The sequence below is a fragment of the Osmerus eperlanus genome, chromosome 8, assembly GCF_963692335.1.
Source record: "Osmerus eperlanus chromosome 8, fOsmEpe2.1, whole genome shotgun sequence".
Lineage (NCBI taxonomy): Eukaryota > Metazoa > Chordata > Actinopteri > Osmeriformes > Osmeridae > Osmerus > Osmerus eperlanus.
In genome coordinates this window covers 4,936,469-5,079,281 of record NC_085025.1, presented here as the reverse complement: position 1 = coordinate 5,079,281, position 142,813 = coordinate 4,936,469, and the positions used below count along the sequence as shown (strand labels likewise).

Below are 142,813 nucleotides of genomic sequence, written 5' to 3'. Positions count from 1 at the left end.
AGGATCCTGGGGTGGAGTCGCGAACTCTTCTCCTGCAAGTGCAGCAGCTGAGATCTAGAGGGTGGAATGGATGGTTTAGTCTACCCGTGTGGGTCTTCTCGGGATCGGCAAAGCTTTTGGTGGGTCACAAACCAAAACAGACCATCGACCCCCCTCGTCTTCAACTTCTGTGACCTCTCTGGATGTCTGTGAAGTACAGGCACACAGAGCCTCTTGAAATATCTGTGGTCGGCTGCATGGAAAGGAGAAGGGAGAGGGAGGGGAAAAGAAACTCGCTTTTAATAAACAAGATAATGGGTGCCATACGCCCCTTCTCACACCACCGCCAACGACCCTCTCTCTCTCTTTTTCTTTCTCTGTCTCTTTTCCTTTATCTTCCTTTATCTATCACTCTCTCCCTCTCTCTTTCTATCTCTTGAGCTGTAGCTCTTTCTCTGTCTATCCCTCCTTCCCTCTATATGTCTTTTTCTATCTCTTGAACTGCACCTCTTTCTCTCTGTCGGTCCCTCTCTCCTCGGTCTGCACCCAGGGTTCACAGAGAAGGAGTGAGAAGGGGATGGTGGGAAGAGAGAGTGAGAGAGCGAACAAGAGAAAGTGAGACAGCAAATAAGAGAGAGTGAGAAAGAGAAGGAGAGGAGAGGGGAGGGGTGATATTCAAACCAACCAACAATTAACTGGCGTCAGGATGTTTATAGTCAGAGTCAGTTGAAGCGTCCGGTCCTCTGTGGTTTAGCCCTGGCCTCAAACACTCATCTCTTTAAAACAGAAATTATGAAGAAAGACAAAAAGTATTCATATTTCCTTGTTGGCCCTTGAGGGGAGATTGAGAGGGAGGTAAGACAGACAGTTATAGTTTTGTCTATAAACATTATTACATTAAGATGGCACATCTCTGGGAAGACAAATTCTGTACCCACAACGCAAAGTTGAGAACTTGAGCCAGCGTAAACAGGAAGTAATTTAAATATTCGATAATTTCATCACTTTGACAACATCCTGAGTGGTTTCTGATAATCAGGTGTGAACAGTACTGTATGAGAATAGGTTTGATGTGTGGCAAACATCTTCCTAGTATCTCTGAACTGGACAAACTAACATAATGTCTCTTGACGCGTACTGTAAGGTGGGTATCTGTTTGTGCATGGATGTGTGTTTCTGTCTGCGTGTGTGTCTGTATGCATGCGTGTGGGTTAGGGTTGTGTGTGTGTGGTGTGTGTGTATGTGTGGCCCACCTATGTGGTTGCTGGCCAGGGAGTCTGATAAAGCTGTGGTCTAACACTCTGTTGTGTAGGGTTTCCTCTCTCTCTCTCTCTCTCTCTCTCTCTCTCTCTCTCTCTCTCTCTCTCTCTCTCTCTCTCTCTCTCTCTCTCTCTCCCTCTCTCTGTGATCCAGACACACCATAGTATGTTGTGTAACATTAAGCAACATGGTTCTGTGGAGGGGTTGGCATTCCGTTTGTGGGGGATTTGGCATTAATTGTGTGTGTGTGTGTGTGTGAGAGAGTCTGTGTGTGTTTTTGTGTGTCTTTGAATGCCTGTGTGTCTGTGTTTTTGTGTCTGTGTGTCTTTTGACGGAGAGCAAGCAGGTTTTAGCAACGAAGCATTAAAAATGTCAGCTCCTGTACAGTCAGGTTGTTCAGCATACAGGTCACAGCCTTTCAATTTCTAACCTATTTAACGGGCCATTCAGCAGCCCAGGCGATATAAATGACAAACCAGAACATGGTATCAATATCCAAATATAATTCACTTCTGTTGTCAAATATATATATTTAAACCCTGTTTTATATGATATAGGGAATATAGCACACATATGGAAGGTAGGCTATACAATGATATTAGCAGCCATGTTTCCAGTCTTCATTAGAAGGACTCCTATGAGAAACTCGGTTACTTCAGATTGAGAGGTCAATAGAGGCAGAATGACTTCAATCATGTCTGCCTCTCCTCAAGTATTTTAAAGTTGTCTGCCAAGTTTAAAAAACAACAACTAGCCTAGGTTTTGGAATCCTCCGATGACAGAGCCCATGGTTCTGTTGGAACACATCATTTACATCCTAGGGAACAGAGCGGCTTTCACCGCAGTCTCATAGCTGTAAAACCGCTGCTAACTGGTTGATGTGGATCCCAGTGGCTTGTGAAACTGGGTGTCGCGCAAGACGAGATCCTATAGCCCCGTTGCTCCGCAGGCTTTGGGACTCCGCTCTTTTTTATTAGCGACTTTTCCCTGTACTTTTTTTCTGTTTTCATTGTCTTTTTCTCTGTTATGCACTCCTCTGTTCGCGCTGTTAAGTCCTCAGAGACAGCCGCTGTGGTGTTTCGCCAAGTATTTTTGGCTTTGTGCTGCTTACATGCAAAATGCAAATCGTGGTGTAACCCGTGGCTCTACGATCTAATTTGCAGCTAAAACCACATTTTATTGTGATATTTTTTATGTCACCCTCCCTTTGTTTTTAGGCCGATTGTCAGCGATAGGCTACATTATTTACAAGACCTCATATTTCCGGTACAAAAATGTCTGATTTATTCACCAATGTCACAGTTTGACTTAGACATGACACTGACACGAAGCAGGTACTGTAAAATGTGATGATCTTAGTCCCCTTATTTTGGAATGAAAATTATTTTTACATGACATTTTTTCAGGCAATTACACCTCATCATCCACAGATGAGCCTTTGTCATCCCCCTGCGTATCCCGTTCCATTTGACATAGTTCTAGAACACATCGTTCTATTGTTGCCAGGCAGCGCAAGGGCCCGGGATTCCCCCCATTTGTGCGGCATTAGCGGAGCCCCCTTGGCCAGACACTTGGCCAGGCATCTCTCCAGTCTGGCGCGATGTACTCTCCGGGCTTGCCAGGACATGGAAGAGAGAGAGCCCTGGCTGTATCAGCGCAGCAAGAATGTGTCAGTCATCCCCTGCCTGCACGCCGGAGCCAATAATTCAAAATGACAATATAATGAAAGTGACTAGGTATAGAGATGTACCGTACTGTGATCTTCTTTTCTTTCATTGTCAGGCTGTGTCTCCATGGCAGCGTCAGAAAGGAGGGAGGCTGGAGGCCTGGTGTGGATTCAGACAAACGGAACACACTGGGATGATCACCCCTCCCCTTCCCTGCAATATCCTGGCCCGACAACTCCACCACATTTGGTTACATTTCATAGGTTGCTTCTGAACGAGGAAATGCATTAGTAGGCCTCGCCATTAAACTCAATGTTTCTCCATGAATATTTTTAGACGTTGAGCTGAACCCAAATCAGTGTCCTGGAAGAGTTTTTGTTGTTCTATTATTACACCATTATGTATTTGTGTTTCCAAAATGTCGGCCGGTAGGTATACCATGACATCCCATCTAGTGTATTACTGTAGGCAGAAACATCTATATAGGGACTGATTTCCCCGGGGGCAAGATACATGTTTTCCTAATATCTATTTCTCTGACCAATTTACGTTAATTACTGAGAATAATCATAGTCAATATGAATGGATAGGGATCGATTTCTTGCTATGAAGATAGGCTACTCCAAATTTAATAAAACCGAACGCACCTGAAACGCAATCGAGTAACTTCCATTCAGAGTAGGGCTCCTCTCGTGAATGTCGTCTCATCCTCCTCCACCTCACACTGGCTGTTACCTGACAGATGTTGACATTTGAGTCTGAATCCTGGGGGGGATCTTTTCATTCCTGGGGGGCTGAGGGGAACAAATTATATTGACAAACATGCATGAGATTCACCCTCCCTCTGACAACCTTTCAGCACTGACGGCTGAGTGAGCCAAGAAATAACCCACAATGCACAGATACATGATTCTTGAAGACTTCTCCTTTACGAACGATATATTAAACGTTTAGACTGATATTGTGTCAACTTCCTTCCCCTTTCTAAATGAATATAACACAAAAACTCCCTGAAACGACCGAATAGTTTGTCTTCCTTTCGTCTTATTTCCAGGCTTTAGTTGAGCACAGCTCTCCACATAGACTGTCTTCCCCTGTTCCCAGTGTGGGTGTTGGGGTGTAATCTGTGGATAAGTGAGATGATATTCCCTGCTCCTGTGGATGCGTCTCCAGAGACGTCTTGGCTAGGCCGACAGCTCAGGATTAATTAGCGGCCAAGGTCCCCGTGGACACATTAGAGAGCTCGGAGCCGGTCAAACGCTAACGGTGTTAGCGACTGAACCTGGCAGCGCTCTGGAGAATATCCATCCTTGTATCGCAGGTATTGTAATTAATATGTACCCACGTTCAGGCAGCAAGAGTTATTTACCACATACGACCTTAGACATGTCTTATACCCCGAAGTGCAGGGAAGGAAAATAGAAAACATAGCTACTTCCTTTCCGTGTTTTAATGAGGGAACTTTGTGAGGTGTTCGGTGTACTGATTCTTTCTTCTCCAGCTGCTTTCACAGTGAGATGCTGTCTCAGGGGTTGAGTGACAGGTCAATAGACTGGGTTATTTCTATGTAATTATAGAGTGCATTGTCGTATTATTCATAGTTTGATTGTGTCACAATGGGAATAATGAACATCACTTGATGCAACGATGAATAATCAATGATTACATTCAGTGGCTGATAGTGAACAGATGTTCTTTGTGGGTCCGGAGTCAGAAGCTTTAGCTCGCCCTGTCTCCCCTGCATAAACATCCCAGGGAGGATCAGGGCTACTTAGATTACCTGGGGTTTGAGAAATGTCACTGCGGAGAGCCGGGCCAGCTGGGCTCGGCCTGCTTGATCACATAGTCATGCTGCTGCTGTGAAGGGCAGAGGATGAGACAGCTTTGGTTGGGGAGAGGAGCAGGGCTCCCCCAGAATCTCAACTGTCTCTGGATCACAACACATCCTGTCTGTCCCCAGTAAGAAGGCGAGGAGATGTGAGTGTGCCTAAGGTGAAGGGACCTGACCGGTGCCTTTGAAGGAGTCCATAAGAATACATAAGGATATAACAAGAGGATATACCCAAATCCCTGCAATATTAATGTCCAAAATGTCACCGGAAAGCTTCAGTCTCTCTCTAAAGGCCGACTGGCTAGAGGTGAGCTGGGAAGAGACAGTCTTGTATACTGAATGCTCATTCAGTCCCTGTCTTCAATCCCTCTGGACTCCACACTGCCTAGGTGAAGACATGGCCGGGACTGTCAACATTCTGTCTAGACATTCCACAAGCATTCCATAGAACACTGAGCATCGGAACTCGAAACACTCCATATAGCCTGAGCAAATCACAACCAGGCCATTAGCTACGGTACCATGGTTCATTTTCCACAAATTGGCTTTTGTATCCTGATTAGTGCATTTGTTTCATTGATTGCACAGCTGTAGAGGCAACAGGCCTCCCGAAGCCCCACGGGACCAGTACTTCCAGACACTTCCTCTTCATATAGATTCAATAGTGCTCCAGAAAGAGGCCATGCAATCATGGACAAGAACATCATTTGCTATACAGTATCTCTTCTTAGCTCGGAAAGTTGAAATGCGCTGTGGTATTTATCCCCCAATCACAAGTCATTTTACTCCAGTTTTTTGCTCAATGGGTTATGAAAACGGAGAGACAAGCTCCCAACCCCCCTGTGTCAGGATTATGAGGCTGCGTTTGCGAGGACTTGACTCTAATGGCTAAGTAATTACCGTTTGTTTATGAGTTTATTGATGCATATTACCAGCACGCTTGGGCTACAGGCAACAGCAGATAAGAATCAGCCATTTATTTTCATTTCCCACTAGATAACGATTTGCCCACCCTGTGAACCCCCGCTGTGATCACATTACAGAGGCAGGATACTTGTGATCTCTCGTGCTATGGGCCCAGGCCATGATTCCAGTGACAGTGAAACTGTGAAAGACCAAAGAAAACAGAGACTAATCATAGTAGTGGCTAAACTGTCTAATGAATGACTCATGATCTCCCTGCTGATGCTATTGTTCAGCTAATAATGCCAGGGACCTGTGAATGCAGACCTCTCTAAAGGGAGGACCCTGATGTGTGTGAGTATGTGTGTGTGTGTCCGTGTGTGTCTCCTCCACTCTCCTGGCCCTTCTTTCCTGCTCCTCTCTTCTGCTCCTCTCTCCTCCTCTCCCCTATCTCCTCCTCTCTCCCCCTCTCTCCTCTCTCCTCCTCTCTCCCCTTCTCTCCTCTCTCCTCCTCTCTCCTCCTATCTCCTCTTTCCTCCTCTCTCCTCCTCTCCCCTATCTCCTCCTCTCTCCCCCTCTCCCCTATCTCCTCCTCTCTCCCCCTCTCTCCTCTCTCCTCCTCTCTCCCCTTCTCTCCTCTCTCCTCCTCTCTCCCCCTCTCTCCTCTCTCCTGCTCTCTCCCCCTCTCTCCTCTCTCCTCCTCTCTTCCCCTCTCCTCTCTCCTCCTATCTCCTCTTTCCTCCTCTCCTCCTCTCTCCTCTCTCCTGCTCTCCCCTATCTCCTCCTCTCTCCTCTTCTCTCCCCCTCTCTCCTCTCTCCTCCTCTCTCCTCCTCTCTCCCCTATCTCCTCCTCTCTCCTCTTTCCCCCTATCTCCTCTCTCCTCCTCTCTCCCCCTCTCTCCTCTCTCCTCCTCTCTCCCCCTATCTCCTCTCTCCTCCTCTCTCCCCCTCTCTCCTCTCACCTCCTCTCTCCCCTATCTCCTCCTCTCTCCTCTCTCCTCCTCTCTCCCCCTCTCTCCTCTATCCTCTCTCCCCCTATCTCTTCTCTCCTCCTCTCTCCCCCTCTCTCCTCTCACCTCTCTCCTCCTCTCTCCCCCTATCTCCTCTCTCCTCCTCTCTCCCCCTCTCTCCTCTCTCCTCTCTGCCCTATATCCTCTCTCCTCTCTCCCCCTATCTACTCTCTCCTCCTCTCTCCCCCTCTCTCCTCGCTCCTCCTCTCTCCCCTATCTCCTCCTCTCTCCTCTCTCCCCCTATCTCCTCTCTCCTCCTACTCTCCTACTCTGCTCTCCTCTCCTGCCTGGTTGAGTCGACCAGAGCAGCATGTGCTCAGAGAAGCCTGCTCACAGACCTGCTCCACCCTCCATTTGTGTTTGTGCGGTCAAATTTAATCAACACAGCATCTGCTGGTGTTTAATGTGAGTAATTGTCCTGCGTGTGTGTGGGTGGGTGTGGGTGTAAGAGAGTACTGGAGAGGAAGAGAGAGAAAGAGAGAGAGAGTAATAGCAGCTACACAGGCTGTATTTACCAGTAGATGTGTTTGCCTATCTCTGTGTATATATCGATGAGTGATTGATGTGTGTGTGTTTGCGTGCATGCGTGCTTGTGCTTGACCGTGCCCATGAGCCAGCTTGTGTGTTTACGTATGAGAGTGAGTGCGTGTGTGCGTGTGTGTGTGTGTTGATGCAAACGTGAACGTCTTTGTGTCTGTGTGAAGGTTTTTCTAAGAGGCCATTGTCAACATCAGAAGGATTCCACTGAGGTTTTAATTATGCAGCAGCTTAACTTGGCACAGGAGACAGAGAGAGATCCACAGTGAAGAGCATAAATCTCCCTGAGGAGACAGGTCCACGCCCTCCAAAGTCCTCTCTGCTCCGGGACCTCCCACGGTCTACTGCTGGAGGCCCTCAGGTCTGCAACCGCAGGCACCTCACACACACACTCACACACACATACACACGCGCACACACGCACACACACACACACACATACTAGACACACACATACACACACTTATTAGACACACACTGACCCTTTGGCCCCAAAACCAAGACCAGGCCAGACTAAGCGGGGCATGTCAGATCAAGCCAGGTCAGACCAGCAGAGCCTTCTCTGGGGCCAAATGGCTGCATGAGAAGCATTCTCCCTGGCTCTCCACAAGAATGTTCTGGCTCATTGTCTCAAAGGGCAAGAGTTTGTTTGTTTGTTTACCTCATCACCAAGGAACGGCTGTCATGATCTAGGAGACTACAGAGTTGATTCCGCCTAGTTAATGAACTGTATCTTCCCATCTCCTCTGTTTCTCCTCGCATGTTTATGTCAAAGCTTGGAAATAGAAAACCCCGGAATAACCTCACAGGCAAACAATGGCTGCTGGGAGTTCAAAGACTAGATCCAAATGACTTCATCCTTTATCATATAGTGCATCCTAGAACGGTTCCTATTCTGGAGTGGAAGATGGAAACAGCGTCACCTGTGTGTCTGTGCTGTGAGTCTTAGTTTCAGCGAGGTATTAAGAACAGGGTGTTTTTTGTGTTCTTGCTCAAAGCCCCTCCCTCCTCATTAAGGAGCATGCATATTCTCCCAGGAGGATTCCCCTCTCTGCACACCGCATCTCCACAGGTACAGCTCTCTGGGGTCCCTCGCTTCTTTCTCTGTCTCTCTCTTTCTTTCTGCCCCCCCCCCCCATCTCCTCGTCTTTCATCTTCTTCCCGCTTCCCACCCCTCACATCCTCTCCCCCTCCTTTCCCTCCTTCTCCCCTCACCCCCCACACACCTTTACTTCACTTTACTTTGGTGATGCGACACACGCTCTCTCTCCTTCCTTGTTCTTCCCTCCCTCCCTGCGTCCCTCCCTCCCTCCATCTCTCCCTCTCACCTTCCATCTGCATATGCAAGTGCTTATTTTGAAGTCACAGCCCACAACAGATATTCAATATTAATGAGGGTCCTCATGAATCTTGGAGCTGTAATTAGACGGGTTCTCAGTTCGTTAACGGGGAGGGGGCTTGGTGGGTGGGTGCACCATGGTGAAGGTGGTGGCTATGAGAGAGGGCCAGTCAACCCCCCCCCCCCCCTACACCCCCGTACCCATCCGTCCCCCACTCTGTATGGAGAGAGGAGCAGAGGTAATCAGTGGTCTAGTTCGCCGGCCTCATTACGTGACAGCTGGCCGTTTGTCTGCAGGCCCTCCGTGTTGTATGATCTCTGGAGTGGACTCCCTGCTGGGCCGTTATTTAACTATTCCATTTCATCGCCCCTGCAAATGAGGAAAAGATGTCACTATCCAAGTCACAAGGTTCCCACACTCACACACACACGTGAACAGACAAGAGCCCGGTCCCCCCCGAGTCTTCAGGATGTAGGGAACTGGTTACAAGGAGAAGGTGGGAAGCAGTTTTCATTGTCCAGGTTGACAATCCCAAACATGGCTTGTATCCATTCTCTGTAGCCCTAGCCCCTAGCCCCTAGCCCTTAAACCCTAAACCCTAAACCCTAAACCCTAAACCCTAAACCCTAAACCCTAGCCCCTAGCCCCTAGCCGCTAGCCTCTAGCCCCTAGCCCCTAGCCCCTAGCCGCTAGCCCCTAGCCCCTAGCCTCTAAACCCTAGCCCCCGTCCTCTGCTTCAGAGGGCTCGAGGGCTGCCGTCCCCCCTACAGCACCGCCCCAATGCAACTGACAGACGTGAGCTTGCCTCCCCCCCCACCTTTACTCTCCCCCTCCGTTGCCCCCTCCTTTCCTTCCTCTCTCCATGTCTCCCACTCTTCCGCCTTCATCCACCACTCCTCACCTTCCCTGTTCTGAACCCCCCCCCCCCCTTCCAAATGTTCCCCTCACGCATCCACCCCCCCCATCCCATCCTCTCCCATCCCTCCCCCCCCGCCTCGCTCGACTCTGTCCCTCCGCCTCCCCTTCCGCCCCCACATCCCCCCCAGATCAGACTCGCAGTGTTCCTGCAGGAGCGCTCCCCTCTGTCCTTTGGTTGTGGATCCCCAGAGGTGTGTCAGATCCAGCCGCTGCAGTGGAGGCATCGGCGTCTCCCGCCTTTCTTCCGCCTGCTCGCGCATATGCAGAGGAGGGGAGCATCGCCAGGGCGACAGCAACAGCAAGGAGCACTACAAAAGAGAAGCACCTCTGACGGTTAGCATCAAGAGGGCGTTGACAGAATAAGGGCGGGAGATGATGATCTGAGACGGCTGGATGCGTGGAAGGTTTCTCTCCCTCTCTCCCTCTCTCTCTCTCTCTCTCTCTCTCTCTCTCTCTCTCTCTCTCTCTCTCTCTCTCTCTCTCTCTCTCTCTCTCTCTCTCTCTCTCTCTCTCTCTCCTCATGTATCTCTGTTTTTCTCCTTTCCCAGGATTCATCAAGCCCTCTTGACACATGTCTGACTGAGGTGGTGCTAATCTCCAGGGAGGGGCGGGGTCCCCCTTTCTTCCTGTCCCGCGCCTCCACGTTTCCTGCCTCCCATTTACATTTCAAACCAGGCAGGCGGCCCATCAAAGACGGTCAGTAACGAGGGGGTCTTTTATCACGAGACTGCGCGTCGAGATCCGGCGAAGGTTCTTGATTACGGCGGAGCCCTGGTTTGTGAGCTGCTGATGGTTTAGATGTCAAGGCTCCCGTCATTGTTCTATCACGAGTTTGTCTCTGGAGGCGAGGGGGAGGTGTTGCCAGTGGGGACGCGTCGGTGGGTATCTCAGGAGAACATCTCTGTCATCCTGTAGACTGTCAAGAGATCCTTCAGGAATCTCCTGGCGTCTCTGACTTCCAGAGTTGAAGGCCTCAGTGCCAGAGTTATGTATTCCAGGCCACAGCGACCCACGCAATGAGGTGGTCCTTTATCTCACCTGACCCTGCAGCTCTTGATACTGTCAATTCGGGTTTTGATGAGAAATCGGTGTGAAAACCATACTCCAAGAAACAAAACAACCCTCTGAAGGGTCCCTGACTTAGATTCATGTATGCTGCTTTTAATTCTAATCTGGCACTTTATGCAATCATCGCCTCAGGAGTGGAGTTATATTACCCATCATATTCATGTTGGATAATCTGATAGTCTACATTGCAGATTTAATATTTTCCCCCAGGTTTTCACAGACCTCACATTCAATAGTTTGTCGTTTCCTCCAGTTCCTCTGTTGTAGGTAGGTAACCAGGCCCCAACTCCCCTACACACTCGTTTGACCTCAAACAACCAACTTCTCCAAGGAATGAACTCAGGATCTAACCGATAGAAAATCCCTTCTGAGACAATAACTGGAGGTGTAAAGCAATCCACAGCATTCACACAAATGCACGACAACTTTCCCAAATTATTTCATTAAACATGGTTGGTAGGCACTCATGCCCGTTTTCCTGTAATTAGCTGCACAGCGAGGGGAGAGAAGAATGTTCCAGTTGCTTTGGGAGGGAGATGGAGCAATGGCAAGAGATAAAGATACATTTCCGATGCTACGTTAGAGATTTTTGGGGGTTCGTTTTCACGTAAAAAAAGGAAGGACCCTGTCGTGCTCAGAGCCCTTCAGCTCCCTGGGTAGTGTGCTTTTTATTATTTTTCCAATTAGAGTCAATTGACCTGACAGAATGGAGGGCAATTAGTGATCCCCCCCCCTCGTCTTCTCAGGGCTGTGGGGTAATTTGCTGGTGGTTCTCAGCAGTGCTTTATGTAGATACATGCCCCGCCCCTGCAACTCTCTCCGGAGCATAATAGCTTATGATTTTTCAGAAAACGTCTCCACTCCCTTTTCTGTCCCCGGCTCAATAAAGTGCAATTATGGAATGATGGGGGTGTCATCCGTATTCATTCTTTTTCTCTCTCCCTTTCTCTCTCCCTTTCTCTCTCCCTTTCTCTCTCTCTCTCTCTCTCTCTCTCTCTCCCTCTATGTCTCTCTCTCTCACGCTCACTCTCTCTCTCTCTCTCTCTCTCTCTCTCTCTCTCTCTCTGTCTCTCTTTAGGTTTCTCGCTATCTGTCTGACTCTCGCTTCAGGAGCAAGATCTCAGTAGATGTAGAACTGACACTTTATAGTCAATTTAGAATTAAAATACAGCAAATTAGATCTCTTGTGGTTGTTGTAGTATTTCAGGTGTTGAAAACACCAGAAGGCAACTTCATTGTCTGGAGTTAATTTACTTCTTCAGCGTTCAGTATTAACTTGCACATTCACAACTGAGGGGTGACTGCAGGCTTAAACCCTGACTAACCATTGATAAACTTGGTGAATGTAATTTGTGACTTCGAATGCTGGGTTATTGTCCTGCTCTCCACACCTGCAATGCTGGAACATTCTGTTCCGGTGTGCTGAAACACACAATGGCTGCAGAACTCTGCGAGCTCTTGGCTGAATACCTGTATCTCTTTGGGCTGCGGTGAGGAGTCTGACACACAAAGAGGAAATAATCTTCTAAACTAAGCTGCTCTGGCATCTGCTCTGCTGAGTCTAGAAGAGCTCAGAAAATCTCCCTGAGATGGGCGCCGTGAAATAAATACACTTAATTTTCACTTCTCTATCCCAGAGAAGAAAATACAAAGGTGAGGGCCAGCTCGTTCCCGTATAAAAGATCTAAGTTGTTTTGAGAAGGGGGGGGATAGCGGCAATACAAGACAGCGACGGTTAGTCGAGCATCCCCTGCATTGTAAAATGCAAATCTCTATAGAGGAGAGGAGGGAGGGGGGGGGGGGGGAACACACATTTGATACATTGAGTCCAATTTATTCCATGCATCTGAAAGCGGCGCCCTTCCCGAACCCATCATTTGCTTGACATTCACTACATCTGTTGTGGTAAGTGACTGTAATTTAGGTGACATTGGCACAAAGCCCCTTACAGTAATGTACCCCCGGCGGACCCCCTGTAAGAGGGTCATGCGGGACCCAGCAGGGCCCGCGCACAGCTGGAGTAACGTCAAGGATCATTTCCCTCCTCACGTGATTAATTACAGTTTGATCATTTAAATCTAAATCGGATCGATTTGGGCCGCGTGCGCGTCCGACATGTTGTGACGCCCCGGTCTCCTTGAGGGACGGCGTCTTTCAAGTCGTGGAAGACGCAGTCGTACGTGTGATGAACGTTGTTTCGGACCCTCTGTGAGGTACATCGATGTCTTCAGTAGCCCTTAGTTTGTGTGTGTGTGTATGCTTGGGTGTATGTTTCTCTGTGTGCATGTGTGTTTGTGTGTGTGCATTTGTTTGTGTGTGTGCGTGTGTGTGATGGTGTGTATGTGTTAGTGCGCATGTATAAACTACCATTTCACAATAATGTGACTCTATATATATACACTTTATGGACACTAATGTGTATTTAAGAAGCTGTCATCACAACAACTCCTGGTTCACGTCCCTTTCGCCTGTCCTCTATCTTTGGACTGTGACCCCGCTGACCCAAACATTGCAAGAAGATACCCCTTCCTGCAGGACCCGATTCCTGTCCTACACGGCTGCTGTGGAGCCTGACAGATCTCACCTTGATCTCTGAGTCACAGCTCTGATGGAAAATACTCTCCAGAATGACTCATGCTCAGGACATCTCTTCCCATCCTTCACCGTCACTGGCTGGCCTCCTAAGCATGGCTGGAATGTGTTGTGAGTGACAATGTGTGGTGTTAAGACAACAAGAGGTTGGTCAAGGGGCACTGTGTGTTACAGCAGAGGCAGCTTAAAGCCTGGGGCTTCTCCAGGGGTGAAGAGGAGTGAAGTAGCAAGCATGAGGGAACAAGTCAACTACTCTCTTGTTGACTTCTGTTGGGTGACTTCCCCATGGTTTGGTCCCTAGGCCTTAAAATATACTTGTTCTTCCGTGGTCCTTTCATGACCAAGGCACCATGACACGAGGTTTGGTCTGAGTGTTACTCTGAGGTCACTAAAACCAAACAGCTGGGAGGAAGGATGCCTCGGGCCAAACAGGTAACTGCCATTTTTACAACATGTTTACATGACCTGTTCAAGATGTGTGCCGGGTCAAAAAAGTCACAGACACTATAAGGGGACATTTTTTCAAATTGAGCCAACTGATTATCCTATTTCTATTGACTTTACTTAAGTAGTCAACCGTCATGGCAAACACTGATAGGCCAAGTATTCTGTATCCACTGCACAAGAGACATACAACAGTGTTTGTCAGAGTGATTATGTGAAGTAGGCAAAGATGGGAAGTAACAAATACTTTGTCACTGTACTTTAGTAGATTTTTCTGTTATCAGTACTTTACTTCACAATTTTTCTGACAACTTACTTTACTTTCACTTTTACATTGTTTTCACAAATATATGTACTTTCTACTTCGTACATTTTTTTTGCGATTACATTGTTATACTGTTTCAGAGATGGGAAGTAACTTCTGTACTTAAGAAAATATTTCTAGTATTAGTACTTCCACTTCTCTGACAACCTTTTACTAAAACACTAAAACAGGTGGTAGTAATGACTACTTTTGGAAACTATCTGCAGTGTTGAACTGTATCCTTGACCATGCATTTTCTGGTGTGAAAAGGAAATTAAGTTTGTTGATGTACTTTTCAATTCTTTCAAATGTGTGCTTAGTTTAAGAAGGCCAGTAAACAGTGAATAGCTCAATGAAGACTTGGACCGTGGAAATGGACATTGTTGTGTAATGGACATCAGTGTTTCATTTGGTTTGAAACCAGCCCAACTTTGAGCAGACAGAATCCCTTTTTACCTGTAGGAGTCAAACCTCTCCCAATCCATTTAAATGCAGAACCAGGGTTTTCCAGCTTAATTCATATGCAGGGACTTTGCATGTTTTAAGCTCTATGCAAATATTATTGGATTTTCGAAGGATTTTGGCGGATTTCCTGCCATGGATTTTCCTTTACAAATGTCTTTAGAAAGTAGAAGTGAACCATTTTTTTATTTGGAAAAGAGAAATATTTTGATTCTAAAAATGGTGAAGGGAAATCAGGGCTCAAGTACAAACAAACTTATTTTAAATGTCTTCATTCTTCTGTTTTCTCATCAGTCTTACATGTGATCCACACAGTGTCATGTGCTTTCTATCTGTAAAAAAAAAAATAGTTACGTATACAGAGGGAAGCTATAAGTTTACATTCATATTTCACTGTCAGAAAGCTCATTGTTGTTTGGAACAACCTTGACATATTACGACTGGACGCCTTGAAAGGCAACACTGACAAAAACACATCCTTGAGAGAACCTCCCCCCCGTGCTCTAGAATAATGGGATGTTCTTTGCGTGTCATCTGAGAGGACATGTATGTGTTCAGCAGAAAAGAACAAAACATGGGCTGTCTGGACATGACCAGAAGTTAGTCTTCTCCCTCCAGCGATGGAAGATGACACTGGAGCCAACCCTACAGGCTGAACCTTCCATAGCAACGGGGAGAAAAACCAATCACTGACGGACAGATAGACAGGCTAATTCCGCCAATGGATGTCGACTGTATACACAACATTCACTCATTATTCTCTTGTGTCTGCCAAACAAAAATTTCAAGAGAGGGGCAACCCAGCTATCCAGACAGCCTCAGCCCCAAGCCTGCTGCAAAGCCTGGAATGTGTAGTCCATATGTTTCTGATCAAACGTCAGTCACAGTTCTTGGGCATCGTCTTCAACAGTGCCAACGTTTTCCAACAACAACACTCTTCTCTCAAACAAATGAATCCTCTCTTGAAGCCTTGGCCGGTTTATCTCACACAGAGGAACACATATTTAATGACCTTCTCTCCCTCCCTCCCTCCTCTCCTCCTCTCCAGTTCCCCGGCCATGTCTCTCTCTGTTGAGTCTGGTGGTGACTTCTCAGCTCAGACCCAGGCTAGGGAAACAGGCCACAAACTGAAGGCTTGATTACAGTCCTGGCATAAGAACAGAAGGAGAGGGGGGCAAGAGGGATGGAGGGATGGAGGGATGGAGGGACTCAGGTCCTGACTAGAAGCAGCTGTGCAGAGGGCTGGGGGTGAAGGCCCCTGCTATGGGTTTGAGGAGCCCAGACTGACCCGGGACAACCTTGGGTAAATGCATATGTTCCCTGTGGCCTGGCTTGGCAAGCTACTACCCACTGACATGGGACTGGTCCTGTAGCAGACACTGATATCTTAACGCTGTATACAAACTATTCCATGTTATTGTTTGCACATGATTTGTACATTGATCCCTCCAGATCATTTTTCCCTGGTGAAATACAAACCGCTCGTAGGGTCCGACACCCCGAAATGCTTCTGATCCTTGATTATCTGCTGAACTTTCTATGTGCAGTATTTGGATAAAAGTGTTTTGGATAAAAGTTTCAGATAAATTAGCAATACATAATATCACATACACATATACATATACACATACACATATATATCGGTAATATTATACAAACCTGAGAAACATTACATTAACACACACATATATATATATACATAACACATTATATATACGTATGTACATACATGACAGTGACACAGTATATGTTTATATACTATATTGTGTGGAGATATTACTGTTATTGAAACCATGTGTTTGAATCATCACTGTATGGGTGTAACTGTTGCTCCTGTCACACCCAGGGTCTTCTGTATTTCAACACGCTTTTTTCAGACAACCAGCAATGCTACGTTTTGTTGTCATATCCTATTGACTGCACCGTAGGAATTAATTCACATGCACCTGAAGAGCACTTGCCTTATTGTGCCTCTGAAGACAAACTGTTGTGTGCTATTGGTGCCGTGTTTCTCTCAACACAGATGGTTCATGTACGAACACCTCATTGTTTTGAGTGACAGTCGTGCATGGACAGAAATCAAGGTGATCTCAGCCGCATTTAGAAATGTGGAGAGAGAGTCTCTAAAGTGTGGAGGTTATGTCTGGGATTGTCTGATTCAGGTAGTGCTTCAGAACATTTCTCATCTCTGTTTTCTTACTTGGGTAATGTCCGGGGGACAATGGCTTGATCCTATTATTCATGTACCCACTTCAATGGGAATCATCTCATTACCAGTTTGGCATACAGATAATACAAAGTATAATGTTTTTAAAACACCATGGGATGAAACAGGCTCTGCCTAGCACTGTGTTAAATCCCTTTTTTTTCTGGCATTATTTTGGTCGTCAGTAGCATAAATTTGGTTGTGAATAACATCAAAGCTCCAAATAAATGCCTTTCTCTTCATGTTGTCATCCTATCTTGAATCACTCCCCCTCCCCCCTAGGGCCAAGGTTATTTACATTTTCAAATCTGCATTTTTCATATAGATCTGTCTGCTTCTGATTTTAATATCAGTGATGTTTCCCACGACACCTTTTGTTTTATTATGCATTATGAATTTCTCTCCCCCCTCTCTCTTTCTCTCTTTCACTCTGTCTCTCTATCTTTGTCATTTCTTGTCACTCCCTCTCTGCCCATCTTTCACTTACCCCCCTCTCCCTCTGCCTCCATCCCTCCCTTTCTCTCATTCTCTCTCTCTTACTCTCTCTCCATCCTCCACACGTCCCTCCCTCTCTCCCTCTCTCTCTCTCTCTCTCTCTCTCTCTCTCTCTCTCTCTCTCTCTCTCTCTCTCTCTCTCTCTCTCTCTCTCTCTCTTTCTCTCTTCTCTCTCTCTCTCTCTCTCTCTCTCTCTCTCTCTCTCTCTCTCTCTCTCTCTCTCTCTCTCTCTCTCGTCTCTATCTTTTTCTAATCCCTATCCCCCACACTAGGCTTATGAGTCCCAGTGTTTTATCATGGGGAGAGAAATTTATCATTCCAATCTCATTTCAATAAATAAAATAATCTCTCTTCTCCTGCATGTGACAGCAGCTAATGCTATTTTGTTATCGCTGAGAGAAACTTTGCAGACTTGGTGAGATGTTTGGCATACTGTGCGCATAGCAAGACTGTGCTGAATGGGGAAGTTTACGATGAAGGATCCTGGTTGCATTGCATGGCACACTTTGTTGTATTATGTTACAAATTGTGTCAGTGTACCTGTTAAATTGGAACACAAGATGTGCATATCACATGATAATCATTCCATAACTGTTTAATGCAATTGCTCTATTGGTACGATGGAATGTCGCCAAAAACGGAAGTCTATGGTTGTTGTCTACAAAAAATATGGTATCATTACTGAATGTGTATGGAGGGGTTAAATGAAAAAGTTGTAACACATTTCCATTAATTGACAAAAACATGCAGTGGTGTTTATTTGGTTTGTACCTCTTACTGTGGTGGAAAAGCAACCTTATTGTACCATTACTGGCTCTTAAAAGCTATTCCACTTCACACATGTATGCTTTTATCTTTCAGACTGGATGCATTCTCAAACCAGCAACTGTCAGATCTCCAAGCTCAGTACTATGTAGCAGAACAAGACCAGCCATCAAAACGACAGTTTTATTTTAATTGCTATCTCCCTTTCCTTCCAGTCCCTTCTCTCTTTCTCTACCCCTAAGCAAATCACAAAAAAATGTAAAAGGACTGACAGGAAAACAATTGCGTTTCAAATTGAACTCCCAGCAGAGTATGTTCACTTCCTTAACCTGACATCTCTCCCTTCCTAACACATGGCAGAGGAGAGCGGCGGGTGTACTAAAGAGAGAGAGAGAGAAAGGGAGGGGGGGGAGACCGTCCTTTTGAATATGTGTTTCTGTTTATCATTAGCTGACTGGGTGCTTCATCATTCGGTGAAAATCCTATCTGCTGACATAAGGCCGAGAGACAGCGGGGAATCAATCTTTTGTGCTTGGGCAGATAAACACAGGACGCAATCAGGGGGAGACGGTAGCGACGGAGCAGCCGCGGGGACCCACGCCGCCGGTGATGGATGGCGGAAGTGAAAGTGTCAGGATGGCATTATGCAAATGGGGGAGGCATCCGTGCATCGCCCCGGTGATTATGGGAGATGGAGAGCAGCCTGTGGTACCCCTGGCACCGGCGGCAGACATTTTGGGCCTCGTTGTTTCCATCCGCCGCCGTCGCCCTCTCTCTCCTATGAGCTGTCTGACGGAGGGAGGAGGGAGGGGGGAGGGGGGGTGGGAGAGGTGGTGGGGTTGGAGGGAGGAGGGAAAGAAGAAGGGAGAGAGCGAGCGAGTGAAAGAAGGGAAGAGGGAAAACTGAACAAGGGAGTGGGAGAGGTGGTGGGGTTGGAAGGAGGGAGGGAGTGAACGAAAGAGGGAAACGAAGAGGGGGTAGAGATGGAGGGAGGGAGGCAGGGAGGGAGGAGGGGAAGAAGGGGAGGAAGCAGACGGAACAAGGGAGTGGGAGGGATGGCAGGGTTGGAGGGAGGCAGAGGGGAGAGGAAGGAGGAATTATGGGAGGAGGAGATGGAGGGAGGGAAGAGATGAATGTCAGAGGAGAAGGGGAGGAGGACGAGATGAGGAAGGAGGGGGTAGAGTCACCAGAGTGTCAGTGTGTCATTCACACAACACCCCACCCTGCAACAAAACCCCCACAGAAATAGGAAGGCCACTGAAAGCCAGCCGTGTCATTTACTAAAAACAAATCACCAGCCAGTCTGTTGGGGCTGTTTGAGTGAGGGTGGCGATGTGGAGGTAGTGATAGAGACACAGCATTGACAGAACAATAATGAATAATGAACTTCAACCACTTGAAAATAAACAATCATCCAGCACCGCCTGACAGCTTCTGGTGCTGTCCCGGCTCACAAATCAAACAATGTGCATATAGCTACTTTCACCAAACATGACCCCAGAGAACGGCTGTATCCATCCCTGTTGAGTCACTCCCAGACCCGTCTGAAACCTGTCTCAATGACAAGTGAGGGGTGGGGGGACAGACTCCCAGTAACGACCCGCGTCTGCCTCTTGTATTCAAATGAGGGTTGAAGTGAAGGCAGGACGCATACTTCAGGGGGCAGAAAGACCAGAGGGGAGATCTGGGCTCAGTCCCAGCTGAACCATTACACTGAGATTGGATGAAGACAGAGACATGGAAAATATGATAGTGTGTGTTGATGGGGACTAAGCAAGGAGAGTGCCCAGATGATGTATGCTCGCGCGCGTGTGTGTACGTGTTTGTGTGTATGTGTGTTTGTGTGTATGTGAGATTAACTAGTCAAATGAGTCCCTTGGTCCCGCCTCCGTACAAGGCTCAAGAGGCTGTGTGTGTGTTGATATGTGTGTTGCGTACATGGGTGTTAGCGAGCAACGGAGAGAGAGAGAGATAGACAGAGAGAGAGAGAGAGACAGAGAGAGAGAGAGAGAGAGAGAGAGAGACACGCAGAGAAGAGAGAGACACGCAGAGAGAGAGAGAGAGAGAGAGAGAGAGAGGAGAGACAGAGACAGAGACAGAGACAGAGAGAGAGAGAGAGAGAGAGAGAGGAGAGAGAGAGAGAGAGAGAGAGAGAGAGAGAGAGAGAGAAGAGAGAGAGAGAGAGAGAGAGAGAGAGAGAGAGAGAGAGAGAGAGAGACAGAGACAGAGAGGGAGCGTGAGAAATAAACCATCACAGCCACACATCGGTTATACACAATGTCACTTGTTTATGCCGTCATCTGCTACGCCAAATAATTGTCACCGATCATCAGATCTTAATAAGAGTGTGTATATGGTAATGGCTCATCCACAGTCCACCTCCACAGAGGAGGAGCAGACCCAGTGCTACCTCAGTCCCAGAGGCAGCAGACTGAACTGCCCCCAGCCTGTCCTCCACCTCCACCTCCAACACTCACCACCACGTCCAGACACACCACTCCGTTCCACCTGATTGGATCCATTTGCATCGGACACCTCCTCTGCATATTGATTGATGGGTTTAATCAGCGAATCAGGGGGAGCGCTGAGACATCAATCTCTGTCAGCCCTACCTTTTTTCCAAGCCTGTGATTCCCTGCTAGGACTCATCAAGAGAAGCAAGTTTCGACAGAGAGAGGACCTGAGAGGAGACGAGGAGAGAGAGAGTTACAGAGAGAGAGAGAGAGAGAGAGAGAGAGAGAGAGAGAGAGAGAGAGAGAGAGAGAGAGAGAGAGAGAGAAGAGAGAGAGAGGAGAGAGAGAGAGAGAGAGAGAGAGAGAGAGGGACGGAGAGAGAGATAGAGTTAAAGAGAAAGTTACAGAGAGAGAAAGAGAGAGGGACAGAGAGAGAGGAGAGTTACAGAGAGAGAGAGGACCTGAAATGAGACTAAGAGAGAGAAAGAGTTACACATAGAGAGAAAGAAAGAGAGAGGGACAGAGGGAAAGACAAATAGAGAGTTATAACTTCTCAGGTGGATTCCAGTCAGTGGCCTGTGAGTTGTGATGTGTCTGGTAAAGCTAAAGAAAGCTTGACCGACTGCCTAAAACATCTGAATGATTGAAAACTGGAACATCAGTCAGTCAAGACAGATTTACAGGCACACAGATATCATGTTATTATGTGGGCACTTGGAAAATTGTGTGCTTTTGTTTTTCATTTCTTCACAGAAATGCATTTGTCAATTGATCTTTGAAGTCAATTAATTTCAGTACAACAACAAAAGTTAATAGGTAATTTATCTACAGGTAAAGTAAACTTTAGTTCTTCTCACCTTACCAGGAATCATTCTGAAGATAATTGGCTCACCTCCTCACCTCACAGGCATTCATAAAAACAGGTGTAACAGTTTGAGACTCAATCTGAGATGAAAAACAGCCGTGTCCTTTTCTCTCTGCTGTGTGTTGGTGGCATTGTGTTGATTGAGGTCTTGTTGTGATGTGATACCTCCTCCAGACTTTAGGTGTTTGTCTGTGTGTGTGTGTGTTTGTGTGTGTGTGTGTGTGTGTGTGTGTGCATGCATGTGTGTGTACATGTATTTATAGAAGGTGTTAATTGAGTTGTGATTGCCATAGTGTGTCCCGTCAGGTGAGGTACAGGACCCCTGTGTGTGTGTGGTGAAGACTGTACCTGTGACATATCCATCTGACAGGCACCTCAGACTGCCTTGAACAAACTAATTACTGCTAATTCAATTAAAATGAAAAAGTCATGAAATTAAAAATTTTTAATTGTTGAATTTGATGTAAAGGTGATAGAATATGCCTTGCATATTACTTTTGAAAATTACAGAAATAATGTATAAATCACAAAGAAATTAGTTGGATAGTAATTAGAAATTGTGTAATTTTATTATTAGACATTTCACGCCTAATGGACTGTCGGGCTCTGAACTGCATCAACATGATTTTTTGTTGATGATATTGTTTCAAACATCAACTAGAAACACAGAGATACGCATCATCATGTTATACAGACACAGTCCTCCCACCGTAAAACACACACACATACACAGACAAACACCCCACAACCCCCCCAAACACACACATACACAGCCCCCCCCAACACACACATACACAGCCCCCCCAAACACACACATACACAACCCCCCCAAACAAACACATACACAGCCCCCCCCAACAAACACATACACAGCCCCCCCCAACACACACATACACAGCCCCCCCCAACACACACATACACAGCCCCCCCCAACACACACACAAAGACACACACACACAAAAACTCCACAATGAAATCATTTACTAGTGAGATAATCCACAACAGACTTTCTGTGGTGAGACGGCATCACTCAGAAAATGTTTAAGTGTAAACTGAATTGTAACCTCTATTTTACAATTCACTTCTGTTCAAGAATTCATTCACCAAAACGACTTCCTCCAAGAGATTGCCACGAGAGAGGTTTCACAATTCAGTCTTAAAAAAAAAAGAAAACAGTTGGACTGTAAGTTGTCGTTGGGAGGAAGAAACTTTTATTCCCCACATCTCTTAATGACGGCACTCCAATTAGAGTGGCTGCATTTTTCACTTGCCGCGAGTCAAAGGAAAACAAATAAAGCAGCTCGATTTAGAAACCTTATTAGACTTTGAGTCCCTGAGCAATTAAAGTATTACAGCTCAAGTGCTTCTGTGAACCTCCGATGGAAAGCATTAAGGTGGTCTCCACTGTGGAGGTGGTCTGGTGCCAGGCTTCTCTCACTTCTTCCTGTTTGCCTTTTTTTGCCTCTTTCTTGTTGCACAGTAAATACAGGGCTGTAATTCAGTCATTGTGTGGGGGTTCCATTAATGGATAGAGACATTGTGGATGTATGATCGGATATTGATCATCGGTATCAGATAATGGGTGTGTTCAGAATGTTTCATAGAGATAGCTCTGTGACACATACACTGACAGGACACAAGACAAAAAATGTTAGTTTCAGATACATGGCCTTATGCAAAATGCTATAACGACACAGAAACTGTGACTGTATTTATAAATGCTGTTTTTGATGCAACATTCATTGTCTATCCCCCGTATTCACATAAATTGTCCTCACCTACAATGGTCTTCTCATGAAAACAATTTGCTTCAATTTGATTCCTTATCAAATCAGTAACACGGAGGAAATTTATTATATAATTTCTGTCGAGATGCTACTCCAGCCTCATTTAGTCCACAACACATTAAGGGCTAATTAAATAATTAGACTTATGTAGATTTATATCCATGGTAATTTCAATTTAACTTCATGAAGAAAACAGTTTCCAGTGTATTACATATCACTTGATCAAATTAGGCCAATCAGGTAACACTAACTAAAGAATGTCATGGTAAATTCTGATATGATAGTTCACCCCTTGTCTTAATTACCGTAGGTTTATTTCCAAGAGCATTTATGTACACACTTCTGTCACAGCCTACATTGAAATTGATACAACACAAAAATTTTTTTGCTGTTCCAGGCCTGAAATCACTGATGGTGATATTTGATACCACTAGGGGGTAGTAGTGGTGCCTTCTCTGTCTGGTAGCTGACATGGAAGCAGTACTTCTACTCTATTGAAAACACACATGAAGCCTCTCAAAGAAGCACTTGGATTCACATACAGACACACACACACACTCGCGCACACGCACACACACAAACACACACTTACAGACCTGCACACAGACACAGACATACACACATACACTCAAGCACAAACACATGCACGCACACACAACAGACACACGCACGCACGCACACACACAAACAGACACGCACACACTTGATGGATACCTGAGCTGCTCTACATCACAAACTTTATTTTCACTCTATTTTCATTTTTCACCCCCACTTTGCATCCAGATTTGTTTAAAAACATATCAGTTACACGAAAATGTGCTCGCAACAACTTGCCCTCATCCACTCAGAGGAGTATTTCCACAGCCTCTCTGCAGCCTGGCAGGTCACCCCCTGCTAGATAATGCTCTCCTCTGGGATCTCTACTGCTCTCACCACACAGTTGACACCTTCAGCGAGGGCACCTCCTCTTCCACACCTCTACCACGAGGTCCCAGCCAAGAGGCCCCGACACAACGGACTAATGACCCCGTATCACTGTTGAGCCTGGGTCTGGGCCACTCTGAGCTGCTGTCATCTAAAGTGGATTAGCGTTCTTCTCAGCACGTTTCTTTTGGCAGCCAGCCAGAAGGGGGGGGGGGGGGTTATAACAGGTTCCTTCTTGTGTATGTATGTGTCCATGCGTGTGTGAATAATGTGTGTGTGTGAGTTAGAAGGGAATGAGCTCCATTTCTTTGTGGGAATCAAACACTGAAATGCAGTTTTTTTTTGTGGCAGCAGAAAAGGGGGAATGACTGACTGACTGACTGACTGACTGACTGACAGACAGACAGACTGACAGACTGACAGACTGACTGGTTGACTGACTGACTGACAGACTGACTGGTTGACAGATTGACTGGTTGAGCAGGTTTCCAGCGCTGGGTTCAGTCCAGCCAGCCTGGTTGTGTCTCTGGTCTGCAGGAAGCCTTCAGACCTGCCAGGCTCCAGTTGCTGCACCAAACAACTCTGCTGGCTGACTGGCTGCTTCCTCCCAGACCTAGCTTCTGAGTGGATCTGACTGACTGACTGGCTGGCTGGCTGGCTGGCTGGTTGGCTGGTTGGTTGGATGGCTGGCTGGCTGGTTGGATGGCTGGCTGGATGGCTGGCTGGATAGCTGGCTGGATGGCTGGCTGGCTGGCTGGATAGCTGGCTGGATGGCTGTCTGGCTGTCTGGATAGCTGGCTGGATGGCTGGTTGGATGGCTGGATGGCTGGCTGGCTGGCTGGATAGCTGGCTGGATGGCTATTAATCTGGTTGGATGGCTGGGGTTTGCGTTGACTGCCGTGGATTGTTTATGTAACTAAACGTGATGATCAACTTGCAGTCACAGATGATCATGATTCATATGCTGGGATATCTTCAGTTATAGAATAGGGTAGATTCATTAATGATACTTAATGTGTATCTAGTGTCACCGTATGTGAAGCAATAAGTAATACTGCATGAAATCATTGGTTAGATTGTCATTTACCTTCAGGCCTGTGTGCTCGTGTATGTAAGTAATGCGGATGAGAATGTAGTTGTGTGTGTGCACTGTATGTGTGTCTGTTAGAGGGAGAGGGAGAGAAAAAGAGAGAGAGATTGAGATATCGGGAGAGAGAGAAAGAGAGAAAAAAGAGAGAGAGAGAGAGAGATTTAATTAATGGCTCCGGGTCATGGGTATAATGATTTCTTCATGGACCTAGTCAAATGGCCTAGGCTACATTTGAAAGGGGGAAAATGAACTTGAACATTACATTGACAGGGCATTTACTGAATATGTAAACACGTCTGGTTTTATGACAGACTCTACACACGCTGCCTCCAAATGACCCACTTTGTATTCACTCAATGCAAATATCCCACCACATCGTTACTCGTCTGCCAGGGAATGGCACTCCTCTATGTTAAACAAGGGACCATATCATATGTTCATTACGTCAAACCATTACATTACACCCGCTGTTGTGTATTGGCCAGACTGGCCCAGTTTAGCAGGCTGAGACTAGCCAAAACCAGCCCAACCCAGCCCAGCCTAGTCAAGTCTAGTCTAGCCTAGTGAAGCCAAGCCAAGCCTAGCCTAGAATAACCAACTCCAACACATCCTCATCTATCCTTGCCCGTGGCTCGCACACACTCGCACAAAACAAGTCTGTCACTTCAGTCACAAAGGTGCAGGTGTGTTTTTTCTCCAAGCCTATTCACACACCACGATGAAAGCCATGTCCAAAGCTACTGCTCGACCTCTATTGTGGGGCAGTTTGAAAAGCAGACCCACACTCACATACACAAAAATAACAACAGGACACCCCCCACAGTGAGAGGACTGAGTTGTAAGAGTGGTGGAGGGAAGGAGGAGGGGAAGGGAGGGGATGGGATTGGAGGGGAGGAGAGGGGAGGGGAGGGAGGGGGGTAGGGAGGACGAGGGGAGGGGGGAGGGTGTCTGTGCCTGGGTCTGGGTCTCAGGGTGGGAACAGTGTAAAGGTGAATCTGTCTTTTTGTCAGGAGAAGATAAAGGCGCCTTTTGAAAGGGCTGTGTGTGTTTTGTTCTGACGAGGGGCATTGGTGCTGCAGGCCACAGGGTGATCGAGGTGGCGAGGGACAAGGGAGAGAGCACGGACTGAGAGGCAGAGTTACTCGCCCCTGGGAGGGAACTGTGTCACTACACCGCCACACACAAAACACACCGTATCACCTACATGGTCTGTATGGAAAAGAGAGGGATGGAAAGAGAGATAGAATGGACAAAGAGTGGGAGAGAGGAGCGCAAAGAGTCACAGAAGTAGGGGGAGAAAGAGAGAGAGAGGAGGAAAGTGAGAGAGAGTTGGAGAGAGAGAGAGAGAGAGAGAGAGAGAGAGAGAGAGAGAGAGAGGAGAGCTAGAGAGAGAGAGAGAGAGAGAGAGAGAGAGAGAGAGAGAGAGAGAGAGAGAGAGAGAGAGAGAGAGAGAGAGAGAGAGAGAGAGAGAGAGAGAGAGAGAGAGAGAGAGAGAGAGAGAAAGAGGAGAGAGATAGATGGGGTTCTCATGGACAGTGTTGGAGGGATGTTTTACTGCCATTCCAGGTCACCTGCTCCTGTTCTCCTGGTCTTCATTTCACCTGAACAAACATGCGTGGGTATCATCTATCCTGAACTGATTAAAACTAAGATTAGTTCAGAAACCAGTTACACATATCGGGTTTGCAGACCACTTACAGTTCTGGAATGAATCAAAATCCTAATGAAACATTTGGTTTTCAAAGCACTGATACTGAACTTCCAGTTCCGTTAGACCTGATAGTTTCCCTTCCACAGTCAAGCCCTCCGACCCACCTTCAGGGCCTGTTCCACAACAGCCAGCAGGTCCCATCAACAGCACAGCTGCAAAGCTTTTCAGCACAAAAGTGGCCGTCTTCTCATCCACCGCCACAGGATAGCCCTCCAGTGTCACTGTGTCACAACGTTGAAGGACCTATTCTTCAGACGGACCCCAGGTGACACAGCAGGTTCTATTAGTCCCTCAATAGGACAGGTGACCCCCCCACCCCCTTGCCCCAGGAAAAGGAGATCTCTTCCAGACTGGGCTGTAGTTGTGGCCTGTCTGAGGACCCGACACTAATTGGTGGGATCAGATGACACGTCACCTCCCTGTTAAGATCAGGAGGGGCTTTTAAAGGGGGAAGACACTCTGCCAAACCTCTTAAGAGAGAGATAGAGAGAGAGAGAGAGAGAACCCTGCTTGGTGTGGAGCTGCAGTCTGCAGTGCTGTGTGTGGTGTAGACAACCTCACACACCTCTGTTAGGGTCAGCAGCTTGAAAGCTAAGGGTCAGGAGGTCATGTTACACAACCTCATGAAGGAAGGTCAAAGGTCATGATAAGTATAGACCAAGAAGAGAGATGTTCTGTTCCTCAAGCCTCATTGCTGTTCTGCTGTATTTATTCCAGAAACGCAAATCTAATAGATGGCAGATGTAATCTTGTGGATGAGAAGGGGTGAGTTGCTAGATAGTCACACAGATGAAGCGTATACTTCCTTAACTGTTATCTCTTCCCTGTTATTGATGCTATCTCCTTCTGTGTGAAATGTCTATATGAAATAATCCAAAGAAATTAGCTACTGTGCAAATCACACGGTTTCCATTATCAGTGTTGAAGACAAATGTGACTAATAACAGCATCATTTATCTAAACACGAAGGACTGTGATCCATAAATTGTCGGGTATGATTACATCACCTTTAAAGTGTTGAGTGTCATAATAGATTTGCAATGATAGACATCAAAATCAGTTAATCCTTTTGACAAAGTGGAGACAAATGGTTGAATGAGTTCTCTACAATAATAGTGGGCTAAAAGTTATGACTCGCAGTGGACACAACTGGTGTGTGTGTGTACACATCTGTGTCTGCATGTGCATATATCTGTGTGTGTGTTCCTGTGCACAGATGTGTGTGTGTGTGTTCCTGTGCACAGATGTGTGTGTGTGTGTTCCTGTGCACAGCTGTGTGTGTGTGTGTGTGTGTGTATGGCAGGAAAGAAGTGTCCATTGTCTGTATTTCTATTTATGTTGTACTCTACAGTACATACCAATACCACCAACGTAAGATTTACAGTTCATAATAAAAGACTATGATCACAGTATTCCTCCAGTGTTCACATACAGTCCTCTACCTGGTGGAACCTCCATTAGCTGACCTCAGTGTACAGTTCATTGGTCTACTCACAGGGCTAAATGGTTTTAACACATTACTCCAGCTGCCGTTATTTATCACACGCAAAATGATCTTGGACACAGTGATGTATGTTATCAGCACTGACAACGATAACCAGGACAATAATTATAGAAAAGTGGCATCATCCATCACGGTCACTTATCAGGCCAGCCATCAGCCCTGAAGCCCAGGAGAGGAGGCCTGGCTGGGGGAAGAAACGGCAGCCTGGGGGGGACTGGTCCAACCACTCCTGGGACACGCACGCACACACACACACACACACACACACATAAGTATAGTCGCAGGTACATTGATACACACATGCTGATACACACGCACATACACGCACACGCACATGGACACACACACAGAAAGTAATAGGTATACCGAGGCACACACGCAGACACACACAAATGAGCACACACACACGCATACACACATATCTGCCCGTACACCCCAAACCCCCTCCCTTCCCCAGCACACCTTCCCTCAGATACACCTACATGTCTGTGCTCGACTGACAGTGAACTTGAACTCTGGACCTCGCGAGAGCGGAGATGGAGGGAGGAAGAGAAAGAGAGAAGGACGAGGGGGGGAGAGGGAGCCGGGGTGAAAGGTTGTGTAAATTCCAGAAAGCCCTCAGGGTCGAGCTTTCCCAGGAGATGAGATTGACCTTTCTCTATCTCCTGACCTTTAAACCATGACCCTGTGATGTATGGGGTCTGGAGGGAAAGGGGTCGGCTCCTCCTCCAACCCATTCCCCCGATTTGTTAATCAGGCCTGTCAATCACATGGACACACAACACACCAGACAAGCCACGCCCAAATTCCACCAGTCAGCGCATGAAGGAAATGCAACCTCTGAATCTCTGTTGTGAGTTCAGAGGTCACCTTATCAGTTCATCGTAAACCGAGTCTCAGGCAGAGGAAATATAACCTGTCACAAAGAAATGGGGGTGAACACCATGTACAGAAACAAATGTATCAGCAAGGCCTAAATAAGGAGGATTTATGCCTTCTCCACGACTCCCTTGCTTACCCCTGCATGATCATGAATAAGTTCCTTTTGAACATGTAGGATCATTAAAGGGAGTGTACCACTGTTTTGTTCTATTTTAGCTAAGATGTTTCTCTACAAATTCGTGTGTGTGTCTCTCCGGAGAGCGTTGACTGCTCTACTTACCAGGAAATACTCTCTAGAAAGATATGTAAATCTTCAGCCACCAGAGAGAACTGCTGTGGCTTTCTTACCCAGGAAAATAGGAACAGATAACATCGTTTCTAGGTCTTGCGACTCCAGTGATTGCGTGTGTGTGCGTGTGTGTGTGCAGGCATGTTTGCGCAGTGTGTGTGTCCTTTCTCAAGTCCAGAGCCCCTCCTTCCTCTTGATCTCAGAGACAAAATATGTCGTTGGAGACGTGAAACCCCTCCCACTTCATTCTCCTGCTGAGCACTCCACCCAGGACCACCCTCCCTGTCGCTCTCTGAGCTGTGGGAGATCCTCCGCCCCGCTCCCCTGTCCTCCTGTCCTCCCCCACCCCTCTCTTCTCCCCCCTCTCCTCTACTCCTGCTCCCTCTCCCCCTGTCCTCCTCTCCCCTCTCCTCCTTCTCCCCACCCCTCTCCCCCTCTCCTCCTCTCCCCTCTCCTCCTTTTCCCCACCCCTCTCCCCTTCTCCCCCTCTCCCCGTCTCCTCCTCTCCCCTCTCCTCCTTCTCCCCACCCCTCTCCCCTTCTCCCCCTCTCCCCCTCTCCCCCTCTCCCCTCTCCTCCTCTCCCCTCTCCTCCTTCTCCCCACCCCTTCTCCTCCTCTCCCCTTCTCCTCCTCTCCTCCTCTCCCCTTCTCCTCCTCTCCTCCTCTCCCCTTCTCCTCCTCTCCTCCTCTCCCCTCTCCTCTTCCCCCCCAACATTCTCTTCCTCTCCTCCTCTCTCCCTCCACTCAGCACAGCGTTTATCAGCCCCTAAGTGACGCTGACAAAAGCGATGGTCGGAGATTGCCGTCCTGACGGCGGTCAGTTCCCGTCGTATCGATCACGACGGGCTCGCTCCCTGAGTGGCCCGGCCCCGTGACAAAGGAGTCTGCGACACTACAGTCAGGAAGTCGATACGGTGATAAACAGAGGCCTTCGTGTGGGCCCCGGATCGCCACTTCGCACAGTAAATCACCACAACCAGGAAGAGAATAAATAAATAAATAAGTGAATAAAGGAACAAATGAATGAATAACTCAACAAAAAGAGAGAGAGAGAAGGGGGTGGGAAGAAACATGTTTCCTTGTATTTTTTTATCCAGCCTGCTCCTAAGTGGGAAAGTGAGCATATGTTATGGAAAATGAGCCTGTAAAATGTATTTCTTTTTCAATAGCTCAGGGAACACAGTGTCATTCGAGATACTGCCTTTATGCACTCGTAAAGAACACATAAAACACACATAGAGCTCTCGTAAACTACTCACAGAGGTGGGATTTATGTAAGGGCTCAGTTTCGAACTGAGAACGATGCTGTGTCTAAACGTTTCTGATTTATGCATTAATGTTGTGTATCGATGAGATTCTTGAACACTGAGAGATGAAGTCTGATTTTTAATGAACTGGCTGCTTTAGAAGGACATTAGTCACATGATAAAGAACACACAATCCCCCTAATGCAGAGCTCAGTGTGTGCCACTTGTAAATTTCTATTCTGTAGATAGACAGTCAGTGCAGTCACTAAAGATTCCCATCTCTCTCTCTCTCTCTCTCTCTCTCTCTCTCTCTCTCTCTCTCTCTCTCTCTCTCTCTCTCTCTCTCTCTCTCTCTCTCTCTCTCTCTCTCTCTCTCTTTTTCACTCTATTGTCCCTTGTCTATTGTCCCTTGTCTCTCTCACACACCCTCTGTCTTCCTCTTTTTCTCTCTTCTTCTCTCTTCCTCTCTCCCTCCTCTCCTATCTCCATGAATGTGTGTGCCATCATGCGTGACCCACCATCATCTGGCCTTGACTGCTCTCATGACACCACAGTCACACATAAAGTCAAAGGAGGAAGTGTTTCATAATAACCCAGGAGGACGCCGGAGTGACAATGGAAACCCAGCGATGACAGAGGAGAGGAACTGTGCTGATCACCGGTGAAATCTTCACGTCCGTGTCGCTAATGAGCGTCGGCCCAGTGTGCCGCAGATACGTGAGCGACAAGCGCCGGAGTTGGACTCACCTGAGACAGAAACGACTGGATCCTGTAACATGAATAATTGATGCTTTTTTTCCCCCCTCTCCTTTGGAACAATGCTGCCTAAAACACTACAGAGGCTCTGGCTAAACTCTTTTGAGCTTTTTTAATTGAAGGCCTTTCGTCCTTTCCTTTCATGTTCCCACAGGCGTTCTGTCTTCAAGCTGCACTCCCTGTCCAGGACTCCCCCCGTCAGCGAGCATCTTGTCGGGACACGTGCGTTATTGTTCGAACACCTGCATATTTGTGTGATTGGTGTCATATAAACACACCACGGCGTTCCATGCTAGAGGTCTTTTACCTGTAATTATGGCATGGCTAGCTTTTCCACGCCGGGACGCCTGCCAGCTTGCCTCGGTTTTATGGGGCTTCTGGTCTTTTCTTGTGGTTGTCGCGTTGCAATTAAAACTGTCTCGAATCGCTGGGTGGCAAAAGGCGCTGAGACAGATTCAAGTACACACACAGGGTACACACATATATGTACACACACACACACACGCACGCACAAACACACACATAAACACACAGAGTAGACTTTGGCTGGGGGCGATGGGAATGCGTATGATATAGGAAAAACATAGTTAATTACGTCTGACAGGTATCTATTAAAGTGCATTCTTAGCCAGACATTGGAGGTCTTCTCACATATAATGCTTTCCATTTACACTTCAAGTGCTGCCCGTGAAAACCAGAGCTTGTGAGACGAGTTGCATTCATATCTTTCCTGCTTCAGACTATCATTGAGGGAGCAGAGCAATCACAATGAATCAAACTTAAACTAGTGGCTCACAGAGTTATTTAACCATACATGCTCCTGACCGTGAAACCACACTTGATTCAGCCACATGACAGAATTCCTGTTTATTTAGGACAATGGTGCCGTGATTATAATTGAGGTACGTTCGCGTGATTTAATCTAAGTGAATGGACAAAGTAAAGATGCTCTGATTGCTACATGTGGCACTTGAATCCTGACCTGGAGGGGAAACGTCTCCATTAGCTGAAGTGTTCCTGTGAGTCCGGCTTGTGAAGAGTAGTGGGCTTGTCGGGGTGTCCGTCAGGGCTGCTCCGGGTTGTGTGTCTCCCTCTCTCCCTCTCTCCCTCTCTCCCTCTCTCCCTCTCTCCCTCTCTCCCTCTCTCCCTCTCTCCCTCTCTCCCTCTCCCTCTCCCTCTCCCTCTCCCTCTCCCTCTCCTCTCCTCTCCCTCTCCCTCTCCCTCTCCCTCTCCCTCTCCCTCTCCCTCTCCCTCTCTCTCTCTCTCTCTCTCTCTCTCTCTCTCTCTCTCTCTCTCTCTCTCTCTCTCTCTCTCTCTCTCTCTCTCTCTCTCTCTCTGTCTGTCTGTCTGTCTCTGCCTGTCCCCCACTCCCCCACCCACACCCCCCTATCAGTTGAAAGGGTTTGAGGATCACTCAGATCTGGGGATGGGAGGTGAAGGTGTGGGGGCTGTGATGATGGTTTTGTAATCTCTGCTCTGTCTCTGTCCACATTCTTCAGAAATGAAAGAAGACAGTAATTATTTCCCAGGTCTGCAACCTCAGGCCCCAGACATCCACCTCAGACAGTGTGGCCAGGTTCCTGCATTGAGGTCCAATAGTAAACTGGAGGCCACATGGGGCACACATTAAGTTCCCTTCACAAACTACCTACACAAGCAACCATTTATCAGGGTAAACTTGCAGATTCACCTACAGTTAACTGTATGCATGAGTCTGTTGCTAACGTCAAACAGCTTCAAACCAGACCGGACAGTTCTCCACGAACCTAACATGCCTGAGGTGAATCCAATCAACCCGCGACAGGAATGTTGGGCTGCATTCTCTCTTCAAGAAGCTCAGAGAGGTGAAAGCCGTTGGGCTTGTAGCTACCTTGGTAGCCATTTCCCATGTTTTGGTTTGAACTGCATCAAAGTGGCATGGGGAACATATATTGTGGAGGATTAGTGTGTAAAGGACAGCCCTAACCCCCATTCACTGTTGGCACGGCCTCCGCAGCCTAGGCACAAGTGAGTTTTTTAATGCATTCCATTTAACTTTAATTACTCCAATCTCTGCGAGGGCACACAGGAAGAAAGGCCGGGCGTTTGTGCCGAGCAGATTACCCAACTGCCCTGCCAAGTCCGCACAGCGCTGCATCCTAAGATAGAATTCAAATTCAAATGTGGGCTAAAGAAAGTGCAGCTGTCACCCCTCTGGCCTGCGAAGCCCCGACCGGATCAAAGATGAGCTGTCCTCCTCCTCTGCCCGTGTAAAAATGAGCTGTCCTGCCCGTGCCAGTGTCTCGTCCCCCAGGGGCACCTAATCCTCCTCTCCTGACTCCACACTGACAGTCTGAATAAAGGCATTAAACCCCGCAAAATAATTACCAATTAAAACTGGGGGAGAAGTCATCAGGTACTGAGGGGAGGAAGGGAAGGAGGGATGGAGAGAAAGAGGGATGGAAGAGACGAGACAGAGGAGGACGCCGCCACAAGGTTTCTGTGCCAAGAACAACCTGAATCGCTCCTCTCTGGTCGGTGATTCGGAGGTTTCGGATGAGTGACTGACCTCACAGCGTGGTATCAGACCAGGAACAGACTTCTGAAGGTGCCATGAGTTTGTGGTTGTCTGAGTGGGCCTCTGACGGTAGTTCCTCCTGACAGCAGAGGATCCTGAGATGGGTAAACATGGGAGGATCGCAGGAGTAGCTCCAGGGCTCAGGACCTCTCAAGCACCTGAATAGTTACGCAACTTGCAGGGACACCGATCACATTTTGTGTGTGCGCGCGCGCGCGCGTGTGTACATGCAAGTGTGTGCATGTGTGTGCATGTGTACGTATGTGTGTGCTTGCGTGTGCACGTGCGTGTGTCTGATCGGGCCGTTTGCAGACTAGCGTGCCACCAGCCCCGGGGCCCTAATCCACCAGCGCCACACGGCTGAATCCAGGTAAAGTGATCCTAAAGCCTAGCATCCCTCTCCCTCCTGTGTTCTCTCTGCTCCCTGCTAAGCCCTGGCTATTAGCACTGGTGGAGATCAGACTGCTCTCACATCCACTCTAAAGACCAGGCTGGAGCAGGGCCGCTGCTTTGACAACTTAATCTCTTCTTTTAAAGTGAATAAAAAAAAATTGAATTGCCATGTGACAAAGGAGTGTTCTGATTTGACCTGAACAATCTTTCACTTCTGGGTCGTTGGAGACACACTACTCCTTGAACCTGCATCCTCACCCTGAGAGAAACCAGGCGTCACGTGGCTTCACATTGTCCACGTGAGTCAGATGGCTGAGCGGTTAGGGAATCGGGCTAGTAATCCGAAGGTTGCCAGTTCGATTCCCGGTCATGCCAAATGACGTTGTGTCCTTGGGCAAGGCACTTCACCCTACTTGCCTCGGGAGAATGTCCCTGTACTTACTGTAAGTCGCTCTGGATAAGAGCGTCTGCTAAATGACTAAATGTAAATGTAGAAGGCAACACATGCGATGCAATGACTGTTTGTGCTCCGAATTATTGAATGGTATGCAGAGAGGATTATGAACGCCAGGGTTCACACAGGTACACCAGCAGAGCAAATAAAAACAAATGTACATTATGTGATGTGTGTGTCCTCTCGATAGTAGAACGTCAAGGCAGAAATTCTTGCGCCCTGAAGAAGTGGCGTGTCTCTGAGCCCGTCTTGACACGCATAGCTAACTGAGCCTGGAAGCGTGACAGACACATCCTATAAATCAAGCTTGTATTTACATATGTGTTTATCACTCTGCTTTCGATTACCAAAGCTGATTGAGCAAGCTAGGTCTCGGAGTCGGTCTTTTCAGGACCTGCAGCTAACCGCCTCTCCTCGCTAACTGCCTTGGTATTTCATTGATGTTGATCTTATTCCCCTGGGGACGGCCTGCGATGCTGATGTGACTTGCCTTCCCATTTCTGTTCCGATGCCAAAATTACCCTGGGGTTAGAACACTGGGCGTGGTTTCTCACCGACATGCGGACACTGCCTGAGTGTGTGTGTGTGTGTGTGTGTTTGTGTGTGCCCATTCTATGGAACACATAATTATGGCTTGACGGCAACTCTGAGTCAAATATATAGTATCATTGGTTGTACTATGCACCTATATATACCTTCAAGAGAAATTCACAACTGACCCCAACATGGGTGTTCTCTCTCCCTCTCTGGTGGAATGAGTCAAAGATGACATTTGATCTTTACCTTTTCATTTTGGAATTCTAGAACTATGTTTTAGCAGTCAAATATTTTGTCTTGATTTGTGAGCGGGGCTTTTAAATAAAAAAAAAAAAAAATAAAATAAAAAAATGTATGAGGCTTATTTACTCAAATCCCCCTTGGGCATTACTCTAGTTCAACTACTGTATGTTTCCCTGGAGTCAGAGATTCACTTATGACTCACTTGAATCACCCACTCAAACGTTGAATCATCTTCAGTGAAACAAATGTGCCTGTGATCATTGTGGCCGAACTTGGCTAGCCTAAATAAGAGACCAACTGTATATATTACATCTCAGCTTTGTCTGTAATTATAACCATCACAGGAAACAATGCCAGGTGTTTGTGGATTTATACCTTGTGTAGCTTCCTTCAGTGAATTTGAGTTTGACTGACAGGCCTGTTTGACATCTGAGGAACTAGAAGAACGGCTTCTGTCCTGTGTGTTCTGGACAAACTCACACGTGTGTGTGTGTGTGTGTGAGGACAGGGTGTGAGAACAAAAGAGAGAGGGTGGGGAGAGAGTGAAAGTCAGGCTGCAGCAGATAAGCTGGTGTGTGTGTGTGTGTTTGAGAAATGTGCACGTGTGTTTGGGAACGAGAGAAAAATAGTGAGATTAAATAAGATAAACTGAGTTTATCTTATTTTTTTTTCTGCTGTTTTTCTCCACTCAGGGAAGGCTGTTGAGCACTTCAATCATTCAGTGTTGGCAAAGACAAATATGATGAGTTTTTTAAACATATGGCATCTGAAAAACACATTAAGTATTTGTCAGAAACGTAGTGACACCTCACCGCTTTGGCTGGTTGCTGACGAGGGGCAAAGGGCAAGGTTTTCCCTTTCCACCAGCATGAAAGAGAGGGAGCCTTCAAACCTCCACAAGCCTCTTCATTAGACTCCCCACTTCAGTCGTAATGCATTTCTCGTCAAAAGCTGGGGCACAATAAGTTACCCATTCACAGGAAGCCAGCGAGGTGGGGGGTGGGTGGGGGGGGGGGGTTGGAGGCAAGGGACAGAGGGTGAGGAGGAAAAAAGAAAAACATATGCCTGTGCCAAACCCTCTTAAAGATAATTCGCATTATTCAAATAATTGCCCTCTGAAGGACAACTACACCATGTGAATGGTCCTCCTTCAGGTGCAATCACTAGTAGGAGCGGGCAGGCCTTGCTTTCTCACTGACCGCCATTGTTAAAGGAGCCATTCAGTGTCAGGGTGTCTATCTCTCTCACTCTCTCTCGCTCTCTGTCTCTCCTTCTTACACTCTGAGGGGAAAGTCAGAATAGGTGAGGCAGTGCTTTGCTAAACAAGGTGTGAAAGAGCCTTTGCGGACGTATATCGATGATACCCTGCAATTAGAGCAGGTGCTGTGCATAGCATGCCCCTGAAGATAAGCTACGTTCAGTCGGTAATGGCGGTGCGGTGTGCTAGATAGATACATGACCTAAGGCTTGCATCTCGTCAAGTGTAGAAGACGGGAGGGTGGCAGGGAGAGAAAGGACATCTTTTGGCAGCCCTTCACCAGAAAGTTGTCAAAAGGGGGAGAAAGAAACAGATTAGAAAAACTATTGCTATTTTCTCAACAGTCAGCAGCAGTGGTTAAGGGTGTGTTCACCTCCAGGGCCCCCTGCCTCTCATATTTTATTCATCTGTGATCACAACTAATCACAAGAGAAATGAATCAATAGCAACGCCATCGGGATGCTGGGATGGCACCCGCACGTGTTGCTGCCACCCAGCACACCACTTCCCTTCTACCCCTCCCTTCGTCCACCCAACCCTGCACTCCCCGCAGCCTTGATCCCCATTCCTCCCTCTCTCCATCCTCTGACTCTCCAGGCCTGTTGTTCACCCACGTCTAGGTGAAGGGTTTTTACCCCCCCAACGCGCCAGGCTTGGAGCAGCCCCATATGGCTGGGATCAAAGGTGGGGCCGGGTGCACGGTTCTGCTTGGTTGCCAGCCACCGCTGTTAATTAGAAAACAAGATCAGAGGCGGTATTAAAATCCAATTAAGCCTGTATGAACAGATTGCCAAGTGATGTTCACTAATGCATTACTGAGCACCATGCAAATTTTTGTGGAAGCGTTTGGCTTTGTGGACGCATGTGCGCATGTTGGTAGTGGTGTGCATGAGGGTGTCACCTGCTACCTTGTCAGCCCACTGGCACACCCACAGGATGTTTCCCCTTTAATGCATGATTTCATCCACTGTCAGGCAGCGGACATCTCAGAAGCTATGAAAACATATTCAGATTGGTTCTCTCAAACACGATATGGAATTATCGATCGCCCTCTAATCATAATGGTCTTCATTGTCTCCTCGCACAGAGCCAAATCATTTGGATTGCTAACAAATTGAGAGCATGTAGGGGTACTGAACCCGAGTCATTTAGATGTGTCGTCTCCTGTACTGCATTTATCTAGTCCATCAGACCACACAACCAATCCTGATAGCCAAGACTCAAACCAATCAGCCAGGACAAATTAGCTAGTTTGAGAGTACTGAAAAGGTGACTTACTACAAAAAGCATTAAGAGGAATGTTGCCATGCTCGTGATTCATTAGTGGCTCCCAGGCCATGAGACCCAGAGGCAGACAAGTGGATCCAGCTGGTGGCCTGTGGCCTCCATGCAGCCATGTTAGTGACAAGGGCTGTTCACAAGGCCTGAATAGAACCACGGCGAGCTTCAGAATACCATTCTGATTGGAAGTCAGGAAGCACATTCTCAAGAGACGGAAATTGCTACCATGTAGAGCAGCCACACAAACTTGGCACAATGTCAACCATGCTCAGAGGGTGATTGGTTTTATTCATTACATGACATCAGGCCCAAAGTATATACACCAACTCAAGCTTGAATATACTGTGTGTATATGAAAGTGTCTGGGACCAACCATCCCGATTTATCAAATTGGCATTCATAACAGTATAACCCAACGGCAAAGTTTACAAGACTGAACGATAACGAACGTGAATAAAAATTGTTTTATTGAAAGTTACAAGACATCATTGCAAGTTGGTTTGGTCATCTCCCTGAGCTTGAAACCTGAGGTGGAGGAAAACATCCATCAGTGTAAGACCTTGTGAACCCGGGTCACCTGTAGATGGTCAGCAAGTTAAGCCTCAACACATGGGTGCATGGAGCTTACCTGGAAAGGGCAGGTTTACTTGGATGGAAGCCACGGCTCACATGGAATCGTTTGGGCTTCTTGCCTTGAGCTCCACTGGAAACATCAGGTGGATCCTGTACCCGAACCTTGTGGCCTTTCCACATCGGAAGCTGAGGAGCCCATTCATCGCTTGAGACTGGTACGTAAGGGTAGGGCATCCGCAAATAGAGGGAATCTCTCCAGTGGTCGGTGCCATGCTCGTAGTTACTGCTGAAGTGAGTGAGGGTGCCTGGAGGTAGTTTCCCTCTTACAAAGGGGAGATATTGGTCCTCATGGCTTGACCAACGGGGCTTCAGTGGTGTGGTTTCAGTAGAGTCCTCTTCAGAGCGCTGTGGTTGAGGTGATTCTTGAGACACGTCAGTCTCAAAGACTTCCTCCCCGTGCTCATACTCGGCCTTCAAGTGGGAAAGTTCACCAGGTACAAATTCACTGGAATCTGTGGGGGGCATCGGATCAGGCTTCTGTGACCACATCCTGACTTTAGGGGCCCTCATGGGTTCCTCCTGCTTGGCGGAAGAACTTTGAGAGCCCTTAACAGGTTTCCTCACACCAAGGCTTGCGTCTTTAAACTCTGGTCTCTCAGCTTTGCCCTTCCCAGAGATGGTGGAACCCCGAATACCAGAGCTGACAGATGCTGCATTCCCAGGGAGGCCTGTATAAGCAACAGCCGCACGATGCAGAGAGTCTGAGGACTTTGAACGGGCTGGGGAAACCCGAGAGCCATGTGATGGGGCAGGTTTGGAGACGTGGAGAGGGGCAGGTTTGGAGACGTGGAGGGGGGCAGGTTTGGAGACGTGGAGAGGGGCAGGTTTGGAGACGTGGAGAGGGGCAGGTTTGGAGACGTGGAGAGGGGCAGGTTTGGAGACGTGGAGAGGGGCAGGTTTGGAGACGTGGAGAGGGGCAAGCTTGGAACGGTGGGAAGAGGCAGGCTTGGAACGGTGGGAAGAGGCAGGCTTGGAACGCTGGGAAGAGGCAGGCTTGGAACGCTGGGAAGAGGCAGGCTTGGAACGCTGGGAAGAGGCAGGCTTGGAACGCTGGGAAGAGGCAGGCTTGGAACGCTGGGAAGAGGCAGGCTTGGAACGCTGGGAAGAGGCAGGCTTCTTCAGGTTGATGGGTATGCCTTTAATAGCTGGTTTTCGCACACTGGGGGCAACATGGCCCGGACTTGAACCAGCAACCAGTCCTGTGGCAGGGGAGGCATGCACAGCAGTCCTGGCAAGACCAGCAGCAGCTACCTTCTCCTCTTTCTGCTGAGCCCCTCCAGCAGGATACGTAGGTCTCAAGACAGTAAACAAGGAAACAGGGGAAGCATTCCTGGAGCTGCTACTGGGTTTCTTCCTCAAAGAAAGCTGACGGCTCAGAGGGAACCTCTCGTCTACAGATTGGTTGGTGACCGGACCTGGTCCATAGCCACCATTGAAAGCACCATGGGCTGGGTTCAAACTTCTCAGAGGAGACCAATGTATGCCTGGAGGGAGTGAGAGCAAGACGTGAGCGATCAGGCTGCGGTGTGTTCCACGGTGTGTTCCACATGTGCAGTGTGTTCCTTCAGCCTGGAACTTCTTACCTTGGTCACCAGCATAGCAACGAACACTCCAGCTCAGCAAAACCAGACAGAGTCCGCTGTGGAAGACAGAAACATTTAGTATTTCATTTCATTTCTTTACCACTTTCTCTTCTCCTCCTCCTCTTCCTCTTCCTCCCCCCACAGTCTGCACTTTCATTGACAGTTAACCCTTGTGTTATCTTCGGGTCATTCTGACCCATCAGTCATTGTGACCCACCGTCGTATTGCGACAAATTTACCGCATACAAAGACAAAGTGAAGCATTTTCTTTTAACAGCTAGGCTGTCTCAGACCCCCCACATTGCAAAGGTTAAAAGAAAATTATTTTAATTTGTTTTTGTATTGGGTAAAATTGGGTAAACACAACGATGGTTCGTTATGAACCTTTGGGTCATGTGACCCGAAGGCAGCACGAGGGTTAACACACCATTTTCAACATCCAAATAATTGGATTAAGGCATTTAGCAGACGCCTTTAGCCAAAGCGACTTACAAGAAAGAGCTTTACAAAAGGTGCATAGGTCAATGATCATAAACAACAAGAACAATGTGGGTAGCCAAAACATGAAGCATACATTGTGAAAAGTAAATACGAGCATCACCTTGTCATGAGACTGGCAGCCATGATGATCCAAAAGTAATAGTTCAGGTAAAGTCAGGTAGTTTAAGTAGGTAGGCTACATGTGGTGGACAATCAGAATGTGATTACATGATGGAGAACAGCTGTTGATGGAGTCTGACAGGAGGGCAATTGTTAACCCTGTAAGACCCCTGGTTGTAAAGGTACAACTTTTAGCTCTCTAATTGCTAATTTCTTTTTTTTGAAAGACCACATTTATCCAATGGCATTGCAAGGCAAGACAATAGGACCCATTGGCAATGTAAATGCTAAAAAGAAAAAAAAGAAAAAAAGAAAATAATAAAGAAAATGCTATTTATTTGTTTTTGTATTGGGTAAAATTGGGTAAACACAACAATGGTTCGTTGTGAACCTTTGGGTCATGTGACCCGAATCCAAACAAAAGATAACCCCTCGCCCCCCTCCTATGTCATTTTTGCACAACTATTAACCTGCATAATATTCCCTGTAAAAAAAAGCAGAAAAGTTGGTGTATCGTGAGACTAATCATTCTTTTAAAGTGGGGTCTAAACCAAGGGGCATTCAAATACAAACACTGCTGCTAATGAAAATATATCATGGATGTGTTGAACTTGCTTTATGATAACGTTTTCCATCCTGATGTATCGTTATGTTTGAGCAGTGGCCAAACCAAACAAAATCAATACAGCATCCATCACTCTGACATTGCTTGATGTCGTTAATGGACAGTGGGCTTCCTAATTCATTGAACAAATCACTTTCCAAAGACTCTCCATTGATCTTTAATTAGGGGTGGCTGTTAATCACCTTTATGACTCTCTACCTGGCACAGTAATAGCAGCACTGCAAGGCCAGACTGTGGCCTCTGCAGAACAGCAGCATCAGCAAGACTGCATGCTTACTGCAGTTCACTGTGTTTGTTGTAAACACACTGTCGAATCCATCAGCCACTGTGTCTCGGATGTCTGATTCTCATTTAAAAGGTTTGGAAGGTAGCCTCTTGTAACACCGAATATGGTATTTCTTTGTCTGTTTTTTTTCTCTGCTTGGATGCGAGTGAGTTGACCGGAACCCCAGCTACAGTGAGTGCACAGTCTCTCAGGTTCTCTGAAGACAGAGTATAACCCACAGGAAAAAAAGGCAATTAAGTTGGGCCAGCTCCACACACCTGTCACAACACAGGTTAAGAAGGGATCAAATGCGAAGCGAGACAAAAACAGCGCCGCTCTCTCCCCCTTGCCCCTCAGCCGCTTTGAGTCGCCCTCTTTTTATCCTCTGGTACTCGGGACATAAAACAAGGGTCACCCCTCTTGTCGGACGACCCTTCCCCCACCAATCCTTCCACCTCCCTCTCTCCTCATTCACGCACGCCTTCATTAGGGGGCACACAGACCCTAGACTGCGAGCCTTGTCTGCCTTCCTGTATGGCTGCTGGGTCTCCATGTCTTCACATGAATAGGGCTTCTGCTCTTCATTCGGGATGGAACACAATGCCCCGGATGACAGCGTTTCAGATGGACTGTTTGTCAAGTCTCAAAGTGTATTAACGCCCAGGTGTTACTTACTTTGTGTCTTGTCGCTGGGATTCTCTTTGTGGTGAAGGTTGGGAAGGGAAAAAAATACTCTAAAGCAAGGGTCTCCACATTTCCCTGGAGAGCTACCTGGCTGTTTTCGCTCTGATCCCAGTTGTTAAACCCGCTAATTATTAGAATCCTGTGTGCTTGATTAGCGTGCCAGATCAGTGTTGGAGTACCTGCAGTTGTGTAGCCTTCCAGAAACAGAGTTAGAGACCCCTTCCATAACGTGTGACTATGACACAAAGAAATAATGTGAGGTTCCAATTCAACACAGTTTTGAAAATCATATTTTTCTTTGCTTTTGTACACATAAGGATTAACATTTGACAGTACAGTCAACTTGCCGAATGGCCTTCTTCAACGGATTGTTAGACAAAGAAAGATATCTCTTTCTCCTTAACCGTGTCATAGATAAAGAACTGTGAAAACATATTTAGATGTCTGACCATAAAAATACAGAAAGAGGAATCAAGGCAGTGTGTGGAGATAATAGGAAGAAGAAGAATAAAACCAGATAATATCTTCACACGTGAGTCCCTCTCATCTTTTCATTAAGATAGAAAAGAAACTAAACAAAATTTCAGATTCACCTTTGACATAAAAAACTGCCATAGAACTTTCATCTCCAAGAGAGAAATCTTATCAAATGATTTTCTGTGGAAGCTGTACAGCGTGAGAGCATTATCAAATTACTCTAATTGTGGAGAGATATCGATAGCGACTTCCGTGATTTATCTCTCCTCACAATCTCTCCTTTATTCTCAAGAGAAATCCTTCACCTGATCTGAACATCTATTGTGGAACGAACATCATATTATTAAACCACAGAGAAGTCCTCCATTTCCTTCTCCTATTCCACTGCATAGCTCAACGCTTCCCCCCCCTATCTACAGGATGTGTATGGACTAGTGTCAGACCCTACCCCCAGCCACAGCAAACTGCATCAGTTGCCTTGTGATTAACGCACAATAAAAGAATGTGAAGGCCTAAAGAAACAGCAGGAGAATCTGTCCAGTGAAAGATGACGAGGCCTATAATTAAACCAGTCTGCACACGATGAAGGCAGATCACACTGGCGGGCCATGGCTTCACAGCCAGTTTGTTTTTACGACATAATTACAGTCCAAATCAAATGAGAAAGATTGAATATTTCCCCACGACGAGCATGTGTCCAATGTCAACAATGGCGTAGGGGAACGGTGGAGGATGGAGCGCCCGGGGGGGGGGGCTGGAGCCAGCCACCCCACTGCAGTAATCTACCTGTGTCAGGTTGCTCAGAGGAGGTCTGACTGCTCTGGCAGGACTCGGATGAGGGATGCCGGGGAGAGGTGGATGGATGGAGGTAAGAGGGGCATAAGGTGAAGAGGTGGATGGAGAATGAGTCAGCACAGAGAGACAGAACTGAAAACACGGACGAGAGCTTGAGGAAGGGGTTGTGTAGGAGAGGGAGGGCGAGGGACACCACTGGACACGCGAGGGAAAGGATTAGAACGAGCTTTCATATGCAGGCGGAAGGCAGGGGTTTTAGCATGAATATAAATAAACGTTACGCTTGACTCTTCCTCTGTAGAGAGGTGTCAGGTAGAGTGTTGGAAGAAGCGCACTGTTGCAACCCATGGAGTTGTTTCAGCGATAAAAACAGGATCAGTGTTGTAAGGATGAGGACAAATCTGCGCGAAACTGGATTAGATCAGGTGGCGTTCCGCTCTGGAGTCAGGGGGGGCCTATCATCACAGCTCATCCTACCAGACTGCACTTTCAACAGGGATGCTCCTTGGGTGAGTGGGCTCAAGTAAACCAGAGTGTTGCAACATTGAACAATAGACTCCAGTTTTTCTGTTACTCTTGTATGAACAATGCAACCCAGCAAAGGAGCCGATTATAGGAGAGCCTCAGTTTAAAATTTCTGGTTTGAAATGCGTAGCTTTTAATACCGGATGACACGGTCTAGTCTCCACTAAAAGTGAAAAAAAAACTCCCCAGTATGTCGTACGCATTTCCTGTGCTTACTTCCACCATCGCCAAGACCACAGATCCTTTGTTCTGCTGGGTCCGAGAGCCCTCCAGGGAACGGCGTCTTCCCCTGCTCACAGCTGGTGAGTGACCACCGTGCGACCACACTGCTCGCTGTCACCCGACCGCCTTTCTAAACAGCTCTCTCTCCACCCTCCATCCCTTCATCCCTCTCTCCAGTTCCCAGGGGCAGCAGCTGGGCCTTATTTGCTCCGGTCTCCCTCTCTTCCGCCCCGGGGGGGGGGGAGGGGGGGCGTGGCCTAGCCTGCCTGTTGGGCGGCCGACGTGTGATTGGGCCCTGGTCGGGGCCAGCAGATTAGTGAGTGTCTCTGGGCTGGTGAGGCTCCAGGGACCTGGTGCCCTGTGATCCAGAGGGAAGCCAGGACTGTGGCGGTTCTGTGTGGTCCAGACCCGAACCGCCTCTCCCTCTGACACCCTGTTCCCCGAGGACGTGGTTTTTCTCCACACGGTGATTTCAGAACTCTCCCTCTCTCTCCGGCTCTCTGTCGGAGGCCACATCTCTCTGCCCGGTCCTTCCTGAGGAGGAGAAGACAGGACTTCCTCACCACTGTCGCTAGAGACCACTTTTTTTCCCATGATGTTTTTGGTGCAAACGCACGGTGGCCCTCCGTGACGACGTCTGCTTAAAAGGGATATTTTTAACTGTATGTCAGACATGAACTATGACATTGGCTGTTGGTGGCCAGAGTGGCCCTGAAGGGATGCCTTTAGGGGCATCTGTGTGGCCTGTGATTATTGCAGCGTGAGAGAGGCGGGAGGTCGGAGGGGTTAAACCAGCACCGGGGAGGCAGCCGTAGATGGGAGCTCTGGGAACGTCTTGTCTTTTCACCACAACATGTCTGTTGTCCAGAAGAGCAGAGACAGAATCGGACCTGGCAAGCAGATGTCACCTCTAAGTCACACACACTGTGGAACATAGCACGCAAGCATGCACACACCAACACACCCACACACACCCACACACATACAGGCACACAGACGCACACTACACAGACACACACATGCTGAGACGGTTGAGTTGAGGTAAGAGTAGATTCCTCACTGTTTGCCTTTTTCATACTAACACTCTGACAAACACACGCTCATTCTCTCTCTGTCTGTCATGCAACGCCATGTCCTAGAGGCAGAGGCGAGGACAGGCTTGACTAGTGTTGGCTTCACATCAAGACTTGTCTAAAGAGCGGCTGCTCTTCCTGCCAGAACTCATTTATCGAGAAGCAGTCTGGGACTCAACGGAAAATTAAGGGTAATGCCCACAGCAAACACCAACAGTAATACTGTTACCTTGCAGTTTAACATACACTTACGAGCTGCTGTCAGTCTCAATATCAGCTCCTGGAAGGTTCCGCAGGATAAGTGCATGTGAATTCGTATTCAGTATGGAGTATTTCTTTGGTCTGTTTGTTTTGAATCACCAAACATTTCTTTGTCAAATGAATACAAATGAATACAAACGAACTGTCTGTGAAATTATCTCTCCGCCTCACCTCAAGAACCCTACAGCAACAGGTTCTGATTGGCTCACATTTGGAACCCTGGATCTTTTTCTCTTGTTTTCCACCATGCAGACCGAGCTGGCTGGATGGAATAAATACCACACAGAAACTGGTCACCACATACAGCTCTGGAAAAAATTAAGAGACCACTGCACCTTTTTCTTTCATTTTAAAAAAAGTTGAGAAGGACGATTCTGCGTGAGGAACAGAAGGGTAAAATGTGCAGTGGCTTCTTAAATTTTACCCTTCTATTCTTCACTCAAAATGTTCCCTCTCAAATTTTTTAAAAATGAAAGAAAAAGTGGTCTCTTCATTTTTTTTTCCAGAACTGTATACTCCCAGCCTGCCCTCAAGAGCAGGTCTTGGTGATTGTTAGAATCTGAATAGGCCATGGAGTGGGCTGGGCTGGTGGTCCCCTTCTCTTAAATCATTCTTCTCACTGAAAAGGCCCACCTGCTGGATAACAAGACGCTGGCCCAACAGGAAATGAGGTAATGAAGTTTCTCGGATGGTTCACAATGGGAAAAGTGTCCAATACCATAGAAGGGGCAGGTGTTATGAGGGCACCATAGAATCACATAAGTAACACTAACTTAGAGCTGGTTATTGTGTAGACTGATTGAATTTTTTATTTAAATTATAAATGTCATAATGGAAGTTGGACAATATTGATGATAATGACTACAAACATGATAGGGCAATTGCAACATTTATTGGATTTGTTGACTTTCTCGTATTGATCTTTTCAACACATTACAAAAATACATATATGTTTAAAACAGCCTATTGACTGTTATAAAACATTTTTTTTTCACAACGATGCACTCCCTCAAAAAAGAAGGAAAAAAAGGAAAAAGAGTTTTGTACAAAGAGCGAAGTAGTGAAAAGAGAAAGATGTGAAAATGTGTTAAAATTACAATTTTAAGTGCGATCACAAGAACTTCAACCAACCATGAGATAAAACAATGTTGTCCATGAATGCCTTCTAAGATTCTTTTTTAAAAGCATCACACCCCAAAAGCCATTGCATAATCCCCAGCCCAAGATTCATCTGTGTTTATGGATGCTATCAATTTTTGTATTTTTTATCATCCACAACAGCATATTTTTCCCGGAATCAACTATAAACATAATAGGCCTACATTGATAAAAACGTTTGTAGAGAATTACATTTTAATTGGGTCTACGAAATATGACTGTTTCCACCACTTTTGTAAAATGTCGCATTTATCAATTTTAAATATACACTGTGTATACTTATAGGCTACAATGAACAAAAATAATTACAGAAAAATTTGTTACAAGTCTTTAAATCCCTCCACCAACAAAAACACACAAATACGACCGTTATGGCGTTCACAAAACATCTGAAACCAAAATCATTGAAAGTAAGAATAATACTTTTATCATTTCAAACACACAAAGGATTTTGTCAATGGCATACTTCAGCACTGTAAACATATCGTAAGACTGCATGTCCTTGTATGGATTAACTTTCTGGTTTGTTTAGAATTTCTCCTATTCACTGTCAGCAGTGCAATGGGTCAAAGTTCAACTCTTCCTTGGTGGGCAGAATTAATGCATAGCTGTTCTCAGAGGCATTCAGACTCATTTACAGGCTACCAGACCTGGGTCAATAGTATAGATTACTTAAACATATTTTAATATAATTAATGTGTGTTTGATTTGGGTCCATATTTCGTTGAATTGGCTTTAAGTCAAGTTAAATTAAGTGCACCACAACACAAGTTTTTGCTAATAGTAATGTACTCAGATAAGCATGTTTTTGTGGAGGCTAAAAACCTGTTTTTACCCCCCAACTGTTTTCCATCTCCTCAGTCAACCTAATTCATTCTGAGAAGGTATCAAGGTGTCATTTTGCCCTCCAACAGTAATTTGATATAGAAGACTATTGTCTGTCAAATCGAATGATATCATAAAATAAAGCTCTAAAAGTTAAGTTTGCTAGATTAGTCAATATCTGAGATGTAAAGATATCTACCTGGTGAATAGGGTCAGAGATAGCTGTCCTATGAAACAACTGAGCAAGCCTGATAGGCAAGCACTTACGCTACATAAAGATGGTAGATGTAACTTCAATCTCGCTTAATGTTCGTCCTCTCTCTGTCATTCCCTTCAATCAGATCTGACCAGTGGACTTGCATTTGGGTAAAAACACACTTTTCATAAGCTTTCAATTTCATTTGAATGGCTTTGACCCTTACTCAGGTCTCTCCCCTTCGGTCTTTATCGCTCTATCACTCTTTCTTTCTGTGTTTCTGCCTGCCTGTCTTTCATTTCTTTCTTTCAATCTTACATTTTCACCAGTAGAATGATCTAATCAGAACCCAAGATCACATGGTCATCACTCAAAGCTGCTGTGTCGGAAATTACCATAACTCAGCCAGCATTTTTTTTTTTTTATTCATTTCACAAAAATGCAGGGAGGGACGAAAAACGATTGTAAACCCTAAAAGTCACGAACACACCTTAGTGTCTCCAAATCTATTATTGGAGAGTTAAATCCACATCACTCTGAGTGGGGGAATGAACAGTCTCCCGTTTCCAAAGCAGCTCTAATACACGAAATCTGAGTTACTGAACTGTGAAAATACACCGTCGGCTAAAGGCTTAGAGCACACGCAGATGAAATACACGCGCTGATGAGGAATTTCATTCGAAACCGTTCGGCAAATCCTGAGGGGATACGAGGAGTCACCCAAGTCAAAAAGAAATTCACATACATACAGATTTTTTTTCTGAAGTGGAATGTATGTACGAAGATGAAGATGAAGTGGTACGTTTGAATCTAATGGAATGGATTGGCTTTGATTAAACACACTCAGGTGTCGTAGGGGGACCAGTCTCTATAGTCGTGTCCGATGTAAACAGCGTAGCCTTAGGAAGCGCTTTAGAGAAGATCGGTATTGCTGTCTTCTGGTGAGTCTTCTAAAACGACATTGTACATACTTTTTACTCAGGACAGATAGACAACACAAAAAGCTTCTTCCCCTGATTGTTTTAGTACAGTGCCCCTTCAGAATGGAAATGGTGTTTGGGCATAATCTCTCTTCTCTTAATTGTTTTAACAAAATGAAATATTTACATGGCATAAACAAATTACAGGACTGTTCTCTTTCCCAACAATTAGATTAAAAAACTTTTTTTAAATCTTAAATATCCCCAGTGTGGTGTTCTCTTACATGTGTCTTAGAGAATCACGTGCCCTCCTCATGTTTCCAAACTGGGACAGGATTTGCAGCGGCAGTATTACTGTTGCAGTTGCTGTACATTTGCAGTGCACATGCTGATTTTAAGAGTGACAATTTGTCATTTATAAAATTGACTGTACCCCTTTTTAGATTCCCAAGACTACATAGGATTTTTTAAATCCCAAAATGTATATTTGATATATATTTTTTGTCATAATTGACATTCAGTGCTTCATGTCTGTAAGAATATGGATTGTTATCCGCGGGGTTGACCTAAGAAGATCTAGAAAACATCTATCATTACTTTTAGGAGTTGACCGCTTCACACAAACACTCTTACAGGATATGACAAGATTCCTTACAGGAAAATAAAATTTTAAACAAAATCTACTTTCTATTTCAGGGTGACTAGATTTCCAGTTATCATTTTTAGAAAACGTTTTAGCACATTTTTAAAACTAAGTCCATATGAAACCCCACAAAGATGCACCTGCACATGCAAAATATTACAAAAAATCCAATAAATACAGAAATTATTGCACAGTAGAAAGGCTCCACAAATCCAGCAATGAGCGAATCCTCATACGGTTTCCAGGAAACACTAAATTAGGCGTATCAGATGACGTCTCCTTAAAGTTTCCCTTTGTTTACATTTCTCAGGTGGCAGTTTCTGTGACAGTGAAAAAAAGAAAGGAAAAAACATTGAAATTGTCTCAAAATTATTGAGGAGAAAGATTATCCAGCCAAGTCCCATAACGAAGGAGAGGGAACGGCTTCTGAGTCTCTGACACGGCCTACAGAACCCAGGGCTCAGCCTCGATCGGCCTGCTCCAGTTTCACCTCGTTGGACATCAAGTGTTCTCCATGCCACTTCTTCATGTGTTTCTCCAGGGTGCTGTAGACGCTGAAGGGCATGTGGCAGATGTCGCAGCGGTACACCTCCTTCCCAAACTGCCCGTGGGTCTTCATGTGGCGCGTCAGCTTGGAGCTCTGGGCGCACGCGTAGCTGCACAGGTCGCACTTGTAGGGCCGCTCCCCCGTGTGGCTGCGCCGATGCACCGTCAGGTTGCTGCAGTTCTTGAACACCTTGCCGCAGTACTCGCACGTGTCGCTGCGGCGGTTCTCCTTGGAGCTGGGGGGTCGCCCCGGCCCGGGACCCCGCAGGAGGTGAGGGGTGCTGCTGCCGCTGCGCCCCGAGGCGCCCCCGCCCTCCAGCAGCTCTCCAGGGGGGGTGGAGAAGCGCAGGCTGCCTGTCTCAGAGGACGAGTGCTCGGAGGACGTGCCGAAGGGCGACTGGCGAGCGTCTGTGAAGCCCAGGAAGGGCTCCCTGATGAAGTGGCGGGAGGCGGCGTAGCCAGCCAGCAGCTGGGAGTACACGTTCTCTGGGGATATGAGCGGGACCGGGGGCAGTTCCAGCTCCTTCTCCACCTTGATCCTCTTGTTGTTGTTGGGGTTGGGGCTGGTGATGGGGGTGGGTCTGCGGTGGAACAGCCCGGTGAAGGAGTCTTCTGATGCGCTGATCCTGCCGTTCATGACGGGCCTCCCCTCCCTCTCTCTCTCCTGGACCCGCTCCGTCTCGCCCCTCCCTGAGTCTCCCTCCCTCCCCTCCCCTCCCTCCCCATTTGGCTGCCTCTCCAGGCTTCTCTTGTTGGGGTTCAGTCTCAGATGATTCTCCAGGTGGTTATATGGGAGCATGATGCCCCCCACTACACTCTCTGCCCTTCTCTCCCCCTCCAGGGGCTTGTCCTCTGGGGCCGTCCTGGGTCTGTGCTCCCTGCTTCGGCCAAACTCGGAGTCCTCGCTCAGGTTGGACTCTGGCCTGCTGCCGTTTCTCAGCTCTTCCTCGTCTTCTTCCTCCTCCTCTTCCTCCTCCTCCTCCTCTTCCTCCTCCTCATCGTTCTCCGCCCCCCTGCCGTCTCCCTCTCTGCTCTTCTCATCCCCCTCTCCTCCCTCGCCTCTCATCCCCTGTTCGGGTGAGCTGCCCATGGAGCCAGACTTGTGCATGTGGGTCTTCATGTGTCTCTTCAGCTTGCTGGCCTGGGAGCAGGCATGGTCACACAGGTGACACTTGTAGGGCCTCTCTCCCGTGTGGCTGCGCCTGTGAACAATCAGGTTGCTCTGGAATTTGAAGGTCTTCCCGCAGAACTCGCAGGACTTGGATTTGGCCTGGGCCTGGTTCTGGCCCTGGGAGGGGCTGCTCGCGCTCCTCTGAGGAGTGGGGGGCTGGGGGGGGTAGCTGAGGAAGGCGGGGGGCTTGGAGCCCGGCTGAAAGAGCGTGGGGCTGAGCAGACGGTGCATGGAGGGGACGCGGGTGGGCGAGAGGGGGGGCGTGGGGCCCCCGTTGTTGGCCGTGTTGCCCGCCAGCTCCCTCAGCCGCCTGGAGAAGTCCATGGAGGGCGGCTCCATGGGGGTCAGGCGCATCACCCGCTCAAAGGCGCTGGGGTGCTGGGAGAGCAGCCCCATCTCCTCCGGGCCCAGCCGCTCCAGGGGGTGCCTCGGGGGCGGAGGGGGGCTGACGAAGGGCGGCGTGGCGGGCAGGCGGGCCTCCAAGTACCCCGGGGGAGGACCGTGGTCCCGGAGGAGGGGGGCCGCCATGCGGAGCAGGTGGAAGGGGTTGGAGGTGTCCCCCAGGAAGGTGGGCATGGGGGAGCGGGGGAGGCCTTCGACCCCCGGAGGAGGAGGGAGGGCCATGCGGGGGGTGAGGGACATGCTGGAGGGGTGCGTGTCCAGGTAGATGCGGATACCATGGGTGTGCTGGGCGTGCTGGAGCAGGAACCAGGCGCTGGCAAATGCCTGCTTGCAGGTGGTGCAGATGTAGCTAGAAGGCTCATCTTTACCTAGGTGGCAGGAGAGAGAGAGGAATGGAGAGGGAGAAGGGGAGAGAGAGAGGAGAAAGGGGAGGGGGGTCAGGGAGAAGGGGAGGGAGAGAGAGAGAAAAAGAAGCGAGGATAGTTAATAGACATTCAGGCAGGATCATGGATGCCTGCCAGTATGACTAACATCAGAAAAATGCATTTTCCAACTGAGTGACAGTTAACAGTTAACCAAATCAGCATTGACTGACTGACTGACAAAACAAAACAACACAAAAGCAGCATCCATAGCCAAAAGCCTGTTCCCTCAGCCCTCTACACCCACACGTCAACAACAACAACAAACTACTGAAAGAGAGGATGTAGAGACAAAGTCATTGCCTTGTTCTTGCAGGTCATTAGGCTAGCTGGTAGCTCCACCACAGTGTTCTCTAATAGCCTGTGTAAGAGTGTTGTTTAGAGTCAGGGAGGCGCCCTAGAATGAGGCAGCTATATGAACTATGCATATGAGGTTAGCGATCACAGTAAGGGAAAAGCGTAGTATGTTTGTGAGTGGGTGTGTGTGTGTGTGTGCATGTGATCTTGTGAATGAGTGTCTGTGCGCATATGCGTGCGTGCGCGCGTGCATGTGTGAGTGAGTGAGTGCGTGCATGCGTTTTCGTATGTATGCGGGTGTGTGTGTGTATGCCTGGGACTGTGTGTCATGTGGGTGTGTGTGTCTATAGGCTAATGCAGATGGCAGGTACAGCCCTTAGGCCACAACACATTATGCTAATCCTTATGTCAGCTGTGCTTTCATATACAGCTCCATCCCATCAACACCGAGCCGATTTCCATATGGAGATATGAGGAGAGCAACCATGGGGAAACAGATAGGGCATAGGCCTATGGAGCGGGGGTGGGGGTGTGTCTGTGTGTGTGTGTAGGGGGGGTGGGTAGTATGTCACAGAGAGACAAAGAGAGGGAAGGAAAGAGGGACGATGGGGTAGACACGTAAAATGCAGATGCTTCTCGTCTCAACACAGCGCCCACATAAAATAGCTGTTACGTCGGTGGCGTGATGACTGAAAAGCTATGCGGTCCTCACACACACGCACGCGCGTGCGCACACACACACACACACACTGCGTCTTCTCTGATAAATCGCCCGTTTAAATCGTGAAACTTAATAATGCCAAATGAATCTATCACTCTGGCGTAGCCTGTCTGTGAGTCATAAAGGCCTTGATTTGGACGTGTAATTGGAGGCAGGCTAATGTGGCGAGGTCGTGTTGCATGGCTCCCAGCCTGTGCCTGCTCCACCAGGCATCTGCATCCACTTTATCATGTGTGGCTACTGCCAGAGCTGGGGCCGGCTCCGGCAGTACGGTGGTCCTCGGTCCCACGGAGAGCAGTTTAGCCTGAAAGACTTTAGTGATCAAGGGTAGAGCCTATAAGATGGCTGCCTGCCTCCAAGTAATCCTGTTTCCGTGGAATGTAGAACGCACGGCCGCCCGCTAACGAAGTATGCAGACGCACTCTCTCTTCACCTTGGTGTCTTTCACCCATACTTGCTGACCCTTACACACACACACACACACACACACACACACCGACAGACACACAAACACTCGCACACACACACACACTCTCTCTCTCTCTCTCTCTCTCGCACACACACACAGGATCCCTCTCTGTCTCTCCCACACAGACGCACACAAGTCATGGAGAGCAGCCTGACGTTAGATCAGTGTCTACCGGCTGCTGGCTTCTTTCTGTGATTGGTCCGAGCGTTCCCGGGGGGGGCGGGGTCAGTATGTGTTAACGAGCAGCTCATTTACGGCTGGTGTTTTTTTAGTCATTAGTGGAGACTTCCTAGCAGCCGTCACTCACACGTGCGTGTGTGTTTGTCTGTGTGTGTTTGTGTGTATGTTAGTCTGTATGTGTTTGTGTGTATGTTTGTGTGTGTGTGTTTGTGTGTGTGTGTGGCGGGCTGCCTGCCTGTGTTTAGCTTGGCCAGGCATCACACGGACGTTTGGCAAGAGAGTGCTGGAAAGCTTACAGCGTGGACAGAGGAGGAGAGGAGGAGGAGAGGAGGAGGAGGGAAGGAGGAGGAGACTGGGAGGAGGAAGGGAGGATAGGAGGAAAGGAGAAAGAGGAGGGAGGAGGGGACGAGGAGGAGGAGAGGACAGGAAGGAGGTAAAGAGAGAAGTTGAGGATCCTGGACCAGACTCCACAACCTGCTGTGGAAGATGAAATATAAACAGATTCTGGCGTGTATTATCACTGGATATATCGGGATGCCTTATTAAAGCTGGGTGAGATTGAGGTTGAGGGAGTTTCCCCCCAAAAAAACCTGTGTGCCTTTTTGCATGTGTGATTGTGCATGCACGTGTGTGTGAGTGATTGGCCAGGCATGCACATACTTGTGCGTGTGCGTTTGTGCTGGAGCGTTATCACGGATGTGTATCTGTGTGTGTGATTGCGTGCGGCCGTGCATGAATTGATTTGCGTGTGGCTACCTAAACAAACCGTGTATCCCCCTCACATTTGCATCTTGTCACATCTTACACAGGGTGCCATATGCTGTTAAAAGAGCGTGGCAGCTAATAGCCTGGCAGCTGATGGTTGCTTAATGACGGCCAAAGACAAATTTCATCAACTTCCCCAACAAGCAGGAGGGAAGAGGGAGAAACACCACAGGAGCCTCAGAGAGAGAGAGATGTATGCAAATGAGCCAATCAGGAGGAGACATGTCGTAATGACAGCTTGCATGGTGCGATGGTGTGAAATTACCCATCAGGCTCTATGTCAGGAAACACACACCTAACATGAGACGCTGCCACACACAACGCTCGGACGACATACACACGTCTGCACACACACACACGCACCAACACACACACACACACTCACACACACAGACACCTACACACACCGACACATACAAACACACAGCTCCACGTGCACACTCATACACAAACACACACCTGCACACACACACACGAACCATGCAGAGGGAGAGAGTGTGAGTGATGTCAACACTCAGTGCTCCAGCCAATAAAAACCTTCATTAAGGCATCATCGCTGCTCGTGCTCTGATTCAATTTGCAGTAATTACCATCGTCCACACAACGCCGCTCCCCCTCCGCCACTGACCGCCAAGGTCAACTACCAGTTACACCACGTGCACCCTCCTCTCTGTAGAACCAGCTCCCAGCACTAATGACCCAATTGTCTCCCCTCCTCACCCCCCCCCCCCCCTTCCCTCTTCCTTGGCACTTCAGTAAATAGGCTGGCGATGAGAGGTTAAATAGCCAGATTGAGTTGCCGCGGTTACGCCAACGTGCGGAGGCATGCGGTGCCGAGCGCGCTCTGCAGCGAGCCGGCCCTGACGTGACACGCTGCGGAGGGCAGCTCCGACACGTCCTCACCTCCACCCTGGTCCTCACCTCCACCCTGGTCCTCACCTCCACCCTGGTCCTCACCTCCACCCTGGTCCTAACCTCCACCCTGGTCCTCACCTCCACCCTGGTCCTCACCTCCACCCTGGTCCTCACCTCCACCCTGGTCCTAACCTCCACCCTGGTCCTCACCTCCACCCTGGTCCTCACCTCCACCCTGGTCCTCACCTCCACCCTGGGGTCCTAACCTCCACCCTGGTCCTCATCTCCACCCTGGTCCTCACCTCCACCCTGATCCTAACTTCCAGCATTCAGAATCACCACCCCCCTCTCCCTCCATCCTCACCCTTCTGGGGGCTGGCGTTTACCAACCTCTGAGCCCATTAGATCCATTGTCTTAGAATGGAGCCTCACATCTGCCTTCATTCCGTCCAGATTGCTTTTCGTAGCGATCGTTAGCTCTAAAAGTACAAACGGCGAGCGAGGAGGAGACAGGAGGTGCAGACGGATCCTGTCCGGAGAAGCACGCACCACGAGGAGGTGGGCTAGGAGCACGCACCACGAGGAGGTGGGCTAGGAGCACGCACCACGAGGAGGTGGGCTAGGAGCACGCACCACGAGGAGGTGGGCTAGGAGCACGCACCACGAGGAGGTGGGCTAGGAGCACGCACCACGAGGAGGTGGGCTAGGAGCACGCACCACGAGGAGGTGGGCTGACATGCCAGACAGACGAAAGGCCCACAGACAGACCTTGGGACTGCAGGGACGTGTGTGTGTGTGTGTGTGTGTGCCACGCTGGTCTGCTGTGACACCTGTAATCTAGTCTCAGCCACAGGAACACAGAAGACGCGCTCGAATCTCAATGTTAACAAAGAGCGACTGCAAGTGTCAGAAGCCATGGGGAGCAGGAAGCCTCATCTGGCATTGATGTTTGAGTGTGTGTGTGTATATCTGTGTGTGTATTTATATGTGTGTGTCTATGAGTATGAGTGTGTGTATCCGTGTGTGTGTGTGTATATGTGTGGGTGTGTGTCTATGTGGGCGTGTATGCGTGTGTGTATGCGTGTGGGTATGTGTGTGTGTGTGTGTGTGTGTACTGCAGCATTCCTGGGGTTCAGGTTGGCCGTGCTCTGCATTCCACCAAGAGCGACACAACGCAGCGACGACAGATTTGCATACGGAACAAAGCTGCCTGCAGGCAAGGCCACTGGGACCTGCACACACACACACATACACACACGTACACACACACATACACACACGTACACACACGTACACACACACACAGGGTGCACCTGTCAGGGGTTAGCTGACACGTCTGCTGCTGGTAAAGCAGCTCCTCATTAGCATGGCTGTGATCTAGGGGTCCCTAAGGTGTCAGCTGCCTCACCCCTCCCCTCACCCCCGCTACCCCCCTCACCCCCGCTACCCCCCTCACCCCTGCTCTCCTCCCCACTGCCCCCCCTCACCCCTGCTCTCCTCCCCTCTCCTCCCCACCCTCACCCCTGCTCTCCTCCCCGCTCCTCCCCACCCTCACCTCTGCTCTCCCCATCCTCACCCCTGGTCTTCACCCCTTCTCACCCCTGCCCTTCCCCCCCCCCTTCATCTCCTACTCATTTACTTCCTCCTTCTGTTCTCGCTTCCTAATCTCGTCTCTCCTCATCTGCACCCCCGCCTCCCCCGCGCCCCCTCCCCCTTGCCCCCTCTGACCCTACAGCTTGTTTAGGTGATAGGGGCTAATCACCGGATCATGAAACTGAGCTAAGTGTTTGTGTGTGTGTACGTGTGTGTGTTTGTTTTGTGAGTGGGAGTGTGTGTGTGTCAAAGAAGTGTCTATGTGTGTAAGAGTGTGTGCTACTAAAGGACTGAGGGTTTACGTAGAGTATGGCATGGCTTAGAAGCCTGCTTTGTGCTGTACAATATGCAACGCACCAAAGAGAGACGATGGAGAGAGATAGGAGCGGAGCGAGAAGGAGAGAGACAGAGAGGGAGATACAGAAAGAGAGAGAGACAGAAAGAGAAAGAGAGACAGAAAGAGAAAGGGAAAGAGAGATGGAGAGAGGGAGAGAGGGAGAGACAAAGAGAGAGGGAGAGAGAAAGAGGGAGAGACCGAAAGAGAGAGGGAGAGAGACCAGGGAGGGAGATAGAGCGCTAGAGAGAGGGGGCTGGAGGAGCAAAGCCACTGAGGAGGGTGGCAGTAGCAGGCAGGGCAGAAGCTCTCACACAGTGTGACTGGCTCCACATTAACTGAAAACAGGCCCTGCGCCCTAACCACTCGCATGTGTCTGTGTGTGTGTGTGTGTTTGTGTGTGGTGTGTGTGTTTGGTCCGTGCGGGTGTGTCCTTGTGCATCTGTTGCCAATCTGAGCAGGGCCTGGAGAAAGGCCTGTCAGCCGGGGAAAGACTTTAAAGACACAGTGTTCCCTAATCTGTGTGTGTGGGATACATGGTAGTGTCCAAGTCTCAGCACGCACCCACTCTCTCTCACACACACACACACACACACACACACTCACACACACCACACACACACCACATCCACACACCACACACACATCCCCCCCCCCACACACACACATCACTCACTCACACACAAACACACACACACATCCCCACACCCCACACACACATCCCCACACCCCGCACACACCTGTACAAGGTATCCCGATACACCACCCTGACCCCTATGCCTCATGGGATGCGGGTCAAATGAGTAAATGGAACAATAAAGGTATCGGATGTCTCCAGCATGAACCACACAATAACACCTAGCCCGCTTCTCGCCCCCTGTTCTGGGAGCCCGCCCTCCGCTCCCCGGGGCGGTGCAGGGCGCCCGGGGACAAGCCGTGAAAAATAACTGGAAAGACCGCTCTGTCACTAAGAGCTATGGCTCTTGGCTCTGCCTCTGGAGCAGAAGAAAGCCCCTGCTTCAAAAGTGCATTAGCTAAGCTCTCTGTGGCATCTCTGTGTGTCTGACTCATCGTCTTGCAACGGCATCCAGTGCCGAAAGTGTGTGTGTGACTTTGCGTGCGTGTGCGCTGGTTTTGCCGTCTATTGCGAGCGCCCAGAGGACGACGATGGCTAAAACTCACTGATCACTTTTTTTTTCTCACCCGGACCATTAGCAGGGGTCACCTCCCTTCCCATGTCAGGATCACCAGTAGGATAAGATCGTCTCTCTATTGAGGGTTTGGGTCTAGGAGGGGTTGGAGGCGCTCTAAGGGGGGCTCTGTGGGGATTCTGTCCCAGAGATCGAGGGGGTCCTGGGCCTGTTTCCTCGAGGGCCAGGGGGCTAGGCTGGTGGGCCCAGCAGAGGTGGGAGTCTGTGCTGTGAGACTGGAGGAGGGAGGGAGGCAGGGGGCTGGCAGGCTGGCGTAGAGTGGGTTAATTACCCCAGCAGTGTGGAGTGTTCCTTGGCTCCTGACTCAGACTAGGCCAGGCTAATGATACCAGCTGGCAGCACGGCCCCAGTTACAGCACACTGTAAAATACCAAGGCCCTCAGCGCACACACACACACACTATGGGACACACACATTCAAACACACACACACAGTCAAATATAGGGAAAAAAAGACAATTTCAAAGACACACACACACATCCACATGCACAGACATTATCAAATAACCCCCCCCCAACACACACACACATCCACAGCCCCCCCCCTAACACACACACACCTAAGCAATCAGTAAGCTATAAAACTGGTCTCTCACGTGCCAAAGGCCTGGGGCACAGGGATGGGTGGTAGGGTGGTGCGTTGTGTGTGCCAAGACCATGGCACACATGCTGCCCTTCTGTGTCTGTGTGTGTGTGTCTGTCTGTCTGTGTCTGTGTGTGTGTGTGTGTCTGTGTGTGTCAGTGTGTCTGTGTGTGTGTGTCAGTGTGTCTGTGTGTGTGTGTGTGTGACCCAGTCCCGGGCATTCAGCTGAATTGGTATTGCTGTGCTTAGAGAGGCAAAGGACAGACAAGGAAGCAAGCGCTAGATAATAAAGATCACACACGTCCCCGTCCCCCCCCCTCACACACACTCCACCACACACACACAGGCGCACACACACACACTCCACCACACACACACAGGCGCACACACACACTCCACCACACACACACAGGCGCACACACACACCTCTCTGGCATCCATCAAGCCAGAACGCAGCCATACCCTGGCCTTGCTATGATGAGCTGCATGAAAGTCAGGTATGGATTTGATCCCAACGGTCGTGGTTCCAGGTGAGTTCTCTGTGTGCAATTGGGAGCTCCTCATGACAAACAGCAGACTAGGTGTTTCAAACTGTCTTACGCCGGAGGTGCTAGCTAAAATAACACAAATCTTTCACCACTCTCCCTGATAAAACAGGAACACACGAGCATGCATGCATGCACACACACACACACACACACACACACACATACACACACACTGTCATGGGTGTGAGCGATGGGGCAAGGTTTGGCCCAGGCATCCTCCTGTGGGTATTCTGTGTCCCTGTGTAGCATGTCTCATTCTCTCTCTCTCTCTCTCTCTCTCTCTCTCTCTCTCTCTCTCTCTCTCTCTCTCTCTCTCTCTCTCTCTCTCTCTCTCTCTCTCTCCCTCCCTCTCTCTCTCTCTCTCTCCCTCCCTCTCCCTCTCTCTCTCTCTCTCTCTCTCTCTCTCTCCCTCCCTCTCCCTCTCTCTCTCTCTCTCTCTCTCTCTCTCTCTCTCCCTCCCTCTCCCTCTCTCTCTCTCTCTCTCTCTCTCTCTCCCCCCCCCCCCGGACGTTATCATGCTGATACATTTCCTGCTCTTGGCATGGCTCCTGCATAGCTTATCGTTAAGGAGGCTTTCATCCATCTACCACCTTCAGCACGCACACACACACACACACACATATCACTGTGTGTACGGGCCAGTGTAGATGCCCTGGCCCAGCCCATCTGCGCCAGCCGACACACACACACAATCACACACACACAATCACACACACAGGCCCAGACAAGCATTACTGGCACCAATCACCCTGATAACATCACAAGGCTTTATTTCATTTGGGCCTGTTCTGGTAGAGGGGGAAGGGGTCGGGTGTTTGGGGGTCTAAGTTATGGCGGCAGCCCCCCTAACCCTGGAGAGATAACTCGTCCTAACTCTAATGCCATCAGCCGCTGTAGACATGACAGTGCAGGCTCTCTTTCCTCACAAGCAGACGCTGGAAGATGGATGGAAAGCTTCCCTTCAAAGAAACCAAATTACACAGCCGAGTTACATGACAAAAAGACTACTCTGGTCAACAACCAAAAAAATCTTCTGTGAGCTTTTTGAAATACAGTGAAGAACGAAGTAGGACCAATGAAAAAAAAAACACGGGAATAGTAAACGCGATGAGAAAATCCTTCAATGTCTCTCTTTGTGAAACACATTGTAAACTTAAGTACGGCCCAATAACTGCTGCCTCCTGTCTGGTGGAAGTACCACCCAGGATACTCCATAATAAGATAAGAGGGCTCTAACAACAGTAAAGTAACAAGGATTACTCTTCTGTCAGGCAAACAAGCCCCGCTTTTCACAACGCTGAAAATGGTAGCTTTCCGTCGCAAAGCAAACACAAACATGGTCACTTTTCAGCCAAAAACGTCAAGGGAACGCCCTGGTCAGAAGCCCTTCTCTTTTGTCCTGATCTGAGGACTAATGCTCAACTATTGCACACTGTACAAAAGCTGAACACAAACCTACAGGAGAGCTTTTCATGGCCTGTCTGTCCTCCAGACAGGCTTCAGTTGTTTCCTATAGACTGTTTGCACTGCAGGCCCAAGTCTTCTCCCACGCTGCTTAGCAGGTTCATAAGAGTCCTTTTTTTTTAAGAAATACATTTTTGGGCATTTTCATGCTTCGTTGGGCAGCCAAAGTATGACAGAGAGGGAGGGAGACATGCAGAGAATGAACCCGGTCGGATTCGAACCAGGGCTGCTGCGGTGGTGTGGTGCCCCACACACTTAACCAGTGCACCCCAAGAGTGTGTCTGCTGATGCCCAGAACTGACACCATCACTACCCCGTATCTCCAGTATCTGAGCACTGGCGTTCAGTACGGCGAAACTCTGGTTCCCTAGGAGCTCCTGTGACTTAGCCGGAGAGGGTGTGATTATTTAATGCGTTTAAGTCGGCTATTAAGAGGCAGAAAATCCACACATCTGGACAACACCGTTGGTCGGCTGCTGAAAGTTAGCGTCGGCGCTTGCAGTCCAAATTAGTGGCAAGTTTTATTCCCCCACTGTGGTAGGAAAATATCAAATCTGCTGCCATCTGAGCGTCATAAAGTTGGCTGTGGAGCTTTTGATGCCTTCATGTGGGAGCCTTTAAGCTATGTGCGTGTGTCTGAGTGTGTGTGTGAGTGTGTGTCTGTGTGTGTGCATGAGACTGTGTGTGACAGTATGGCATGAGACTGTGTGTGACAGTATGTGTTTGTGCAAGTGCGCGTGCGCGCGTGCACGCACGTGGGTATCTGTGTCTGCATGTGAGCGACATGAATGCCTGCAATGCATGTACAAGCGTGTGTATGTGTGTGTATGTACTTGGTGTGTATGTGTGTGTGTACGTGTGTGTGTGTGTGTGTCTTGAACGGCTCGGATGGTGCACATATGCTTCTCCTCCATGTTTGATGCCTCTACAGAGAGGTGGACCTGCCTGACCCACTCAGCAGACAGAACCAGCCCTGGGGTGGCCCACTGTCAGTTGGGTTAGGGTTACTCAGACGTGCCTGAGGAGGCCAGTGATTGAGGCCTAGATGTGTGTGTGTGTGTGTGTGGATGTGTGTGTGTGTGTCTCTGTGGCATGTGTGTGGGGAGGGGTGTTTACAGGCTTGCCTTAACAGTAGTCTCTTGCTTGTGTTCCAAACTGAAGGTTCCAAACTTTAATAGATGCCTTTTAACTCTTATTATTGTCCTACATCAAAATTTAAAACTGTATGTACACAATATAATAAATACTCATATTGAAGGAATTTTCCTTAATTGAAGGCAAATACATATAGTGAATGAACAGCACATTCACCTTTCTTTGAATATCATACATCCTTCTAGAGTGTCTGGAGCTTGCCAGTCAGTCTCTATGGAGACGGCAGTTTTCATGGCCAAGAAGACCATGACTGTGTCAAGCTTTCACACTGATGTGCGCTTCTCTCTCTCTGCTCTCTCTGTCTGTCTTTCTCTCTCTGCTCTCTCTCTCTGTCTGTCTGTCTGTCTCTCTCTCTGCTCTCTATGCTCTCTCTGTGCTCTCTCTGCTGTCTCTCTCTCTCTCTGTTTCTGTGAGATGTAAGATCCTCAATATGAACATGTGTGCATAGATGTTCACCTAAAACATTCTGTACTGCAAGCCTCAATGAATGGAATGTCATTTCCTTGAGTTAACATTGGCAACAACAAAAAAACACCTGCATGTACTGTATGTTGAGAAACACACATGAACACACACATATATGCACACACACACACACACACACACACACACACACACACATACACACAAACAAAGATGCACACAGAACCTCACACCACCCACACAACTGCCACCCTGTAACCCCTAATCACAACCCTGAAGCTTGGACATCAAATGAAGCAAGTGGGAGAAAAAAAATCATCAGGAGTAATTAACGCAGTTTCATATGCAAATGTGATTAATGCAAAACTACAAAGTCATTATGCAAATCGAGTTTTCCTTGAGCTTCTGAACAAATATTCACAGCTCGAATCGGGGATCAGTCTCGCCATCTTTTTATCTCTCTACCCCTCTCTCTCTCTCTACCCCTCTCTCCCCCCTCTCTCTCTCTCTCTCTCTACCCCTCTCTCTCTTTCTACCCCGCTCTCACTCTCTCTCTCTCTACCCCTCTCTCTCTCTCTCTCTCTCTCTCTCTCTACCCCTCTCTCTCTCTACCCCTCTCTCACTCTCTCTCTCTCTCCCTCCCTCTCTCTATCTCTCTCACAGCAGAGATAATACATAAGTAGCATGTGAAGTTATTTCTAACTTATGCAGTGTGTGTTTCCCCACGATGGGCCTGGTCTCTCTGTCTACGCTGGATGCTTGCTGATTACGACTGCTTGGCACTGAAGCGAGACACAGACAGGGAGTACAGCCTAGGTATGAATATGCAACACCCTGATTGCTTTTCATGATTAAAGCCTATTTAATATGGAAATGAGAGCAAGCCAGGTGATTAAAGGAGCAATGGGGGGCAGGGCAAAGAGAGGAAGAGGGGGAAGGAGAGGGAGGGAAGGAGGGAGGGAGAGAGTCAGTGAAAGAGAGAGAATTGGGAAATAGGGAGAGAGACTGGGGGACAGAGAAAGAGAGAGGGGAGAGAGACATAGATATGATATGAAGATATTGACACATTTAAATATACCTCATGCTGTTTTACTTCTGAAAAGTCATTTCTAGGCATAGAGCACTATGTATAACTGCTACTACTGTCTACTGTCAAACCTGACTATTACTACCACATTCTAAGAAGACACCCTGGTCTCTCTCCACAGAAGATCGTACAGTACTCACAGCAAGTAAAAGAGAAAGTCAATGAGAGAGAGAGAGAGACATGTCTCTCATGTCTCATGAAAAGATCTGAGTGTGTGTGTGTGTGTATGTGCATGAATGTGTGTAAGTCAGGGGTCTGTTTGTGTCTTAAAGTGCTCCAAAGGGGCTGCGATGCACCAAGAGGTGGGTTCAAAGCCAGGCCAGGGTCGCCGTAGTGATGGCTGTGTTCCCCTGGTGACAACCACTCGCTGTCTGATGACATGCATCATTCTTCAAGTAGACACACACACACATACACACACACACATACACACACACACACATACACACACACACACACACACACACACACACTGACATCAGCAAGAGAAAGGCTGGAGAAGAAGAGGACACTTAGGGACAATTTTTCATCTCCTATCGTCTATGCTTGGTGTGTGGGGAGTATGTGTGTGTGTGTGTGTGTGTGTGTGTGTGTGTGTACGGAGCTTATGTGTGTGCGCGTGTGTTTGTGTGTGTCTACCTTGTTCGTTTTGCTAACCTTGCAGCATGTTTGCAGTCTAAGCAGTATATTACACCAAACGAGGCCAAACAGGATATGATATAGACACAGAAAACTCAAAAACATCCAGCACGTTCCCTCACTTTGGGGAGGGCAGCTTTGAACACGGTCTGCAAGCCTGCATTAGTTTGTGGGCTTGCCCATGAGAAAGAGAGAGATTGTGTGTGTGTGTGTGTCTGTGAGAGAGAGAGAGAGAGAGAGAGAGAGAGACAGAGAGAGAGAGATTGTGTGTGTGTGTGTCTGTGAGAGAGAGAGAGAGAGAGAGAGAGAGAGAGAGAGAGAGAGAGAGAGAGAGAGAGAGAGAGAGAGAGAGAGAGAGAGAGAGAGAGAGAGAGAGAGAGAGAGCATGTGTGTGTGTGTGTGGGTGACGGTCCTAGGTGCTTCTCCCCAGTCTAACCGCTGAGCTGTGCGTGGCATGTGTTCCTGTTCCCTCCGGCGGCACTGTGTGCCACATAGGACCTAATTAGACCTATTAAATATAATCTAATTTGGCTGAAACTTAAGACGGCTCTAAGTGGCAATCTAATGTGTTGAGCAAAGCTTGCATGCTCTTGAACTGTTTAATTCAGCCCTGGAGTGCTTCTTCGTCCTGCATTCCCAGAGATAAGGCATGCTCTTCCTCCTGTTCTGTGAACGAGCGAAGGTGACAGAGGATGTGGCAGAGGACTGACGGTAAAGGACTGGTTCTTCTCTCTCTCTCTCTCTCTCTCTCTCTCTCTCTCTCTCTCTCTCTCTCTCTCTCTCTCTCTCTCTCTCTCTCTCTCTCTCTCTCTCTCTCTCTCTCTCTCTCTCTCTCTCTCTCTCTCTCTCTCTCTCTCTCTCTCTCCCTCTCTCTCTCTCTCTCTCTCTCTCTCTCTCCCTCCCTCCCTCCCTCCCTCCCGCTGTGTGTTTGTCTCTCTGTGTTTTACACTCCAATTCTTGTTCTAAGTTCTCATAGGGTTGTGTTGTTTTCCACTGCGTGTGTGTGTGTGTGAGCTTGTGTGAGGGTGCGTAGCAGTGTGAGAGTGTGTGTGTGAGGGTGTGTGTGCGCGTGTGAGGGTGTGTGTGTGTGTACGTATGTGAGGGTGTCTGGTCTGATAACTGGGTTCCCCTGCAGCTGTGCCAGAACAAAGCACCTCTTTAACCCCCATGAAACGTCCCGTCGTGTTATTAATCCTCTTCTCCTCACCTCCAGACCGTGCATCCTAATCAGACCCCTTCACCTTAGTCTTCTGTTTCTTCATTAAAAACACATGCATGCACACGCACGCACCCACATGCACACAAACACGCTCGCACACACACACACACACTTTGTCCCCTTGCCTGTCCTTCTCACAATGTGTTTCAGCAGCAGGGCATTTTCAGACAAGGCCCTGCTAGCTTGTGTAAGTCTGTGTGTGCATACATGCGTGTGTGTATGTCCCAGTGTAAGAATGTGTGTGTGTGTGTGTGTGTTTGACTGCATGCGCATGTCTGTATCCGTGTATGTGTCTGTTTGACTGCATGCGCATGTCTGTATCCGTGTGTGTGTGTGTGTGTGTTTGACTACATGCGCATGTCTGTATCCGTGTGTGTGTGTGTGTGTTTGACTGCATGCGCATGTCTGTATCCGTGTGTGTGTGTGTGTGTGTTTGACTGCATGCGCATGTCTGTATCCGTGTGTGTGTGTGCGCGCCGCTGTGTGATGTTTCACTCCAGTTCCAACAGCATCCGTGCTGCTCTCTGTCTCGCTAAAGACAACCCTCCCATGCTGAGTTCCTCCACCCTGAAGGCCAGACTGGAAGCAGCAGCTGTTCCTTAGAGGAAGCTATCTGTCTTCTACAGGTGAGAGGTGTGTCTCTGTGTGTGGAAATATGACAACTGTGTGTGTCCATGTGTGTGTGCTGTAGGAATTTGAGCGACTAAAAAAATCACACTGCCGTTGATTGTACAATCCACGTGTAAACTGCTCACCTCCGAGCGTTCAACAACGCCTCATTCCTCTCCCCTCCTCCTCCTAGTAAAAGGCGGTGCCCCTACCTGCGTTCCCCCTCTCCTGCTTGGGGCAGATTCCTTTGGCGGGGGTCATCCTCCTCTCCTCCTCCTCTCCGCCGGGCGTCACCTGGATGCCCACCTCCACAGGCACGGCCCCCCTGCCCAGCACCAGCCTCCCCCTGGGGGACACGGGACTGCCGTTCTCCCCCGGCTTGGAGAAGCAGCCTGGAGGGCCCGCAGCGCCGCGGCACAGCCTCCTCTTGTGCTCGATGAAGACCAGGATGTCTCCCAGGGGGAAGTTGGTCTGGCACTGGCCGCAGGTCAGCAGGTCATGCTCGCCAGGCCCCGCCCGCCGAGGGCTGGGATTGGACGGCGCCGGAGACACGGATCCCGCCCCCGACTCATGGTTGGCCTCGGCTGGGATAGGAGGAGGAAAAAGGGAACCGTTAGTTAAGGATCATCTCTCGCTGCTCAGTGTCTCGTTCAGCACAGTTGTTTGTAGTCTCAGGTAAAGAAATTCTTTAAATAACATCTTTAAAAAACATATTAGAGTTTGCTGGTTATTACCTAACTGAAGCCATCTCTCCATCCCCCAATGCATTTTCAAACCGGGGAAAGTGCAAGTTTTTATTTTACACAATTAGTCCTTAAACGCAGACACACGAAAGCTGTGTTATCAGTGTACAACTGCCTCTGGAGTGCATGTGTGTAGGGTTGGAGGTGTTCCACTGTGCTACATCAGCTTCCTGTTCAGCTTTCTGTTCTAGCACCTCTAGCTTGCAGTACCGCAAAGACTTAACACGCTCCACGATGCGCTTCACGTACCATGCCACATCCACTAGCATCGTGTGTGTGTGTGCACCACATCTAAAATCTGGGTGTATTCTCAGTGTCCTGTTTAACAGAATAAACCTCCCTTTTGGTCTTTTTGACACCATCATTAATATTACCCTGTTAACCCTCTGGTGTAGGCAAAGTCCCTTGTTTTTCCTGTCGGTCCCTTATGGATGACTCTCAACGCTATCCTAGTGATCCTGTGCAGCTGTGTCTTCTCCAGAGAGCCTGGAGGAAGACTGAAGCTCCAGGGACTCTCAGGACTCTCGTCTGAGAGCGTGCCCAGGGAGAAGTGGTGATACCAGGGAGAGGACCTCAGCCAGCCTCCCTCCATCGCTTGCATTTTCCCTTCAGTGTATTTCGGTGCAGATTCTTTAAAGGATCAGTGTGTGTATGTGTGTTTTACATGTGTGTTTGTGTGTGTGTGTGTGTGTGTGTATGTGTGTGTGCATGTGTGTGCTCTCCTCAGGCTTGATTCTTCACATAGGGGAGAGAGATGCTAAATTTGAGTCTCCCACAGTGCCCTTGTCCCAACCTCCAGTCATAACTGAAATGTAAATGTTTGGTTTTCATGGATATCTTCCCAACCCTCTATCTGTGTCTGTCTCCCATGTCCACACCCTCACCTGAGTCCCCCTTGAGCGTCGATACATCTTTTTTTCCTGTCTGTGAAGTATTCCTGGAGCCTTTCCAGGTCATTTCCATCTCATAATCAGAGGAGGAACACACATGTTTACCCAGAGATCATAGCCTGTGACAGAAAACCATGTGACTTGTTCCTCTGGGTTCCGGTAAAAAGGCCATGTGTGGGTATGAATGTGTGTGTGTGTATGTGTGTGTTCACGTGTGTGCATGTAAAGTACACGCCACACTATGTGCTCGTGTCAGATCCTGAGAACTTTGACAACAGGGGTGGCATGATTAAAAGTGGTCTAGATTCCTGACGTGTCTTTATCTTTATCTCCGAGGAGAGCATCGAGTATGGTGGCTGACATGCACCTGGCCATGGCACTCTCCCAGCTGAGAGAAAGAGAGAGAGAAAGAGAGGGAGAGAGAGCGAGAAACAGAGAGAAATGGCGAGAGAAGAGGGGGGGAGAAGGAGAGAAGGAGAGAGGGAGAAAAAAAAGAAAGACAGAGAGCGACAGAGATAGAAAGAGAGTAAGAGTAAGAGAGAGAGTAAGAGAAAGAGAGAGCGAGAGAGTGATAAAGAGAGATGAACAGGGGGAGAGAGAGGGACAGAGAGAGTGAGCCTGGGAACGAGGAACAGGGCTGTTTGTTAACCCAGGGTTGAGTAACATGGCCTGGGGGTGAAGGAGGTAAATTAGCAGGTGTTGGCACCGTCACAATGCCACTGGAACATCACTTGCCCGGTAGGACACCTTCAAACCACACCCGCACCAACTCACTCACCCTCCAGGATGGTTGTGTGAACACACACACACACACCTCTTAAATCAACACTCGCTCATGACAGACAAGTTATAATTCCACCAGATGAGATACCAGATGCTTCTTAGGTGAGGAAGGGCTTGAGTAGAACATGTCACATAGCAGAGAGACTGCTGACAGCAGCAGAACCAGTATGGTTTAACACAGAATCAACACTAATAATGCCTTTATCTCACAGTGCATCTCCACCACCACACCTAACTTGAGCATGTGCGCGATCACAAAGTCAAGTAAAGATTGGGGAGGTATTTATAAATGAGGTAAGAATTTGAAATTTGAAAATACGTTAGTTATGTCACAAACACACACACGCACACACACACAGATACTGAACAATATTCTCGGTCTTATCAAGTTGGAGTTAGTCAGACAGACTTAGAGCACCCCCTATCAGTTTGACTGGGTTGGAGACTCTATGCCTGTTACTGCAGCTACAGACAAGATAAATACACATACAATGTGCTCCACTCATTACAGGTCAGGTGATACTACAATTTAGAAGAATAAAAAAATCTGAAACTTTATCCCTGAATATATTGCAGACAGAGATATATTTCATTGCCATATCTCCACTTTATTAAACTGCCTTTTGGCACCAGCAGTAGAGAAAGCCCAGATATTTTAGTTTGATTGTGAGAAAAATTGGTTTTGAGCCATTGTGTTCTTTGTTTTCCTTGTAACCATTGGCATGTAACACACACCTGAATACGCATGCACATACACAAGCATATGCATATTCAGGCACACACACGCATACTCGCATACACGCAAACATTCTTGCTGAGTCCATGGGGAGAATGGGATGAGATTCGCTGCTGTCATCATATTGAACACCACCAATGATACAGATGGTTGTGATCAAAAATTAAAATGACAAGTGGCTCCACTTATGCATTTTCATGACTGCGTTTGCCAAAGGAAGCTGCAACAGTGTGTGTTTTGCAAGGGTGTGTTCGCTGTGTGTTTCATTATCTTATCACCATCTAATACAGAACAGTCTCTTCTCAAATCATAAATCGAAACAAATTTCTTTGCAAAACATTCATCGTAGATTATTGCACAATAATGTTGGGAGAGAAGAGCGAAAGATTTTAAATAGACAATTATCTATTTTAAAAAAAGAACTCAATTGCAAGATTATATGTACACAAATATGACATGCATGGAAATGAATATTATATTTCCAATTTTTACATTTTATAAATGATAAAATCATTTATGTTCTCTATGTAATTTACTCACTGTAAGGTATTATCAGCCAGGAATCCAAGTATATGTGATGGTAGGTGGTAGCATTATAAATCGAGTAATGTCTATGGCCCCATCTTTCAAAAGCCATACAAGACCAAGATGCATAAAGATAATCTTCTGTAGAAGTATTTAGGCGAAACTATACAATCACAGTTTGCACAATGTATTTACTGTATATCCACTTTCTATCACCGAGACTGGCTATCATTTGGTGTTCTTAAACAATCACAAGGAGAAAGAAGATTCTTCCAATTACAAATAGTGTCAAATATCAATAACTTTAAGAGCACAAAAGCAAATAGACTTTCTCCACCCATAAGAGATCCGTTTTGTGGCATGTCATTTGAATCCACAGTCTGCTACACACACACACAATTTCTGGGGAGGGTCAAACTGAACATGTTTGTCTTTTCAGATAATTAGTTTGTATGTGTGTAATTGTGTATCCTGTGTGTGTGTGCGTGTGTGTGTGTGCGTGTGTGTGTGTGCAGTGTCCGGACACGTTGTCAGTGTGCATGAGAAGGTGGTGAAGAGGCTTCCAGTACATGTAAAGTACATCGAGAGCCTGTCCAGAAATATGCGGATTTTCAGGTTCTCTGCTCTTCCCAGCACACCGTGACCCACAGGGCTCTCGCCTCAGGGCACAACGGCTGCTTGAGCAACTCTTGAGAAGACACACTGAATGAGCAGTCCAATTATTTTGTTGACTCAGTCAACTGATGGCTCGGACCACGCCCTTACTGTACTATAGGTCAACAAGTATTGCCGGGCCCTGAGCCTGAGGCCTGTGGTCTGAGACCTGAGGCCTGTGGTCTGAGACCAGGGGCCTAAAGCCTGGGCCAGGATTTACGTATGATGTGTTTACGACTGTATTAGGCTGGACATGTAAACACAGCAAATACAATATGTACAATGTACATTAACACAATGTGCAAATGTACATCTGGCTGCTTTGTATGGTACGTGAGAACACTGTTGTGAAAGAACAGGAAGATTCTTACCTTCGTCTAGTCCTACCTGCAGACTAACCTTCTCCACAAACCCCTGGACATAAACGGTAAATGTCTCAATGTAAACATTTTCTGGTACCCGCTCATTCTCTGAAGGTCACTCACTTAATTGTCTCTAACATACAAAATACATGCTCTGGATTGTCTCATCTGACATGTTGCATGAGCAAGTCAGGTAGAATGTTGGAACAGGTGAACTAACTCCTAAATGACTCCAGAATGGATCCCAGAACTGTTAACAGACTCAAACAGCGTTCAAGTTGGCCTGTCAATCAGACTCCTATGCTCATTTACTGATTATCTCACTGGTGTGAACGAGTAGATACGGATATAAAACCATTAAATAATTCAGCGTTGTGAATTCAAACTTCGAAACAGTACACTAACTAATAATGAAAAAATATGTAATTCCCTAATAATTAGACTTCCAGTATTGTCTGTAGCCAGGTGACCATTACCTGTCGAATGACTGCAGCATAATGTTTCACAGATCTACCTTTAATGTGTACCAATATAAAAATATAGACTTATCTAATCCAAATGTGACGACCTCTGAGCCATTTGAGTGTACAATTGTCAGTTGTGTGGTAGATCTGTACACATCTGAGCAATGAAGAGGAATTAATTGCCTGATAAAACGATAACATAGGCAAACGGTAAGTGATAGGTATAGATATTAAAACTGTGATGTGTAGGACAGAATGTGCCTTCAACACCAAAAAAGATTGGCAAAAGATTACATCATGGACTTCTGCTATGAATTAGCCAGATTAGGCCGCTATGAAATTGGATTTAAGCACGGATAGAGCGCGCGGGAAATCCTTGGTTCATTTAATTGATTTAAAATTGGATTATGCGACTTTTTAATCATATGCCCACAAAGTATTGTCTGAGATGTAATCTATAATTTGACCCGTATTCTGCTCTTGGCCTGTGAAATTTACAATAATTAGAGAAGTCGTGACTTTTGGCACTGGAATGTACTCCCAACTCCCAAATTACAGCATTTTGACGAACCTTAATGTTAACGATGGTTGTGCTAACAGTAAATGTCATGACATGACATGATTACGAATGAATACAAATAGGAATATGATTATGAAATCTATTATTAACCTTTCACAAGCTAAATCAACATTTACTGAATAAATAATAGCCCTAAATTGTACTTTTTCCAGAGATTTGATCAACGTTTTCTGTAGGATAATCTCACTCTGTTCCCATTCTGCACTTGAAAAAAAGATGCATCTAAATATGGGTCCGAAAACGAAAGACATTATAGAAGATAATGTTGCTCGTCTTTAGCCTACTACGTGGACAATGTGAACTATGATACAACTTAGATAGCTCTACAAATATGTGGTGGACTTTGTTGTGCGGGCTAGTGTGTATATGTGTGTGTGTAAGAATTATAACAATTGTGTACATTTCTTGGGGAGGTGCGAGGTCTTTCATGCGAACCCAGTATTCAATTCCTAAATTATACATTTTCTTTCCAAGCACACACACACACACACACACACACACACACACACACACACACACACACACACACACACACACACACAGTCTCACACACACACACGCACACACACCTTATAATTCGGACAGGTAAGCATACATCAATAATGGATTTTACAATCCGGCTAAAGGGTGGTCAGATAGCTTGCTTAATGCATAAGATTAAACAATAGCCTACATTGGGATATGGACAACACTTGTACTATTTTCATAATATGAAAAGTTAGGGAGAAATGGGCCATCTTTAGTCTATTAAAATCCTTAAATATTATATCAAACAAACATGCCATAAGATAGATTTTTCAGTGAAAGTTTCCAATGCATCGTTATGGATATAGACCTATCAATTATCCCACATATCCCCAAAAAAACTATCCTTCTGCTTTGTGTTTTCGCACATACAAGAAATAATCTTACAGTTTAGTCTACTGCGAAAAAACAAACAAACAACATAAAAAACATGATATTTCCAAGTTAAGTGTATATTATAAATCCATTCAAAACAAGAGTATACTCACGCCGTATTGTTTCTCTCAGTGACAACGATAAGTGCTGCGGGTTCCCTTGCTTGCGACGGGACATGGCCCCGGCATTTACTCTGGCATCGCCCGGTGAACAACACTTGGAGTCGGCTTGCACCGTGGTGATCGTTCTCTGATAACCAATAATCTAACTTTTTCTCAATTCCTCCAAACGTAACTTCTGGTTAATGCAACTGAAGTTCAAACAGTGCAGCCTATGCGTTTGTGTGTGAGCTGAAAGGCAGGATGAGAAGCACGCGGATGGGTCAGTTGTCCGTCTCCTGTCACCTCTTGAGCCCGTGAAACACCTGAGATGCTGCCAAATCGTCCTTTAATATTCACGTGCGCGGGTGCAATCGTTGAAGCGTTTTCTCAAACGGATTACGTTTTTGTGAAAAATTGCGAATTCGTTATCGTCAATTCCGAGCTTGATGCCTTCCTATATGCGACTCGCTGACAGATAGGGTACGGTGTATACCACTCTCCGACCGGTGAGAGACCGAGTATTCAATGATATACCTCTTCTTTTCATTAATCTTTGATACTAATGAAACTATAATGGTTGAACCTCGCTAACTATGTGGAGTCCTTGGTTTTTCTGCTTGAAGATGATGACCCCTGCCAACAGTCCTCTTGCGCGTATTGGCATCGGCGCACAAAATGGCATTGGCAACTATTTGTGTTAGTTGAGAGGGAGACAAAAGATAAGAGTCAGACACATCCTTCTTCTTCACTTGAAACCAGCAGAGGTCCAATGTTTCTTAATGTCTACCTCTTCTTTCACTGTGGTAGGCTCTGGAGTGCTTGAGGGACCCCGCGTGTGTGTGGCTTGGTTTGCCTCCGTAGAATGGGATAGGATTCAAGTTCAAGTACGGACGTGACGTTGAGTCCACGCTTAGAGATATCAGAGGGGCTTCACGAGCATTGAGGGCGACTAGCGGTGATTTGCGAAGACATTGGTTCACCTGAACATCGTTAACCAGCGTGGCGAATGCGGGAATGGACAGATCACCAACCAAATCTGCGCGCTCCAAAACAGCCTCTGACTAAGCTTATTAGATTTTTTAGCCTAAGATAAAAACTTAACCTACCGTTACCATGACAATTAAGCCTGCATAACCCAATTGCATCAGATACATTAAGTAACGAAACGATCCCCAATGTTTATAATGGCATTCGCATTTAATGGTGGAGAATCGTTTTGTTTCGTCCGACGTTATGGCTTTACTGGACCTAACGGTGGAAGCAGTTCACCTGCTGAAACATGCTGTGGTGTCCATCGGTAAAGTAGGACTGTGTTGCAGATTTGTTGATACAAGACCCTCAAGCAGCGTACCCCAAGCAGCCAATCTAAACAAAAATAGAAGCAACATTTTGGAATTATTCATATTTATGTCAACACATGTCGGTACTCAGGCGGGCCATAATTTCCTAATTCACTGGTATGGAAATATTGTATGAGGGAATATTTAAAAGAGAGAAAAATAGAAAGTAGGCTCTTGGTCACTATGCTGTTTAGTAACCACAAAGCACAGGTGAAGCCTCAATGTCCATGTATAGGACACTATTAGCTCAACTATGCTGTTGTGAAGCAACACTACCCTCTGTTGGCATTTAAGGATTTTTTTTCTGATAGGCTCAGTGGTGTGATACGTGCCCAAGCTCGTATTTGTACGTGCGCAAATTCAAAAAGCATTTGACAAAATTGGCTCAATTTAGCAGTGGATAATTTAGAATAAAGTTCAACGTTCATTTGTCATTCCCCTTCAGAAATGCTAGAAAGTACTTCACGTCCACGTTAGGTTTTTTTCCAAATTCAAACATTAATACGCCAGGTCCACAAAGCCCATTTTGACTACTCATAATGGAGTGGCCTTGCTCAAAACCTCCTTTCTACACAGCACCAAAGAGCATTTGTGGCACTCTCCTATCAAGATGCCGTCTTTAGCTAGACTTAACTCTAAATTAGTTAAATATGGAGTTATATATTTATTTTCTCCCAATATTTTACTAGTACTACTACCCCAAGCTACAGCTTCTCCTGATAGGGGAGTCAGATGCCAGCGGTTAGGGAATCGGGCTAGTAATCAGAAGGTTGCCAGATCGATTGCCGGCCGTGCAAAAAATGACGTTGTGTCCTTGGGCAAGGCACTTAACCCTACTTGCCTCGGGGGAATGTCCCTGTACGTGTTACTGTAAGTCGCTCTGGATAAGAGCGTCTGCTAAATGACTAAATGTAAATGATAGATATTGTCCATCACATTCAAATTCTAACACTGGCCTTATTTGACCAGAAGTGAATGTGTAATAAAATTGACCATTAATGGTGAGTTAATGTAATTACAATTGCCAGTATACTCAACTGAATCCTTAAAGGCCTATAGACCACCGTTCTTGAGCTGACATTAATAATGTATGATAGGCAATTTTAAAAGCATTGGGAGTTTGATTGCTGTAGGCTAAGCCTAGGGGACGTACAGGTCAGTAATTATTTATCCAAATGAAATGTCATAACAGTTCTGTCTTAAATAGATTTAACCTCAGTTGACTACATGGAAAAAGTGTCTTCCTACTCCTGGTTATAGTCGTGCTAAACCGAGAACACAGGCTGACATATAAAACACAAAGTATGGGACATTGTCATTCAGTTTCTCACCTCCTCATAAACAGAAGACTATTACAGCAGCTGTATTAGTGTGCTGATAAGTCTGTGCATAAGGAGGACATTATATCAAAGAGCAATACAACCATCAGGAACCCTGCTGGGTCTCTGCACCCATGTTTCCTTTTCCTGTGTTCCTCAATAACACATCTTTGTCTCCATTATAGCTAGTGTCGGTTGGCTGTGGGATATACCTGTAATAGCAGGACAGTATAGGCCCAGCCACTAGTGTATCAGTGTGGTAGATCTCAGTCTTGCGTTTCAGGGCCAGCAGAGACCAAAGTAACTGATCAACCAAGTCACTATACAAAGGCATACAGAAGTGTATGGTTGATAGAAAATATATAGAAACCAAACTTTGCAGCTGCTACAATGCATAAGGTAAGTTCCACACATCATTGGTTCATCAGTGAACAGATGTCACAACAAAGTTATAGTTGTGTTTTCAATCACAATGTTGGAAGAAAGAGAAACAAAATGGATGGTCCGTTGTTGGCAACATCATTGTAAATGTGAACATTGCTTTGGGATTTGCTGATAGCATCTCATTATGCAATGTTTAATATTAATAAAGTAGGTATGGGTATATTATTCATGAGATGATTTACTTATCTCTTGCTTTGTGTGTATGTGTGCGTGTGTGCGTGCGTGTGCGTATGTGCATGTGTGCGTGTAGCAGGTCTGAGAGAAAGATTAAGATGCTTCCTTGTATTGGCAATACAGGGAGGACTCTAAAGAGGTACAATGCGCACATTGTGCAGTTAAAAGGCTTTGTCCAAGAATGGGTTAATAATGCATGCATATTCCACATTTTAATTGGAAACTAAATGATTTACTGCTGTCTCTTTTCCGACAGTTGTTGGGTAAGATGGGGTGGAGGTCTATTGCTACATGGTCACACAGAAAACGGGGACATAGGCCTATTTTGACACAAGCAATAATTCATCTAACCTAATTTATGGTGCAAAACTGGCAAGAAATAACCAAACGGCGTTAATTAGGGGTTGAATATAACGTCACGTATCTTACCGATCAATATAGATTGATATTGTCAACACAATTCCCACAAATGTGATTTTTCGCATGTTAAATGTTGCATTGGTCGCTACCAGGAACACTAAACCTCCGTCGGTCCATTCATTTGAGAGCGTTAACGATGAACACATTTCCACTCGCTGTCTTTTATCTCCCTCTAGTGGTTCTGCACCGCCCAACAGTCAATTCCGTAAACAAAACTGTAAATCAATCATTAGGCACTGAGATCTTTACTGCGTCTGAAGAAACGGGTGAATTTCGCAACAACAAAAAAAAGAAAAGAATAATTTATTGCATTAGTATCGTCATTGGAATAGGCTACTTTTCCATTGTTTTCTGTAGTGCCTGTATAAAGTCCCAGATTTACCATCTCGACATCCACTCTGGATTGACAGTTAGTGCCGCAAACTTCTGCATGTCCGAAGTCCAGTGTGAGAGTGAACAGCTAAGAAGCCGGGACAGTCACTTGTGGGGACTGGTCGTGCTTAGCAACCGGTTCTTTCCCATTGGTTTATAGAAGGGCTTCAGGTCAGACCTTCCAAACAAACACATGTTTGCATTGCACTGATGTGGTAGGGAAAGGTTGGCTGGACTCTCGGGCTGTGAAGTAGGCCTAAATTTCACTGTAAGGCCGGGCCCGTGACTGGTAACACACTCCTGCACAGTAGGTGGTGCTGTACGCATGTTTAAGTTGGCTATGATCTGCCCATCACATTGATGGAAGAAGAAGACGACTAAATCAAAAATGGCAGCGTCCGTGTTACGATGGGGACTGTTATCGATGAGTGACTAGCTGTTTAATGCAATCTACAGATACTATTGTTTATTAAGTACGTGTATACCTATTCATTCTGAAGTCTTCATGTTCAAGGTACGTGTTTTCGCTTCAAAAAGCTTATATCAGGCCGCCCTAATACACTTTGAAACTGTTCCAGAAACTGATTGAAAAGTCATTCACGGCTACCCAGCAGCTAGCAGCCACCCACTTAGCTAGCTTAGCTAGCAACGAAGTCTAGTTTATCAGCCCCCGTCTACGTTCGTCTAGGATGTGGCTTGCTCGCGTATTGTCTTGTGCTAACTTTTAAATAGTGTTTAGGTCAGCGGTGTTGTTTTTATTCTGAAGTTGTAGCTTACCAGCACTTGTAGTTTTGATGATTGTGCTGTTACCAAAGTAAGTTAGCTATACTGTAATGCACATTGTTGGCTGCCACGCCGTGTCAGACACTTATAGCTAGTGCTAGCTTGCTAAGTGAATGAGCTTAATAGCTCCAACTACGCCAACAAGAGTCCCAGGCCCCCGAGACTGACGTTTGCTTGCTAGATACATAACGCGGAACTAGGTAGCAATGTTACAGACTTATCAGTATCTATTAGTATTACTAAACCATGTATTTGGGAAATATGTCAACTTTGGGTTGATAGCACCGAAATGAAACACCGTGGTGCATACCAACGCTTTTAAAGTATCTGTGTTTACCAGTCCAGCTCAGCGGGTCCATCCTCCGTCGCCTCTCCTCATCAAATGAAGGAAAACAAGGAGAACTCGACTCTGTCGGGTCAGGCTTTCCTGGACCACATCAAGCCATGCTGGTACTGGGATAAAAAGGACTTGGCTCACACGCCCTCTCAGTCGGAGGGCCTGGACCCGGCCACCGAGGCCCGGTACCGGAGAGAGGGAGCCCGCTTCATATTTGACGTGGGAACACGACTAGGACTGTATCCTTCATTGACATATTTGGTGTTTACACTAAATCTTACATTAGATTAAATCATATACTACCATTTGTTTTTAGCGTTTGCTTAGAGAATTTCGACGACACGAAAGTGTATAAAATCAAGTGGTGCATTTGTGTATCGTATCCTTAACTTTAGCCTCAGACACTATGACACCTTGGCAACTGGAATTATATATTTCCACCGCTTCTACATGTTTCACTCTTTTAAACAATTCCCAAGATACGTAAGTATATGAATATGAAAGGCTGGCAATATAATTTCTTACTTGGACTGCTGTCCAGAAATGGTACAATGAGGACGCACTGTCATACTTGTGTAGAAGTGCGTGAGCCAGCCTGTCCTGTCCTCCTCAGGTGACCGGAGCTTGCTGCCTCTTCCTGGCTGGGAAAGTGGAGGAGACTCCTAAGAAGTGTAAAGACATCATCAAGACAGCCCGCAGCCTCCTGAACGATGTGCAGTTTGCCCAGTTCGGAGATGACCCCAAGGTGAGACTTCCTCCTCCACAACTCACCTCTACTTCTTTTTTTTTTTATCTCAGCAACAGTTGGTTAAGTACCGAGTTTCGTGGGTTCCATGTAGTCAACTTCACTCTTGCACATACTGTGTGTTCTTGTGTTGCCCATCCACAGGAGGAGGTGATGGTGTTGGAGAGAATTCTTCTACAGACAATTAAGTTTGACCTACAAGTGGAGCACCCTTACATGTTTCTCCTGCGCTATGCTAAGCAGCTCAAAGGTAACTGATGTCTGCTTTAGTCTTAAGGGAAAGTGAAACCTTTTTTCCAATCGAAGGATATTTATTTGAATGCTTTTTATTTGTACCAAGGTGATAAAAACAAGGTACAGAAGCTGGTGCAGATGGCCTGGACCTTCGTTAACGACAGGTGAGCCACTCTTAACTGTCACAGTCCTTCTAGTATAACCAGCCTACCTATTGTATAGGAATACTGAAATATCGTTTACATACTAATAGAATAGTTTTTCTTCTTGTTGTATTCTGTAGTCTACTTGTCTGCACTGTTGGAGAAGCCTGAAAACCAAGCATTTCTTTGCAAATAACTTATGTGCATTTGACAATAAACTTGAACTTGTCTATTGGTTTGGCCATCTTTCTGCCTGGCCCCCCAGCCTGTGCACCATGCTGTCCCTGCAGTGGGAGCCAGAGATCATTGCGGTGGCCGTCATGTACCTGGCTGGACGCCTCTGCAAGTTTGACATTCAAGAGTGGACCTCCAAACAGTCGTCACGGCGATGGTGGGAGCAGTTTGTTCAGGACGTTCCTGTGGAGCTTCTAGAAGGTATGTTTTTGTACATACCAAGTACATTGGAATCCTTTGTCCTGCTCCTCTCTACTGTTTCCTAGCGGTATAACCTGAGGGGAAATTCTACGAAAATACATCTTAAACTGACAGACTGAGTATGGCAGTTGTGTGGCTGAGATGGTTGGAGGTCCAGTTGACATGGTCATGATGTGTGTCTGTTGTGTCTCCAAGACATCTGCCATCAGATCCTGGACTTGTACTCCCAGGGCAAGCAGCCGATCCCTCCACAGCTACAGGAGAAGGAGAGAGGCCCCCCCCTGCCCCCTGCGCCCCCCACACCACAGGGCCCTCCACCAGGCTCCAACCCTCCACCCCCACCACCCAAGAAAAACTCCCCCCAAGGCAGCCCTCCTCGTCAGCTCAAACGGCCACACGTGAGTCCCCATTCTGACAACCAAAGCCAATGCTCTGCTCTATGTGGATCTACACAACAGCAGTTGGATGCTTTTGACGATGTAGCTCAAAATCCCATGTCTTTCTCGCTTCTCAGGCGTCCCCTAAAGAGGAAGTGAAAGTGACAGGTAAATAGACAAACTCGCTTTCAGGCTATTGTAGAAACATCTTAGGGAGTTAACTGAATAGTTGTGTATTTTTCACTAAACATGAACTGAATATCTTCTTTTTCTCCCTCAGAACAAGTTGGCGCCAAGATCCCTCGTCTGGAGAGCCCTATGCCCCCCTTGCCCACCACCCAACCACCTCCAGGTGAGTCTCCTCTCCATGACCCCCTTCCCACCACCCGACCACCTCCCAGGTGGGCCTGTTCTCCGTGGAACTCACTAGTTCCACTTTGGCATCTAAAGATGGCACAAATACCTTCTTATCTAATCTAGTTACTTAACTTACCAACCAACTAAAATACTCCTCCTCTCAGCCTCCCTGACCAATCTGATTAATTAATCCGCCTGATCGTTAGTCTCCTGCAAAGACTTCTTCTTTGGTTCTCTGTGAAGAGCCGGCAGTTGTTGGATAAGATGACGTAAGTCACTCTCTCTGTGTGTCTTCCTCTCCCTGCAGACCGCAAGGCCCCCCTTCCAGCCCCTCCAACTGAAGCAGAGCCTCCTGCAGTGAGTGAATCTGCCCCCCCCCTGCCCCAGGCTCCTCCCCCCCACCAGCCCCCCCCCTTGCCCCACCGCCCCCCTCCTCCCCCCCCGCCCTCCAGTTACATCATGGGCATGTCTACCTCCAGCTCCTACATGTCCGGGGAGGGCTACCAGAGCCTCCAGTCCATGATGAAGACAGAGGGACCTTCCTATGCACCCATGCCCCCCAACTACGGACCCCCAATGCCCTACCACCCACACGCCTACCCCCCACCCAACGCCCCGCCCCCCGGCCCTCCCCCACCTACATCCTACATGCCCCCTGCCCTCCCTCCCCACCCGTCCCCCTCCTACCCACCTCCAGGCTACAACCCCAGCTACCCGCACCCTCCTCCACGCATGCCCCCAGGTCACGGCGTTCCCCCTCCAGGCATGGGTATGCCTCCAGCAGGGTACCCACCTCCCCCTGTGCCCCCTGGACAGGCCCTGCCACCGCCTCCTGGCATGCCCATGCCCAACCGTGGATGGATGAGATGAAAGGAAGGAGGTGTGGTTTGATCTTTCTGAGGGTCTGCCTCAGACACAGAAACGACTCCCAGATGGGCTGGAAACCCGAGCGTCTGAAGACTAGATCCTGTGGAATCAATTCTATTCTTCAGAACAGAAAATGATTTTGTTCCACATTCCAAACATTTTTGTATCAGAGGAGAGGACGCTTCAAGGGTGTTCGATCTTTTGGTATTTTGTCGTCAGTTGAAATGTCACATTCTTAAGAGCCAAAAAGTTTTGTTTGTTGCTGAACAGGCCGTTTTTCTTCTTTTGCTTTCATTTGACCTTCTGATGTAGTTTAGTGTTATGACCTCATGATCATGTCGGCAGAGAAATAATTATTTTAACTCCTCCCAACCACCTTCATTTAGTTATGTTGATATGACTTCTACTGTACCAAAAGTTGGGAGTCAGTCTGCAGCAAAGTCCATTTCAGATGTGGGATGGGGGGGGTTGGGCAGTGGATGTTGTCTGAGGCTGCTTGCTAACACTGGACAAATGGAGGTGTACTTGTACATATGTGAAATCTCGACCGATCTTTTTAGAGAGCTTATATCCGTACGTGCCTTAGCTAGGCTTTTCTGTAACAAGTGCACCTTGCTGCATACACACTTGTTGTTGTGTCTAATAGGCACTTGGGACAATAAAAAAAAAAAAAAAAATCCTACATTGAACAGAGTTCCTGGATTATTATTCAGTGTCGAGGAACGCGTGTTCTAGTCTAAACTTCTCTCGAAGTTTAGACTAGCTCACAAACTGCAGCTTCCTACCCTTCCTGTCTACCAGGAAGGGTAGGAAGCTGGGGGGGTCTTAAAGTATAACATTCTGAACTCTAAATTTAAGGCCCTAAAACGTCTTAAAAACAAATTTTCATCTGAGGTCTTTAATTTCATGTATTCAGGTCTAAAAAGAGAAGCCTTTTGCAGCCAGAAACGCTGGCTGCAAAAGGTTAACATCAACAATAACATATATATTACTTAACTGATATCAGTTAAATGAATTATCAATTGGTTTGAGCAAGATTTGAACCAGGGGTACTGTGTTTGGCAGTAGACTCAATGGTACAACATGCTTACCCACTGAGCCACAGAAGTTTCCTGCAGTTATTATCTACAAGACGGTGTAATTAAATTAGGTTACTAATGTGATTGCTTTATCTGTAAATTAACGTTTTTGGTAATGCGTCGTGTAGGTCTTAAATTTCAATCTTTATGGTCTTAAAAAGGTCTTAAATTTGACGTACTGAAACCTGCAGGAACCCTGGTCTGCTGAGAGTGGCACACTAACGTGCTTATTTGGCACAGCCACATAAAACTCCTAAAAACAGACCAAGTAACCCATCTGAATGACTTTCTCCAGTTATCAAGTCAACATGTGTTGTGATTACACTTGCAGCAGGGGGCAGTGTTGTTCACCCTCACAGTATTCATGTTGAGTCATTGACACAATGAAAAAGAAAGCAGTTGTTTATTTTTTATTTCCCCCCCCAAATCATTTAAAAGTGACCCATTTCATGTTCATTTTCTGTCAGCTGATATCAGTAAACTTCATAAAGGAGTTACAGTCATGCTAGTTACTACAGGAATTGGCATCAACACTGTAGGTTCTAGGATCCAGCATTCTGGTTTTAGCACATTTACAAAAGAAAACAGACATACAACTTAGGTTTTATTAAAAAAACAGGTCCCAAATCAAAACATGCAGAAAATGTGGCACATCTCAAACCAAATGCCAACTAATATCGTAGATAGTTTGTATCATGTAATGGCTTAGAATCTTCGAATTGACTAGTTCCTAGAAAAAGGACACTTTTTAAACCCATACTTTAACCCATACTTTTTAAAACCCCAAATACCAATATTTGTACCAGTTTTTCAGACCCATTTGAGATAGAACACATTAGGTTCTTATGGAAGCCTCAACAATGTTCTAATTTGGAACAAGGAATAATACAAAGGAGAGCTGCAGATGTTAATCAGGAACTCTCAGTAGGAAGTTCATTCTGACAGCTTCATCTTCATGTCTGGGCCGACAGCCTTCTTATTAACGGCCCCGCCCTCTCTCTGACACCTGATGATCAATACCTTCACCGGGATACTCAACAGTATCATTCTGACATCAAGGAATACTCTAACATATTACTGTACTGAGAAACATCTAGGGAAGACTTGGCTCTCACATTCTCACACAAAAATAGTTTTACAAACACGCAGTCACGGCTGACAGGCATCTGCTGTATCCATGACAATGGGTCAAACGTTATTGCCAATAACATCGTTATCAAGGCTCCTTCAAAATGGTTTAAACTAATGTCTGAAATAAAAACTTTGACAAGTTTATTCATCTTCGAATTCAGTTGATGTCGAATTATGGATGAGCATTATATTATGTAAAAAATTTTTTTTTAACTGTGTTCCAGAAGACATTTCTTAGCTGTCTGGTATCACATGGATACAGCAGAAGTTAACAGTTTTCACGTTTTAACAGTTCAGCTTAACAGTTGTCAACTGCGCTGAAACCAGGGTTTAATACAGATACACAGGCAGACACGCAGAGGAACAACAGCCATTCAGTCTTCTTCAACCGGGTCACAGATGGGTGACAGTAAAGCCCTGAGCCCAACCTGAGATCGTGATTGTCTAGCATGCACACAGCCTAGATCTTCAAGAGTTTAACCACCCAAAATACAAAGAGGAACTCAATCTCTCGATAGACTGGCCGTTGACAGGTTTGCAGGATGACAAATTACCCAGATGATTCATTTTTAAAAAGAAGTTACAAATCTGAACTTGTTCTACTGAGAAGAAAATGAATCCCTGTTTAAGGTTTGGCCGTGTGCTTTTCATGAACATAAACAAAACATTGGCCACGCTAGAATAGAAAATTAAAACAACAAATCAAAGAGAACAACAAAGCAGTGGTATGTGTTTTTTATACATATTTTACACACATTTAAAAGTGATCTGTATACTGTGTTAATAGACCTATATTTTTGAGTAAAGGGTGCTATGTCACAGTGGGTTTTCACATAATTCTCAACGCTTTGGGTGCTAATGCTAAGTATGCTAATTAACCAGAGAGAGACGAACAGAGAGGACAAAAGGGGTCTCTGGTAGTTTCTATCGAACCATGTCTGAACTTAACCCAACATTGGGAAATGTTTCAGCCAGTCAGCCAACAGCCCTGATTGGTTCACCACACAGCCTTCCTGGCGCAATGTGACACAGTCCTCTGAAAGGACTTCTATGGCTCTCGTGTAACAGGTTTTGTTTTTAGAAGAAGTGACAGGAGAATTTTCAGTACTGTAAACTAGTCAACCAGTAGCGATAGCCAGCTGCCAGTTGGGAAAAGTTCATAAACATAAAACGCGTGATCTGTAGTTTCGAGGGAGTGCCTGAGAGGTCTGTATAGAGTCCAGTCACAGAGACATTATGTTGTAGTGGTGTATTCTGGGTAGTGTAGTCTGCATTGGCTGCAGGTGTGGTGTGTTCTGGGTACTTTAGTCTGCATTGGCTGCAGGTGTGGTGTATGCTGGGTAGCGTAGTCAGCAGGAACAAAGATCAGGTGAGTTCAGGTGAGTGTAGGTAGGTTATGCTACCCCCTCCATTTCTCCCTCCCGTTGCTAGGCTACAGCGGGCCTTTGAACTGGTTCCCAGAGAGATGCTGTCGGATGGACGGCTTTGATCCTGCCGCATCGCCCAGCTTTCTCCATACCACCTGAACACACACACACACACACACACACACACAGATAGAAAACAACTGTAATATAACTCAGAAAGAAACAGTTAGTTGCTTGTTCACCTGCAGCCTGTGAGAGCAGAGAGCACCCCCACAGTGAGCCGTGTGCTGCCTTTGAGGAGTGCAGGCAGGCGGGGTTCTGGAGGCAGCATGGCCCCGTGTGACCAGGAGGCCCAGGGCCACAGAGCATACAGAGGGGCTATTGTTGTGCTCCTTCACATCCCTGTCCTGCCACATACCTCCCTAAAGACCTGATAGATCCCGTCTGCTCTCTGTCTCTCTCCCTCTCTCTGTCCCTCCATCTCTGTCTCGCTCTCCATCTCTCTCTCTGTGTGTGCCTCGATCCCTCTCTCCAGCTCTCTCTCTTTCCCTCGCTGTCTGTGCCTCGCTATCTGTCTCCATCCCACTCTCTCCCGCCCCATCAGCAAACCTTTTATACATTTCAGGGCCTCTAAGCGCCCCAGGGGAAGGACGGAGAGAATGCTCTTTTCCCTGCTGCCTCAGTGTAATTGCTCTGACAGGCCAACTAGCAGCCTCTTATTAAGGACTCTAATTAGAACTCCGGGATGGGACACTAACACAGATGAGCAGGGGAGCGAGAGAGACAGAAAGAGATGGAGAAAGACAGCGAGAGAGAGAGTTCGGAGGGGGTGCAGAGAAGACAGAGGGAGGAAATGCCTCCAGTGCTTTTACGCCGTGTACGTACGTTGCACATCTCTCGGACGATGGCCTTCTCCTTCTCGCTGAGGTCCTCCTCGTAGTCCTCTGGAGCCTGCTTGTCCAGGTTCTCATGCACCTCCAGTACCTGGACAACCACACAGTTTCACTTGACTCATGCGGCAGATACTTCCCCCCCCCCCCACCCCCAAACGACACACAGATACTGCATGTAGATAAGCACAGCAGAAGTTCCAAGGACCAGTATTTCGGTGATCAGAGTCAAGGAAAGGTCTTTGGTCCCCAGGCACAGTGGAGAGTGACCACGTCTCATCTGAAGCGGGACCAGGACCGGACACAGCGCTCTCCTACCTTCATGGCGTGCACCACGGCCTCTGGCTTCTGGACGCAGGATAGGTAGCCTGTTGCCGGAGACGACTCACTGGTGGGAAGACGGCCTGTGCCCTGGACGGAGAGACAGATATTACACCCCTGGAGCAGGAGAGGGAGGAGTCTCGTCTGGCAGCCTGCTTGATAGGACGGCCGCAGCTCAATTTAAAAAAACACTTAAGAGCTTCAAAGCAAAGCCCTTTTTGTGAGCTCAAATCAAATGCGATACATTTGTATTTGTGTCGCAGTCTGTGCAGTGTTGGTTTTAGAAGCAGTGTCACAGAGGGCTTCATAGATGCTTCACCCTGCTTCAGATGGGTCGGACTCAGCAGAACAAAAGCGCTGTAGAGCCCCTGATTATAAACAGTCCACTCTGAACACTCCCTGTGCTCTGTGATGTGACCTGAAAGGGGCTCTGACTCATCCAGGCCCCAGGAATAATACCCCCTCTGTTGGGACAGAGAGGGAGACAGAAAAAGAGAGGGAGAGAGAAAACAAGAGGGAGAGAGAGAGAGACAGCAGGGGAGCTTCACAATAGCTCCATTCACCCTGGCCCTGGTAAGGTGGACCTGTATTAGACACAGCTCTGTGACTCTCAGTCTGAGATCCAGGCCTCCACCTGCCCAGCCTCCACCTGCCCAGCCTCCACCTGCCCAGCCTCCACCTGCCCAGCCTCCACCTGCCCAGCCTCCACCCGATCTCCTGGGCCGCATTCCTCCCAGGTCAGGCTGCAACCTTTCTGGCCTCCGAAACCGTAGCATGCCTTCATGGAACATCCCAAAAGAACCGTGAACAAATGTCAAACAGTCCACGTTGGGAGGTCAACTTCAGCTGACAACCTAGTCTACAGCCCTGCCTGCCGACTCTCCAACTCCCCCCCCTCTCCTCCACAGGTTAAGTAGAGGATTGGGAAGAGTAAACAGGAGTGTTACTGAGTATTAGATTCAGCTGCTTCACAGATGCAGCTGTACAGTAAATGTTAGTTTGCAGTTTGGACAGTCTCGGAGAGGCTCACAGCCCCGGGCGTTGCTTGTTATTCATATGGATGAACAGTCCTGGCTTTTCTCCTGCATAAATCTGCCTTTTAAAGACCTTCCTGTAGGAGCACCAACACCCTCTGTCAGAACCAGCAGTTTAGACTAAGAGTTGACTATCTATGTTTGCATCTCTCTCTCTCTCTCTCTCTCTCTCTCTCTCTCTCTCTCTCTCTCTCTCTCTCTCTCTCTCTCTCTCTCTCTCTCTCTCTCTCTCTCTCTCTCTCTCTCTCTCTCTCTCTCTCTCTCCTCTCTCTCTCTCTTCTCTCTCTCTCTCTCTCTCTCTCTCTCTCTCTCTCTCTCTCTCTCTCTCTCTCTCTCTCTCTCTCTCTCTCTCTCTCTCTCTCTCTCTCTCTCTCTCTCTCTCTCTCATCTCTCTCTCTCTCTCTCTCTCTCATCTCTCTCTCTCTCTCTCTCTCTCTCTCTCTCTCTCTCTGCAGGGTGATCCTTGTTTGAACGCTGATAGAAGCACAGCTAAATATAAAGGAATAAGGAGTATGAGTTCCATCCTCCACTCACTGGATGGAACAGAAAGATAGAGAACATTGAGTTCTGTGTCCTGTCTCCTGGCAGCCTGTTTGTAATATCCTCTCTCCATCCCGCCCATTCATTCTATCCACTCTTTACTCTTTTCCCATCCCTCAGTCTTGCCCTCTCATTCACTTCATCTCTCTCTGTCCCCCCCCCCCCCCCATCTCTTCCCTCCATCTCCGTGCCTCCGTCTCTCCACTCCAATAAGGGCTAAGCGCTCACGCATGGACGGATGGACTCAGGCCACATCGCAGCACAACCAATCAATCCACGTGCAGCCCATAATGAAAAGGTCTCCATGGAGACACCATGGCGACAGCACCAAAACAAGAAGGAGGAAGTGAGTCCCATATCTAATCACCGTGATAGATCTTGACCACAGCAGTGAAGACACACAGACCACCTGCTCAGCAGGGAGCGGGGAGTCTATTGGTGGGTGACTTAATGATGCATGATGACTCAGCCACTAGTATTTATCTGATCATGTAGAGTCTAGATGTCACAAGGCTTTGTTGATCCCAGGGAAACTGACAATTATATTCCAACTGTCTAGTTAGGCCGACATCAAATATGTCATGTGGCTTTCAATTACATGCCTTTTTAATGATCTAACACAGAATAATAATCGATCTAAAATTTAGTTAACACAATTATTCAACATTTTAACTGATATGGGGAGGTTCCACATATCACTTGTGTTGGTAATCAAACTGAAGGCACGTGCCACATGTAAACACCATAAGCCGAGCTAGGCCACAACACGCTGCCGTGACAACCCTTCATTTATCATCCTTGTCAGAGGAACATCCAGGGGTCAAAGTTCACGGGAAGGCCACCGACCCCGACCCCCAGAGTGGCACCATAACATCTAAGCTGCGTAGCGTGACAGAGCAGGCCAGGGAGACAGCTTGGGCTTGATTAAATACACTATTGATTTTCTCTGTGCTGAAGGTGGTGGCATGTGGTGGTCTGCTGTGTGTGTCTGTCAGAAAACTATTACCAGCTCCACCCCCCCCCCCTCCCACCACACTGGGGGGTCAGGGGTCAGGCAGGAGAGAAGGATAATTAATTCCATATGCAATTTGGGATCAAGCGGACTTGGGGAGGAGAGAGAGGGGAGGACACAGAGGGAGAGAGAGAGGGAGAGAGAAAGAGAGAGAGGGGAGGAAAGAGAGAGAGGGAAAAAGAGAGGGGAGGAGAGAGAGAGAAGGAGAGAGAGGGGAGGAGAGAGTACTCACGTTGTGCAGAGCGTCCTGGCGCTGTGGCAGGGAGGACAGCTGAGACTCAGAGTGGTACAGAGTCATGCCCTTCCTCAGCATTCGCAGGTCTCCAGGGTTACACTGCTGGGCCCACAGAGACGTCAACACAGTTACATTACACGCACACATACACGCACATGCACACCCACAGCACCACACACAAAAACTGATCAGACCATCCAATAAACTAATGGTAAAAACACGTTTTAACCATTAAAATGAATAATCAGATAATTAGTAGGAAATTAGTAGGTGTGGTTGCGTAATGCACAGGCCTATTGTAAGTGGTAGAGCATGAAGCTTGGTTCAGTAGAAGCAGAACGTGGTTCTACAAAGCCCCCCTCCACCCAGGCCCGTTAAACTGGGTCTCCCTGGGGGCGCGGTTCAGGGATGGGGCCGGCCTCTCATTGGACGACCGAGGCGCAGTCGGCGCCAACACTCCATCTGACATTTCTCCTGTCACGCAATGGTGTTGCTCCAGGATGACGGCCAACGCGGTAAGGCACACACACACACACACACACACGTTTTCCCTGGAAGACGCACAGGTTCACACGCTCAATGGTGGTTTTTGTTTTCTCTGACGCAAACCACGAGCACACACACACACACACTCATGTAATGGCTGGGAGCATCAGGACAACTGTGAGTATATCTGCCATGTCGGGGTCATGTCTATTGTCTGTACGAGACAGATGGCATATTATAGAACGCATTTTGAATGCATAAATACGTTAAGAAAGTAACAAAAGTTTGGTGTGATCTCAAAAGAAGGACATTGGTGTCAAACAACCAAAGAGCTCATGTGAGTGAAATGCTGCGGTGCAGAGTGTAATAGCTGTGTAACTGCCCCAGCCATCATCAGTCATCCGTAATGTCCCTATGAGTCTTCTCTGGTGACCTGCCTGCTCTCCTTGTCAGAGGCCACGGAGACAAAGTCACTCAGGTAATTAGCCTGCAGTTAATGGATGAGGTGTCATCTGGTATTAAGGCAATCCATCATAGTCACAGTTTGTTGACCTTTATGAGTATGGCTGGCCATAATGGAATGCCTCTGCCTCACACACAAGCGCATATGTGTGTGTGTATGTGTGGCAGAGACTGGGGCGGTGTGTGTGTCGGCATTCCCTCTGAATTCAGGGGAGTCAGGTGGCTGAGCGGTGAGGGAATCGGGCTAGTAATCCGAAGGTTGCCAGTTTGATTCCCGGTCATGCCAACTGACGTTGTGTCCTTGGGCAAGGCACTTCACCCTACTTGCCTCGGGGGAATGTCCCTGTACTTACTGTAAGTCGCTCTGGATAAGAGCGTCTGCTAAATGACTAAATGTAAATGTAAATTAATATTGTTTTCTTAAGATTTCTTCTTTCAACAAAGATACACTGACCCTGTTGCACAATATTAAAAGTTGGGCAATATCTCAGCTAAGCAGGATAATCCCTTCTGAATAACACCTGCTAGCATTGAGACATGTTGGCCACCAGGCTATTACGTAAGACTGAGGCAGTGGGTCTGTGTATGTATAAGCTTTTATCTTAAAAAACAAGGAGAAAAAAAATCCAGACCCTTTTTAAAAAAACTCAAATCACGTCTTGCAGCCTTACGTAAGAGTTTTTTCAATGTTAAAAAACACGTTTCTTTTTATAACGAAAAGGTTCCTAGACAACGAAAAAACCAACAAGACGACTTTCATGAAATTTTAAAACATTTTCATACTGTTCACTTACACACCAGTTGTTACTCATTCAGTATTGATTTCTTGGCATGACCAGCATCGCCTCAACTCTGCTAAATTATTCACACAGCCAGGCATGTCTGGGAGCCAGGACAAGCTGTTCATGATACAGAGCACCATGTAGACCCCCCCCCCCTCTCCTCAAGCCTGCAGGTAGCCACCTAGCTAACACACCCCAGCAGCACCTAGCTCCCACAACAGGGCAGCCTCATAGAAACCTGTACAACCATTAGCTTAGCATGCTACCAGCAGGTGGGTGATGCGAAAGGGGTTAAAGGAAGTTCCGTCACCAGGCAGAGAGGGACTGCAGTAAAAGCATAGTGGCAGAGATTCCGAGGTGTTTTAGGAAAGTAGAGCTTTGCCTTTTAGCAAGTGGAAGTTCTGTAGTTTGAATTTGTTACCTTCTTGGTTGGTAATTGTGATAAGCTATGTCTGTTACAAGCCTGAAGATGAGAAACATCACAAGTTAAAGGACAGGATGTCCACCAGTTCCAGGTGGGAGTTGCTCTCCCAGTTATTACAGAGTATCTCCAACATAAGTTAGCTGGAGAAAAACACTTCTTGGTCATTAAGAGTCCCCATGAAACAATACAGTACATCTCTTCTCACAGTTATTCAAATATTATCTTAGTTATGCTTAAATAAATCCCTATTGTGCAAGGAATGAAGCAATTATTTTTTACGCCTACCCAAAATTCAAAGGAAGGCTAATCTTAACTGTCCTTGTGCTAAAGGAAACAGGCTCTGTCAGATCTCTTCAACATTGTAATCGGAGCACTTTGCTGTAATTACACAGACCATAAAAAGATTTCTTCCCACACAATTTTCCTACATGGATCAGTGGACAGATAATTGGCAAACATAGTGACTTAAAAAAAAAGTATATTCCAATTACAACATTTATAGTACTTCTTCAGAGCAGGCCCTTATGTAGGATACTCTGAAATGAACTAACCTTGTGTTATCTCCATTCTCATAGATTGAAAGACAATGTTGACACAAGGTTAATGATTCAACCGAGCAAGGTATTAGAAGATTAGAACGTCGTGGGTTTTAAGTGCAAGTATGTCGTGTTTGACAACCAGGTGATGTGAACCGTGTCTAACCTTCCCCAAACACTAGAGGGCTAACAGGTGAAAACTAAGTGACCTGGAAAGGTCCCCCTTTCCCTCTGACCCACCCTCTTTCCTCCACTCTGTCTGTCCCCCTCTCATCTCTCCATCCAGGTCCTGCTCAAGGTTAGACGGGATTCCCTCCTCTTCAGCTCCCACTCAGAATGTCAATGTCACAATAAGGTTGGCCAAAAAATAAAAAGCCAACAGCATTTCTTTTCTTATGCCTCTGATTCTTTTTCACTCTTCTCGTTCCCTCCCTCCCTCTCTTCTCCTCACCCCGCCTCTCGTCTCTGCTCCTCCGCCCTCTTCAAGGCCCAATATCTTGGTTTGTTACCAGGGTTTACTGCTCCTCCATGAATTAAACATGACTAAGCACATTCTCCACCCTCCAGACAGCTCGCTGAGAGAGGTGGGCTAAAAACAGGCTTGAAAACTTCACTTTGTCTTCAAGAAAAGCCTGTTATTTTTGTGTAGCTACATCGAGTTGTCAGCAGGGAAAACTCTTAAATAAAAAAGCAAATGGCGAACTCTGATTATAAATCCAAGTTGCAAGTTCATGTTGTTCAAGTTGAGAACAAAGTGATAGTGTCTTTTGTAAGACTTGAGAGGGCACTATGATTAGCATCAGGACAAGTCAGGCCAGTCTGCATGTGTGTTTGTGTGGATGTGTGTGTAATGACCTTACCTGTGAGAGAAGCTTGTTTTTATTGTCCTCCAAAATCCGTACTTTACCCTCCAGCTGTCTGATGTAGTTAGAAGAGGGATCTATTGAAGAAGAGAGACAGAGCCAGAAAGAATGAGAGGAGAGAGAAAGCAGACAAAAGCAAGAGAGAGGAGAAAAAGAGAGCCATTAGCATTTCAAAGGCCCCATCAGGACACAGCCAGTGAGGGGCACATGAGCAGAGGGCCCCAGAGTCTACTGACATTCTCCTGGATGAGGAGCTGAAGGCCCAGCACTCCCAGTCACATGCTGCCCTGTGTTGGCTGTGCGTCCATGTGTTTTATCATATCACGATTGGATGCATCGTTTACGGCTATTCTCCCTCACTTAACTCTCTCCTCTGCGCTGGTTTGCTCTTTTGCTAATCCCTAAAGCTAAAATTAGCCTTTTGTGGCAAAACAACGATGAGTAACCTAATTCTGTTAGTCACCATGCAGAACTGCACTGCACAGGGACCTGCACTACAGCCCACCTGTCTGAGAGAGAGAGAGAGAGAGAGAGAGAGAGAGAGAGAGAGAGAGAGAGAGAGAGAGAGAGAGAGAGAGAGAGAGAGAGAGAGAGAGAGAGAGGGGGGGTGAGAGAGAGAGGGTGAGAGAGAGAGGGTGAGAGAGAGAAAGTGAGAGAAAGTGAGAGAAAGAGTGAGAGACAGATATTTGGGTACATAGAAAGGAATAGGTTTCTGTTGGTTCAGACCAGGGACAGTCTGCCGCTGCTCCGAGCTACCTCTTTCTCTGTGGGTGTTCTGGAACTTGTTTTCCAAACCCTAATTTACAGAGAGATCAAAGCAGAGGTACGCAGGCACGGTGTTCTGACAGCGTGTCAGAGACACATCATGGTGTTCTGCCACCAACCCACTGTTGCTCTCATAAATGGAAGCAAGAAAAAGAACAGTTGTTCTGGGGATGGGCAGGGCTGCATGTCTATAGAAGAGGCGAGGACATGTTTGGTGGGTGGGGTTGCTCTGGTGATTCAGAAAAGTAGCTTGTTTTCACTGAAATAAAGTTTGAGCTGTCAAAAACACACACGCAAACACAAATAGTCTGCTTAGCCTTCATTCTGAGTTGTTTCATATCTATCACATATATCATATATATATATATTTACATTTACATTACATTTAGTCATTTAGCAGACACTCTTATCCAGAGCGACTTACAGTAAGTACAGGGACATTCCCCCGAGGCAAGAAGGGTGAACTGCCTTGCCCAAGGACACAACGTCAGTTGGCATGACCGGGAATCGAACAGGCAACCTTCGGATTACTAGCCCGATTCCCTCACCGCTCAGCCACCTGACTCCATATCATATGCCTCATTTGCCCAGTCCAACTAGCCCAGTTCTAGCCCGCAGTTTCAACCCCAACCACCAGATGAAGCTGCTGAGCCCCATTCCCAGGTTGACCGGCTGAAAGATAATCAGACGCGATTGCGTGAGCTACAAACCATACATAGACACAATGGTTGTTAGACAGCATATTTCTTGAAATGACTCAAAACATCGTAGCTAATAATAATCGTCTGTGCCCAAGGTCCTGGTTCTAGTCCTGAGCCAGACAATTGGACAAAACATATAGATGCATCTGTACTCATCTCCTGGCAGAAGTGGTGGACAGATTCTCTGCCAGGGTGAATAGTTATCTACTCCTCTTTCCAGTAGCCTCAAACGTGTGGCTGGCGTCATGGCTGACTGACTGATTGCCTGGCTGGCTGACTGGCTTGTGGCCAGGCTGACTGACTGGTTGCCTGGCTGGCTTGTGGCCGGGCTGGCTGACTGGTTGCCTGGCTGGCTGACTGGCTTGTCGCCAGGCTGACTGGTGTTTTTTGAACGAAGAGACCCAGCAAGCCAGCTACACTAATCCTCTTTCCCTCCCTTGTGACCCTCTAATCTGGCTTCATCTGCAGGGCTGACCTGCGTCCAGGGCCCAAGCCGATTAGGACGACCCAGGCTCTGCTAGCGTGGAGGGGACAATCCAGACTCCCAGAGAAACAGTGCCTCGATGCTCCCGACTCCACAAGCCTCACTCGGGTCTTTAATGATGCGTCTGTGGTGCCAACATGGGTACCGTCATTTTGTGATGGTGCGGTGAGGGCCTTCTGTGGTTAGATTTAGTAATTAAGCAGACGCTTTTATCCAGAGCGACTTACAGTAAGTACAGGGACATTCCCCCGAGGCAAGTAAGGTGAAGTGCCTTGCCCAAGGACACAACGTCATTTTGCACAGCCAGAAATGGAACCGACAACCTTCAGATTACTAGCCCGATTCCCTAACCGCTCAGCCACCTGACCCCAGCTGGTTGGTGTGAGAGATGAGTTGTGAGCTTGAGGATGAGCCTATCACAGGATAGGACCACAGTGATCCACAGTGATCTGGGGTTGGACCAAGTATCTGGCAGGGGAGGAGAAAGGGATCTCACAAGTGTAGCCAGGGGGATGGATGATATAACGGCCATCATACTCTCTCTCCCTCTCTATCACTAAGCCTTTGATGTGAGGCGTTAGGGAAATTCAATCCAAGAGAACCTCATTTCGGAATTACACACGACATGATGGGAGTGATAAGAACACACACACACCCCTGAGGGCTCTTAAGAGACCGTCTCCTCGCCCTCTTCTCTTTAACACCTCCAAAAACTCATCCCTGGGGAAGACGGCGCGGCCAATTAAAACCCCCTCCTGCCTGACATCCCTCCATCCCCTTATCCCTCCATCTCCCCCTCCCTCTTCCCCACTCACTAAGCTGGACCAGAATCCCATGCTGATCACTCTAACTCATATTGACCCTGAGGAGCTGTGCTGTGCCTGGTGTTTATGTACAATGCTTCAACTGAATCATACAGTGCAGGTACACAAGATAATACACAGCCATGTCCAACTAAACATAACGCAGAGGCAGAGAGGCAGAGAGAGAGAGGCAGAGAGAGAGAGAGGCAGAGAGAGAGAGAGGCAGAGAGAGATGGAGAGAGAGAAAGAAAGAGATAAAGAGGCAAAAGTAAAACCACAAATCTGAGTGGAGACCTTGTACTCACAGAGTACTATTCTCTATAAGTATGCACTTCTAGTCTTTTTTCTCCTGTATGTGTGTATGTTGATTCTGTAAAGGGAGGATGCTCTGTGTGTGTGAGTGTGTGTGTGTGTGGCAGAGTGATGCAGACAGACACATTCATAACTCTGTCCCTCAGAGTGTCACTTCCCATCGCATCAGGGCCACCATGACCCATTTTACTCAGGCCTTCCCCACTCCCTCTACCCCCCACCCTTCCAACAGAGCTCACGCCCTCAACCCCCAACAAAAGCCTGGTCAAGGGCTTGAGGAGTGTATATGAGTGTGTGTGTGTGTGGCGGGGTGCGTGTCTGTCTATGAGGAGGGGGTGTCGTTCAGGCAGGCTCTGGAGGAGGGCCATCTGGGCAGGACTGGAGAGACCCCAGCCACTCTAGTGGCGCCCACATGCCCCGTGTCACACACACGCTACGCCATGGGGGGCTGGGAGAGGCTGGGAGAGGCCTGAGCAACCACACACACACACACAGAGAATATTCAGAGATCAATACCAACTGACTGCTGGTCTGAAAGCCATCTGTTGATAGTTTTTTATAAAGCATGCAGAGCCCTGAACTGGTCTGGTCCCATTGCTGGACAAGGCTCTCATATTCACGACAGCACTATGGTGTGTTTCAACACTGAGGCCGGCTGGTGAGGGTATAGGCACACACAGGGCAAGAGTGAAGGAGTGTGTGCACAGATGGGGGGGGGGGGGGCTATTGAGCCCATCTGTGACTGTCTGTCTGTGTGTGTGTGAGGGGTGTGTGGGTGTGTGTGTGTGTGGATAGACTTGGTCAATGACTACAAGATGTGGAAGAAACTTCCAATGTTTCAGCAGAAAACTTTCCATGAAATCTGACCTCAATGTGTACAGAACAGACCTCTTGTCTACCAATGAGTTCTTCATTACAGAGAGCTGCGGTCTGCTGTCCACATGCACACAGGAAAGAATATTCTGGAACAGCACAGTTGAGGAGAAGGCTGTCCAATCAAGGACAAACTCCATCAAACATGAAGAGGAAGGCTAGAAACTGCTGTAACACTGCTGAGTCTTGGTATGTCAGAAACAAAGAAAGAGAGAGAGGCGAGAGAACGAGAGAGAGCGAGAATAAGAGAATAAGTGAGAGCAGAAAATAGAGAGGCATCTTTGTTCATGACTTGGCACCCATCAGAACAGCAGAGCCTCCATGATGTATTTGGGAGGCGTTCGACTGCCCACGCCTGTTGTTCTGTTGCTGCCCTCAAACCCAAGTTGGCAACAAAAAAAAATCTATAAAATAAAAAATAAAAAAAATCCTCCAGCACCCTCTCTTCTCAGCTCTCCGCTCCCCCGTGCTCAGTCACAGCCAGGGCAACAGTCAGGAGCGAGGGGGCGCTGGAGCAAGTTGAATGGGCAACCATGCGGCATTAAATCGGTGGAACGACATAACCTGGCAGCCCAGGCGCGTCACCACAGGCCCCTGGGAGGCCATCAAAGGCAGAGCTGGCTCATCAGTTAGCGTGGCGCTAACTCCCTCTGACAAGACCTGGCTTCGGGTGAGATGTTAGCGCCAGCTAGGTAGTTCCATCAGGAGAAACGCCTCACCTCCTCACGCAATTTGAAGTATGTGTGTGAAGACAGAGAGGGAGGGAGGGAGGGAGGAGGGAGAGGAGAGAGAGGGAAAAGGAGAAAGAGACAGAGACAGAGAGGGAGAGCGATGAGAAAATGTGTGTGTGCACTTTTGTGTTTGTTAACATCAACCATCTGCCCTGAGTTAGTAGTCATGTAAACACACACACACAGTGATGTGAACGTTTGTGTTCACAGGGCTGGTTTCCTTCACAACATGGAAGCCTGAAAGGTGAAACGGCTGAAAGCCAACAAGAGGGCCCTTCCTTAACTGAACAAGTGTTTCAACACATTCACATGAACTCTGCCAGCAGCTCTCCTCTTAATCACCAACCTCAGGGATTAGGGGCAGGCTCTGACGAGACCTTGGACAGCAGTAATGTTCACCGATAGAGACGTTAGGAAGTGTGTGTGTGTGGGTTCTGGAAAAGCAAACCTCTAGTTAGTGACATGTGTCACTTGTGTTTGATTACAAGCCGTGTGTCACATGACCACAGCGGAATACTTAGTCCCAGTGACAACAATAAGCCCTCAGCTTTGATTTCAGGGAATTACTCCTGGAAGGCTGCCAGACTGCCATTCTTCCAACCTAATCAAGAGATTAAGGGCACAAGAACTAAAACCCACAAGTGGCCTAATCATCAGGGAGACAACCAGGAACATGGTACAATGGTGCACACACACACACACACACACAGACTGTGTCACACAAGCACGCACGCACGCGCACACACACACACACACACAGTGTCTGCTATAGGCGTGAGGTGAGTGGGCTCTGTGAGGGTGCTGACTGAGTAGAAGAGACAGTGGAGGAAGGCATCACTAGTTGTCTCCCTCAACACACACGTGCAATAGCAACAAGACAGCCGTCTGCATTCGAGCCTCCCCAGAGCCCTATAATTAAACAGACTCTCTCTCCAACCACACACACACACACAACCCACCCCCCTCCATCGCCCTCTCGGATGTGAAGACAAACAGGTCGATACCCTAGAAACAGGAGCTCTTAGCAGACCTTCAATCATCAGTCAATAAACCTTAACAACCTACAGTTCATCAACTACCAACCAATTGACCTTTTGATTTAGTACCACAAAGTATGCTTGTCTAGCCAGAACGATGTCAACAAACGCTTCTTCTTCATGTCTCTGGCTGGTCATGCTGGCTGAGCCTCCTGCGCATGCTCCCCTGCCAGCCAGCTCATAACAGTTGAGGCTAAGGTCCTGGATCAGACAGCACGTTTTTGGCAGCTTTTTGTAATTGCTTTCTATGACTGTAGCTTTCTGCTTGCTGCTTTTGCGTTGCTGAGCGCCTTGCTATTTTCACCTCGAGTGGAAAAAAACTTGGATGAATTGAGAGGAGTCTTCTGTGGTACTGATAACAACAAGTGGAGTTTCATGACCTTCCCAACCGTAAACACACAACCTCTCATGCTGCATGTCAAGGGGTCAGTGACACAGATGCCCTCTGGCACAGGAGGTTAAAGGTCATGACTCGTGGGTGAGTCAGGGATTAAACAGGCTTTCCTCCCAAACTAGGGGGTCACTAAAACCAACCATATAAGCTGGATATCAACACAGAGGCTAAATGAATAAGCACAACTAGGCGTTTAGCCTAAAGGGGACTACATGGTTATGAGCCAGGTGAAAGGCGCTGTGGACTTTAAACTACATTACCCAGAAAACCTACAGCCACAACATGACATCAATGTCCATGTATTGACCACACAGCACCATTCTTAATGTAGTTCCTCTTGGGAACTGTGGGCTTCTGTATCCATGACCACAGACGTCATGGTGACTATTTACATAAATCTACATAGCGCCGCTGGCTTGAGTCCCAGTCACTGCTGAGCTGCTGTGTATTAGGCTTATATAACCATGCTTCATCCACAGCCAGAAACAATACATTAATACACGCTACTCGATAAGTTCAACTTCAACCTCTTTTATCCTTCTGGTCAAATCCCATCAGCGTTATGGAATCTCATTGAATCGTCATTGATGGTACATGGGTCTTCTGTACATATTCTCTCCTCCTTTCTTTAATGACATCATGTCGTCTTGGTGTTCACATGAATAAAGGCAATTGGATTTCCTGAATGTGTGGCTTCTCATCATGCAAATGACCAAACCTGAATGAACATGCCACCTAGGGCTCATCCCAGCATCGCTGACTGGACCACAAGGTTGGCAGGTTGTGTGGTTGCCAGGTTGTGTGTCACTTTAAGTTCAACAAGGACCTTCAGTTGAAAGGACCTGCAGCCCCACCTGTGCCAAGCACAATGTCATTCCAACAAACAGTGATGTAACAGTAAGAATATCAGTCTAATACTCTGAAAAGGGTGCTCCTCATCGGTCCAGTCCTAAGGATTCTGTTTCCATTACAGTTTGGTTGTTTGACTGCGACAGAGATGAAATGGGGCATAGCTTTCCCCCTACTAGTGAAACCCACTGAAAACACATTCTCACCCATTTATCAGTATCAACTGGAGCTTTACAAGTAATCTTTCAGCTTCGATGAGTAAAACAGGCCTTCAAATGCTATTGATGAAGCTATAATTACACACTTCAACAGGAGGCATTTTCAGAAGGTTTCCCATTTCATTCTGCGTTACCAAAACTGGATTTAAAATTAGATTTTTGGAATCTACCATGCTAGTTCTAAACTTTCAATTTGACAACAGCATTCACATAGAAAGGAATCAACCAAAGGAAAAGTTCCATTGATTCTAGTCCCTGGTCAGGGAAAATGCCATTTGACAGGGAAGAGTAAATGATATCACACAACGTGAGTAGAAGAGACGAAAATAGGGAATTCTATTACATGTGCACCACTCCGATTGGCGTAGGCCTTTTGCCAATGGCGTTTCAGTGACAAGGTGTTACATTGATGAGTCCACATATCCTCATCCTCTCCTACAGGAGGATCTAAATCCCCTCCAGACCCAGAGAGACCCCGGCCGAATGCAACACAGAACGTTCAGAACCCCAGCTGGAATCTGTGTGTGAAAAGAAGATCTCTTGTCAACGTGCCGCAAACGGTGTCGCTTTTTCTGATCTCAAACTGACAGCTGTGGCAGAGACGTCCTGATGTCTGTTCTGAAAGAGAGGGAGAGACTGAAAAACGTAGACACTGTGAGTATTCCCTTTAAGCTGTGAAGTTGCTGTCTCAGAAAATGATGACTGAAAGCAACGACAACAAAAAAAACAAGGAAAGCTCACTAGCCCAGACATGCAAACAGACTATCCTGTATTATTGCGGTAATTATACCCAACCGGTTAACAGGCTCTTCTGAGACTTTTCTCACAGAATTTCCAATGTGTCTCATCTTGTCTAGTCTAATCTTCACCTGTTCAACCAACTTTGCCTTCCGACAGGGGGGCAAGATGACAGACATGAAAAGGAGGCACCCTCCTTCCACTCTCCAACCTCATGTCATCATTACTTCCTCTCTCTTTCCTAAAATCCCTCCACCCGCCCCTCCTCCTCCTCCTCTCTCTATGTCTGAGTAGAGACCTCTGCGGCAGAGAAGGGCACAGTGTCAGACTGGGTTAGAGAAACACTGGATGACAGGCCTCTTCCCTCCTCTACAATTGGCTGACAGAAGGTTTTTGGAAGGTTCAGTCAACGCAGGACACAAGGTTTAGGGGGGAAAAAACTCCAGAGTGGAAGACTAGGCCTAGCCTTCAAGGATGATGATATTAATAATAAAATAATACAAAAATAATAATAATGGGAAAATATTAGCCCCTTCATTAGGGACATGTATCTCCCTACAGGCACCAACAACTGTCTTGGCAGAACAGAGGGCAGCAAGCAAACAGAGAGTTAACACACGCAGTGAGCCACACGGTTCAGCTCGTCCTGTCGCTCTAGAAAAGCTCAATTTATAGTGTGTGTCTCTATATATATATATATATAGTCTCATTTGAACGTCAATCTACAGCCCATCTCTCTACTCTCTTCTATGACGCAATAGACGTTATTATACCATTATATAATTGGATATCCATTTTAGTAGCATTATGTCCATACACTAGGGTCAGGACATCTCTTCCACAGTCCAGTTGAGTCGTTTATTAAAACCAGTCACTCCAGCATCAGGGTGTCCGTTTATCAAAGTCCCCCACTTCCTGTTCCTGGAGCCATTAGGTATATTAGTGTGGCTCTGCAAGGGAGACAACCGGGGATAATATCCCATTAGCGACGAAGATGAGAGCTTTACAGCCAGATGCTTAACCTCTGGTGAACCAGCCTGGTGAGGAAGGAGAGAAGAACTCTCTCATCTCAGCCCTGTCTTTGGAGGCTAATTACCCATTTGATGACCATGTCTTACCAATGAGTTTGCTCCACGCACACTCCTGACTGCATCCAGACTAGACTAAACCAGAGGATGATCTAGAGAAGAGCCTTTATTTTCTACAGGGGAACAACCCACTGTAGCTGGGGGCTGGAGGGATTGAGACGGAGGGAGAGAGAGAGAGAGAGATGGAGGGAGAGAGAGAGGTTGGGGAATAGAGAGAGATGGAGGGAGAAATAAATGGGGAGAGAGATGGAAGGAGAGATTGGTGGATAGAGAGAGATGGAGAGAGAGAAGGAGGGCCTCAATCACAATGTTGTAACTAACTGGCTTGAGGATAGGGTTTAGCCATTTTATCTGTTTATTTTTTATTTTTTAATGCGGACCATCCAAGCCCTAATCATCTTACTGTGAAAAGCCCCAGATTAACTGACAGGAACATATGCTATTCCTTTGTCCAGGTTGTTTCTTTCTCTGCTTCTCTCTCTCCCTCCCTCCTTTTCTCTTATGGAACACCTACGCAAGTCTTAATTTTGAATATGTTACATCTTCAAAATGCCTTCAAGAGATCAATTCTGATGTCTATGTTATTAGTGTAACACAAACATCATGTAGTCTCTATCCTTCCAAGAACCTATATTGTACTGTCTCAAGAGAACAGCTCTACATGCCCACTGTGCTGTGGCAAAACTCCTCGTATCCTACCTCCTGTCACCACATGTGGTCTCAGATCAGGGGGTCAGGATCAGGACACACACACACACACACACACAGTGACTTGCATAACTCCCAGCTTCATATCCAGAGCCATAATAGAACGCTATGCTTGCGAGCATACCTTCCAAGTCTCTGTCAACAGGATAGATGCTCTTCAAATTTCCTAACCTTGGAATGGATAAGCGAGGCCACTCCCTGTCACGAGACGATCAACAACACAATATGAGACATTCAGGAATGCACAGATGAGCACACTAGACAGCTAAATTGTAAGGTTTGATTCAATTCCAGGGCATAAACAATTCCCCTGGAATCATTCCACAGACTGAGATAACGAGAGAGAGAGAGACATAGAGACAGATAAAGAGAGAGAGGGGATACTTTTTACTGCGCATCCATTATGAAACAGACTGATGGTAGAAAGCCAATCAATCCTGTTTTTAAACCCTCGGCATGCTAGGAATTTGCTTCCAAAAGATTCCACACAAAGTCCATATACTGCAGGAGCTTCAACTCCAATTGCCAACTAAGTTAGCATATATAGATTAGACTATGACAAGGAAAGCAAGCATGCGTGTGTGTGTGTGTGTCAGCATGAGTAGCCTACATGTGTTTGCATGTAAGTACCAATGAGTGTGTGTGCACATGCAGTTCGTATGTGAGTTGAGGTGTGTGTGAGGATGTATCTAGCAGGAAGTGTGATCAGGGACTCTGAGATGCTGGATGCCCACGCACGTGCACGCGCGCGCACGCACACGCGCGCACGCACACACACACACACACCATGGGCAGTGTTTTTCTGCAGATGGGGCTGAATATTTATCTCTCCATCTCTTAGCCACAGATGGTGGACGAGGGCCCGTTTTTTTTCGACACCTCCTCTCAGCAGCAGCTGTGCCCGCTGGCCCCCTCAGGAGCCACATCGCCACCCCCCTCTCCACACGAGGCCCCAGCTGACGTCTCTGGGCTAACTGACCATCCAAGAACCCCAGACACACACACACACACGCGCACACGCTACCCTGTCGAAAATAGGCCACTAATAAAGACAGCCTGACACCTCTTATTGTATTCTCCAAACGTGTTGTTTTCGACGCTCGGGCTTCGCAGGAAGATCCAGAGAAGGACCGTGTGTTTTCCCTCCATACAGCCACTGGCATGAAGCAGTGAGTACACAGACATTCTTCTCCTGCAAGACTCAACTCGCTCTGAAGTTAAACAAACAAGAGGTAAAGTGGCAGGAGAAATGTGTCAAGTAGAGAGATCAGCAATAACAGGAGAGCATACACCACTACGCAGTGAAACAGAAGAAAAAGCTTTTTAAAAAGTGGAGTATCCTAGCAACAAGCAAGTGTAGCCAGAGCTCTTCGCGACTTGCTCTGCAGTCGATTTCCTCTCTCCCTGTGTGAGATCCTTAACCTTGAGCTTTCTCGTGGCTCTCCTCTCTGCCTCTCAGGCCACTTTCATCCCTCGCTCCGTTCTCACTCTGCTCCCTCGACGGCGCAACTGTAGTATCACAGTCAGCCCCTCTCACTCATGTCAGACTAGTTTGGTGTGCTGGGCTGCTGTCCTCTCTCTGGGTGAGCGAGGGAGCGAGAAACACGTGGGAGGACGTGTGGTGGATGTAAAAGAGTGCCGGGAGAACCTCCAGCTTGCCTCATCTTACAAAGAACCCAAATCCCAGAGCTCCGCTCTTGTTAGAACATCAAACATCCACGGTTTAATGTCTTTAAACATCAATGATTTAATCTATGTACATCTTCTGCTGCCAGTCTCTCTTCTCTTTGTCACATTCAGCTACTGTACAAGCCGGTTTGTTATGTTGACAAACAATGCTGCTGGCTACTAGAGTTGAAACATTCCAGGAATGTTCAGAAGACGGAAAACTTTCCAAAGAGATTTTCTCTTTTCCAAATAAAATAAAGTTCACCGTGACAATACTACACTTCAAATTCAATGTGTAACGAACAGAGATAATCTACAATGATTTCAACTGGGAAATAATATTTGTATATGCAAAATGTTGCTTACAAAATCCCCATGAAAACATTCCCAGAAATCCCTAAAGCTTTCCTGGAACTTTCCACCCATCTGCAACCCCTACTACTGTACTGACACAGCGACAAGCAGGATTGATCTTGGTCACGTTTACCGATCTCCAAAACCCAGGGTAACGACAGCGTTCCAGCTGAGCAGCACTTAGACAGCAGCATCACCCAGGCCAGCTCTTCAGCTGGACCCCCTGGGGGGCAGCACTCATGGATACTCCACTGATACTGACCAGCTCAATACAACTCAGGCCTCGCACTGTTCTCGTTCTGCAGGACAGGTCACCGAGCTGGTCTCCCACCCGCCCCTCACCCTACAGACACATGTATTCATTTACCACAACATGACGTTCAAAAACAATTGTGCGTCGAGAAAGCACAATCAAAAGATGCATACTTCGGTGTTTGAGCGGTTGGAGCCAAGGAATGGAATGTATTTATACCAGACACTTAAATATGAGACAATACACATCTCTATTACAATACTACATGCAGTGTGACATCAACTGCATCATATCTACAGCACAAGATCAACAGGAATGCAGTCAAGTATGTTGTTTATCTGTGAGTCACGCCAGAGGAGGCTTGATCTTCATTAGTCACACACACACACACACACACACACAGATCTAAACGACGACCACTGGGGTTTGCACAGAAAGAAAATGGTGTAAAAAAATAAATAAAAATAAATAAAAATAAAAAACTCATCCATGGATATATTCAAGTTGTCTGATCTTTTTCTTCCTGACTTGACAGCACAGATAAAGGCCTGTCTCTGTCTAGAGATGTTGTCTCTCGTACTCCCGAAACAAAAGACTGATATGTACACTCAATGTGATGCTGTGTCGGAGACCAAAGAAGACCTCTTTCTAATTGGCTGTCAGACGTGCCATCTCCCCTCAGTGTGTGCGAGGCGTGTGAGATGAGCTGTGATGCTTCAAGAAGGGATGAGAGGCAGAGTCCCTCACTTCATCTAAAGCTTAACTAAGCAACAAACCAGATCCTCACCACATCCACACTGTGGAAACTGTGCTCTCCAACATCGAGGCTATGAGGAGCAAAGTTAGATAACATGTCCACCCCTCCCTTCTCTCCTCGCTCTCTCCAGATCTATCTATCCCCAGATAACACTGATTACTGTTTTGTGAGAGTTTCTGGGGCACAGCATTTGCTGTATAAGCATGCAAACCGAGCTGAGCTGCAAACCTGATTGAGCTCTGATGACCAAAGAGGATCGGAGCCACGAGAGACCTACAGCTCTCTCATCTAGAGCCTCCTAGTCTCCATTCTGTCCAAGTACGTGCAGAGAAACGGGATGGTAAAAGTTGAAGCGTCGCTTAACCATTCTGAGGCGCAAGCCTAATTAACCATTCTGAGGCGCAAGCCTAATAAAGAGAAACTCTGTGGCCCCCGTTTGTTCATGTCTAATTCTCTCTACACCTCTCATTCTCTCCCCTAGTTTGTCTCTCCTCCCTCCTCTTTCTCTCTCCCTTTCCCTCCCCAGAGCAGGCCTGGGGTGCTTCCGTGCCCTTGGCTCCTGTGCTTGGTGAGATGATGAGCGGCCTGTAGAAGCTAGCTTAGGGCTGTAATCATTTGGAAAAGCTGCCTTTTCATGATCCTCTCTGCCATTCACGTTATGACTCACTTTCATCTAAGCTCTTTACAATGCACACGCACACTAAATCATCAGAGAATTAAAAAGAAACGGTCCGCGCTCCGTTACTTTAGAAAAAACGACAAATAATAAATGATTTTGATCCTCGTCCTGCCATCTTGAGCTCTGCAGGGTGAGGGGACAGCGACCCTTAATACTGCTGATGTGTTTGTGCTGGAGGACAGCGTTATAGAGGATAACAACCCTGCAAAGCACAAGTGAGAGTGGAGGAAAGCAATCACAAGATCATTCCAACACCACAGATACAGTAGCTGAGGGCCTAAGGAGATCTGTTAGCATTTAGCTGGCCTAGCCTGGCAGCTTTGCACCGGATGGATGTGATGTGGCTGATTTTGGCTGTTCCAGTGTGTGTGTGTGTGTGACTCTTAGTCCAGCTTCGAGCCTTAAAACTTAAAAAGTCGTCTGCCTCGGACCAACTGAAGTGGAAGTGTGGTTCTCCAGTCAGCCACTTGTTGTTGAAAGTTGTTTTGAGACCACTAGAGCAGAGTTTCCAAAGCCTCCACTCTACAGGTGAGGCCACTGTCTCTATCCAACTATTTGAAGGCTCTGCTTTGTTTCCGGTAGTCTGAGAACACGCTCCTCTCTGCAGTCAGGATGGCCTGTCAAAGTTTCAGAGCATGGATGAATGGATGGCCACTTGATTTACTGAACGAGACTTAACCCTTCACTAGGACCCTACTCTCACCCCATGAAGAGGTTACCCTGCCTGTGTCCGCACACTCTCTCGACAGTTTTAATTTGAAGAAAGCTTTTATACTGAATTTACGATCGGTCCAGTAGGGACACAGAGCCGGTGAAGAGGACCCTCCTCCCTTCAGCTTTACATTTAGTCATTTAGCAGACGCTCTTATCCAGAGCTTTGTGTGAAGTATAATACCCAGGACAGATGGCATCCATTCCCAGGGTAGAAGACCACACTGCTGCACTGCTCCTCATTCTCCTGTAGCTTCCTGGACAATCATAGGAAAGACGCAAACCTTCCCCCAAAGAAATAATCCCTGACACATCCAGAACAGAGACTCGATTACTATCATTATTAGTGAAAACCAAGACTAGCATGCCGGACCAAAAAAAAAGAAAAAAAACATATCTTATCCAATTTCCAGTAACACATGTGGAGTTATCAGGAAAACATGTGACAAAGGTTAACTGGGACCAAAACAGAAAGTGTGTTTCCACAGTAACGGAGCACTCCCTCGACTGTGGGGCTCCTCAAGAGGAAACTGCCATTCAGTACAGTTGAGCGAGGTCCGACCCAAACTCATTCACAAACATTTCCTGGAGATGGTGTAACAGTTTCAGGGCTGAACAATTAATTCCAGATGGCTGACTGTTTAGAAACGGCACATTTCCACAACTCTTCTCAGACCAGGAGCAGCCAGGTCGTCATACTTTACATTCCTCTGGCAATGTCATGTGCACCGTAGCTTGTCATAGGTTAGGTAGCTGAGAATAACCTCAGTGTCTGATGGGTTCGAACATGTGACTTCTGTGGGCCATCTGCCTGTACCCAGAGGTCTCCTGAACTCATCCACGCACACAATTGTAAACAGTCCAGGACAAGTGTGACAACACTTGCTAGTGCACCGTTTGTTTTCATTAAAACACACTTTGTCACACTTCATATTTCCATCGCATTCCATTTGTTCATTTAGCAGAGGCTTTTATCCAAAGCGTAGTACAATAACAAAGGACAGCAGCAGATCGAGGATCAGAAGTGCATCATTACAGTATTTTGAGTCAGCCAAGGAACAGTCTGTATTTACTGACCACATCGCAAAGTAACCCCAACACCTTCATCTCTTTGCTTGATTTTCCAAGTCGTCCAACCAAGTGCTCTGTGATCTACCTCATGGCTAGGCCTGAATCATTAGGCTATCCGGCCCACCAGCTCCAGGGCGAGCAGCCCACCTTCCACAGAGGGCAAGGTGACCGCAGCGTAGCGGGGTGTTGCTGATGGTCGGCTTCAGAGCTGCGATATAAGAAAAAGAGCTGACAGGCAGAACCTTCCGGGCCTTCGAGGGACCTGACGAGGACACCTAGAGAAGCAGAGATGCTGACTTCTGGCACCAAGAACACCTGTCCTTTCCCCCCAAAGGTCACCTGAATGTGTGTGTGTGCGTGTTGTGGTATGTGTGTGTGTGCACGGATGCGTGTGTGGGTGTGTGTGTGCGTAGACAGAATCGTATTGCTGAGCCAGAGCTTTGCTGTGGCCAGATTTCTGTCGATTTGCCACCTGGCCCACCTAGCCCACTTCATCAACTCCTCCTCCATGCATTTCATCCATCCCAACACAGAGATCGATGGGGCATGTCTGGTCATTCTGCTAAACTCATCACAAGCAGCGGGTTAACAGAAACCCAAGGGCAGCAGGATAGTCCCTACAGGCAACAGCGAGGCCTACTGCTGCACTTCAGTGTAAACTTCTCGACTCCTGCCTGAATTAAGCCTTAATCAGCCTATAATCAACAGGCTGCTGACCCCTCCAAGGATGACATCACTTAAAACGGGGCAGCGAGCAACTAACCAAACCCTCCCCTCTTCTGTCTTCCACGTGGACCCCTCCCTCCTCCCTCCCCTCCTCCTCTCCCTCCTCTCCCTCCTCCCCCTCCCCCTCCCCCTCCTCCTCCTCCTTCTCCTTCTCCTTCTCCTTCTCCTTCCCCTTCCCCTTCCCCTTCCCCTTCCCCTCCCCCTCCCCCTCCTCCTCCTCCTTCTCCTTCTCCTTCTCCTTCTCCTTCCCCTTCCCCTTCCCCTTCCCCTTCCCCTTCCCCTTCCCCTTCCCCTTCCCCTTCCCCTTCCCCTTCCCCTTCCCCTTCCCCTCCCCCTCCCCCCCTCCCCCTCCCCCCCTCTTTCCTTCTCTCCTCCACTCCCTCCCTCACTCCTTCCCCTCACCTCCCTCCCCCATCCCTCTCCCTCCCTCCCGCTTCACTGGCTCCGAGGCCAGGCGTGTGTGCCATCCACTCGCACCACTGATCATCGTTGTTGCCTAGGCGACCGGCCCAGCCCCTCCAGCCCCTGACCAATGGAGGAAAGGTCTCTCACCCCCTAAGAACACCCATACACGTACACACAGGCCTCCACACGAAACAAGAGAAGAAGAAGTTGTGTGTTAACCAGCACAGTTTCCACCATGCTCGGGTGCTCCTTTTCTATAGTATCATGGAGGATATAATGCAGTGCAGACTCCACCCTAGGCTCTGAGTAGGGCTGGGTCTTTAGACTCATTCTGTCGGATGGCCACTGGGCTGATGGGAATGAATGGACAGTGAATCACACAGCAGGTTCCGGGACAAGGAGAGAGAAAAAAATATTTAGGGAAAAAAGGAATGGAGGGAGGGAAGGAGAGAGCGAGTGAGAGAGAGAGCGAGAGAGACCCACTTCCGCCTTTGTTTATCCAGAAATGTGGGATGTCCTGACTGGCTGGCTTTATTCTGACAACACACAGCTAAGTTCCCCATGGGGTTCTCCATCTCCGCTTTCTATTATGTCTGTTATCGCACGCACGCACGCACACACAGTGTGCTGGAGAAAGCAACCCAGAGACCTTCCTCTCTCACACACACACACCACATGGAAGACAGCACCTTAGCCTCTAATGATTCACTATACCAGAAGCTTTAATCTTGTACAGTAGATATTAGGCTTTCTAAAAAGATACAGGTAAAATAGACTTTTAAAAAATTGCAAAGTAGACCCTAGCTCTGTCTCGGCGAGCTCAGAAGAGCTGGGTTTTGTGAGACTATTCCGATTTATACATCTGGAAACCTGACGTGTCACCAGAATCCAGAATATAGAAACATTCCATTCCAGTTTAGCGCCCATTTTCAGCTCCAAACCCTGCCACACAATGACTGAGAGCTGAGGGGAAAACAACATTGTGATGCTGATTCCCACTTTTTCTTTGAACTGCGAAAGGTAGCCAACACGGTTTACCTTCAAGGTCTTTGTTCGACTGGCTTTGTTTGAAGTTTTTTCTCACGTTCGTCTCAGCATACTACAGAAACTGTGGAGGCTGTTTGGACTGAGCAAAGACAGGTTTTAGAATACAAAGAGCTTCCAAAAGGCTTTGTAGTCAGTTTAAACACTACACATATTTAAGTTATTCTTCTTATACCAACAACCCCAAATAAAGATTTTTTTCATGACATTTTTGTAGTTCTTAAACCGCATCAAAGCCCATTTGATGACAGACAAGCGACAGGGTTTCGATTTGAACGTGTGGTGGATAAGAGGCTCACTCGTGGCCTTTTGTGGACTCGTGTAAAACCTGCTACCCAGGCAAGGCAGCTTTCATTCTAACAGCATTACTACACTATATTACCTCACGCCCTGTGGAGAGGAGGGAGAAGGAAAAGAGGTAGACAAAGACAACATGACTAAGTGACAGATGACATGGTTGTAAATCTGATTAAAAGGCCACACCCTATTGCGTCACTCAAACACACGCTCTCTCTCCTACCCTTACCTTCCCTGCCACCTCTCTTTTTTGGGCAAGGCCATATAAGGATTCAATTGAAATGTTACAGTTTGAACTGCCAGTTTAAAAAGACATTTGGATTATTGAGGCTCATCTGTAACAAGTTTCTTTACAGTTTGCTGTCAGTCTCCAGTCAGTGTCTGGAACTGAATGATGAATCACACGCTAGGATACAGAGGAGAATGACACAGTAAAACCACACTTCAGAGCTTCTTTGGACATATTTGCCTTCATTTAGGAGTCAGATGGCTGAGCGGTTAGGGAATCGGGCTATTAATCAGAAAGTTGCCGGTTCGATTCCCAGCCGTGCAAAATGACATTGTGTCCTTGGGCAAGGCACTTCACCCTACTTGCCTCAGGGTAATGTCCCTGTACTTACTGTAAGTCGCTCTGGATAAGAGCGTCTGCTAAATGACTAAATGTAATGTAAACGTAAATTTCACTACAAACCTACGTTCTACTGTGAGACTCAAACTCCTTTTTAAGAAACCTCTCATTCTCAGACGGCCATGGCTTCATTCAGAGGACGTCCACATGCCTAGGATGACAAGGCAACTCCTTGGTAACCAGGTCTGAAAGGCATTATGGGAGAGGGGTGGAAGAGACAAAAAGGGCACTAAGGGTAATTTATCAGTGTCTACGGACTTCTGTTTTAATTTAAGACCCTCTACTACAGGGACTTAATTCTAAAAGACACACACACACACAAGCCTGTGGGACGGATCAAGCTGTGAAAGTTTAACTGCTGCTATGGAGACCAGAGTCATGGGCTTAAGTCATCAATAAGTAAATACAGACCGGACGATAAACAGATGTGGCGATCCTGTATCCAACACCAGACCAGACACCGAGCAGTTTAACCCTCGTGCTGCCTTCGGGTCACATGACCCAAAGGTTCACAACGAACCATCGTTGTGTTTACCCAATTTCACCCAATACAAAAACAAATAAAAATAATTTTCTTTTAACCATTGCAATGTGGGGGGTCTGAGACAGCCCGACAGTTAAAAGAAAATGCTTCACTTTGTTTTTGTATGAGGTAAATTTGTCGCAATACGACAGTGGGTCACAATGACTGATGGGTCAGAATGACCCGAAGATAACACAAGGGTTAAATTCATACTGAAACTTTAGTCCCACTCCCATTTTCTGGTTAGCCACTCCCTCCCCCCCCCCCCCCTCCTCCTCTTTCCTCTCTTCATGACACTACCCACCAAGCCTCTGGAAGCCCTTTTGTTTGACTTTCCATCTTGCACCCCTCTCCCCCAACCCCCTTTCTTCACGAACATGGGGAGCCAATCATAGAGTTTCTAGGGGGTGAGGTAGTGCTTCTGACGGTTTGAGAGAGAGAGATGAGAAAAGAGAGATCATTTCAAATCGGGCAGCCAGCGGAAGGTATCTAATCTCAAGCCAGTGATTGGACTCAATCTATTTAACACTAACCTGTCATCATTCCCTGAACACACACATTCACCACTGTAGCCCTCTGGTGCTGAACCAGATGCTGCTCATTTAGCACCTCGGGCGCAGTTTTAGTGTTTGTCTGCTAAGCACTCGGGGGAGGTGGGGCATTGACAGTTGGGGGCCCAGGCTGAAGTGCCTGTTGAGCTCACTCTGCAGCCTGTGGCCTCAGACTAGCCTAGCTACTCCCCTTAGACCTCCAGCAACATCTCTCCACATTAGTCAGCCAATTCAACTAGACGATTCAACCATACGATTCAACCACACTGGTTGTTGTTTGAAAAGGCTCCTGCATCCATCCGGAGAGATAATAAACTGTTTGGACTGTGGGCTGCAGGTCAGTTGTAGTGGTAGACAGGACTCGTCTATGCCCAGCAGCTATATATTTAACCCTTGTGTTCTCTTCGGGTCATTCTGACCCATCAGTCATTGTTACCCACCGTCGTATTACGACAACTTTACTGCATACAAAAACAAAGTGAAGCATTTTCTTTTAACCATCGGGCTGTCTCAGACCCCCCACATTGTGAAGGTTAAAAGAAAATTATTTTTATTTGTTTTTGTATTGGGTAAAAACAACGGTGGTTCGTTATGAACCTTTGGGTCATGTGACCCGAAGGCAGCACAAGGGTTAAATATAACTTGACGTAGGCTGTAGACTGAGCCATATAACAATAATGTAAAGTTTCAGCAGACTCTTTTATCCAAGCGATATATAGGGGGGATTTTAACCTGCAACCTCTTGATCTCCAATCAAATGCCCTAACCACTGAGTATGTCTAGCATGGCATGGTATTGTATTACAACAAACTACAGTTCCTGGGTCACACAAGGTCATTACTCCTTGCCAAACACCAGCTTAGAGAGGTGTTACAGACACAGTATCGTTGTGTTACGTAACTGTCGCACAAATGTGGCCAAAGACCACGTCGCAGGTACAGATTAAGCCGTTTGTTCCCCATCCAGGCTGCCTCTAGGGTTCCAACAATGCAGTTCCTGGAATCTCCAAGCTGACACCAGATGTGAAATCTTACCTCCCATGCTCTGAACTTTAGCATGTGCACCAGTGTGTGTCTGTTATTGTGGTTACGTTATTATAAGAAAGCCTGAAGGTTTTCAGTTTGTGTGACTGCACAAAACAAAACATTGAGTTATTGGTGTGCTCAGCTAAAACAAGGGTTATCAAATATCAGCATCCCGTTTAGAGTTTCATCCTAGACTTTCTGCTTAGCTGAGCATTCAGGTCTTTAAACTGTGGACTTGATTTGAATGGTCAATACGGTCAATGCATTTCAAATGTCCTCAGGCAGGTTTGAGAGTGCTCCTAGACAGCCAAAGACAACAACAAGAAGCTCAGTGAATGCCACCTCAAATCTATATTTGAACCGTAAAGGTAAGAGCCAAGGCACTATTGACCTACTTCAATAAACATTTGCCTAATTGGTCAGTTGTGGGACAGATGAGGCCACTCAGCATCCTCAATGTTTGTATGTGAATGTGTCATAAACCAGGATGATCTTAAACTCTTTGGCAGTGTTAATCCTTACTGTTGACACATATGGCATGGTCAATCTGTCACTCACATCACGCTGTTACACTCAACCCCATCTGGACATCCACTTATCATGCATTTAAGAAAACAAAACCAACCTAGTGTGGGAACTTTGATTGAAAAATGTTGTCCAGAAAGGTGTGTACAAAAGTTTTAAATTCAACTTGAGTAGGATTTGGAAAGTCAGGGCAGTATGTGAATCTTAGGAAACTGATAATAAGCTTAAACTTTATGAAGCCCTGTTTTCATAGGTGTGGGCAACATGAAAAGGGGAATAAAGTCAGTCTAAACTGGAGTGTAGTCTGTCAGCTAAAAAGTGTTGGCATGGACGGACATTGTGTGAACTTACCATTCAGTCCATTTGGGATGCTCCTGTGATGATGAGCTGCCGACAGGTCATCCACGGACCTCAGCACGGTGCTGGTGACCAGCTTGCCCTCATTAGGCTTGTGCACGTGGTTGTGGTGGTCTGGACTGCCGGCACTCCCGGTGCTGGACGTGCTACTCCCGTCCCCGACATCCCTAACTGTCCCTGACACCCCGTTGAGGTTGGTAAGACTGGACTGACTGTCTATGGAGCTCCGGGATCCGGCACCGTTCCTCTCCTCGTCCAGCATGAAGATGATTTCTTTCAGGTCCGAATTCTCTCTTATCACTGTTTCTTGGTTGGCCTCCAGTTCTTTCAGCTTCATCATGTAGGTACCCACTTCCTTCCACACAGAGCTTGCTGTGTAGCGACCGAACCGCTGCCATTCCCGGGAAAGCTTCTTGCCTTTCTGTCGGTCATCGTCCAAGAAACAGCAGAGTTCCCGGAGCTCGTGATTATCGTCCTGAAGCTTCTGGTTGATCTCCTTCAGATTCCGGATTTCGTGGAGGTGCACCTGCAGCCTCCGGTTAACATCTTTCATCATGTTCCCATGCTCTATCATCAAGTTCATTTTCTCGCCGTCCACCCTCCGTAGCCTCCTTACCAACTCATCCTTGCTGCATCGCACCAGTTCCTCGTCCGAGAGCTTGCTCAAGTCATCATTGAGTCCCTCCGATACATTCTTTGCCATTTTCTGTTTATGTATCTCCTCACGGCGCGTTTACCAATGTGTTAGATTTTCAGAAAATCCTCAGCTAACCAACCCTTAATTGCGTAATTGTATTAAAATGTGAACACATTATAAGATGATAAACTATGACATATCACAGTGAGAGGTTTAATAACTCAAATGAACGCTGAGACGTAGGCGACCCTCGGCTTCTATAGGTTATGGCAAGCGTGCAATGGACAAACTGCACACACCCACACTTGCCTTTAAAGCGAACCCTCCCTTGCCTTCATAAACGTTAGCTGGTTTAACCATAAGTACTACCATTTACATAGTGATAAAATTAAAGGAGTACCGTTTTCTATCAAATATAGCCTATATCTAATATGATCCCGCTGAAATCACTCGCTCCCACTGAATTATTCCGCGTTCCGCTGCATGTGCGTAAAATCCTTGGTGTTCTATGCACATTCCTCTGTAGTAAAAATGAAAAAAAAACGAAATGGATGATGTCGATAACTTGTGTTCAAAATAAAATGCCTATATTGCGCCCGCAAGAATGTTTCTCGTCTAGAAACAAACGAAGGTCTGTAGCAACATTGACGCTCTTCTCGAATGATAATCCGATCTCTCCTCGAAGTGGACTGGTTAACAGTGAATGGATCTCAATCCCTCCCCAGCTTGGAATGAGCGGTGTCGTCCCCGAGTCCTACAACCAAACACTCCGGTTTGAAATATTACAGGATTTCGGTCAAGGCAGCCAATCAAGAAAGAGGACAACAGGGTTTGCAGGTAGATAAGAAACAGTAGTCTCTAGGGGAAAACACGAGCTCTAACACACAAAATGAAATACTATCACCGTCGTATGGAAGGGCCTGATTATAATAACTGGAAAATAGATTAAAACAAAAAAATACGTAGCTACCAATAAAATCTATAATTTAAGTACAGCAATTTATTAGGCCTGCAGAAACAAACTGATTACATTCTGAACAAGATTTAGATTATGGTTGTTAACAGATAAGTTCACTAACAAATGACTGTACTTCGATAAATGTAGACCATTTCATCCACATGATTTAAAATAATCTATATGCAATTCTTCATTGACCCAATTCAATCAGCATCAAACATTAAACAGTGCGAATGAGGAAAGACAAGTGTTTTTTCTTTTTTTTTTCGGGAAAAACAAAAACTGCATTTACCCCCTCCCCCCGAAGTTAAATGATAGATCCCAATCGATCAACAGGTGTCAAATTGACACCCAAAGTAGTTGAACGAGAGCAAAAACCAAAAAAGTGAAATACAATTTCAAGGGCACAGCGGCACCGTGTGGTAATATGTTAAACTACATGAAATAGTAGATTTACACTGTATGTAATACGTATGACGTATTGTAGATAATATCAAAACATGTTAATTTGCTTGCTAATTTCGAATACATTATATTACCTGGAATATATGCATATATAATCATATATACATATCAATATTATGATTAACTTAATTAACTTTTTTATTTTAGATTATGAAAGACATGTAGACTTCAGGAGGTGTATGTTTGCCTGTGTTTAATGGTGCACATCACTCCACTCTTAGGCCTCAGTGTGCCTGTGTCGAGGATGTCAAAGGACTGCCCAGGAACCAGACTGAAGTCAAACCTCTGAAGCAGTTTGGCCAGCACAACCTTGGCCTCCATCTACATACACAAACACACATTCACTGTAAGAGATCAAGAGACCTTATCAGTGTATGTTTGTGTGTGAGTGCAGTGAGTGTGAGAGAGTTTGTGTGTGTGTGTCCACACCTGTGCAAAGTTTTGTCCCAGGCAAGATCGCGGTCCAAGGGCAAAAGGATAGTAGCAGTAGTATGGTCTAGGAAAAACATTACACATCAAAACATGGTTATGCTCTTGTTAGCAGCATTGTAGTCATCTCACATCCTAAATACGGAAAGTTCCAGATGAGTCACCTACTTGACAGCGTCCGGGTGAAACCTATCTGGGTCAAAAGTCAGCGGGTCCTTAAAGAATTTATCCAGCCTTCCACTGACATAGGAACTGAACTGTGACAAGACAAGACATGTTCAACGGTAACACCCGAGGCCTCAATTTTGGCAATGACTCAAACCAGAGCTGTGTCAGCGTGGAAGTAACTCACGAGGCAGGAGACTCCTGCAGGTATCCGGACACCGCTGATGACCATGTCCTCTGCCAGCCAGCGAGACGTACCTGGAGCCGTGGGATACAACCTCAGGGTCTCCTTCAACACCTGAGCCACCAGGAGACAAAACCATCTTCAAGAAATACACTAAAGACATGTACATGAATCATATCAGGGGCGAAGGTTTGTTTTCAAATGTGGGTGGGACAGCTTTTTTTATATAACTGAGGATGCGGCTGTTAAATATAGTTTTCTTGGTAAAAAGTTGGAGGGCAGACATTCCGTTTTCAAAACATGATGACAATGAAACCTACACTTCTGAATCATTTTACATCCAAAGCATTGGAGAATGTATCTACCTATCAGAAGTCACTATAAAACACTGATGATGATGATTGGACAATAACATTAGATTCTAGGACTTTGCCCGTGACTATATATATATATTTGTTTTTACAGGTAGGCTATTCGACTGGCATACCTGCGATAAGTAACCCATTTTCCCCAGATCATCATAGCTGATCTCCTGCTTCATCCCAAGGACCTCATCCACTTCCCTCTTCACCCTGGAGAATACACACTGTTTTGTTAATATAAGATTAATACATTTAGGATACATTGACACATAGACTGCTTGTGTAAATACTACTATGTGCAGTATAAATAGTACAGTCTGTGTGCAAGGCCTTCTTTTGCTCACTGCGCTAATATATCTGGAAGCCGTGCCAGTTCCATAATGGCAAAAGAAATTTGATTGGCTGTTGTTTCTTGGCCTATAAACCGGAAACGAACATAAATGTGACACTAGTGAAAATACATTCAAATTCTGCTATTTAAAAAGTCAGTCCATAAACAGTGTAGAAGAGTTGAATATAGAGTATCCCACCCGCGATGAAGAACGTCACAAAGTTGTCCAGCATCTGTTCCTCATCCTCTTTATCCATGTGTTCCTCTGAGAGGACAGATACACACACACAAAGTCGTTTACACACAGAGTGAGTATTGTACGTCTGTCTGTTCTAATTTCAATGTCATGCGTTTGAGGACCTTTGTTGGCTGCTTTGATGATCTTTGTGAGGATGTCTTTAGGAACATCTTCTCCACTCTGAATAGCCTTCTTCCTCTCGTTAACCCACTTAGCACCAGTGTTTCTCAACAGCTGAATGGCCTCCTTCACCTCACGGACACATTTCTTGTTCTTTGGGTTATACTGAAAAAGTGTTGCAATAACTTGTTAGTAGTAAGCATCACTGATCTATACGTCATTAATTAGTTGGTTGATTACTTTTACCTGGAAGGTGACATCTCTCACGTGATGCATCAACCCTTTCAGACACAACAGTATGGCATTAGGGAAAGGGGAGTCACTATGGTTCAGCAAATCCAAATCTACTCCAAATGCCACCTACAATTGACAAAACAATAGAACGTGTTCCAGCGTTGTGAAAATTATAGGATTTAGAGAGCATGTTGACACTGCTTTAGTTTTGATATCCGTTACATTAAAACGGGAACATCACAATCTTTTTGATCCAAGTTCAACTGGGATTATGTTACCTTGGCGATGACATCCATAGTGACACTGTTGACCAAACGGTGCATGTGTGCGTCCGTCTTGCTGTCTGCCAGCATTCCCAGTTTGTCCATCAGTCTCTCGGCCATCTCGTTGAAGGTACCCATGAGGCCCCTCAGGTACCTGACAATGACAAGCAGTGAAGATGTCACAGGGCTGAAATGTACATGTGAGGACCTCCATTTTTGTAGTTTTTTTTCTGTGTCTGCTGGAGATGAAGCTCACAGGCTGCTGAAAGCAGGGTCCATGATACGCCGTTGTTTGTACCAATGATCATCAGTCTGGGCGGTGACAAGGCCATTTCCTAGGAACCTAAGAGGAGGAAGGGAGAGACCAAGGGAGGGGGGAAAATGAGTGTGTGTGTGTGTGTGTGGGGGGGGGGGTGATAACTGGCAGGATTACATTCCAAACATGCAACACACAATTGTGTGAAGAAGTAGAGTATGTCTGGCTAATACAGGACTGTATCAATGAAAAGATGGATAGAGCAGTAGAAGACATCTGTCACCTTCGTCCAAACAAGCTGAACATACGCTTGTAGACTGGGTCTTTGAGGCATTTATGAGACATCAGCAACTCCTGTTAAGACAATACAAGGTGTGCATTTAAATGACAGAAGAAAACTAAATTAACAGAGAGGAATTATTTTCTGTAATTTGATCCACTGTTTTGCTGGAAGTTTTGGTAGATCTGAAACCACTGCAGTTCTGGTGTTAACTAAGTAGCCTACTGCATACATCTTCATCATGTATTGATGGAAGGGGGTGGGAAATACCGCTTGATGTAAAAAAATAAAATAATAATTGACTCAGAAATTGAGTTGAGTCACCTTATCAGGGATAAGCATAAAACGGATTTCAGGAGTACATTTGCTCTTCTTATTGCACAATGTATAACACAATACTAGATTTTACCTTTGTGGCCTCTGGACAAGAGACGGAAATAATAACCAGATGCAGGCCATTAATCCGGTACACAGGTCCATATTCTTCAGCCCTGTTGGATACTGCATGATTAGTGCAACTAATAACTCACATTAACTAATTAACTAATACTAACTAATAGAAAATAAGAGAGGATGGGATGGGTATAGCTCAGAGGTTAGAGCACTACTTGACTGCAGATCAAGGAGTTGCAGGTTGAAATCAAGTACAAAGATCATCACCATTGGAGGAATAGATCGTGTGAAACTCGTTCCTCACGCATCGCCTTCAGGAGAATGGATGTGTGTCCAAACAGAAAACTGGAGGAAAGAATTAGTAGTTGAACTGACCCTGTATGTTGCAGTAGACCTCGTAATCAAGAGCAACACTACTGGGTGTAAGCCTGCCTTGCATATTCACCTCACTCGTGGCGGCCCAGGTATATGATCGTATTTCCAGTGTGTATACTTAACATACAAACAGTAACCGATAAATGCAATGCAGCATAAACCAAACATATACGAAAGAACGTAAAAGGAGGAACGTGCAATCAAATTCAACAATGCCATGTTCTTGATAGCTTTATAACGAAGCGTCTGTCGCTCTTCGTGGATAATTTGATAGTGCACTTTACTTACTTCAATGTCTAGACTGTTAGACTTTGTGTTGATACAATTTCCCGGATGTTGCCTGTTCATCTCGGTTTAATCATGAGTCTCACTTTTTATGCAAGTTGCGCACTGATCTTGTAAACAAGGGGTTGCTGACATTCTGTGCTGACCCATTTATTTGACAAATAAAACTGCAGAAATAATGTGAAAAGGCAGTATTTTGTTATGCAGAAAGGCACAACAAACGTAAGTTAGTCTACAAAGCTGTGGAGCAAGGCAGAAGGCAACAAGAAACGCAGTGTCGTGTTTTGTGTGAAAACAGTTTTGAAAAAAGTTTTGAAAGGTTGAAACAATATTTTCGAAGAAAGGGTTTGAAAAAAAGTTTCGAAAGGTATAAAAATGTTTTTCGAAAGAAGTTTTGATTTTTTTTTTTGCATAATTGATGAATAGGCTACTTGATGAAGACTACTGTAGGCTACTCTACTATACTCTACTGTACTCTGATCTGCGCTGCTTTACTGTTTTAGTCTTCTCTGTTCTCATCTCCACAAACCTCCTCTCTCCTATCGTCTCCTTTCACTTCACGTGTGAAAAAACGTTTAGAAAGGTTAAATATTTTCTAATAAAGGTTTCGATTTTTTTGTGAAAGGTTTACATCTTTTGAACTAAAACATTTGAGATTTTGAAAGGTTTAAAACATGGCCTTCATCTACAGGCAAAAACACACACACACAGGCTACACAATAGATCAGTGACCTTGGCCGCGTTTCCCAGATTCGTTCCCAGGAGCGTTCTAGAGCGCTCTTAGAAAGCTCCTAAGAAGCTCTTAGCGTTAAGAGCTTCTTAACGAATCTGGGAAACGCGGCCCTTATCTGTGTGCATCTTCACCTGTACCATGTTTTGTCCCGGGCAAGATCATTTCTAGGATGAAATGACCCAGCAGTACCTATAGGAAAAATATTGTTAGCATCAGTAATAGACTGAAGATGGAAAGTTCTAGAAGGGTCACCTACCTACTTGGCAGAATCTGGGGGATAAATATCTGGGACAAAAGTGAACGGGTCCTGATAAAAAAAACTTTATCAAGCTACCAGAAAATATTCAGATGCCTGGTGAACATCTCTGAAGTTAACTCACAATGACCAGCAGAGGTCAGTAGTCACAAAATATAATATGAATACATAGCATAGGCCTACATTGAAGAGTAGACGTTCCTAGTATTTACAACCCTACCCCCTACTCTGCATCCAAAATCAATCCTTCAGAAAAAGTTTATAATCAAAACTGGTTAACCACACATTTGCACCCATTTCTGTAGTATTAATGGCCTTTATGGGATATCTTTACTCAAAAATCTATCCAGATTTTGGAATTTTTATTTTCAAGGTGATTAAAATAATCAATGTATTTACATTGCACAGTCAAACATCATTCACAAACAGGCAAAAAACTGGAGGCGCTAATAACTTAAGACTGCAGTAAGTTTCAAGTTAATGATTCAGGAAACAAGTGAAAAACAAGTGAAAATCAAGGGGGCCTTCGCTGTAACCACAGGTGTAGTTGCACACCGAGGCAAGCAAGAGTGCTGTGTTGAAACGGAGCTTGGCACGTGATGAAACGGCCTGGAAGCAGTCTCACGGAGATAGTGTGTGCCCCTTGAAAACGACGATCCACTTCAATGTGAAGCAGTCATTCCTGGTGTGCCGAAAGGCTCCCATGTCCTTCAAAACTGTTGATTGAAACCATGTCTGAATAGCTCAGTTCGTCAATCCCAACAGGACACAGGTTTCCAGTGGAGCATAGACCACTTTTGAGTCAGTTTCTCTGGCTTCCAAATCGAAGTCAAACCATACTCTGTCCGGCAGTAGTGGTACCCCCCTCTTCAGTGCTAGACAGGACATGTCAGTGAAGCTGTGATAGGTAGGACTCTATGGTCTGTAAATAAAAACAATGAAGATCAGAGAGGGTGACAAAGGGTGAGATATGAATCTGCATAAACATGCTAATAATAAGCAAATAATCTGCAACATGAAACTGCAGCAGTCCACCTTTGCCATCTCTCCTGTAGTTCCTGGAACTGAACTTAGCTGGGTTCCATCCTCCCAACATTCTTTCAGCTGCTGCCTCATGGCTTGAAGGTTCCTGCAATGATGTAAGCGCAATGACAATAACAACAAGTTATCATACAAATCCTTTTCACCTGATGAATATGTAGGCTTGGCAAAGCAGAAAAGTAGACAAGTGTATCAAATGCATAGCAAGTGCATACTTGTCTTCTGAGAAGCTGTCCTTCAGCGTAATGCCATTCGCAGAGAGTTCTGGCCACCACTTTTTGATTACAGATTGCACCCAGTGCAAACCCACAATCAAGTGTCTGGAAAAGGATTACATTAAATATCAGAGTTTAGTATCAAGGCAGATGAAGAATTAACACGAGTGTGGTGTTTTTCAGCTTACTCTTCATGTTTGCTGGCGAGGATTGTTTTCACTTGTGGTAGTAGGTCTACACAGCAGCCAAGTGAAATGCATGGTGTGTCACTCTGAAGGCTGAAGGAAGGAAAAATGACAGTGCTTAGTGGCCATGAGACGCTTAATGTCCCTTTTGAAATATTTTTTTAATAAAGAATCAAAACAAGTACATAGACTGATGCTCACTTTTTTGTTATAACGGGTAGACAATCAAGAAGCACCCCAGTATCTTGAATTCTGTTAAATGAAAAACAACACACAGACACAGCAAGGTAGGACAATATTAATTTCTGATCATTGTACAACTGGATACAACAAACAGAAAAAAAAGTGGAATTACCTGATCAGGTATGCCACAAGTTCACTGGTATTTCGACGCCAAAGTGTCAGCGCTACATTAAGTCGTAGATTCCTTCCAAACAACACGTGCGTCATAGCTTCATGGTCTTTCGATAACTATCAAAACAGCAGAAAGATGCTTAGAAAATTAGGACATGAAAATGATCCGATACAATTCTTTTCACCCCGTAAGAAAACAATACGAATTCCATCCGAGTCAAGGCCCGGACCTTCCCTGAGGAGGGAGAGAGTTTACCTCAGCAAAGTAATCGCCGCACTTGGAGCCGGGCTCAGTCATCTTGGAGGCCTCTGCAGAGTTCACAGGGAACCCGCAGTTGTCATTGTAGTGTACATCTCCCTCAATGTCTTCACTTATCAGCTCATTCTCCTTGTTGGCCATGTCACAGGCCAAGCCCGCGCGGGGCACCCTGCGCAACACCACCGAGCTCAACACCGCTTGGCGGGCCTTCCTCTTGCACACCGAAACTCGCTTCACTTTGCCAGGAATGTGGACGTGTGTCAATGTGAATCTGCCGTGAGAGAGGGGGGGGGACAACAGAGACTGGGTGAAGGGGCAGAGGTGTGAGGGTCCAGATAGTTACGGTTAGAAGACAGACATGGTGATTGTTGGCATGGAAAGATGCGTCGGTGGTCCAATGAGTCACAGCATCTCAGCTGGGGATGCAGAGAATGCGTTAGATGAAAAGCCGTGTGGACGTGAGCCTTAACTCACCTGTCTTTATCTATATCTTCCTTATTATAATAATCCACCTAAAACAAAAGGATAAGCGATAAAAGCACTCCTAGTGTTTTCATAAACTGTTAACCGTAGTTTGACACTTTTTTTGTTGTATTGTGCTAAGGGAAAAAGGTCTGTTCCTCCAGACCCACCCACCTTCTTCATGGTCTCTTCAGTAACAGAAAGTAGATTGGGCATACACGGAGCATGAGGCATGGCTTGGCTGAGCCTGTCGAACTTCCTCTTTTGCCCATCCTGATTTCCAGTGGCCATAGTTAAGATACCTTGAACAAAACAAAACATTTCTTTTACATCGATAGGTTATACAATTCAGATGTGTGGCCAACCTGAAGCTGGCTAACTTGACTAATATACTGAGTAGACCAGTAAAAGCAACAATGACAAACATAATGGTGATCTGAGTGCTGCAACTGCCTCCACGTAGCCTTGTTGTCACAACAGTCATGTTCCAAGCCTGGTGCATATGAAGTACTGTAGCGAGCTAGCTATAGGCAGGGCACACCCAACCATCTTATTAAGTTAGCAAGTGGCCTGGCTCTACTCTAGCAGGGGCTAAATAGCGTTGTTTTTTTTATCTGCATTCAATGCTAAACAAGATAATGGTAATGTCAACCAAATACGTTTCTCATAATACCGTAGATCGGTGCCAGGTTCTGTCCATTTAGCATACTACAAACGCTATCTCCAGTCCGAGTAGTGTAACTAGAGCTAGCTGGCTAACTAGCTTGTAGTCAGCTGCTGCGTACGTAGAGTTAGCTAGCTATCATCGTTGGATGGCACTAATAATTTTTTGACTATGAAAGCAGACGGATGGCCTTCATAGCTTGCCCGTTTGATATGTGATTAATTACGGGCAACCAAAACAATGTCAAATTATAACTAGTTATCCAACTAGTCCGATAGAGTAAAGCGAGGTTAAACTATCTAGCTGACGTTAGCTAGCTAGCTTGCTTGGGAATTTTCAGGAAACATATGGCTTGTTTGCGTGCTAGATTAGCAAGCTAACTTTCTAACACCTAGTAGCTAGCTAGTTCAATAAAACTAGCCAACTACAAATGATAATGTTAAAGATATTTGGTTTACTAACCGTCACATTTTGCGAAGTGTCTTTCAATTCCCTAAACGTGAATGTCCATTTGATGATGACTCAGAAGTTATCTGTCTCTAAACTCCCAGCTAACTTGCAGATGTCTTTGCTAACAATCTAGCCAGAGACAGCTTTTGCCATTCAAATGAATACACATCACTTGCAAGGATTGTGGGATTGATATCAGCAAAGGAAATATATTTACTGACATCTAGTGGTTGAAATATAATACTACGACGAAGACTGTGCTGGGCCTAACCAATCACAAAATAATTCAGTCAATCATTAAAAAAAGAACACCCATTCACTCAGAAAATGCTTGTTGCCTTTACTGTATAAAGGGTTTATTTATTCTTATCACATAACCCATACACGTCTATAAAATTGTAAAATTGGATGTTATTGAAGACCAACTGCCTTCCCGAGGCTGTTATTCTAAAGAAATAATACTTGGTCTCTGGCCAGGGAATAAACATTCCCAAATCATTGCAAATATTTCTCTGATGACAAGTTATTCAATTTCACAAAATGTTCTTTCCACATTCAGAGTTTGTGGGAAACTATGAATCTGATAACATTTTGATTGAAAATGTGCAGTTTTGAGTCTCAGACAGCCACATATTATGCACATACCAATTCAACCAGTTGAGTCGGTTGGTTTATTCAGCTGCACCCCCAATCTATTTTCAGATATCATAAATAGAAACACAGACCCATTTGAACACACTGTAAAAACAAACCAAAATTGATTTTAATCACTGCAATTTATCTTAAATAGATCCATTTCAACGGTTTGAATTGGTATGTCTGCGGTAAAGTGCCCACCATGCTTTGTGAAAATAGTGTCCTTATAGTTGGGCCTTTTCCTGCTAACACTCCTCAGTTAAAACAACGAGATTTGAATCGTGCTGGGTTTACGTGGTTGGCTGCTTCAGAGATACATTTTTAGGTACCAGTTATTGCAATCATGAACAGAAAATTAGGATCACGTTTCAAAGCGGAGCAGATATATTATTAGTCCAGCAGTACAAGGAATAGTACTCTATGCCTTACTGCTTCCCTCTGACCTGTGCAGCCTGTACACATGACCGACTGGCTTCACAAACACACAAATCAGTCATTCAAGATAAAACATCTGTCATGAACTGTATTATTTACATTTAGTCATTTAGCAGACTCGCTTATCCAGAGCGACTTACAGTAAGTACAGGGACATTATCCCCGAGGCAAGTAGGGTGAAGTGCCTTGCCCAAGGACACAACGTCATTTTGCACGGCCAGGAATCGAACTGGCAACCTTCTGATTACTAGCCCAATTCCCTAACCGCTCAGCCACCTGACTCCCTATTATGAAGGACATGCTGTAAACAGGGTAGACAGATCCCCATTTATTAAAAGGTTGTTTTGTTATGTATATACAGCACCCAACAGAGGGGTCAGACTAATTCTCTCTAACCCTATAAAGCTGACTAAGAAAAAAAAAGTGGGGGGGGAGGAAGTAATGTGCCGTCTCCTGAAACAAATCCTTCTTCTCTCTCATAGAAAACAATTAACTGAAATAAACGTAGCTTGTGAATCAGATATCCTCAAAGACTATACCACCCACATATCCAGTAAGAGTATTAAAAGATTTACATTTAAAAAATCTGTATTTTTGTAACAAGATTTTAATTCAGATTAAACAGGCAGCTTATTAAATTCCAAAGTTTGAAATATTTGCCTGAAACTTCAGTGAGGTCCTTTAGGCTAAGAAGTTTTAAGCAGGATGTGATTATAGCTAAGTAGTACAGGACTTGCAAGTGGCAGTTTCAAAACAAACATTTTGAGCTTTAAACTATTTTATAACAATTGCCTTGAGAATTTAGGGATTCATGAGACCTATGTGTGATATGTGATCTATTGAAATGAACATAATGTCGATTTAAAGCAATTGCAATTGTGTCTGTCTGTAAATCAATCTGACAGTGTCACCAGATCCACAAAATACCCTTTTTAGAATGACACGTCTTGCTGCAATGAATAAAACATGAGTCTAGAATTCAGTGCACTAAGGCATTGTAACCCATTTCAAAAGGACATTATTTAATCTTCTCTCATTCTGCTGCAGGGCACCCATAAATCACATCACAGATTTTTCGTAATGATTTTCATTGGAGTGGCCTAAAGTCAAGTACTGTTCAGCCCCTAGGATGTTCAGCCAGATCTACAAGAATGGAAATCAGCTAATGAACTAATCAGCGGAGTGAAAGAGCCAGTCTTTAACATACCGAGGACAGAACCTCAAGTCCAGCAAGCTGCTAAATGACTTGAAAGCCTTCTTTTATCAAGGCAAGCCATTGGACAATCTGAGGTTAATCATCTTTACAACCCTAATCTTTCTTTTTCTGCCTCTCTGCACCTCCTTATGCAATCACATTGTCTCTGTGCGAGTCCAACATCAAGGAAGTGGTGAAATGCAGAAACCCGTTTCTCTTGATGTTGCTGCCCAGCCATCAGAGCTTGATATAGGTAGTTCTGTTTATATTACATAACCCTGTTTTGAGAGGTGCCCCATACAGCATCTCTCTGTTCTCCACACACAGTGCTTATCAGGGTGGAGGACTTAGGAATTGCAGACCGCAAACCCAAAGGAATCTAAAGGATGGGACCACAAACGGATGGTTGAAATCCTGGTCTTTCTGTCTCATTATGGTACAGGCACCCAGAACATTGTACATTTTACAAGCTCCACAGAGTTGGCACATTTATTTTCTTACCCTTAGCGAGGTGATTGTTGCTGTTCTTGCCAGAAAATACATATAGATTGTCTAGATTCATCATTTTGTAATGTAAACGGATCACTTGTTTTTTTACAACTTGATAATACTGTCAGAAAAGAATCAGCTTTGTATCCAATGCTTGTTTAGGGATTGGTGGCTGTGATAGCTTTTGAAGCAGGTAAGACAATCCATTCAGATTAGATTATGTCTGATTCAATTATAGGTGTCCCTTCACCTTCTATAGACAATATGCTTTTCTTCATACCACTGGAAAGCAAGTGATTAGGAGAAATATGTCATGTTACAGTATGTCTTAAAAGTTGGTCCGCAATTACTGACAGATTTTCCTTTGTTGATAGACTTGGTCATGTGAAGGAGATGAGAACGTACCCAGAGCAAACAAAAACTGTTTAGCAATGACAGATTTGTACACAAATCCTCTCAACAACAACTATAGAGACCACTTAACAGTCACGAAGGAACACTACAGGCACTCAAAACATCTGTGAGCAGAAAGAAAGTGGCAGGATGTTTGTTTACGTCTGCTGCCGGTGTCACATGTCTAAAAGGAAAAGGCTGAATCGGCAGAGCTCTGCAACCTGCCAACGGTGTTTGTGACTTGAGGGCTGAAGTGATGATTTATATAAGCGCACAGTTTATGGCAGGTGTGTACTGTATTTGAATGAACGGAAGATCAGGAAACACAGCTTTCCATGTAGGTGGCCTTTTACAGAAAACAGATGCGTCCAGTTTGTGTTCCCTCCTCTCCACTCCGTTAACGACTATTCTCCTCACCACTAGATGGCGATGTACATCTGCAGCTTCTGTCAGACCACATTCACAACCACGGAACCCAGATGGGAAGTAACCTATCACCTTTAAACACTCACCTGTCTTCCTGTACTGTGAGAGAAAATAAGCTGTAGATGGAACTGTTAATCATGCTAATGTCACAATTACTTTTCGAAACCTAGATTTTGACACCTGGTCGTTGAAAACCCCTCACACATCTTCACACCACATGCACAGTCCAGAGGTAGAAAAACAACCTCACAGCCCTCGGCACGTTCCGGAAAGAAAAAAAGTTGAGTCTCACTCAGATTTTTTGCCTCCATAATTTTTTTTCCATTCCATCCCCAGTGCCCCTATACTGTATTTCTTGGCCATGGGTCTTAACAAACACTCATTGGTTTTCATAAATCAGGGTGTGTAATTGACAGGAAATAGCTGCTGGGTTTGCCCTACCTCTCTTCCTGTCTGGAGGCCCAGCGGCCATGTTTAGTCTTCAGGTGGCCCCCACGGAGGGGACGTCAGGTCCTTGTGAGGGTCTCCTGTGTGCTCTATAGAACCTTCCTAACGGCCTGGTAGGTCCATGTGGGACCGGCATCTGTGTACACTCCAGTGCCTATAAATCTGGGTCTTACCTCAATTTTAATTAGTGTTTGTGGGTATGGGTGGGTGTAGATTGTGCATTCGTGCGTGTGAGCGAGAGAGTGTATGTGAGACGCAGCAGTCTCGTGTGTGTGTGCGTGTGTGTGTGTGTGTGCGTGCGGGCGTGTGTGAGTGTGTGTGTGTGAGGCAGAGCGTGACGCAGGTCCTGCTCCTCTCATCGTAGCAGTCTTGAGGACGCGCAGGTGTCAGGAGCGCGTTAATAAGGCGGAGTAGCATCCTCCGTCAGCACCAACATCTGTTTTCACATTTACTGTCAGAAGTGACAAACTTCAGTGTCCAAGGGATCCTTGATTTAAGTTCCCGGGTCTTCCTAAAAGCTCTTAAGCGAAGAAATATCTTACCTGTCATAGTATGTGACAGCCAACACACCTATTTTTTGTGTGGTAGGGGCCAGGGGTTGAAGGAAGAGGGGTGAGGACGGAGGGGAGAGTGAGGACTGAAAGTGAGATCGAGCCAGTTTACATTTACATTTAGCAGACGCTCTTATCCAGAGTGACTTACAGTAAGTACAGGGACATTCCCCCCGAGGCAAGTAGGGTGAAGTGCCTTGCCCAATGACACAACGTCATTTGGCACAGCCAGGAATCGAACCAACAATCTTCTGATTAATAGCCCGACTCCCTAACCGCTCAGCCACCTGACCTCTGTTTTTAAAGCACCTTCGCTTCAGGAGAACATTATAACATGATGTTGCTCATCAGGCTAACCCTAGCCTGATTGAGCAACATGACTTTTGATAACAGTAATTCCACTTCTTCAAGTCCATGATCTCAACCAGTCTGCTGTGTGTTTCTCAGAGCCACCAGACTGAGACTAAATAACCCACAGACTTCTTAGTTCAGTCAATAATTTTCTTCCAGTTCACATGAACATGGCCAGCTTCTGAATCCCAAACTCAGATACGCTGAACGGATACACACAATGAGTGTGTTAGTGTGCTAGTTCAAGTTATTAACTGAGAGAAAAAGCTATTTTGCCTTAAGGTTCTTTGGAGCATAAGGGATGGAGTCATAATCACCCATCTCACCCAGCCAATTGAGTTGCCCTGGCAAGCTGAGGGGGGCCTTTGGCAGGCCTTCCTACCCCCCTCACGGCTCTCCAGTACGACCTACCGCCTGCCATGTTGCCAGTAGGAGATCCGCAAGAAGGAGCTCCATAGAGGAGGAGATTGTCCTTACTCCAAGTAAATGAGGTCAATATTCCACAACCTTGTGCTACCTACTGTACGTGCATGAATAAACATTACGTGTTTCCTGTCTGAAAGATATGCTATGGCCATACAAACCAGCCCTTTAGGCTGAGCCAAGGAGAGGAAGAGTTTCGGAAAAATGTGTTGGTTCTGAGGAAACAGTTGGCTGTTGTTTATCTGCCAACGGGACTTATGAGTTGCTGAAGTCAATGACACAGTGTGACAGGGGGTGTATGATCCAATGGACTGGCTACTTAATATACAGGTTATGCTCGACAAACACACATGCGTACACTCACACACACGGGTGCACACCCACAGACACACTTGAAGACGGCGGTACAGATGCAGTCTGTGGTGGTCCCAGCCCCTCTGCCAGGTGATCAACCCTCCAGTGTGTGTGTGGTATCTCTCTCTCTCTCTCTCTCTTTTCATGCCTCGCTTCAGGTGGACCAGTGGAGGTTAGATCCCCAAGAATCTCTACAAATCTATCTATAAATATATACAAATATATCTGAGGTCAGGGACTTCCTGCAGCCTGCCCCTCTAACCAACCTCCACCGTCAAAGGGATGAGGGGACTATCATTTCTGTACGCACAATTTGTATGTTGCTTTGGGTGAAAGCGTCTGCTAAATGAATACATGCAAAAATGGGAAATGGTACATTAAAAAGGTGCTGACACGCATCTAATTCTACTCTGGAACTTCAAAACTGCAAAACAGGACATGGTGGAAAAATAATAGCCCTTTTCCTAAGGAAGCGTTTAAGGTTGAGACGGACAGAACACTTTCTTCTATCAGAGTCTTCAAAACTCAAAACAAATCTTGTTTACTTTCAGTGTCAAAAGGTCCTAAATACTTTCTGTTTTCTTTACGACTGATTGGACAATGACACACAAACATTCCAGGGCCTGTGTTAGTGTGCCTACGCCCCATTCTGCTCACCTCCTCACCCTCCTCTGCCCTATATCAACCTGGACTTCTACCTCTCTCTCACTCACCCTTCACTCTTTAATAGGGAATAATGGTTCACACCTGCCAGTGTAGTGCTAGCATGAATCACACATCCACGAGCACAAATAATAGCTGTGATATTCCAGCCAAATGGGGTTGTGAGGGAATGCCAAGAGCGGGGACTGTCAATAAACACATGCTTGCAAACAGTGTGCGCACGCTATCACATCCCCGAGGAAAACTTAAAAGTTTACTCGAGATTTATATTAAGAGCAGATTTTACATTTTTATGCGACAGTCATTGTGTGTTTGGTTAGTTTGAGATGGTCGAGAGAGGATCTGCAGGCTGATAATAATTGTGTGTGTGTGTGAAGCACTGAACAGACGGAACTGTGTTGTTATGTGAGTGACAGAACTACACACACATGTGTGGTACTCTACTTCTGTCCTCTCTCTTCTCTCACATCCTGTTCTAAGCAAGAAATCACAGGGACACTGAACTATGCCGGCACCTCAAGGGTCAAGTCAGGACTCTGAGATAAAGAGACTAGCACAGGTGGAGGTAAACATTGTTCAGGTGTGAGCTGAAAAAAACTGTCATACCATCCACAGCATCAATACCTCTGCAATGTTTGGATTAACTCTGGATTCCCAGTTTCTTGTCCAAATAAATAACTTCAGTTTGGAGTTGCTCCATCCACACCTGTTTTGACCGTTTCACATCCACTCTAACTGTTTAAGGCATCTCTTCTGTGGAAGCAACAGTAGGACTACAAAAGCCAGCAAATCAGGCAGTTTACAAGGCTACGTGAAGAGGCAGAGAGAATGTACAGGAAACGTGATGAAGCTTGAGCTTCTAGAAAGCAGATGTCAAGTGAGACACTCAAACACTCTCACGCAGACACTGGTTGGTGCAGAGGCTGTGCTGTCAGCTCCCAGACACACACTCAAACATACACACACTCACACAGGCCTACACACACACACAAACACACACACACACACGCAGGCACCCACGCTGTTTGGTGGAAAGGCTTTGCTGTCAGCCTCCGGCGGTGGTGCTGGTGGGTGGAGGACGACCAGACCAGAGTGGTTGGGTTAGGCTGCTGTGTGTAGTTTGGTGTTCCCAGGCCAACAAGGGAGGCCTCGAAAAAAACAACACCATCCACATGCAGACATGCACCCTCATGCAAACATACACACACACTGCAGTGTTCTCCTGTCCCAGACTCTTCAGAAGCACAGGAGGAAGAGAGATCCCAGAGCTCTGCTATTCTGACTGCTGCACACAGTTGACATTCATTAAAAAATACAGCCATAATGTTCCAGATGTGTGGCATTTTCTCAAACCTCTTTTTTGAGAGCTTGTGAGCTTACTGTTTATCTCAAAACGTTTGTTTTTATGATGTTAAAAATGTACTTTTAAAATTGCCTTATTATATTTTATTTTTAAATGGTTTATGTATTGTTGCAACTTTTATTGTCAATGGGACCATCATGGTTTATGTGACTCCATCAAAGTTAAGAAGCCTTAATGGAGTGGAAGGTCTGTCAAGCTTGCTTCAAAACAAACATGACTGAGAGGGAAACCTTGTGATGGTAAAGACCTCTGCAGGACTGGTCCCAGAGGCTTCAGGCGAGTTCCTGTTTGAAGAACAAGCTGTTCCTCTGGTCTGGGAACCCATCTAGAGTGGCGAACAGCAACCCACAACTTCACATTAGCAACCTGAGGAGGAGAAGGACCACCTGCAAGAAGTGGCTGGTCACACACACACACACACCTACCTTCACACACACACACACACACACACACACACACACACACACACACACACACACACACACACACACACACACCTACCTTCACACACACACACACACACACACACACACACACACACACACACACACACACACACACCCACACACACACACACACCTACCTTCACACACACACACACACACACACACACACACACACACACTCAGAGAGAGACAGATGACCCCGGTCCAGACATACCAAAACGTTGTGCCTCTTCCTTCTACTGACCAGCCATCCTTCTGCGGTGACTGCAATCAGCTAATCACACAAATCCTACACCTTGGTATTTTCTGTCTTATTCAGCTAAACTGGGAATCCAGATGTGTTCTGTTGGACGTCGCCTCTTCCCAGTGAGCCAATCACAGAGCACTGAGGCTGGCACATCCTCAGGCATTCAAAGTTATCAATTGAGTTATTCGAAATATAACCATTATTCAAGAACGTATATGTTTATTGTAGGCACCTTCCTGCCACAGTAAATTCCCTGTTGTGAAAACTTATGTGGCAATAAAACCATTCTGACAATTACCATACGGCATATGCGTACTTCAACTTTACCTCCACTGTAATTATTCCTCTATTAACCCGGAGCTGTGCCTCCTTTGATTAGTCAGTGATCCTTCCCCATGTTTCTCCAGGGTTCTCCTGGGTTCTCTGAGGTTCTCCAGGGTTCCCCAGGATTCTCTTGGGTTCCCCAGGGTTCTCCAGGGTTCTCCTGGGGTCTCTCCAAGGTTAGCAGTATTGCAGTAGATCTCAGGTCTTCAGACTGTCCTCTAGATCCTTCCCAGATCAGATCTATGTTAATCTCCATTAACACTATGAATCACTAAGACATCCCAGGCATGAGAAGAATGAATGGGTGACCAGGCTTCTGTAGACTGATATGTACAGACTGTTCTGTGATCTGGTTAAACAATCGTGAAATTATAAGAGTACCACCACTGGGAGTGATTTAGATGGTCTGGCTGATAGATCTGGAATTCAAGGGAGAAGTTTGCGCAAGTCTTAAGTTGAGCTGGTCGGATGTAGAGGACAGAGCCTTCTTAAGGACACAAGGACATTCAGTGTGTCGTGCCAGTATGATATATTTCCAATGTCTACACGTAAGCCTCTACAGGAGCTGAAGGATGAGGTGCATCATCGAAGCACAGTTTGATCGATACTGTACGAGAAGGAACAGACAGCCATTGAGTGACTCGTGAATGGCACAGGTCATGTGTATTGGAGGCAGATGGAAGGTGGATGGGGAGGTCGTTGAATGTAAGCCTGAGAGATGGAATGTAGAACGCACCTCTGTGAAGGTCAGGCTCTGCATTCCAACCTGCACTCTCAGGTCTCCTTGGCCCTGTGTCCACACCACACACACACACGGGCAACACACACACACCTCACACACACATCCATCCATCAATCATATCTGCATATACTACATCTACAGGCGTGCACACACACACGCATGCATGGCACACACACACACACACACACACACATCCATCCATCACTCATATCCACTCAACCTGTCGACCTAACTAACTGTATAATAACACCAGTACAAGCTAGGGATTACCTAGCGAGCCATAAAGCTGGCCATGAGCCTCCCACGATAAGAACCTTCTAGAACAGGAGGAATGGATTCCAAGTAAGTTATCAGTGCACCTCTGATATCATATTACCTCGGCATAGTCCTGGAGTGAAAACACACCTGACTTAATTTGTGACATTCATGAAGCACAAGCCCTTTAGAGTCTGGTCTTAGGTTACTCAGGAAGGCCTGGAGGAATGTGGTATGTACATGTTATCACTCCATGACCAGGAGCTGATGAAAGGTCGACCTTTTTGATGATTAAAAATGATGTAACTTTTTCCGATGATAGGTCTGTGCCTCATGAACCTGGGCGGTGACACTAGAATGAGATTGACTGTACATTTCCATGAAGGAGTCATAACTCTTCATTATACTCCGGGTCCAACATATTGTCAAGATCACTGATAACTGTGGCATTTTTCCGCCAACCAAATTGAACGTTTCGTCTTTGAAACTTTTGAATTTTAACATTCATTAATACATTTACATTTAAGCAGACACTCTTATCCGGAGCGACTTACAGTAAGTACAGGGACATTCACCTGAGGCAAGTAGGGTGAAGTGCCTTGCCCAAGGACACAATGTAATTTTGCACGACCGCTCAGCCATCTGAACCCCCAACTGAACACTGAACACTCATCAGACCTAGATCACTGAGTTAGGCTGGAGAGAGATAACTTCACAGTTAGGCTGGAGAGAGATAACTTCACAGTTAGGCTGAACAGAGATAACTTCAAAGTTAGGCTGGAGAAAGATAACTTCACAGTTAGGCTGAAGAGAGATAACTTCAAAGTTAGGCTGGAGAAAGATAACTTCACAGTTAGGCTGAAGAGAGATAAATTCACAGTTAAGCTGGAGAGAGGTAACTTCACAGTTAGGCTGAAGAGAGATAACTTCACAGTTAGGCTGAAGAGAGATAACTTCAAAGTTACGCTGGAGAAAGATAACTTCACAGTTAGGCTGAAGAGAGATAAATTCACAGTTAAGCTGGAGAGAGATAACTTCACAGTTAGGCTGAAGAGAGATAACTTCACAGTTAGGCTGGAGAGAGATACATTTCAAAGTTAGGCTGGAGAGAGATAACTTCACAGTTAGGCTGAAGAGAGATAACTTTACAGTTAGGCTGGAGAGAGATACATTTCAAAGTTAGGCTGGAGAGAGATAACTTCACAGTTAGGCTGAAGAGAGATAACTTCACAGTTAGGCTGGAGAGAGACAGAGGGAGACTGAGTATCAAATGTTTACAGATATCGGTGAAGCACAGAAGATAATTTCTAAGCATGACTCTAACTTTTCTATTCCTGCAGGATGACACCTAGACATGGCAGCCTCTACCGCAGTAGAGTTTGAAAACATTTCAGAAGAAGTGGAGATTCTAAAAACTGGGATTTGAAACGTTGAGGGAAGTTCGTCATGCGTTCACTCTTCACTGCTTTACTGCTCCAAGGTAACAGAAGAGATATTAAACGCTTTTATGGGAAAATATGTCTGCACTGAATCACCGTGGTCAAGTTGGGCAGTTGCTTTTTTCAGTTGGAGAACCGCAAAAGCAACAACTCTCCAAAACTGGAACAGCTGTGTGAAGTGAGCACTGCTCTGGAGAACTGTCCATCCCAGAGCAGACAGCCAATCAGAACTGTCCATCCCAGAGCAGACAGACAATCAGAACTGTCCATCCCAGAGCAGACAGACAATCAGAACTGTCCATCCCGAAGCAGACAGCCACTCAGAACTGCCATAAAAATATCTCTGTTTCAGGATGCCCCGGTAGCTCCTAAGAGAGTAAGAGTGACTATTAATGGAAATCACAGGGGCCTGGGCTTGAATCCGACCAAGGTCATATCCTGCAAGTCTTCTCCCTGATTTCCTGTCTCTCTCTCTACATCTTAAAAAAATATGTTTATATTATATATTAAATATATATTACAGCCTAATAAAAAACTTTGGCCAACTGTTCATCTATGGTATACCTAATAATGATTGGATTCAAACCTAAAGTTCATCACAACTGACTAGTAGAAACACAAGATTTGTTTCATTTGTATCATCATTTCAACTGGAAATCAACATTGTCAGGTTGACACATTGTGCAGGTGTGAGAGGGATCGTACAATAGCTTTTTTCTGCAGAATATCAGAGGCGTGCTTAGATACATTCCACAATACGAGTGGTGAGTCTTAGCAACGGATGTTATGCAGCAAACAGACATGACTGGCCAAGTGCTAGATGCTGAAACATTGGTTGAATGAACCTGTATTTACCATGACCTGCCAAACGGACACTTCAGAAGCTGTGTTTATCTGTGTGTCCCTGGGCAGAGAGACGGAGAGAAAGAGAGAGAGGGTCAAGTGGAGTGGTGGGACTGTCTGATTAACACTCTGACATGTTGCTTGATCCTGCAGAAGAACCTGTGCGTGTGTATAAAACCAGAAGCTTCAAGACTGTTAGCCCAAACATGGATAGGCAACACTGCAGAAGATAAATTCTAACATTCTCAGAATCAGAATTTCTCAAGATTTAAGCCTGGATGAGACAAATCTGTTTTGGAAAAGCATCTCCTAGACTGCCTGGACAGGGAGTAATGTCTGAAGCAGGTGTCAACCAAACAGTTGGATGTTACTGTCTGATAAAATCCTAGCTTAACTGGCCTGATTGCTTAATGAAGCTGTGGAGATTCTGAATGAAATGGAAGGTAGAGACAAGAGAGAGACGAGAGGATGGATGGATGAGAGGATGAGAAAGAGAAATAGAGTGAAACTGGGGAAGAAACATGCTTTAGAGAATGAGGGAAACCAAGAAGGGGGCAAAAAAAAAGCAGTTTTTCCAGAGAAACCCAAGGGCCGTTTGTTTTGCATCGAATTCATGTTGTCTTGTGTAATGAGGGGGAGCCAGGGATGGAGGTGAGAGGGTGGATCGGGTGTTGGATGGGATGTTTCTGTGTGAGTCTACTGAGAGGCCTCCCACACAACAGCCCTCTCTGTCTGCCTGCGCAGCCCGCTACAGTCCACACTGCCTCACATACCTCCTGGTCCGAGCAGACAAACTGTAGCACTGCTGGATGGAGTTCTGGGAGGTTAGGGCCCAGGTTGGATGTATATTTCTCTGTCACGCCGATGTCCTTAGAGTTTATGTCTCAAGAAATATTGCTTTAACCTTGTGGCAGAATGTGACAATTCTTCATTACGCAGACAAACGCTTTTGGAAGCCCACCAGCAGGCCACACATATACGCTCAGGCCACACACACACACATTCGCTCTCACACACATGCATGCTCACGCGTGTGTGTTCACACACCACATGAACAACATACAAACGTGCAGACATGGACACCCCTTACCCACACAGGCACCTGCTGATCCACCTCTCTGACAGGAACCCCATCATCTAACCAGCAGACGTGTTATTGTGGCCACAGTCCAGTGCTTCATCCAGAGCTTGTTGCTCTAAGCCTCAGTGAGGTCTGTACCAGGGTCCACAGCTACAGTTCTTCTGAGCTATTAGGTATCTGTCCGTCTGGCTGTCGGAAAGTGTTCAGAGAATAACACAGATGTACTGTAGCTTTTGGGGGGAGTGTGTATGTGTGTGAATGTGTGTGTGTGTGTGGGGGGGGGGGGGGTGGCACTGATCTGCCAACCACGGGGCTGTGGGGTTGCAACATATGGCAGAGAGACTGTGGGGGCTGGGGAGGGCTGGGGAGGGCTGGGGAGGGCTGGGGAGGGCTGGGGAGGGCTGGGGAGGGCTGTAGTGGGGGCTGGGGGGGGCTGGGGAGGGCTGGGGGGGGGCTGGGGAGGGCTGTAGTGGGGGCTGGGGAGGGCTGGGGAGGGCTGTAGTGGGGGCTGGGGGGGGCTGGGGAGGGCTGTAGTGGGGGCTGGGGAGGGCTGGGGAGGGCTGGGGGGGCTGAGGAGGGCTGTAGTGGGGGCTGGGGAGGGCTGAGGAGGGCTGTAGTGGGGGCTGGGGAGGGCTGGGGAGGGCTGTAGTGGGGGCTGGGGTGCATGGAGAACGTTTTGGCTCGGAGCTAGGCAGGCATGTGACCTGACTGTTTCCTGGACTTCCATTTGTGGATATTAGAGAGGGAGCTGTCGCTGCGGGGACTTGGAGCCCTTCACAAGCAGCATCTGGTGATCTGTTACGTGACATCTAATTGGCCTGTGGGTCGAGCCTCGGCTCTGACAGAGCAGGCTTGTGTTCAGGGCTGCGGAGGAATGCTGGACTGTCTCTCTGCCTCTCACCCTCTCTGTATCCTCCTCCTCTCCTTCCCTCTGTCCCTCTCTTCTCCTTTCCTCTCCTCCTCTCATCTCCCTCCCTCTCTTTCCCCCTCTACTCCTCTCCCTCTCACTATCTCTCCCTCTCTCTCCTCTCTTCACCTTACCTCACCCCACACTCTATCCCCTCCTCCTCACATCGCCTTCTTTCATCCTCTCTTCCCTTCCCCTCTCTTTTCCGTGGAGTGTTAGCTGGTGTCCCACGCAGCCATGGAGGACAGAGAGAGTCTCTCTGAGAGCAACAGGCCTCAGTCCCTGACTGTGACACCATAGCACAGCCTCGTTAAAGGTCTGAGGGCTAATCCGTCCCAATTCGTAGTCAGAGTGTTTACCACGGGGGAAATCCCTTCCGCTCCTCTCAGCTCGCACTGAGGTGCGGTATGTCTCCTCATACTGGAAAACACCTCCAGATGGTTTCAGAGACACACACACGTGCACAGACACAAACACACACCTACACACAAACCCACACCAACGACTACATATGCCCACATGAATACACACAAGCAAATGCACACAGGTACCTTCACTCAAACACATGCATACACACACCTACACACACACACACACACACCCACACCCACACACACACATACATCAACTCCTGCGCCAAAGATATCACTTATCACTAAATAGTCAACAGCCAGTTTTAACCGTAAAGTTTCTCATCTGCAGCCAGGAGAATAATCTAGGTCAGGGGGCCTTTAGGTCCTTAGCCAGGCCTCTGCTCAGCTTGGTGCTCCTTCCTGACTACAGCCAGGCCTCTGCTCAGCTTGGTGCTCCTTCCTGACTACAGCCAGGCCTCTGCTCAGCTTGGTGCTCCTTCCTGACTACAGCCAGGCCTCTGCAGACCTAGTACTGCTCTATGGCCACAGCCCAGCCTACTGCTCTCTGTACTCATGACTGAAGTGAGTAAAGTAAACAGTCTGAAGGGAGTGGAAGTGATTGAGAGGCTGGAGGTGAAGCTCAGACAGGCCTGCGGTTGTCAGCAGGCAGCTTGCGCTTTCTCCAAGTGAATGCACGGTGTGTTTGGGTGTGTTTGTGAAGGTGTGTGCGGACGTTTTGGCGTGCGTGTGTGTGTTTGTGTTTGCGTACGTGTAAATGGGGTCCTGTTTACTCGGTGATTCAGCATTCAGAAGGCTAGGAGGCTTCTGTCTCTTCATCCCTGCGTTCTGCTCTAACCGTCCGTTCGGCCTTCCGCACCCTGGCCTGACCCAACCACGGGAGGGACAAACAGAGCCAGGTGATTCTTGGCAGATCAAACTGACAGAACCCGGGGGCAAGAGGCCAGTTAGAAAACCATCTCAGAAGAGTATTGTATATGTGGGTGTGTTTGCTTGTGTGTGGGCGTGTTTGCGTGTGGTGTGCTGGGGGGGGGGGGGGGGGTCACAACCCGTCCAGACATCGCAGAGCTGTGTGGAGGGCCGATCTGCTGTGTAGATCTGAAGACAGAAGCGTCTCACATAGTGAGTAAGTACCTGATTAAGCTGCTGTTCACATGGCAGCTGAATGAAGACGAAGCAAAGGACACAAGTTCCAACACCCTGGCATGAATATCTGTCGTAGTACCTGTCGTTCCGCCCGACCGATCCGGGGATCTCAGCTAGGATTGAGGCCTGCCTCACAGACATCTCCGCCTGGATGACCGAGCACCACCTCCAGCTGAACCTCGCCAAAACAGAACTTCTCATCATCCCGGCTAAACCCTCCATCTCCCACGATCTCTCAATCACCCTGGGATCTGCGACGGTGACCCCTTCATCCTCTGCCAGGAACCTTGGGGTTACCATGGACGACGAGCTCTCCCTCACGGCCCACATTGCTGCGGTCTCCCGGTTGTGTAGATTCACCCTCTACAACATCCGGAAGATCAGGAGATACCTGTCTGAGCACTCCACCCAGCTGCTAGTCCAAGCACTTGTCCTCTCCATGTTGGACTATTGCAACTCGCTGCTCGCTGGTCTCCCAGCATGTGCAACCCGCCCTCTTCAGAGGATTCAGAACGCAGCGGCCCGCCTGGTCTACAATCTACCCAGACGCTCCCATGTTACCCCGCTCCTCATCTCTCTCCACTGGTCTCTCCGGTCTTCTTCAGACAACCGCCTGGTGATCCCACCGCTCAAGACCGCCCGGTCCCAACACAAGCTCTTCTCCTGTCTGGCCCCCCAGTGGTGGAATCAACTCCCCACCTCCATCAGAGACACTGACTGTCTCTCCACCTTCAAGAAAAGGCTCAAGACGCACTTGTTCCGGGAGTACAACGGTACTTAGGAATGGTTCGCTTGACCCGATGTTAGTTTCCTCAAGGATCACAATGACTCTTGCTCAGAGACTTGTTGCTCTTGTGGTTAGTGGTAACTGTTTTAAATTTTTAGTACTCGCTGTGATATATTGTTTTTATTATTGTTGCTTGTTTTTTTCCACAGGTACACTTGCACGTATAGCGGTTCATGTTGTTTAATTGTAACTTGTTTAACTACATGCTCTTATGGTTCTTCCCTTTGGCACAATGGTTGTTCACAATGTGTGCTTCATGTTTTGGCTACTCGCAATGTTTTGTGGCTATCTTGTTGTTATGATCAGTGACCTATGCACTTTGTAAAGCTCTCTCTTGGAAGTCGCTTTGGATAAAAGCGTCTGCTAAATGAATAAATGTAAATGTAAATATCATTTGACTGATGTTATTTTGACAGCCAATGTCACACAGGAGAAGATAGGCCTTAAAATTAGAGTTACAATGTTTTTGTGACCTGAAATATATTACACTTCAGTTTTTTTACAAGTTATGGGAGTTGGTTTCATTCTCAAAAATTCTGTGTGAAAAGAAGACCTTTACCTGTCCCTGTTCTCCAGTTCCTGTTGGTCACCCTTTCAAATATTACTGGTGGATTAATTTCACCCACAGTGTTAAAACGTCACCAACACTCAACCCAGCAAGGCGACAGAGGGAACCCAGTCCCCTCAGCTCATCAGGCCATAAACACCTCAGCCAGCTGGGCTGTGAGACCAAAAAGAAACGTCATGAACCACACAAGGACGGCTCAGAGGCCGCTGCTCTGACGTCTCGCTGATGCAAACATGACACACTTTGCATCATTAACACTCTCTCTCTTTTTCTCTCTCGCCTCTCTCCCAATGCCCCCGATTACATTTGAACATTTGAATTTACTTCAGATTTAATAAAGTGAATTGAACTGATTGATCAAAGGGACTTGGTGTCAGCCTCAGAGACAGGTCCTCCCTTATCCACACCTGAACCCCAGAGTCACTAACTGTCCCTGACTCACACACCCTCCACAAGCAGCTGGCCGTGAGCGTGAGCCTGGACCAATCAAAGAGACAGTTCTCCTGCTGCCCCGCCTCCCTCTACAAAGCGTCCGTTGATGCCATACGTGATTGGCTAACAGGGCTTCTGGCTCGTGTGAAGGCATGTGCCGTTTCCACCATTGCTCTCTTTGACTCCCGGAGCGCGTGTGTGTGTGTGTAGCTGCCTGTGTACGTGTGTATGTAGGTGCGTGTGTGTGTAGGTGTGTGTGTGCATTCGTGTAGGTGTGTGTGTCGCACTGTAGGGCTTTCAGGTGCCCGGACACGAACGTGGAATCCTTTTAAGGCCTTCCAGAGCGTAACGCTGTTCCTGAAACATCTCTGTATTCAGACTCAAACTATTTGTCAATCTGGAAAATCACATTCACCCATCAAAGTAATAGCATATGACGTGCAACTATTTCCCTACCCAACGTATGCTCTAAAGCCCTTCTGTACTTTGAATAAAAACAACACTTGTGGAGAACGTTTCCCGTAAATATCCAGCACATGAATATAATATAATATATATCTGATGCTAAAACGAGGACAACATCTCTTGGCTGGTCTGTGAGCTTTGGCACATCAGCATCTCATCTCATCACTTCAGCTCTCCCAGAGACTGTATGTTGCACTCTCCTGTCCTTGCTTGTAGCTTTTCAATCACTCCAACCGTCCCCCAGAATATTTAACGTGGGAAGAAAATACTGTTTGTCCCAGGTTTCCATGAAAATGCAGGCTGATCTCTCTGTCTCCAGTCAGACTCTCTTGTGCTGTCATCACCCTGCTCTGTCGGTGACCAGACTTATGTCCAGCTGGACCTGGTCTTTGCACTGTGGCTGACCTCACTCTGACACATGCATCACAGTCGTGGTGCGCTCTCTCCAAAATAAGGATTCATGGGAGTTGCTTTGCGCTCACATGCACACTTAGCTTAGACACCTAATCGGGTCCTTCAGATAACAAACATGAGGTACACACCACATCACACACACACACACACACAGAACCCCCACTGCTCTGAGTGGATGTTACATAATTTCGTTCTCTACATACTTTATGTAAACACACTGTAGAAACACACACACCACATCAGTCCAGCACAGTCCAGTCTCCTGCCCAGTCCTCGCCACGCCTTCCCTGTCTATCAGACATGGAGGCACCTGTG

The 142,813-nt window shown here is 46.7% G+C and overlaps 6 protein-coding genes across 12 annotated transcripts; 1 reads left to right on the top strand and 5 right to left on the bottom strand.

The window, feature by feature from the left end:
• Positions 1-38,462: 38,462 nt before the first annotated feature.
• LOC134024474 (proteoglycan 4-like) lies at positions 38,463-40,928 on the bottom strand. The gene is made up of 4 exons (XM_062466920.1): positions 40,830-40,928; positions 40,229-40,284; positions 38,641-40,129; positions 38,463-38,537 (listed from the first exon to the last, which is right to left on the bottom strand). The coding sequence occupies exons 1-4, from the start codon at positions 40,850-40,852 to the stop codon at positions 38,498-38,500; spliced, it is 1,608 nt and encodes a 535-aa protein (XP_062322904.1). The 5' UTR covers positions 40,853-40,928; the 3' UTR covers positions 38,463-38,497.
• Positions 40,929-46,625: 5,697 nt separating this feature from the next.
• Positions 46,626-73,775, bottom strand: bcl11bb (BCL11 transcription factor B b). Its single transcript, XM_062467185.1, has 3 exons — positions 72,940-73,775; positions 66,402-66,773; positions 46,626-51,984 (listed from the first exon to the last, which is right to left on the bottom strand). The coding sequence occupies exons 1-3, from the start codon at positions 73,001-73,003 to the stop codon at positions 49,958-49,960; spliced, it is 2,463 nt and encodes an 820-aa protein (XP_062323169.1). The 5' UTR covers positions 73,004-73,775; the 3' UTR covers positions 46,626-49,957.
• Positions 73,776-77,342: 3,567 nt separating this feature from the next.
• ccnk (cyclin K) lies at positions 77,343-81,993 on the top strand. 3 transcript variants are annotated; one of them, XM_062468197.1, is made up of 11 exons: positions 77,343-77,510; positions 78,125-78,355; positions 78,518-78,599; positions 78,730-78,861; positions 79,006-79,111; positions 79,202-79,259; positions 79,504-79,673; positions 79,869-80,071; positions 80,188-80,218; positions 80,331-80,402; positions 80,715-81,993. In XM_062468197.1, exons 2-11 carry the CDS (start codon positions 78,162-78,164, stop codon positions 81,275-81,277), a joined length of 1,611 nt encoding a protein of 536 aa, XP_062324181.1. In that variant the 5' UTR covers positions 77,343-77,510; positions 78,125-78,161; the 3' UTR covers positions 81,278-81,993. The 3 variants fall into 3 exon arrangements, with proteins under 3 accessions (XP_062324181.1, XP_062324180.1, XP_062324179.1); XM_062468196.1 differs by having other exon boundaries at positions 77,344-77,510; positions 78,104-78,355; positions 80,715-81,992; XM_062468195.1 differs by having other exon boundaries at positions 77,344-77,510; positions 78,120-78,355; positions 80,715-81,991.
• Positions 81,994-82,748: 755 nt separating this feature from the next.
• On the bottom strand, positions 82,749-115,132 carry ccdc85cb (coiled-coil domain containing 85C, b). 5 transcript variants are annotated; one of them, XR_009930899.1, is made up of 8 exons: positions 113,706-115,132; positions 92,434-92,513; positions 91,035-91,076; positions 88,881-88,985; positions 86,060-86,152; positions 85,737-85,835; positions 84,809-85,006; positions 82,749-84,767 (listed from the first exon to the last, which is right to left on the bottom strand). XR_009930899.1 is itself a non-coding variant. In XM_062467075.1 (7 exons), exons 1-7 carry the CDS (start codon positions 114,412-114,414, stop codon positions 84,917-84,919), a joined length of 1,218 nt encoding a protein of 405 aa, XP_062323059.1. In that variant the 5' UTR covers positions 114,415-115,132; the 3' UTR covers positions 82,749-84,916. The 5 variants fall into 5 exon arrangements, 4 of the variants coding, with proteins under 4 accessions (XP_062323059.1, XP_062323060.1, XP_062323061.1 ...); XM_062467075.1 differs by having other exon boundaries at positions 82,749-85,006; XM_062467076.1 differs by having other exon boundaries at positions 82,749-85,006; positions 88,881-88,982.
• A 215-nt stretch (positions 115,133-115,347) lies between these two features.
• On the bottom strand, positions 115,348-119,620 carry LOC134024565 (cholesterol 24-hydroxylase-like). Its single transcript, XM_062467074.1, has 15 exons — positions 119,472-119,620; positions 119,294-119,371; positions 119,043-119,124; positions 118,637-118,707; positions 118,354-118,440; positions 118,113-118,251; positions 117,847-117,960; positions 117,603-117,765; positions 117,442-117,507; positions 117,256-117,328; positions 117,037-117,121; positions 116,553-116,663; positions 116,369-116,457; positions 116,201-116,267; positions 115,348-116,092 (listed from the first exon to the last, which is right to left on the bottom strand). Exons 1-15 carry the CDS (start codon positions 119,618-119,620, stop codon positions 115,940-115,942), a joined length of 1,527 nt encoding a protein of 508 aa, XP_062323058.1. The 3' UTR covers positions 115,348-115,939.
• Positions 119,621-121,022: 1,402 nt separating this feature from the next.
• On the bottom strand, positions 121,023-124,492 carry katnbl1 (katanin p80 subunit B-like 1). The gene is made up of 10 exons (XM_062468382.1): positions 124,318-124,492; positions 123,366-123,493; positions 123,204-123,241; positions 122,727-123,000; positions 122,472-122,587; positions 122,318-122,368; positions 122,120-122,209; positions 121,932-122,036; positions 121,711-121,804; positions 121,023-121,597 (listed from the first exon to the last, which is right to left on the bottom strand). Exons 2-10 carry the CDS (start codon positions 123,480-123,482, stop codon positions 121,565-121,567), a joined length of 918 nt encoding a protein of 305 aa, XP_062324366.1. The 5' UTR covers positions 123,483-123,493; positions 124,318-124,492; the 3' UTR covers positions 121,023-121,564.
• Between the last annotated feature and the right edge of the window lie 18,321 nt (positions 124,493-142,813).

Bases quoted from the DNA above. Each gene is read 5' to 3' on its own strand.
- LOC134024474 (XM_062466920.1), bottom strand. From the start codon at position 40,852: ATGGCTGCCAGTCTCATGACAAG. The intron at 40,285-40,829 runs GTGATGCTCGTA...TGTCTTCCACAG, and splicing joins GCTGCCAGTCTCATGACAAG to CGGACTCTGTCTGGTTTTGC. The intron at 40,130-40,228 runs GTAAGAAGTTCC...CACTCCCTCCAG, and splicing joins TTGCTATGCTGGTGACCAAG to GCATACATTGGTCTCCTCTG.
- bcl11bb (XM_062467185.1), bottom strand. From the start codon at position 73,003: ATGTCCCGTCGCAAGCAAGGGAACCCGCAGCACTTATCGTTGTCACTG. The intron at 66,774-72,939 runs GTGAGTATACTC...CTCCTATCCCAG, and splicing joins ACTGAGAGAAACAATACGGC to CCGAGGCCAACCATGAGTCG. The intron at 51,985-66,401 runs GTAGGGGCACCG...CCTGCCACCTAG, and splicing joins GCAGGAGAGGGGGAACGCAG to GTAAAGATGAGCCTTCTAGC.
- ccnk (XM_062468195.1), top strand. The intron at 78,600-78,729 runs GTAAGTATATGA...TGTCCTCCTCAG, and splicing joins TTAAACAATTCCCAAGATAC to GTGACCGGAGCTTGCTGCCT. The intron at 80,219-80,330 runs GTAAATAGACAA...TTTCTCCCTCAG, and splicing joins AGAGGAAGTGAAAGTGACAG to AACAAGTTGGCGCCAAGATC.
- ccdc85cb (XM_062467075.1), bottom strand. From the start codon at position 114,414: ATGGCAAAGAATGTATCGGAGGGACTCAATGATGACTTGAGCAAGCTC. The intron at 92,514-113,705 runs GTAAGTTCACAC...CTTCTTCAATAG, and splicing joins CATCCCAAATGGACTGAATG to ATCCCTCTTCTAACTACATC. The intron at 88,986-91,034 runs GTAACAAATTCA...CTGTGGGCCCAG, and splicing joins CACAATTACCAACCAAGAAG to CAGTGTAACCCTGGAGACCT.
- LOC134024565 (XM_062467074.1), bottom strand. From the start codon at position 119,620: ATGGCATTGTTGAATTTGATTGCACGTTCCTCCTTTTACGTTCTTTCG. The intron at 118,708-119,042 runs GTAAAATCTAGT...TTGTCTTAACAG, and splicing joins CTTGTCCAGAGGCCACAAAG to GAGTTGCTGATGTCTCATAA. The intron at 117,961-118,112 runs GTAACATAATCC...TGTCAATTGTAG, and splicing joins CTATGGATGTCATCGCCAAG to GTGGCATTTGGAGTAGATTT.
- katnbl1 (XM_062468382.1), bottom strand. From the start codon at position 123,482: ATGGCCACTGGAAATCAGGATGGGCAAAAGAGGAAGTTCGACAGGCTC. The intron at 122,037-122,119 runs GTAAGCTGAAAA...ATCCTTTTCCAG, and splicing joins CTCGCCAGCAAACATGAAGA to ACACTTGATTGTGGGTTTGC. The intron at 121,805-121,931 runs GTATGCACTTGC...ACATCATTGCAG, and splicing joins GACAGCTTCTCAGAAGACAA to GAACCTTCAAGCCATGAGGC.